A 144,179-nucleotide genomic window follows, 5' to 3' on the forward strand; every position below is an offset into this window, starting at 1 on the left:
CAACAAGGGTGAGCTCGTGCTGGGCATGCAAATAGTGGAGCAGGTCAAGTCCTTTGATTACTTGGGAGTTCGCATCAGCGATAGGATGGTATGGACTCCACAGCTGGTAAGGAGTACTCTGACCCTCCAGCATGTAGATTGCGATATAGTATGAAGGGCTAGGGCTTCCCCCTACCGGCCAAGTTCACCTATCCTAGAACTTCATAGGGCAAAAGGTCTAGGAGCGGCCCTATACGGGGCTGAGCTATGGGGTTGGAAAATCTGACTGACCTAACCCTTGTAGAAAATAAATTTATTAGAGCCATCATGAACCTGCCAGTGAACACACCTCTCCTGCCGTTAAGACTTGATTTTGGTTTAAAACCTATAGAACACTTTGCCATTCTTAGGGCACTTTTGTTCTGGATAAGGGTTAGGACAAGCAACACTCAGGTCCCGTTGAAGGAAGCCATGGTCGAGTTGATTGCCCTACACAAGCAAACAGGTCGAATGAAGTGGTTCAACAAGATGAAGGCGTGGTTTTTAAAAATAGAGCTGGGGCAGCTCTTGGAGGAAACTGGGACCATCAACAAATCTATGGTCCCTCTTGTTAAAAAAAGGTTCTGGGGACTGATGGACTCGGAAAACATTGAATGCACTGCACATGGCACTTTAACTGTGAGGTTCTTAAATGTTAAAGGTAGTTTTGGTTTAGAAACCTTCCGGGACGATATCGCACCACCCTAGGCACGAGCACTGTATACCCAATTTAAGTACGGACCATTCCTTTAAATGCAAGGAGATGTAGCTGGTGAAATGTTTCCGTTAATTCATTGTGCCCCTCTTGTCACACTGCTCCCGAGACACTTGAGCATTTTCTCTGTTGTTGTCCCTCCTATGATGATTTTAGGATAAGATGGATAGCTCCTGTTTGTCGTATGCTTTCTTTTTGGTGTCCTTTGGTAGCCACACACATTTTTAAATCAGATACCTCAAACTGGCTAGTGTTTGCTATTTTGAGATTTTTGCTTTTTTGCCTGGTGGAAGAGGACAAAATGTGTTAACCAGTCTCTGAACATTTTAGTGATGATCTAGCTCAATCTGTTTCTATGATTGTTTTTGCACATTGTTTTTTTATTGGAAGAATTATAAGTCTGCTTTTTAATGGACATCTAAATGAACATTTTTCTAATGCAATTTTAGTTGTTTTTACTCTGATGTATTGTTTTTTTATGATGTGTATGGTCATATTTTTTATCGAATAAAGTAATAATAATAATACTGTATCCAGGAGAAATGTTTCATTACACAGTATTTGATTTTCCTGGTTTCCAGTGTTACTCCTTTTTGGTCATTGGGTGCACAGATGTTTATCTTTGCATTTTGAACCCACTGTGAAACTTTACTGGGTTCTCCTCCGGACACAGAACTGCAAGCCACTCTACAACACAAAAATCCATACATAGCACAAAATCAATAAAAAACAAATATTTCAATCATTCTCTCCTGGCAAATACAATCAGTAACTCTGCAGCACATACTACTATAGACTGGTTCAAGGAGGCAGTGGGAACTTCAATCTGAATAGTGTACCATGTGCTTCTTACCCTCTCACTTATCCAACAACAAGCATCCTCAGTCGCCCACACACATTCTCACTCATTCACACTTATCCCTCATTCACCTACACAGCATTACTCAATCACTTACACAAACTCACTTTCTCACTCACTCACTCTCTCACTCACCCACACACATCCACTCACTCATAGTGATATTTTATTGGATCTTCACATTCCTCTCTCTCCATAGCCCCAGCCTGAGTGCGGATATCATTTCAAAAAACTTCTCAAATTTGATGCTTACGACTCTTAAAAAGATAATAGAGATGACAAGTTCTAATGATCTGATTTTGAGTTTTCCTAGCATCATTTAAAACAGTGGCTTTAATCAGACAGATAAAGATCCTTATTTTTTAGGGAGTTTAGGACCAATTTGTAGTTTTTTATTACCAGGACTATATCTGATATCAGAACAAATTAGGAATATTTATTAAACACATTGTTGGACTCAGCCCTCTCTGCAGTCATCCCCAAACCTTTTGCCTTCTCCCTCTTGTTTTCTGAACCTATTTTCGTTGGCTTTTAGGACTCTGGGCACTTCCCCATGGGGTTTCTAAGAATATTGATTTAAACGTTTCGGGGACAAAAATATCGGAATTAACATTTTGTGACACACAAATATTGTGACACACAAATGTCATTGATAGGAATAGTTTTTTTTTAGCTAAGTAATATCATGATAAATAATACTGAAGTTTTATTATAGTTTTTGCTTATATAGTGGTTACAAATATCAATTTAAAGTAATGGTATGTGTTTTACTCAATATATTAATTTTATGTGTTGCTATTGTTTATACACATTTTGTTAATTGTTTGAAAAACACAGCTTGTAATTTTATGTGATTTAGAGCAGCTTATTATTTTAAATAGTAATTTGCAATGTCGTAGCAGGTTGTTGCTTTTGTAAGGGAATAAGGTTGAAAGTTAATTAGGTACTAATTAATGAAGATTCATACATTTTATTAAAGTACATGATTGATTTTTATTACGTAATTAATGTAATGTTGATTTATTTTTGTTATATATTATTTTTGAGTTGTTAGATTTGTAGGGTGGTAGGATAATTAAGTAATAATTATTGAACAATGTATTAATAATTGTTATTTTATTATTTAATTTATCTAATTACATAAAATATGGTATACTGATTTATGTTACTGATAGTTTAGTTCTAGGATGCTAAGTTTGTCAGACCTATGGTGGGAACTTAATAAAGTAATAATGAATTAACAATTATTTATTAATTGTTAGATAATATTTAAAAAATAAATAAATGTGTAAGTTATGGAATACTTTTTTTATAAGTTATATTTTAGGTTCTGGCTCCTAGGTTTGATTAGGTACAGGGTGGAAAGTTATTTAATGACTGAATTACAATTATTTATTAAGTGATTACTTATATTGAATAAAAATGATGTAAAATGATTAATTGTATATATATATATATATATATACTTTTATTTTCATAAAATTTAGTCGCACACACAAAATCCTTCTTATTCATAAGTTTATTTTCTTCAAAACAGAGCCAGTGTGTCAACCAACGCATTTCGGCCTGCACAGCCATATTTTCAATCCCTCATTTAACTATTTGAGTTATGTATTCCACGGTCACTTGTTCATATGTTAATGTCTAGTACATATTTTTATACATTGATGTAACAATTGGTCCTTCCACTGACTTTCTTTGCATCATTAACATTAGAACAAATGACTGTGGAAAAAAAGGAATTTGCACCGCGTTATGTGCAGGATTTAAATCATCCAGTTAAGACGCTGAAAGAAGATTCAGGTACTAGTGAATTTTTATATAAACTATTTTTTGTTTAATTTTATTGAGTTGTATCAAAAAGTATGTTTACATATTTCTATCTATATATATTTTTTAAACTTTACATATTTTGTGACTGTACAGAAAGCATCCTGTTACTAATAACCATATGCACAAATGTTGTTGAAATACAGAACCAACACACAGACGGAAGAGATTGGGATACAGAAGGGCTGGCTGCTCGTTACAAACAAACCTCATCATCTCCCACCTGTAACAGGAAAATATCGATTTAAATTAAGATTCCGAATGACTCATCTTCTACAGGATCCTTGCTTTATCCGCATATTTCTATCATAAGCAGATCATTACGGGCGCAGAATACGAGCACTAGAAATCACCAGGAAGGTTACTTCTATTTTTTTAAATCTGGAACAACATAGAATGTCCTTCACAGTCATCTGATCAACTTTTCTGAAAACATCAACTCCTTAGAAGAATACAGTAAACATCGTACAGGTCATATCTACGGAGTTTCTTCAGCCTATAGCAAAGTATCAATGTGTTATAGATAGCAAATACAGAATTCCTGAGGAAGGCTAACCGCCGAAACGCGTTGAAGAGGAATTGGTTCTGTATTTCAACAAAAGACTGAACAACTGCCTGAAACCTATGGTTTTTTCAGTGAATTTCTAAGGTTTTTTAAATGCTAATTCCTAACTATAACATGTCTGAAACCTATGTTTTTTCAGTTAATTTCAAAGGTTTCTTAAATGCTAATTCTTAACTATAACATATTGAAAACGTATGTTTTTTTTGTGAATTTCAAAGGTTTTTTGAAATGATAATTAATAAATACATTTATTGTTGTTTTTTTAAATATTTTTAACTACATTTTTTTGAATCTTTTTATTTTTAGATATGTTATTTTTTAAATTACATTTCACATATTTTTTATTAATTATTTTGACATAAAAAGATATTATTTTAATTATTTTATGTTGTTTATCATATAATTAATTTTTTTCCCCTTTTTCTCGGAGTCTCGCACCCAAAGCACACCCTACTCATTTACTGCGTAAAAAGTGTCTGCCATTTTAGGATCGCTGTTTAGGATCCGCGTAGGATGTGCGACGGATACGACTTCTCCAACGCGGTTGCTATGCGACTTGTGCGCGACTCATGGTGCATACGCAAGATGTATGTATCACGCGAAGTGACAGATGCAGGGTAGCGCGTGACGTCATATGCATATTGGATGCAGTGGGTGTGCCACACCCGTGACTTTTTAAATATTGAAAAACTTGTTTATATATATTTAATATGAATATTAAAACAAGATATTTTCTGATGTTATTATAAAAATATTATTCTTTTACTTTCTTAAAACGTACATCACTTTTTAATGCAATTTTGCAAAGTCGCGCTCGGTGCAAGCACTGTGCGAGCAGGGTGCGTGCTGAGCGCGCGCATCCTACACGCATCCTATGCGCACCCCATGTGACCTCAAAAAAGAGATTTGATTGGTTCATTACACTTCCTATTGAAACTATTGAAGGACCCCACCTATTTCAATCACTGGCATTGGAACTTTTCTTAGGGAAAGATCTCCTGAGAATATCTGCTGCTCATCATTATTTAAGAAGAGATTCACCTGAATACACCATGGCTGCAAATCGACCACATTCCTCTGACTCAGAGAATTCATCAGAGCAAGAATTTGTTCCTGAACCTCCACCTAAGGAAAGATATACCAGCATTGTCTGGAAATTTCAGCATCAAGGTGTACAGTGTACCTTAATGACTAATACGTATATAAATTAGCTGCCCTTCATGTGAAAACAACTACAACTTAAACCTTTCACATCCTTGTAATGCTACAGCTACAACACTCCCCTGAATGTTCAACAAACATTCATAATCACAGAAATGCGTCATGTCCACCATCTTTAATGTATGCAACTATGAAGGAATATAGAGTCAGTGACACCCCGTACCTTCCATGTTGGCCAAGTTCTGGAACTTTACAGATATAATGACACATTTGCTTTTAAGACCCGGGAGACATTAGCACTACAAAACAGACACACAAATTACTAAATTTCTCATATAGCTGACAATGGGACTACGCCCATAGATCCGGAATCATGCTTCAGAGCCTCGTGCAGCACTGGTGTACGTCAGTCCAGCGCACTCCACCTAAACTAACAGGAAAACACAACAATGCTACATGGCCCAGATTTCCATTGTAGTGATTTCTTAATTCCAGGTCTAGTTGTCAGAAAGGCACACACACTCCCTCATGGCTGGTATACACCCACACCACACCCATCCAGCACATCCGTCACTACACACGTGACCCTACCTATAAAAAAGACGGAGCTCACGTGCTATACAGCATTTTAGAGTTGCTCTCATCGCAAGCGCTGTGATGCCCCGTCCTGGTGATTCAGATGAATCATGTAGGCCCCAACCACCGAATATTGGGCCCACCACTACGTGCATGGCCTCTTTGGTCACTGAGTTAGTGGTACCTGAAGCATTAAACGGGTTAAGAACCTGCAATGATGATGATGGGAGCACGAGTATGTTAGCCATACCGATATCAAGACTCAGCACCATATGTCATATTTCTTGGTGGCAGCGCGGGACTGCATGATGTAGAAGGTGTCCTGTCCACGAAAAGGTGAGTAGTGAGGCCTGGGAGCGTATCGGAGGGAGTCGATGGGCTGCAGCAGACTGGATACAAAAAGGCAAAGCAGAGATTTAGACGAATGCAGTCCTATATCAAATTACATGTATATATTTCTTTTCCAATAGCAGGAACGTTTTTATAATTGTCCGGAATATAAACTACACAAATAGTTACCTTAAATGTGAAAGGGAACGTGTGTGAAAGGGTGATGCTATTCAACTCCACATTAAGATAATAACAATTACCAATCATAATATCTTTCTTTTACTATCTTTTAGATGTAGAGCTTCAGGGTGTATTATGTCCTAACACATTGTGAAAAACACACTGGTGACAGAAAGTTGAGCTGCAAATATTCTTTGCAGCCACTCTCTCACTTCCTCTTTCCTTTGAGAAAAAAATCACACACAATGTTAACTTCATTGCTATCTTACAGGTTGTATTTCCCAAATTAGCGTCACCCCTCCCCCAAAAAACTACAAAGCTCTACGTTTGTGTATTCTGTGATGATGCGTGGCCATTTTAACAAAGCCTGAGAAATCTGTTTTTAAAACGTAGTGCACCCTCTTTGAATCACGCCAATAGCACAAGGTGAGCAAATAAGCTTGTTTCTGAAAAAACGACAAGTCATCTGTGAAATAAGAGAGTGAGTAGTGTGCAGCAGCTTCACTGCGTAGAAATGTACAATTACCTCGGACAAGTGAGGATAGGTTACAACATTCTAAGAGGCAGATCTACAAGCCCCTTGCCCCACTTTTGTGTCACTTTTAACTTGGTAAAAGTGGTGCAAGGAGCTTCTAAATCTGCCTCTGACTTCCCAAGAAAAACACTCACCTCTGGACTCTTCGAGTCAATGAGGGGCAACAGTCTAGATACCCAATATTGACAATTCACCGCTATGCAGTGGGAATGCATGGGATATAGCACTTTGGAAAAAAACAGTGCACAGACACCTCCTTACAGTGGAACTTGTTGTAATATAGTATCCTGAGTGTACAATAACATAAAGCAAAATATACGTGTGCATTTGTATGTACTATGCTATTACTAACTCTATATACTATCTTTCAGATCACTAAACTGGAGGGTGCACTATGAACCAGCACGTACTTGGACACAAAATGGAGGCAAAAGGTGAGCTACGAGTATTTTCTCCAGTATTAATTGCTCCATCTATAACTTTCTCTCTCTCACGTCTTAATGTCATTTTTTCTCTCTCTCTTTCTTTCTCTCACTCTCTGTCACATCCTTTCTCTTTTGCTTTTAAAGTTATGGACGCTGCTGTCCACCCTGCCATGTACAACCTTAGCTGAGTACAAGTTGTGAACTCTGTTGGCCACAGTGTTTACACAAGGTAAGCCGAGCGGTCTAGATATACAATCCCTCCGATTAAATGCATTATAAATAAAAGAGCTTATTTACAAGCCCCTAGCGCCACTTTTTCGTCACTTTCAACATGAGAAAAGTAACACAAAAGTGTTGCAAGAGTCTTGTAAATAAGACCTAAAGAATATTGTCCTGCATAATGACTTGATCTCTCACCTAATTCTGGCTCATCTCTGAATCATTTTAAAGACATGTTGATCTATAATGTAAACCTGACGCAGTAGGCACTTCCATACAGGCACCGCTTCAACGCGGCCCTATAAGACAAGTGAATTGTACCAGGCACTAAGCGTGGGTGTAAAATCTGTTTCGTTCGTGGAATTTGTGCATTTTTGGGCAAATTTGCAGTCCGCGAATTGCGCGAATTTGCCCAAAAATCGGCAAATTCGCAAGCAGCGGATTTTTTTGCTTGGTTACACTTGAAAAATACAATATCGCGCGTGCTGCGTTGACTTACCGTGATTCTGTGTTCGCCGAGTTGTTTTTTTCCCGGTTTGCGTGTGCTGCGCCATTTTGGATCTTGCTGCGTGACCTCGCGAGAGTTTTTTGTCCGCGATTGCGTCATTGCAGCACGCCATCTTGCACAGCGAGAGTTTGACAACGCGAGTACGTCATAAGAGCCCGCGATCACGCATCACGGGAGTAAACAATGCCGAACACGTAGATGCGGCGCGCAGCTGACTTCCGGCGGGAGATTTGAACAGCTCGCTTTCCCGAAATTGCAGAAATTGCAATTCTGCACAAGAAATCCACCGCAGGCAGCATAAGCCGTCTGAATGAAAATGATGATTTTGATCAGAATACCTCCTCAGATTGACATTTGGCTGCACTTTTTGGTGCAAGGAGTCCATTTTGGGGGTGGGGGGTGGGAGGAAGGAAGTGCCCTAGAGTCTCCAACCTCCTGTTCCTGTCCAGCAGGCTCCTCCTAATGCTTTGTCTATCTCCTGGTCACTTTTGATTTGGATCTGGAGCTGGAAGGATTACTTTTTGTAGCTGCTGCTGGATATTTGTATTTGAGGAATTTTTGGACTTTGGAGTTTGGATCACTTTTGGACTTGAGATTTTAGAAGTAAGTTGCTGTTGTTTGTTTGGGGCATTTCAGTTGCTGCAACTACAGTTTTATGATACAACTGTTTCTGTGATTCTTTTTCACTTAATTCTCATTTATGTCATAGAATTTTAGCTCACAGTTATATATTGATTTTTAAAAAAAAATTGGGGTGCCTGTAAAGCCTCACTAGCCAGTAGGCCCAGTCTTTCTGTGAGGTGTCTTTAATTTAGACATCATTGAGGGAATGGATGGCATTGGGGTGTTGTGATTTTTATGTGTTTTTTGACTTTTTGGGGTGTTGTTGAGGTCTGGCCATGTGGGTGGGGCCATTTTGAGGCCTGGTCCCGGCAGGGCCTGGCCATGTGGTGGTGGACAAGGCTCAAGGGGCCATTTTGGAACCAGGCAGTGTGCTCAGGCCTGCACCCAGTTTGCCTTGCTTTCATCCATTATGCCCAGGGGTACTCAGTGGTGCATGGACCAAGTCTTTCTGTGGGGTGTCTTGAATTTAAACATCATTGAGGGCATGGATGCCATTGGATTGGGGTGATTCTTGTGTGTGTTTCAACTTTTTGGGGTGTTGTTGGGGCCTGGCCATGTGGGTGGGGGCCATTTTGATGCCTGGTGCAGGCAGGGCCTGGCCATGTGGTGGGGGTCAAGGGGCCATTTTGAAGCCAGGCAGTGTGCTCAGGCCTGCACCCAGTTTGCATTGCTTTCAACCATTACGCCCAGGGGTACTCAGTGGGGCATGGACCTAGTCTTTCTGTGGGGTGTCTTTAATTTAAACATCATTGAGGGCATGGATGGCATTGGATTGTGGTGATTTTTGTGTGTTTTTCGACTTTGTGGGGTGTTGTTGGGGCCTGGCCATGTGGGTGGGGGCCATTTTGAGGCCTGGTCCAGGCAGGGCCTGGCCATGTGGCTGGAGGACAAGGGGCCATTTTGAAGCCAGGCAGTGTGCTTTGATCCATAGGCCTGCACCCAGCCTGCCCTGCTTTCACCCATTATGCCCAGGGGTAGTGAGTGGTGCATGGACGAAGGCTTTCTGTGGGGCCTCTTGGATTGAAACATCATTGAGGGCATAGATGGCATAGGATTGTGTTGTTTTTTGTGTGTTTTTCGACTTTTTGTGGGTGCTGTTGGGGCCTGACCATGTGGGTGGGGGCCATTTTGAGGCCGGGTCCAGGCAGGGCCTGGCCATGTGGCTGGGGGACAAGGGACCATTTTGAAGCCAGGCAGTGTGCTTTGAGCTATAGGCCTGCACCCAGCTTGCCCTGCTTTCACAAATATGCCCAGGGGTAGTGAGTGGTGCATGGACTAAGGCTTTCTGTGGGGCCTCTTGAATTGAAACATCATTGAGGGCATGGATGGCATTGGATTGTGGTGTTTTTGTGTGTTTTTTGACTTTCAGTGGGTGCTGTTGGGGCCTGACAATGTGGGTGGGGGCCATTTTGAGGCCTGGTCCAGGCAGTGCTTGGCCATGTGGCTGGGGGACAAGGGGCCATTTTGAAGCCACGCAGTGTGCTTTGAGCCATAGGCCTTCACCCTGCCTGCCCTGCTTTCACCCATTATGCCCAGGGGTAGTGAGTGGTGCATGGACCAAGGCTTTCTGTAGGCCCTCTTGAATTGAAACATCATTGAGGGCTGGATGGCATTGGATTGTGGTGTTTTTTTGTGTTTTTCGACTTTTTGTGGGTGCTGTTTGGGCCTTACCATGTGGGTGAGGGCCATTTTGAGGCCTGGTCCAGGCAGGGCCTGGCCATGATGCTGGGGGACAAGGGGCCATTTTGAAGCAAGGCAGTGGGCTTTGAGCCATAGGCCTGCACCCAGCCTGCCCGGCTTTCACCCATTATGTCCAGGGGTATTGAGTGGTGCATGGACCAATGCTTTGTGTGGGGCCTCTTGAATTTAAACATCATTGAGGGCATGGATGGCATTAGATTGTGGCATTTTTGTGTGGTTTTCGACTTTTTGGGGTGCTTAACTGATGTTCCTCTGGCTTCCTTTGCTTTTAGGTGCACAAGAGAACCACCAGTACCAGGAAGAAGTCCTTCAGCGGTGTGTGCAGCACAACGTCACGTGTGGACACAGACAACTTTACAACTCGTGCAACTGCGGCCTCCTGTTCTGATATCTGAAGAAGATGGGCCCAAAGAAAGGTGGCCGTAGCTCCTCTACAAAGAAAGTTGCCACTGCCAGTACGAAGGAGCAGAAGAAGCAAGTGGTGCCACTTACCAAGGAGACTGGTGTGCCCACAGATACTTTTTTCGGGAAAACAAAATATCGCCTGCAGCAGCGGGGTCCGCCGGGGACCAAGCTGGGAGCATCACCTCCGCTTCATTGGGCTCAGTGCCACAACACCAAGTTAGGTCCAAGTCCATGAGTGCTGCAGAGGCAGCCACTGTGGTTGTTCAATCACCATCGACCAGTGATGTTGGCTCATCGCAAGAAAGTAGCACCCAATCAACGGAGGGTGTAACTCAGCTGACGAGTGTTCAACAACCACATGTGCAACGACAACCACATGTGCAACTAGTACAAGCGCAACTACATGCGCAAGGGGAGGCGCAAGTACATGCTCAAGGAGAGGCACAAGTACATGCGCAAGGAGAGGCGCGAGTAGAGGCGCAAGTAGAGGCGCAAGGAGAGGCGCAAGGAGAGGCGCAACTAGAGGCACATGGAGCGGCACAACTGCCCACAATGCTTGTTCCTCCAGAAGTAGGGGCACATCAGGAAATCGAGATTCAAGCGGCGGTATCACCTGAGGAAGCCACTCCTCCTGAGGATGATCCATTGTCTTCCAGATACCCAGCAAGAAAAAGGTCAAGGAGGACTACTACAAGTTCTTCTTCAAGCACCCTTCTTTCTGATGAGCTTGATTGGAACCCACAAATGCAGTCTGAGGGGGAGGCACGCCATGAGCCGACAAAGGTAGCTAAGCCTAAAAGGAAGGTTCCCACAAGGCTTTCACTTATGGCTGATGATGATGACGTGCCAGAAGTGGTGTATGCTGCTGATGAACAGTCTGACAACAACCCAGTCATCACAGACATCACTCCAGCCCCAGCGGGCATCCTGCAGACAGACATTTTTACCCTATCTCGAATTGCTGCTGATCGGGATGTGGGCGGCGTGGCACTGCCGCCGAAAAACAGTAAATTTTGCGAGCGGAACGGATTTTAGTTTTTGGCCCATGCTTGCGGCAGGGCCATGCAGACCGTCAAGGCAGGCACCACTGAGTGAAGCAACCTGGTGTAGCATACCTAGGCTCTTTGACACAGACAGACAAAGCATATCTAGGGTTTAGGGTTCAGCGCTGTTTACTAGGGTTTTTGGGTTTAATGAATAATTTGGTAGGGTTCCCGGATTCTAGGGCTCAGGGCCCGATGCAGGCTCGTTCAGAATGATGTTGGCAAGGTTTTAGGGGGGTTTAGCGTTTTTTCAGAATTGGCCGAATTGTGGCCTTTTTTGGTGTTTTGCAGGCGCGTGTGTTTGGGTGAACTAGTCGTACACCTTACAGTGGATCGATTTTGTTCTGCCCCGCTGAGATTCTTGTGAATCACTGGAACAAGTGTCCTGGTAAGTTTCAAGAGGATCGAAGTAGTGGAAGTGCTGAAAACAGCACTTTTTTGTCAAGGCGTGATTTGCGATTTCCCATGTTTTGGGAACAGCAGTCTTGCATGTTTTTGGGGGGCTGCTTGGGGGGGTTCTAGATGTGTGGGGGTGGGATAAGGGGTTTGGGAGCACTGCTGGATAGGTCTAATTGTGATTGCAAGTGTATTGAAGAAAATCCATGATGGGAAAGGGGGGTTTGGACCTAGTTGCAGACAGCGTTTTGGCACAATTTACTCTGAGTTCTAGCAGTATAGCATGTTTTGGGGGGGCTGTTTGGGGGTGTTCTCCATTTCTGGGGGTGGGTTGAGGGGTCTGGGGGCACTGCTGGGAAGGTCTAATATTGGATGCAATTGTTTTTGAGAAAATCCATGGTGAAAATGTTTTTCTTTTTTAGCTCACTTGCGTTTTTTTGGGGGTCTGTTTGGGGGGTTCTAGGTTTTTGGGGTGGGTTGGGGGGCTGAGAGTACTGCTGGGAAGATCGAATTTTGATTGCAAGTGGTTTGAAGAAAATCCATGGTGGAAAAGGGGGGTTAGGGCCTAGCTGCAGAGCGCGTTTGGAGCGATTTAAAGGTAGGCCTCACTGAGGTTAGCACTCCTGCGTGTTTTTGGGGGGCTGTTTGGGGGTGTTCTCCATTTCTGGGGGTGGGTTGAGAGGTCTGGGGGCACTGCTGGGAAGGTCTAATTTTGATTGCAAGTTGTTTGGAGAAAATCCATGGTGGAAAAGGGGGGTTAGGGCCTAGCTGCAGAGAACGTTTGGAGTGATTTAAAGGTAGGCCTCTGTAGATTTTCTAAGTGTGGCATTTTCCATTTTTGCTTTTGGCCTGTTTGGGGGTGTTCTACTTTTTGGGGTGGGTTGAGGAGTCTGGGGCACTGCTGGGAAGGTCTAATTTTGTTCTAAAATCGAAGTTTACACTTCACACCTAGCTTGAGGGGAAAGATCCGCAAATTTCGCCCACACTTATTTATCCTTGAAAAGGAGACTCAGAGTACGCACTTTCGAAATGATGCTTGTATGTATTGTAATACTGTCGACTCTGAAACTGAAATGTTAGTTTGCACTGCACAGCGTACCTTATATTTATTTCCCCATGGTGTTTTAATATCACTTCCTGTTTTTCCATCAACAATTACAGGCCGGCTTTTAAGGATGAACTCAGGCTTACCATTAGCGAGCCGCAATTCAGTATCTGCCAGGCAGGCAGTGGACAAGGTGTCTTCTGGTCCCCAAACATTGATCAACGGAGCGTCAGATGGAATGGAGGAGTACCGCGAAAAAGAGGAATGGCTGGATGCATGCAACTTCCCAAATTCAACAGGACAACTACAACAACATACAGTTACAGTATCCATCTTCATTTCGACTGATCTTTTAAGTAATGTTATTGCTTTGAACTTCTGTGAGTGACTGTGCATTTGTTTGCTCTCTGCTTCAATTCATCGCTCCAGCCATTGTATACTTTTTTCTTTGCTATTTTTTAAACTAATTTAATGTACTAAGTGGTTCTTCTCTCTGAGGGCAGATAGGCAAGTGAAATTGCATAATTACTGTAGCCCTGTACTGTCACATTGTTTCTTCATAGTTAGTACATTGTAGAAAGTACTACTTACTTTTCAGTAACCTATCCATTTAGCAAACAAATTCATGCATGCAGTAGTGCTTGCACTTCCTTTATGTCCCTTAAAAGATTTATGGATATCTTCATGTCCAAAGATTTGTTTATCTTCATTTGTTGTTTGTTCACGCTGGGATTTTTTTTCCTCTCTCCACAAAACTTTCCCCAAAAACCCCACTCCCATCCAATTTTCAAACCCTAACCCTCTTCCCCCGGGCTGTGTGGTTTTGATTGAGGTGTGACTAAATGACAACAATAATTCCACACACTTGCTGGGGAGGATAAGGTCAAAGCAACAGAAAATTAATTTCAAGGCTGGCGTAGGAATCCGAGGATATATTCTTACTCAGCTTGACACACATCCATGACTATTTGCAAATCAAATTTGATTTTCATGTGCGCCATCAACTGGATTGATCATCAAGAACATCCTCCTCCTACACGTGGCGAATGATAACGCTGCTGTGTCCTTCACCTTCAGTACTATTTCTTGTAGTAGCCAAAGCCAAACTCCACGCAACTAGTAGTTATACTTTGAATTAAATACTTTAGCATTTGTTAGGCTAAATTATGGCACTGATCTTGTGTACTGTGCTATCTATCGTACTGTTCTAATGCTCCGCTCAGGTCACTCAAGGTTTCAATTTCTTTTTTGTCATATGCTGCTACTGCCACTGTGTACCAACACTACTACCACCACAATGATGCCATTTCATCCGCCCAGGATTGCCAACCTTAATCGCCATTTGCCATGCAGCCAGCCCTGTGCCTAGCCCTATTTTTAAACACGAATCACAGGTAAGATAAGCGTTTGGGGGGAGGAAGAATAATGGAGTAGGAGGAGAGAGGAGAGACTGACGGTAGTACTAGTAAAGTAGTAAGACAATTAAATTCACTAACTGTGAGTGGCACTTACTTTTGTAAACATTTGGGTGATTTCTTAGACAATTTGAATCAAGCAGCCAGTTAAGTTTCAGGAAAACAAACGTACAGTTACCCCCCCCCGCCTCCCCCGCAAAGCAGTAAAAATTTTTTTAATTAAAAGTAAATAAATATATATATATAATATAATAAATAATATATAAATATAAATATTTTTATCCATAACAAAAAAAAACTATCCCGCAAGACCCGAAAACCCCAAAGAATGTCAGTGAAATAAAAAGTCCCCAAAGTCCAAAAAACCCAACTCCCAAGTCCCACCCCCCCCAAAAGTCTTTAAAAAAGGGGCAAGGGACAGTCTCTCCTCCTCTACTGCCGGCAGCGGTGTCCTTTGGCCAGGTGATCCTGTTGCTCCCTGCGGAGGTTCTTCTTGAGCGGGGTTTTCACTCTCTCCATCTCCTGCTCAAGGTTGGACACCCTGAGGGTTAGGCAGTGGATGCGTGCCTTGCACCTGCTGTGGGGGGCAGCTGATTTTTTAGCTGCTTGGTGGTGGCGGGTGGCTGCGGTACCATGGCTTCGTACCAATGGAGGATTGCGCTGACTGGCTGACCCAGGGTGCACGGAGGAGGATGCAGCTGTCGTGGTGGAAGTTGTTATAGACGGAGACTAGGTGTCCTCCTCCTCCTGGGCCACCAGCCGCCAATATTCTGCTACAATCGCTTCCAGCTTCCTTTACCGGGCCCGTCTAGCCAGCTCCTTCCGCGTTGGTTTGGAAGGAGCATCTATATGAAGAAAGAAAAAAATACTGTAACCAATGCTCTTTAAGATTAATACAAAATAATTCAGCAGAAAGTTGTGTCACAGTAGCACTAGCAACTTGCAAGTACAGTACATAACATTTGTGGCCTGTATCTGTCTAACCTCCCACTTCGACGGCCTCTGCTCTAACATTAGTGGGAGTTTAAGGAATCAATTCTACTAGCACTATATGGACTCACTACATTAGACTCAGACAGTACACCAGTCTTCTTCGTCTTCTTCTTCTCTCTTGTTCAGCGAAATTGGTATTTAAACTTCTGGAAGCCGGCATAATGCCAGCGCAGTCAACTTACAGCCGAGAAAAACAGACGCAAGCCATGATGACACAGACTTGCGTTACTGTACCACTCTAGAACATGCAGGTGGTGAAGCTCTTACTTTTCTATTATGGGTGGCACTGGCCATACTCTGTTACAAGGGCTACTGTGATTGTGATTGTGAGAAGCATTTATATAGCGCATGGCTACCCAGAGGCATCCCAGCGCTTGATTAATTTAACTTTCACCCTGCAGTGCCAATGACTACTAGAAAAAGAAAATGAAGATGATAAATAATATGATTATCTATCGCTTCACAGGATATTTGCTTACATATTGCATGCTTTATTTTTGATTGAGTGAACACTGATAGGCCACACATGAATGACATAGTTGTAATAAAGTTATTAACAGAGGTAGTGAGTGGCCCCCATAATGGCAGGATATATGCTGGGCTTGCAAACTACTGTTACTAGTCATGGTAGTATTCTGATAAATTACATCTTCTTTTCCTCGCCTTGGCTAGACGGAACGGACGTGCGGTGCAGTTTTAAATGCTAATCAAAGTAACACTTACTTCATCCAGTGACCGTCTACTCTGTCTACATACACCTATGCTATCTATGAGTAAGATAGTACCATGATCCAGGCATCCATCCATTCAAAGTAAATGTAAATCATTCTTCTTAATGTCTCAACTGGACAAACCTTAGTTTTTCTCACGGAAAAACTACCTTTTTATTTTATTTTGGAAACCCCCAGCCATGCATCCGTGCTTGACTTGCATTTGAATTTGAAGCAAAGAATATATTGCGCACACATACAGTTTCTGTTTCACCCACCCAGGCAGTCCTCTTCCCTTTCTCCTTCCAACCATCCTTGCTTCAGCCTTCAACCGGCCATGCATCATATTCCCAGCAACCTCGGGCAGCATTCAAAAACACGTATCATTCTTTGCCAGTCATTACTTTTAACTCGCTTGTCCTTCCTTACACCCTCATTTTGTTCATCCCATCCATCAACTTCATCTCTGATCTGACTTGGCTTCTCGATAAAACCTTCACAGCTGAGTTGAAGTCAAATTTAGAGGAGGCCATTGGTTACTTGTCAACTCCTGTCGCTAATGCTATTGCTCATGCAAATTCAAGGGTGAATGTCTTCTACCTGGTTGACAAAAACTTACTTCTAAATTTGTAAGTCTTCTTAACAGTAAAGTGTACTTGTACTGTACAACATATACACCCGTGCAGAGAGCACTCTGCAGTCTACAATCTCAATAAGTACGGAATATAATAGATTACCACTGCCCGCCACTACCGTGGCATCCCCACAGCAGTTCCTGATGGCTGTTCCACCGCCTCCGCCCCAGGAGTGCCCACCTCCGCGCTGGCCCCGGCAATGGTGGATGGTTGTGCTGATGTTCCGCCTAGAAAATGCATTTCATATCCTTAGATGCCATATACACCACTCCCTATTTTTTCTAGGAATGAAAAAATGTTACTAGTACTACATAAACAAATTTAATATTTTATGACTCTCTAGTCTCAAAACTTCAAATTTCCCTTACTTCAGGGAAGGCTTTTTTTTATTTATGCTTATCTGTAACATGTCTTGCTACACTTTTTGGCAGAACTGATGAATGCTTGCTTTTTAAAACGCACCATTTTTCTCATAACAGACCGAAGCTTCCCTTCTAAGAACAAGAGCAAGATCAGATCATCATCACTTGGAGTCAGCAACGATTCATCCCCACAAAGAAGACTTGAAGTTCCAACCAGGTGAGGGCTCTCCCACAATTAATGTGTGAAAACAGCCACTTTTCAGTTTTGAATCCTTCACCGTTTATCTTATATGATGAAGTTGATTTTAATAATTGTTTTTACTTTTAATAACGCGTTAAAACTTACATAGACTCTGTGGTTTTTAGTCATGAGTGAGTGAGCGAAAAAGTTTGCAATTTGCAAGCATGAGTCCGTGGCTCAGAGAGGTCGGGACTCTGACTCCGAAGTCTTATGTCATGGGTTGTATAATCATTGGGGATCAATCATCGCTGCATTCGGGAGCTAAAATAATGACTCTGACACACTAGCTAGTCAGTAAGGAGATTGGGGATTCAACTTCTGTTATGACTGAGGTATGTGGAAAGTCTAACTGCGCCTATTATAATTCATAACCAATGCCCTATTTCTTGTCCATAGTTCTGTTTGTTCAGAATAGTCCCTGCAACAGTAGTAGTATGGATTGTCCTCATATCCAATCAAAATGTAAACTAGTATCTTATTCTTGGTGGCCATTGACATTTTATTGTTGGGAATTGTCAAAGCATAAACATTTAGAAGACTTCAACAGACAGTAAGGACACCCCAGAGGACTGCACTCAGTGCATAGAGCTATTGCTGAATAGAATAGGAGTTTTGTTTAACACCTTTTTCCAACTGTGCAAGCTTAGTTAGCTACACAGACAGACTAATAATAATCTAGTAGTAACACAGGGAGTCATACTAGAGACAGGATAAGAATTTAGAAACAGTCTACAAAAAGATCAAAGACGATTTAGTAAAAAATAGAATGAGGAACGTTAGGAAAAAATACAGGTCCTGTAAAAGATAGAAAAGTATAATTATTAATATTAACAGGAAAACTTACTGGGGCCAGCAGAGGAGCCCTCGCCGGACCGATCCTGACCTTCCTGCTATTGTCCCTGCTCCGCCGGCGCTGCTACCTCCTCCTGTGTCCCCTTGCCCCTGGGGGAAGCTGATGTACAACATGAAAGAAAGACACAAGCAAGGATGATTATTGTCAACCACATCAAACATTTAAAAAAAACAATAACAAATTATTTCGGGGAAATTGACAACAAGTGCACTAAATTTATTGACCTATGTGATGTGGTTTAATAGGATATTGCTGGATTCGCGGATGGTCTATTTGGAAAGTTATGTTACTCACTAAACCAACTACAAAAAGGTTCTACTAGGACTGGCAGGCAGCACTCCGCAGAACGCGAAGTGACAGACACAGTCTGTCATGACCACCACCACTATCTCTTCTTAGTGGCAGGAATACAAAGGAAGGACTGGACTTGAGTCTCTAATGTCTAGCATTACGCAGTTCTGTAAAGTACACTGATACATAATCATCATTACCCAGGCCAAATGAACACAAAATTGAAAACAAGTAAGCATAATAGCTCCGCCAGTGAGCAGGCCAGCACCTGAAATCACAGAAGATTTTAAAATATAATTTACCTGCAATGTAATCGGCAGCATTCTTCCTCTTTGGAAAAAACAAACATTTGCAATATGATAACATAGAGCAGGAGAAAACAGAGTAGAGATTAAATAACTACTACTACTCACCAAGCCCAGGGACCTTGACGCCTAGCAAGTCGAGCAGGTCGTGTTCCCTGTCCAGGACGACGGACCACCGGTGCGTCGCCTGGCTGTAGGTACGCCGGACCCCAGACTCACGTTACATGGCCCGGCACACCTTCCCCCATAGCTGGCGATGCTCCAGAAGCCTGTACCCGGCACCTATGCTTGTGTAGAGCGACTCGATATCTAATGCTATTAATAGCATATTATCTGACCAAGGTAAGTTTTTGGTTTTAGATAGAAAATCCCCTGTATCTTTGATATAACTGGGCAATGTTTTAACTAGATCTTGCAAGAAAAAATCTATATATTCGCCAACTTGCTCTGCCACACTTTTGATGGCCGAAATAATGGGTCTTCCGGGTATAGGGAACACTGCTTTATGAACTTTAGGTATTAAATATAATACTGGCAAAACTGGATGCTCATTGTTCATAAACTTATATTCATCATGAGAGATGAGTCCTTCCCTACGCCATTGCATCAATTGTTTTTTTAGGATCTCCGTCGCCTTTCCATATTCTTTGAAAGTTGTTTCTCATAGCAACTGACGTTCTCCAATTGTCTTTTGGCTTCTGCGATGGACTGTTCTTTAGGCCAGATGACCAGATTGCCTCCTTTATCTGATTTTTTAATCATAATTTCATTGTTGGCTCCTAATTTTTTCATAAGGTTGGCATATTCATATTTCTTCCGTTGGACTTGTTTCTTTTTTTTGTTTTTTTTAGAATTTACTTGCAAGTTTAGCTTTTTGATATCTTCAATGATACGCTCGTGAAAAATATCTACTGCATCTTTGGGCATCATTGGAATGAAATTGGATTTGCTCTTGAAGGGACTGATCCCAGCCCCTTTCTGTAGTTAATTAATCCTTCGAAGTCTTGATTGGGGCGCTTCTTCAATATCCGATTCAGTATTTTGTGACTCAGATGAATTAAGTACTATAAACAACAAGGGAACCCACTAGGTAGGCAAGGACCTGGGGTATCAATTTTACGAAAGATGTAAATGTGTAAATGTAAATGTGCTGGACTTGTAAAGCGCACAGCTGCCCGTAAGCGTCCCGGCGCTTGCTTAGGGAACCCGTCCTGGTATTCCCCTGTGAGAAACCACAGCAGGGTGTCCACAAGGTGAAAGCCAGGCATCCCGCCGCGAGGGGCCGTAGTGGAGATTAAGCAAGCTATTGCCCAGAGTCGCAGAGTGTGACCCCGTGAGTTGAGTAGGCACCAGAGCGAGAATTGTCGAGTCCGTGGAATTTTGAGCCCGAGACCCGCCGAGGCGGGGAATCGAACCCTGGTCCACGGTCGATCTCAGCTTCCGGGTCTGCCGCCTCTAACCACTGAGCCACGCTTCTCCACCAATGGTCCTTGACACAAGGATGGGAGGATATAATAATTATAGGCCACAATGTGCACTACAATAGTGAACCAAGTCCAGCCGGACTTGCAAAATGTATTAATTAGTTCATATAACCAGTTGAAAAGGAACAATAAAACAGTGGGACACAGTCCTGTATCCTCAGTGCTTACACAGACTCAGAGACAATACAAACATATACAAATACATCAGGCATGTAAACGAAAAATGGAGCAAGAAAGGAACTCTGTAATATACTTGCTTCACAAATGTGGGGAACAAAACAAATTATGCACATAATAGTGAACTAATGTTAAGCCCACATATACTGTCGACGGCGTTTCGATCCTTTCATAGATAACGGATCATCATCAGGACTACCATTGTTTGCCTGATAAAAACCTGAGTCAGTGTTAACCCAGCTGGGCGTAGGGCATAAGATAGTCTTGAAGAAGGCTGCGTGGGTCTAGAATTAATCTACAAAATCACGGGTAGGAGCCACTGTAAGCAGAGTGGGAGCTCCACGGCGCGATTGTGCACCGGGATACCGCCTTGCTGTTCCACCACGGACGCAGGTACCGACTCAGCGTAATTCAGTGCTGAAGTTAAGGGTCTTTCAACCATTTGGAATTCCGTTCACGACCTCACTTCTACCTCACTAGCGCCACAATTCCAGCAGTGACCAGGTCACCACAAGACCCACGCTGCAGACAACGGGTCGCCCAGCAATCCATGATCTGCTTACAGTGGCTCCTACCCGTGATTTTGTAGATTAATTCTAGACCCACGCAGCCTTCTTCAAGACTATCTTATGCCCTACGCCCAGCTGGGTTAACACTGACTCAGGTTTTTATCAGGCAAACAATGGTAGTCCTGATGATGATCCGTTATCTATGAAAGGATCGAAACGCCGTCTACAGTATATGTGGGCTTAACATTAGTTCACTATTATGTGCATAATTTGTTTTGTTCCCCACATTTGTGAAGCGAGTATATTACAGAGTTCCTTTCTTGCTCCATTTTTCGTTTACATGCCTGATGTATTTGTATATGTTTGTATTGTCTCTGAGTCTGTGTAAGCACTGAGGATACAGGACTGTGTCCCACTGTTTTATTGTTCCTTTTCAACTGGTTATATGAACTAATTAATAAATTTTGCAAGTCCGGCTGGACTTGGTTCAGATGAATTAAGGTCATGCATGGTAAGCAGTGTAGGAATATCTGCTGCTGCTAACGCAGAATTTTGCTCATCTTTGTCCTTGCTGTCACCGCTGCTTTGATCTTTATCTTTTTTCAATGCAAAATACTTTTTTAATTTTAATTTTCTTACGAAGCGAAAAATGTCAATTCTGGTTGAAGCGTAGTTAAACGGCTGACCTGGACAGAAATTCAATCTCAAGGACAAGAGTTGTTTTTCCGCTAATGATACAGATACTCTGTTTGAGACGGAACAGACTGACATGCTCAGGAGATTCAGAGAACGGGGGTATCCTAAGTGGGTGCTAGACAAAGCTGTGAACAAAGTCAGGGATACACCCAGGGAAAGCACTCTTGAGAACAAACCGGAAACACCTGAAACAGAACAAGTCACCAGAGTTATCACCACATTCAACCAAGATTCCAATACAGTACGCAAAGTGCTGGCAGACAATTGGAAAATACTGAAAGCCGACCTGTAGCACCACCTATGCAGTCTATGTTTTGGAATGCCCATGCCGATTGCTGTATGTAAGTATGTGTGAAATGGTCAGGGTCTATTGATTACCAACAAGCATTCATCTTAGGAACCTATATATAAATGAATTGTTTCAGGATTCCTTCAAAGTAGTACATGAAGAGTATTTATTTACTCAAACATTATAGCAATCAAGTTATTTGGAAAGAAAGCAAAAAAGTGCCACAAGTAATACATAAAGCTAGCGACCCAAGCAACACCAACACGGGCATAAATCTCCATAGCTTTGGTATCAACATTATCTTGTGGGTTCAATTGACATATATTATCAGTATAATAAACATTTTGTATGCGCTCAAAAAGTGATCAGAAATGGAGACAGTTTAGGTAGGATGGGTGTGGTTGGGTGGAGGTGAGGACTGGGTAAAGGGTGTTGTGACTATATTCAATCACAGTGAAATTCGATGCAACCTTTACAGACTAATTTTGTTCATTAGTTCCAATAAACTCTTTAGCATAGGATCTGTATGTATCCACGGGTAGCTTCCTGTGCTAAGAGGGTAAAATATAATCCGGTCTACGTTTCGACCCCTGGATTAAGGATTGATTGAAGCATCATTCTGGGGTCTTCTTCAGGACTTAGAGAACTACAGGAGCGCCTGAAAGTGATATAAGTGTAGAGAGCAATGTATCAAAACTTGCGTTCGAGGCAAAATTGTACTACTACTACTTAAGTGTAGGCATGGGCTTCTTACTTGATGTTGGGCCGTCTAGTGGCCTGTTAGAGTTGGACCATCATTGGTTCCTCTGCGATTAAAATTGACCTGAAAGTGTATTAGAAAAAGGGGTATATGTATCAATACTGGGTTACTTCTGTAACCCTATCCGTAGTATGTTTGACAGGAGACCAAAGGGGAACTTACTAGGACATCAGGGGCTTTCCAGTCTGTCCATTTTCATATCCATATGTAATTCTTCAGATGTGTTATTTCTGAAGATTTAAAGAGAGGAGTTGCAATAATTGTAAGAGCGGGTCAGATTGTCACAATAATAGTATAACTAATCATGGATATAAGCCTCAATTAATGCAAATTACGCGCCAATTTAAAAAGGGAACTATTAGATCCTTTCCACATCACAATGTGGTACTATAGTATCGCATCAAGCACGAGCCTTGTCTGAAATGGAAAATGGGGTTTTAATAAAAACGGGTCTATTCTCGTCGTAAGGTCTTTAAGAAGCTGTCACTCGTTTAAAATGCGCATTAATGTGGAAACGTACAAAGCGGGAATTTAGCAAAACGTTTCCAGATCTTTAAACGCTAGCGTAAAGCCGCATCTCAAGGTTTTGACTGAGTGCCGAGTTTAATTGTTGCTTCCCGATCGGGAGCGCTTACCTTCTGAGCTTTGTGAAGGCACGTCTATTCTGCAGCGCTGCCCAGCCGCTAGTGAAACAGCCGCGAGGTGCAGGCGCTGGATACTGACCGAGGGCTCGTCATGGACAGCCAATCGGATGACAGTATCTACGTCGTGTTCAGGGAGTGTGTCTAAAGGGTATCAAAGGATTTGATAGATTCATGACATATGGAACATTTCAACATACAGCATCTCTAGGGTTATAGGTAAACAATATATGCAGGCACGACATATAGATATATAATTACATTTAGGCTGAGAAAGTTTATGCGGATGACAGTATCTACGTCGTGTTCAGGGAGTGTGTCTAAAGGGTATCAAAGGATTTGATAGATTCATGACATATGGAACATTTCAACATACAGCATCTCTAGGGTTATAGGTAAACAATATATGCAGGCACGACATATAGATATATAATTACATTTAGGCTGAGAAAGCTTATGCGTGTTTAACAACGAGCAAATATGGTCATGTTTAAAAATCAAACATATTCAATGTGCACATTGTGTGATAGCCTTCTGTGTTTTTTTGGAAATATAGAACCTTATTTAGCCAATCCTTCTTAGCATGCAAATACAGTGGTAAAAAATGCATATGATCATGGAAGGTTCAGGAGTAATTCACCATAACATTGCAGAAATATTTTATGCTAAGAAGGATTGGCTAAATACGGTTCTATATTTCCAAAAAAACACAGAAGGCTATCACACAATGTGCACATTGAATATGTTTGATTTTTAAACATTACCATATTTGCTCGTTGTTAAACACGCATAAGCTTTCTCAGCCTAAATGTAATTATATATCTATATGTCGTGCCTGCATATATTGTTTACCTATAACCCTAGAGATGCTGTATGTTGAAATGTTCCATATGTCATGAATCTATCAAATCCTTTGATACCCTTTAGACACACTCCCTGAACACGACGTAGATACTATCACCCGCATAAGCTTTCTCAGCCTAAATGTAATTATATATCTATATGTCGTGCCTGCATATATTGTTTACCTATAACCCTAGAGATGCTGTATGTTGAAATGTTCCATATGTCATGAATCTATCAAATCCTTTGATACCCTTTAGACACACTCCCTGAACACGACGTAGATACTGTCATCCGATTGGCTGTCCATGACGAGCCCTCGGTCAGTATCCAGCGCCTGCACCTCGCGGCTGTTTCACTAGCGGCTGGGCAGCGCTGCAGAATAGACGTGCCTTCACAAAGCTCAGAAGGTAAGCGCTCCCGATCGGGAAGCAACAATTAAACTCGGCACTCAGTCAAAACCTTGAGATGCGGCTTTACGCTAGCGTTTAAAGATCTGGAAACGTTTTGCTAAATTCCCGCTTTTTACGTTTCCACATAAATGCGCATTTTAAACGAGTGACAGCTTCTTAAAGACCTTACGACGAGAATAGACCCGTTTTTATTAAAACCCCATTTTCCATTTCAGACAAGGCTCGTGCTTGATGCGATACTATAGTACCACATTGTGATGTGGAAAGGATCTAATAGTTCCCTTTTTAAATTGGCGCGTAATTTGCATTAATTGAGGCTTATATCCATGATTAGTTATACTATTATTGTGACAATCTGACCCGCTCTTACAATTATTGCAACTCCTCTCTTTAAATCTTCAGAAATAACACATCTGAAGAATTACATATGGATATGAAAATGGACAGACTGGAAAGCCCCTGATGTCCTAGTAAGTTCCCCTTTGGTCTCCTGTCAAACATACTACGGATAGGGTTACAGAAGTAACCCAGTATTGATACATATACCCCTTTTTCTAATACACTTTCAGGTCAATTTTAATCGCAGAGGAACCAATGATGGTCCAACTCTAACAGGCCACTAGACGGCCCAACATCAAGTAAGAAGCCCATGCCTACACTTAAGTAGTAGTAGTACAATTTTGCCTCGAACGCAAGTTTTGATACATTGCTCTCTACACTTATATCACTTTCAGGCGCTCCTGTAGTTCTCTAAGTCCTGAAGAAGACCCCAGAATGAGGCTTCAATCAACCCTTAATCCAGGGGTCGAAACGTAGACCGGATTATATTTTACCCTCTTAGCACAGGAAGCTACCCGTGGATACATACAGATCCTATGCTAAAGAGTTTATTGGAACTAATGAACAAAATTAGTCTGTAAAGGTTGCATCGAATTTCACTGTGATTGAATATAGTCACAACACCCTTTACCCAGTCCTCACCTCCACCCAACCACACCCATCCTACCTAAACTGTCTCCCTTTCTGATCACTTTTTGAGCGCATACAAAATGTTTATTATACTGATAATATATGTCAATTGAACCCACAAGATAATGTTGATACCAAAGCTATGGAGATTTATGCCCGTGTTGGTGTTGCTTGTTCCAATGAAGTAATTGGTCGCTAGCTTTATGTATTACTTGTGGCACTTTTTTGCTTTCTTTCCAAATAACTTGATTGCTATAATGTTTGAGTAAATAAATACTCTTCATGTACTACTTTGAAGGAATCCTGAAACAATTCATTTATATATAGGTTCCTAAGATGAATGCTTGTTGGTAATCAATAGACCCTGACCATTTCACACATACTTACTTTTACTGACCCAGGTCAGGGAGTTCTTAGGGTATACCCCATTGTAAACTCACTACTCTGATTGCGGTATGTAGGCAGCACTGTGTGTATGGTAAAAAGACCGGTACAGGAAAATCTCCAGGGGATCACTAATGTAGACTTACACTATCCCATTGCACGCCACTTCCACACTGAACATCAATCGAACAATGCCCTCCTGAAATACTATGCCATTGAACAAGTGTATGTGGGTAAGAGAGACGGTAACAGAGAACCGGCTCTACGAAAAAAGAATCGAAGTGGATTATGGAGCTCAAGACCAGATCCCCGGGTGGGCACAATCTAGACGAAGAATTAGCCACCCATCACCATTAAAACTAAGGAGCTGTATACTACTAGAATATGTGTTTTTATGGTATGTTAATGTTAATGTAAATGTACAGGAATTTATATAGCGCAAATCACCAACCGGTCTCTAAGCGCTTGCTTAGGTAACTCGTCCTGGTATTCCCCTGTGAGATAACCCCGGCAGGGTATCCGCAAGGTGAAAGCCAGGCATCCCACCGCGAGGGGCCGTTGTGGAGATTAAGCAAGCTATTGCCCAGAGTCGCAGAGTGTGAACCCGTGAATCGAGTAGGTGCCGGAGCGAGAATTGTCGAGTCCATGGACATTTTAGGACTCAAGACCCCGCCGAGCCGGGAATTGAACCCTGGTCCCGGGCTGACCTCTGCTTCCAGGTCTGCCTCCTCTAACCAGTGAGCCACACTTCTCCACTGTTAATGTTAATGTTAAGCTACACTTGTGGAGCGCACTGACACCGTAGGTTTCCTGGCGCTGAGATTGGGATTGAAGGTGATGGCAGAGAACTAGTGGGAATTCGAGAAGAGCCAGGCTTTTATGCTCTTCCTGAATCTCAGCAGGGTGTCAAAGGTCTTGATTCGTAGGGAGAGGGAGTTCCACAGTTTGGGTGCCAGATAGCTGAATCTGCGACCACCCAGTTTCTTTAGTTTAACCACCGGGGTGGTTAGGAGGTGAAGATGGGCAGATCGGAGATTACGGGCCGGACAATGCGAGGTGATGAGAGATTTCAAGAAGGCCGGGCACTTGGACTTCTGGGCCTTGTAAGTTAGGCAGCCGATCTTAAAAGCAGTCCTTTGTTCGATAGGCAGCCAGTGCAGCTTGGACAGAAGGGGTCTTGCTGATTGCCATTTAGGGGCTTTATAAATGAGCCTTGCTGCCTGGTTCTGCACCATCTGGAGACGATGGAGCAGGGACTTGGGTAGGCCCCAGTGAAGAGAGTTGGAGAAGTCAAGGCGGGACTAAAATACTGTTAAAATTCTGTACATGTTTTTAGCATCTTGATTTTTGAATAATCTGTTTCTTTCTGTTTATTTGTTGCAGGAGGAAAGGAAGGAACCTTTTCACCCTCACTTTTGAATTTGCACGGGTTCCCTACCCTTTTCTTCAGTGGATAGAAATCTCACCTTCACAAGATAAGAGATTCTTTATTTGGGGATGGGCACATTTTTTTATATAATTTTTTAGACTCTGCCACTTAATTCTGAAACTGTGTTGTTCTGTTGATCATGACAACTATGGGGGGCTTCGCTTCTAAACGCCAAGTGGCGAGAATATACTGCATGCGTCTTGTAACGGCCATGAAGATGGTAATTGGGCACTAGTCCTATGACCAGACAAGGGGCGGTAAACATGATATCGGCACTAGACCTCAGGTATAGACACTGATGTATACCTAGAAAATGACGCCTATACACTCGGGCACACGAGCGCCCGTTCTACAACCTGTTTCCCTGATGCAGTGGTTAGACTGGATCACACGTAGGAGGAAGTAGGGGTATTCATAAAAATACATATATGGTTTTAATCACAGCCTAATATTGGTAAGGGATAAAATGTGCAATTAAATTGATGAAGGTATTTGCAATGTACAGTTTACTCATTTGCACTGTACCGTACCGTTTTAGGGGATTATACACAATGTATGTTTACCACTTTAACAAACCTCTTCCAAGATGGCGATTGTTTACCATGACGTAGCTTGCGGACAGGCAGTGCCTCTTTTGTGTTTATTGCTTTTACTTATGCACGTCGGTGAATACGAAATGTATTTATACATACATATATATATATATATATACATACATATATATATATATATATATATATATATATATACATATATATATATATATATATATATATATATATATATATATATATATATATATATATCACAGCCACAAAAGTCATTTGAGATGTCATCAGTGATGTCACTGACCATGTCATGAATTATGTAATATGTGACATCGTCAGCAGTGGATAGCGGGCGCACGAGTTATAGTGAGTCCAACTAACTATAACGTGGGAATTTCAATGGTTTTGGATGAGTAAAATGTTCAGCTAACTATAACTGGTTTGAAACCTACGTTTTTTTCAGTGAATATTTATATATATATATATATATATATATTACCTACTGGTGTTTGCCAGTAGGTAGTTATAGTTAGGATTGGCTACCATAGGAAATCTGCAACATTCTATTGGGAATAACTCTGGCGCCGATTGAGGTATCTGCCTGTAATTTTCCTTAAATTTGCCTAGCCGCGCTCCGCTCCGTTCCTGAAAGTTTCGGGGGGATTCGTCAAGCGGGGGCCGAGAAAAAAGGGGGTCCCAAAACGTGTTTTCCCCATGTTAATTTCCATAAGACGGTCTGACAAGTCTACAGCCCGAACCGCTGAATGGAATTATGCCAAACTTAGCACTATTGTAGGGACTGGTACGCAGATGTGCCTTTGCTATATTTGGTGGAAATTGCTCCAGTGGTTTTTTTGAAAATTAACTTCAAAAACACATATATATCTATAGGCACGCACCGAGCGCTCACCTAGGTTTTCTTAGGGGGGCCTAGAAGGACCCTGAAGGGAAAATAAACCTTTTTTTGTGTAAATTTTCACGGAGTAAGCGCTGGGTGCGTTCCCGGGTACGCTCTTCGCTACGCGCACCCTAAGCGCACCACGGGGAAAAACTCTTTTTTATGTTTTTTAACAATACAGCTCGTTGATGAGAATTGGAGGTAGTTCTGAAAATAACTTTTTTTTTCTTCTTTTTTCCTTTTTTTTGAACAAAAACAAAAACAGGGAATGGAAAACTGCTCAACAGGAGCAAAATAAAAAAAATCTAAATTAGGGCTGGGGATGGCAGCGGTGGTTCTCTAATGCTCGAACCATGAGCATAACACTTTGTTCCCCATAACAAAGTAGCTGATCACATTTTCTGCATTTAATTGTGTCTTCATTAAAAGCAGGCTGAAAATTAGGGATCAGCTGGTCTGGTCGCCCCCTCACTGATGATGCAGTTGCTCCTCCAGTTGAGGTAGACGCACCGTCCCCTGGAGCCTCTTGTGCCAGAACCCGGACACTCTCTCGGGCATAGTTCTGAGGGTGCCTCCTCTCGACGTGCCGGATCATAGTTGAATTTCCAAAGGAATATTTTTTGGAAGGGTCACCCCGTGACAGGACAGTTTGACAAATTCGACACTCCACTTTTGGAGCATTTACTTTTTTTTGGTCTGCTGGTATGAAAAAAAAAATCCAGATAAAATGCTCCTTTTTTCTAGGCTGAGGAAGCTCTTCATCTAAAAATCTATCTGGGTCATCTCTGCTGCTGGATTCTCTGGCAGCCATGATATTCAAACAAAGATTAAGCAGCAAAAAGACAGGTCTTGCAGTCACAAAAGTCATTTGAGATGTTATCAGTGATGTCACTGACCATGTCATGAATTATGTAATATGTGACATCATCAGCAGTGGATAGCGGGCGCACGAGTTATAGTGAGTCCAACTAACTATAACGTGGGAATTTCAATGGTTTTGGATGAGTAAAATGTTCAGCTAACTATAACTGGTTTGAAACCTACGGTTTTTTCAGTGAATATTTATAGGAAACAAACATCAAGTTCATATCCCACGCTCTCAGGAAGCAACAAGGAGACACCAAAGTGTAGTTAGTGCTGTTTAATTCATATATATATATATCAGCAACAAAGGTCACTCCTTAATCACCAATGTCTCAGCGACCACACGAGGAAAGACCAACGAATCCCAAGAATGCTGGCAAAAAGGTACTTTATTTCAAGAAGGTTACAGCAGCGTGGCAGACGACGCGTTTCGGGCGGTTGCCCTTGATTACATCAAAAATATTTCCCATCATGCCCTCTTTTTAACAACGTTTGTATACACCATGTGACACAAAAATAATAAACATAAACAAAATACTTGTAGGTCTCAGTCACCATACATTTTACCATGAATTTTGGTTGTCATATTCTTGTTCGAAGTTGGTATATTGATCTCAGTCCTTTATGGTTGTAAACCATTCATTTGATACCAGCATAAATGCATGTTTGTATACATTGTTCCATGATAGCAACTATAAAGTGCGATGTGCTTGTGCTATTGAGCATGTGCAAAATGCAAATAAATATATTGCGATATCAAAATTGTACCCTATTCAAAATATACATAGATATAAAACAAATTTCAATAAATATGCATACAAAAATCTCTATACACATTAATTCATGGTTTAAAAGTAATCCTGTACATACTTAAAAACCCTGTGTTGAATATATATATTGTACAATTTTATCATTTTGATGTACCTTTTCATTATAAAGTGCAATAGTGATGTTGTAAACTTGACACTCAAATGTGCAATGTAGGGCAAAGTATTAAAGTGCTATATTGGACCCTTTTCTGAATTTACCAACTACCCGAACAAATGGGGACATCTATGATAGATGGCAACCCCTACTATGGTGATCATCATGACCTACATATAAAATATATTTAATAATGTGACTAGATTTCCACAGGAGGATCACCGATCCATCCCTGCTTCAAACAGTTGAAAAAAAGAGAGAACGAAAAAAGATCTGTTCTGGGTGTCGGACTGAGACGAAAAATCATTTTAATAAATCAATGGACGTTTTTAGTTGGAGCAATGAACCACCATTGTCTGATGTTGAGAAGGTGCTGGTGATTTGCCTGACTACGGAACCTGTCATAGTGAATCGATGTTGGTTTTACAGAAAATGATACAGGTCTTCCGTAGTGTTCAGCCCATTAGGTACCTTAGAATCCAATTCTAAGATCATTTTGGATTCTAATTGCCGCCGCATCCTATCACGGTCTCCTCCCCTTCTGGGTTTGGGTTCTGATGTAAGAACATAATAGCTTAGACACTGGAGGTTGTTGCCATGAATTATCGCCCCATTTCCCTCCTCCCATACTTTTCCAAACTTATGGAGGCCCATGTCACCCGGTGCCTGTCAAATTTTATCGAATCCTCCTGCTATCTTGAGCCTAATCAGGCCAGTTTCAGACCTGCCCACTCCACAGAGGCCGTCATCCTGGCAGTCCTTGACACACTCAGGCGCAATGCGGACGCGGGGACTCCCCAAGCCCTCGTCCTCCTGGATTTGTCGGCCGCGTTCGACACGGTGGATCATAACATCCTCCTCCACCGTGTCGAGCAGGCAGGCATCCAGGGCATTGCTCTTGAGTGGGTCAAGTCCTTCCTTACTGCCAAAAATGCTCCCACATCCTGCGGAGTCCCCCAGGGCTCCTCCCTTTCCCCGCTCCTATTTAACTTATATCTTCGGCCACTGATTCAGTCTCTTCTGAAATGGGACATTACCGTTTATAATTACGCCGACGACTTACAAATTATTTTTTTCACTCAACTCACCACATGCCATCAAAACTTTTCACGGAGCCTTGATTCACATCCACCTCTGGATGAACCAGAACCAATTAAAGTTGAACCCCGGCAAAACCAAGCTCCTTCTCCCTGGACTAAGCCACATCCACTGAGCCCGCAGTTCTGGCCTCCGGAGTTCGGCTCCCCCCTATCCCAGCCAAAACAGTAAAGAGTCTGGGCGTAATCATTGACGCCGAACTCTCCCTCAAAGCTCAAGTTGGAGCGGTAGTTTCTTCTTGCATGTACCAACTTCGGAGGATCCGCAAAGTTCGTCATCTTCTTCCCCCCGCGGCACTCACCCAAACTGTTTTCTCACTTGTACTTTCCCGTCTGGACTTCTCCAACTCCATCTATCACGGCCTTCCACAATTTCTGCTACAACGTCTCCAAGTTGTCCAGAATCAAGCGGCCCGCTTGATTCACGGAATCCCCAGATGGCAATCAGCCAAGCCTCTGCTCATCAGCTCCCACTGGCTCCCAATTGACCAAAGGGCCGCCTTCAAGGTGGCATGCATCACCTTCAAAGCCCTTCACTGCTCTGGCCCCACATTCCTTAAATCGCTCATCCGCCCTCACTGCCCAACAAGTAACCTCCGATCTGCCCATCGTGATCTGCTAGTCACCCCCAAAAACAAAACTAAGAAATTCGTCAGTCGCCGCTTCTCCTACTTAGCTCCTGTGCTTTGGAACCATCTTCCTCTTCCAATCAAATTCTCCCCTTCTCTCCTGAACTTCAGAAAACTGCTAAAAACTCATCTCCCCCCCCCCTCAGCTAGAACCCTGCCACCTGTGCTCCCCCCTCACTTGTTCTGTCTATTAGCGCCAGGAAGCTTCGGTGTCAGTGCGCTTTACAAATAGCACTTAAGATAAGATAAGATAAGATGAAGGCTTTTAAAGTGTCTAGCTACCGGGTAGGAGCTGTCGTTGTTAACGATTGCTCGAATATGCTGCAATATCCTGGCATGCACTGGAAGCCTGGTACTTCCCACATACCTCAGGCCGCAGGTGCATGCCAGGACGTAAACAGCTTACTCGGTCTTACAACCGTAATTTCCTTTAATAGGCAATGGTACTGGGCTGAAAGGAGTGTTGTAATGTTGCGTGTTGACTCCAAATTTACAGGCCCTGCAGCTGCTGCATTTGTAAAACTCCAGCCGGGGTGGGAACCAAATTTTCTTAATAGAAAGTTCAGGGTAAGGTTTAGAGATATGAGTACGCAACTAGGGTCCCCTCCGAAACGTAATATCTGGTCGGGCAGGTAAATGATGAGATAGCACCGCATCGGTCTTGAGTATGGGCCAACTCTTGCATAAAATGGACCGGATTTTTCTGTCCTGGCCGCTGAATGCAGTGATGAATCTAATAGGAGATTCAGCCGAATCTACTTTGGGGACCCCATTTGACACCACTGATTTAAATAGGGTTTCTCTAGATATTGTTTGCATTCTGTTTACTGCTCTCTTTAGTATATTTTCTCTATATCCTCGCTCCCTGAATCTGTCTAGTGCTTCAGCTGTGCACTTTTTAAGCTCTTCCTCAATACTACAGATTCTTTTTAATCGAAGTAGTTCGCCATAAGGAATGTTGTCCATGACATGGCGGGGATGGGCACTTGTGGCATGTAGGGTTGTGTTTCCCGACGTGTCCTTTCTATGTAGGCTGGTAGCTAGTTGTCCTGCTTTGTGAAAGACCCTGACATCTAAAAAGTCCACAGCTGTCTTGCTGATGTTATGTGTGAACCTAAGATTGTCCTCATTGTTGTTTAATGTATTGATGAATTCTTTCACACTCTCTTCACTCCCTCTCCAAATTAAAAACACATCGTCAATAAAACGAACCCACATAACCACGTTTGTTGTGAACATCGCTTGATGTGTCTCCATGAGGACCCGCTTCTCCCACCAGCCAATGTGAAGACACGCGTAGCTGGGTGAGAAGCAGGCCCCAATGGCCAAACCCCTTTTCTGTATGTAGATATCTTTACCAAACAAGAAGTAGTTGTGATATAAACACCAGCTTACAAATTCACTGAGCATCTTGTTGTGGTTATAACAGTGCACTGGTCTTGTACTTAGAAAATGTTCCAGTGCCTCCAGCCCTCTATGGTGATCTAGAAAGTGGCCCGTATCCCTTATGTAGGTAGGCAGATTGGTGACAAGGGACTGTAAAAAATAGTCAGTATACTGTGCCAGGTGTTATATATATACTAGCAGCCCGTCCCGACGTTGTCCAGGTATGAAATAGAATGTGTGCAATGGGTGCAATGTGTGTAATAGGCAAGGGAAATGTATCTTAAAATCTCGCGGTAGACAACATTTTTAGCATGCAGTGTCACAATAGTTAGGCATGTGTGTGCAGATACTGTGTGTACCTCGGAGTAAGAAGTATTAACAGATGTCTCTAGTGTGTATGTACTCCACTTCCGTAGGTAAGCGTGTGCTAAAGTGCATTCAGTTGTAAATGTTGTGTCCCCGCAGGCACGCTGAATCGCGTGATCCCCCACTTGAGGCCTGGCTCCCATTTTGTTTGATGTTGTGCTTGTGGTGTAAAGTCGTTGATGCAGAGAGTTGAGTGGGTGACAGCGCGCGCTGGAGACGCTGCGCGTGTGGGAAAGTGCAGTCAGTTCAAAGGTTAGTGTCCCAGCAGGCGCGCTTAGTCGCGTCATCCGACGCCTGAGCCCGGCTTCAGCCCTGGTTGATGTTGTGCACCTGCTGTCAATTTGTTTATGCAGAGAGTTGAGTGTGTGACAGCGTGCAGGAGACGCTGCAGTTAGTGTCCCCGTAGACAAGGTCCTTTATGCAGAGAGTTGACTCGCTGACAGCGCGCAGGATACTGTGCAGTTATTATCCCCGCAGGCACGATCAGTCGCGTCTGCCCCCGCCTAAGCCCCGGCAATTGCCGTGCCCATTGGCCATGCCCCTTGCTCCTGCACAATGCTGCACCCATTTGCCTTGGCCACACCCCCGGCCCAATGCACATGTTTGTTTTCCACACGCCCTCAAGGCACGTTTTTTTGGGGGGAAGGGATGTGCCACGCGATTGTTGCAGTTTGTCACGCCCATTTGCCACACCCCTTGGTGCTGCGCAATTGCAATTGCCGTGCCCATTGGCCTTGTTCACGCCCCTCAGCACACGCCCCCAGCACAACGAACACGTTCAAGGAACACTTATTTTTGTCGTCATGCCGTGCCCCGCCCACGCCCACAAGGGACTACTTTGCTGGTAAGGTTCTTTTACGTTTCTAATGTATATGGTGGGCAGCTGTATAGCCTATGTCCATCTGCTGCAGCTGTCCTTTCCAATGCTGTATTGGGTGTTGTGATTGGTGCTGTGGTTCCTGAGATTACCCGCCTCAAAGGTTTGGGCTCTCTCTTTATTATATTAGTATATATATATACTAGCAGCCCGTCCCGACCTTGTCCAGGAGCTTTCAGGCTTCCCCCTACCCCCGCCTGCTCCGACATTGCCCAGCAGCCCGTGCCCCCGCCCGCCCCGCCTGCCGCCTGGCCCAACCCTCGCCTGGCCTGAGTCAATGGAGGTGTTAGTACCCATCCCCCGCCTTCCTGGACCCCCGCCTGCCCCGACATTGCCTTTTGTAACTCCCCGTCCCCCGCCTGGCCCGACACCCGCCTACTTACCTCAGCCGCCGCTCCTGAGTTTTCTAAATCGCTCCTGAGTTGACAGCTCCTCGCTGCTCTGCTCCTCACCGCCTGTCCACCGCCGCTCCTCCCCCACGCCATGTCCGCCTCTCCGCTGGTCGCACCGCCGCTGGCCTGTCCGCTGCTCCTCACGTGACCGCTCCTTCCCCGCGCCATGTCCGCCGCTCCTCTGACGCCGCTCCTCGACGTGAGCACGCACGTCGCGGCCGGCACTACTTTGGGGGGACTACTTTGTTTTTAAAATAAATTTTTTAAATAAAGTTTATTTAAAATTTTTATATAGCCTATAATCATCTACACACCCTGACAATTTCTGCGGTGTATCGGGTGTGTAGATTGGCGCAGTGGTTCCGGAGTTTACCCGCCTCAAAGCCTGAAAGTTTCTCCTTTATTATAGTAGTACATATATATATATATGTATAGGTTTCAAGCCGGTTATAGTTAGGAATTTGCATTTAAAAAAAGTTAGAAATTCACTGAAAAAACCATAGGTTTCAGGGTTGTTATAGTTAGTTGGACATTTCACTTGTACAAAACTATTGAAATTCCTCCATTATAGTTAGTTGTACTAACTGTAACTCTCGCACCCGCAATCCACTGGTGATGATTTCACATATTACATCATTCATGACATTATCAGTGACATCACTGATGACATCACTGATGCCATATCAAATTACATTACTGATCACATCACTAAAAATCAACAACAAAATATAAAAGTACTAAAAACAAAAAAAAGTTATTTTCAGAACTAACTACTCTGGTTAAAGAAAGTGCTAAATGTATATGCTAGTGTGTGAAAGTTATCATAAATTTATACGTACTGCATATTTGACTAAATAATGCATTTGTCATATATGATAAATGTATAACTGCAGAACTATAAGGAAGTGTGGAACCTTGACACTTTAAGCTCTTTAGCTACAGCGTGCTCAGCTACTTCCGAAGGACACAGATGCAACATATGTACATAAATATGTTGGAAGTCTGTCCTTCCCTCTCCACTGCTGCTTAAACTGCACGCATGTGGTGGGTGATACAGGCACCCTTGCACCATGGTACAAGAATATCTGTCTCCTCTGGAGTTTCTTTTTGTGCAGGAAAACACACCTTCCTGCACACAAAAAATCAGTAAAGGCATTTTTCTCCTACAATGTGTGCAGCGCATTGTAGCGTATATTTGAATAAAAAAATGAGGAGATATTAAAACAATTCTGCAGCAGATTAACAAGCTCTCTGAGCCACCATTACCTCACTTTTTGTGACGTACTGGTTGCGCAGGTGGTGCCTCCATATTTACAATGAGAAAAACAGTTACCCTGCGTGACTTTAACTTTTCTTCTAAATACCGCCCCTACATAGGCAGCTCTTTATGTATATATATTACATCATTCATAACATGGTTAGGGACATCACTGATCACATCACTGATGACATCTCATATGACATCACTTATGACATCACTGATGACAACATCCAGTGAATGTGATTTGGTTTGTTATTTAAATATGTATTATATATAGAACAGTCTGCATTTAAGAATTAGTTGATATAAAAAAAACTGGAAAAAGTTTTAGTAGCAGTGTGATTGATTGTTTACTTGACTAATTTATAGTGTCTAATTAAATAAATTGAATAGTAACTAAACTGTGTGAATATTTCTATTACTTTGTTAGTTGTTCTGTAAACTGCTGCACCAGTTGGTTACTAGCTACGTGAAAGTTTATATCACTTATTGATTACTTAACTAAGTATATGTATGGGAGAATGAATGTGTGTGTGGTTCGGTGGGGGGTGTCTGATGTGTGAAAAGTTGATTCAGCAGGTATATGACGTGAAGACTACATGTTATAACAATTGTTTGGGTGAATTAACATCTTTATGGGTGTGGTGATGAGCAAATATATCTCTCAATAGTACATGTGCAATAAAGTACAAAAATAAAAGGCAACGCATGTGACATTTCTTGTATATAAAGAAGTATACATATGACTCAGCGATTGCCTCAGTAACTGTATAGATAACTGTATACCTGTTTTAGTGATTTTATAACACTAACTATGAGCTACTATCTATATAAATAAATGAAGTGCTATTTGTATAAGTGTTAGGGGTAGTGTTTTAGGATTTAGGGTAGTGTAGTGGTGTGTGTATAGTGAACGGGTTGTGTTGGGGATAGATTTAGGGTTTAAGGTAGTGCATAGGTCTTTGTGTAGAGTAGGGGATCGTGTTGATGGAACATTTAGCGTTTAGGGCAGTACACTGGTGTTTGTGTAGTGTAGGGGGTCGTGTTGAAGGTAGTGTTTTAGGGTTTAGGATAGTCCAGTGGTGTTCGTCTACTGTAGGGGGATTGTGTTTTAGGGTTTAGAGTAGTACAGTGGTGTTTATGTACCGTAGAGGTTTATGCTGGGGATAGTGTTTAGGATTTACGGTAGTGTAGTGGTATTTGTGAAGTATAGGGGTTGTGCTGGGGGTATGTATTAATATTACACTATCACCACCCTAAGAACAATTGTCATTTGTAACCCCCAAAAAATTCCAATTTAAGTTATCAGCAGAATGCTAGGAAAACTTTTATCAATATTAAATGCTTCTAATCAAGTAAAATTAAAATAATCACATGCAGTGTGCCACAAATGGTATTACCACAACAGTGAGTCTCCCCAACCTAGATTTAAAGTGCATAAACATATTTCATGTGACAGACCAATGAGCCAACACTGCAGCTTCCACATGCTTCAACACCTTCCACATACTCAGCAAGACCTTCAAATAGACCACCCCACGAATCAAAGAAGACCATCACCCAAGCACTCATCACCAGCAGGCTGGACCACGGGAACGCCATCTATGCTGGAATCAACAAATCTCTACTCCACAAATTTCAGACTGTCCTGAACACTGTAGCCAGACTCATCCTCAGCATCCCACGACAAGACCACATTACACAGCATAAACGAGCACTCCACTTGTTCCCCGTCGAAAAAACAGTGACCTTCATGCTGCTCACACACACCTATAAAGCCCTCCACAAAACCGGACTCCAATACCTCAATCTCCTTCTACACCCACAAAAGAAACCTCCACTCCGCTGACCAGGCTTTGCCCGAAATCCTCTGTATTCACATAACCAGACAGGAGGTACACCCTTCTCGTACATCATGGCCAAGACCTGGAATGAACTCCCCCTCAGCATCAGATAAACCCCCACACTGAAAGGATTCAGAAAGACCATAACACCTGCCTTTTCGAAAGACCAAAGCTGCACAAATTCCATCCACATACTCCCCCAGCGCCTGGAAACCCTCACAGGTGAGTAGTGAGCTCTATACATCCCTAATTGATTAATTGATAGGCCACCACAGTTTGTGTTTGGTTTGTGTTTGAGAGTTATGAACAGGCCCTGCTATTGCTTTCGCTGTCTGTAACTCTTAAGGTTAGTGAAATGAGCAGTGCTACCTTCTTTAATATACACAGAATCGCTGAGATTGGTTTGGTTTGGCTTCACCTCTGAGAGCTACTTTCAGGGTGCTGGTGAGCTACCAGTAGCTTCCGTGCTACTAGTTGGAGACCCCTGGATGTATATTGAGTAGTCCTCAACCATAAATGTGAAGGATATTACACCACTACATGCGTAATACATAGCACTTTGAATCACTCCATTCCCTAAAACCTGCCTCACTGCATGAGTACATGCTTACTGACTGAATGATGACATTAATATAAGTAAAGACACTGAGTGAATTCTTCATTGGTTGATTTTTACTTTAGTGAATTAATTACTACAAGGTACCATAAGAGCAAAACGTTTACGACAAAAGGCCATAGCCAATCAGATAATTAAGGTTAAAGATAGTTCTGGTAATATTCAGGATACAAGTGTTGGTGTTTTAGATGTTTTTGTTGACTTCTACACAACCTTATATACGGAAGAAACTAATATAACTCTACAGCAACAAACTGGGCTAGATCAATTTTTCCAATCCTTGGATACTCTCAGAGTCACAGACGACCAGAACCAAATCCTCACCGAACCTATCAGTTGGGAGGAAGTTCTGATCGCCATGAAATCTCTCTCTAATGGCAAAGCTGCAGGACCAGATCTTATTCATCTTGAATTTTATAAGACCTTCTCACATCTATTTAGGCAGCAAATGTTAGAAGTCTTTCGTCTTGCCCAGTCTGGGTCAATTCCCGACTCATGGCGACATTCTACTATTGTACTTTTTAGGAAAAAAGGTAAGGATGAATTAAACCCATCTTCATATCGTCCGATCGCGTTAATTAATACAGACAGCAAAATCTATTCAAGGATACTCGCCCACCGTTTAAACCAAACAATTCTCCCTTTGGTCTCTATTCGCCAACATGGGTTTATTTCTGGTCGGGATACGACGGATCACATCAGGCGAGTAGTGGCACTTCTCGATTGGGCAAAGACCACAAACTCTGCCCTCGGGGTGATCCTGTTGGATGCCGAGAAGGCATTTGTCAGGGTCTCCTGGGGGTATCTGTGGTCCGTTATGTCCTGGAAGGGCTATGCACCCGAATTCATCCAAGCTCTACAAGCTTTATACATATCTCCAATGGCCAAAATTCGTATTTCTGCTAATGAATCACATTCTTTTTCCATCAGTAGGGGTACCAGGCAAGGTTGCCCTTGCTCCCCCCTTCTTTTTGCTTTATTTATTGACCCATTTTTATCCCTGATAGAAAATTCCCGTCTCATTACCCCTGTTACAGTGCATGGAATTAAATATAAGTCATTGGCATATGCTGATGATATCGTAGTGTTAACCGACAATGTCTCTCAATCTTTTCCCGCACTCGAGACTCTGGCAGCTCAATTTGGTATAATTTCGGGGTACAAATTAAACCTCGCAAAAACCCAAATTCTACAATCCATGGCCATGCCCATTTCACAAGCTCCTATCACCACTGTTGCAACATATCTTGGGGTCCAAATAGCGCCTGATGTAGATCAGATCCTAGATTTGAACTACTCTTCTGCAATTGACTCACTTCATAATAAATTGGAACGTCTTGATCATCTACACCTCTCGCTCTTTGGTCGATCTAATATCCTTAAAATGATCGTTCTCCCTAAATTTTTATATTTTTTTAGATCTATCCCATTATTAATACCACCTCCAATTTTGAAAAAAGCGGAAAGAATATGCCAACGATTTTTATGGTCATACCGTAAACCAAGACGGGCTGCTAAATGGACATGCCTCCCATAGGAACGCGGGGGTGGACAGTCCGAAACCTAACATTCTATTACTGGGCAGCCATGATTCAACATTTTGCTGTCCCTCTTTTAGGGGATGCTGCTGAACTACCAGCTCATCTTTCTCCCTCGATATATTCAATATCCTTGGGAGATTCTATAAAAGGGATACTCACACGTATACTCTAACCTAGTTATTTTAAAAAAACTAAATTCAAGGTACTATGGACATTATTCTCAATATGGCAAAAAGTCCGACGTCACTTTAACATTTCTAAGATAATGTATTATACCCCATTAACAGCCTCTAGAGTACTTCCAACGATCTTTCAAGAGGGGGTAGCAAATATTTGGATAACTCTTGGTGTAAGGGAGATAGGTGATTTATCCGATTCAGGCCAAATAGCTTCTTTTTCGTTTTTAAAGGAGAAATTTCATCTCCATGTTAATCATTTTTTCAAATATCTTCAATTAAGAGGTTTTCTAGATAACAAGCTTCCTCAACACCCAATAATGTTCCAAAAACTTGTTATAGTAGAATCTATCAGAAGGAAATTGAAAATTGGCAATTTATATCAAAACTTTTTATCCCAACTTCCTGATGACCTTAATTACCAGAATGACAAATGGGCGACAAAATTTGAAGTTCCTATTATCGACCTAAAATATCCACTTGTATTAGCCAGATCGGTCTTGGTATCAGGCACCCTCCGAGCTCAAAGTTATATGTCTATGTTCAATCTTTATTATACACCGCTAAAACTTGTTAAATGGGGGGTGGTTTGCGGGGGTAAAGGGTCATTCTGTGCCAGATGTAAATTTCCTTCTGCAGATTCCGTTCATATGTTTTTCAGTTGTCCAGAGTTATCTATTTTTTTCAATCAAATTGAAACTTTTCTCATGCGGATTACTCAAACTTCTGTTAAAATAACTGCTGAAATGGTAATCACCGGCTATGAATATTCTACGGCTCCTGAAAAAACAAGACATTTGCAAGCTTTTCTTTTTATTTCTATGGCAATGATCAGACTGTGTGTTACTTCACTTTGGATTAATCCTGAACCTCCTACTTTTTGTCATTGGAAAGCCAGGATGCTGGCTTGGTATAAACTTGAGACTTCAGTGCAGCCTTTTAGAGGAAAAAGAAGACACCTAATTGCCTCTAAGAACTGGGCACCATTTGAAAAATGGGTTGCAAATTAATTAATTAATTTCATTGATATGTCCTTATGTTGCTTATATAATATCTTTTTCTATATGTTCATGTTTGATTTATGTTTTGCTGATCTACCTCTTCCCACCACCACGGGATGAAAGGGGGAAAAAAACAATAAATAAAATTTAAAAAAATAAAAAAAGGTACCATAAGAGTCCTTTTGAAATTGCAACAGCACTCACACTATGTTTGCTGGAGTATATAGATACTGACTGGAGAATTGTAGGCCTGAAGCACAAATGTGAAGGTGGTTACACCACTACATCCATAATGCATAGGAGTTTGAAGCACTGCATATCCTAAAGCCTGACTTACTGCAAGAGTGTACATACTTATGTAACTGCAAACACATCAACCAACCAAATCAATCTCCCAATTTTGCCAAATGGACACTCATTCATAGTGTTATTCTACGCAAATAACAGTATCCCTTGCAGTGTATAAAGAAAGATTAAAAATATTAGATAAATAAATGTATTAAAACTCGGAGTAGTGGAATTAAATAAATTAATACCTGCATATAAAGTTGAATAGAGAGTGCCTCTTGCACGGGATGCAGGGAAAATAGGGGTTTACGGTAATGAAGAATATTAAAAATAGTTTTACAAAAAAAGGGAAGTTACTATAATAATAAGTCGAGAAAAAAAAGGGGAATGAATGTTAATACTCATATTAAAAAATAAGTAACCTATAAAAATGCTTTAATGAGAAAAACTTGTTTAAGTAAAGCATTATAGAAATTATACGAAAGTTAAAAAGTATGGAAAGAGGCACGTTTACATAAACACGTGACATACTACAACAGTGGAAATGAGAACACCCTGAAAAACGTGACTTTAAAAGTGGGAGGAGCAATAAATTGATCCCATAGAGTGTTAAGTAACCAAAAAGTATATAAATCACACCCCAGGGATGATTAGTTTTGTTTCAGAGAATTAATACAGGTGAAGAAACTACGAGTAAGGTAATGATTATTGGCTGTATAAGCATCTTCAGAATATCTTTTATTTCCTCAGAGGGAACATATTGTTAATGTCTATTTAAAATACATTAAACATTATCTCCCTTCTAGAGGACTTGGATGAATTTCGACAAAAGAAGGAAAGAATATCGAAGAGAGGTAAATTATCTGAATGGGTATATGTTTGATATTTTTAAAAAGCAGAGCAAAAACATTTAAACAATTATAGAATGTAGTATGATTAAGTTGAAATGGAATATAATTACAAGAAATATAGGTTAAATAAGGAACTACTACTTGCAAAGTAATGATTAGCAGCGATGCCATTAACTTCAATGTATCATTCATTTCCAGAGAGGGATCATATTGTTAATGTATATTTTATTTATATATAACTTTATGTTCCTTCAACTGGAGTTGGATGATTTTCAACCAAGAATGTCAAATATTATTAAATAATATTTTTTTTAGTATGCAAGTATTTCTTAATGATTGAAAAATGAAGTATAAATAAACTATTGACAAAATACTTTGAAATAAAGGAAAATACTCTATATCTTCTAGAGGGAAAATGGGCTAAAAGTATTTATATTGAGTAGTGCTTTTCCCAATTTTCACTCTTGAAGAACGAGAGGATTATCTTCACAAGCACTTTTTTTGAAAAAAATTATATAATTGTTTCTTCAAATGTTAATAATTATTTCCATTTTTAAAAATGATTGTTAAATGTAATAATGACATGAAGTCTACATAAAAAAAGAAAGATGAAGTAGTGAGGGAGTGTTTGTCCTAACACTTTTCTACTTTATCTGAAAGTAAAAAAAGCCCAAACATTTAAATAAAGATGATGGGGCAACACTTATATAATGTAAACATATGGAATGAGTGCTTATGATAAAATTTAAAAAATGTGGTGCAACACGTGACACAAATGAATGAAAAAAAGATTTTGCATTTCAACCGTGTGATGAATATAAAAGATTCAATACAAATATTTTCAAAAATTGTGCATTTTTCTTTTAAGGATGGTTTGAAGAATTATACATTTAAGGAAAGGACAAAGTACTCCACGCTAAAGGAGAAAAGTCAGGAGAATTATGATAGAATAAAACATAGAATAATATTTTTTAAAACCGTTACAGTCAACAAATTAAAAAGCAAAGTACACAGTTTAAGTTAAAACACCCTATACAACTAGTTCTTGAAACGCATTGTAAAATAAAGTACATCACAAAATGGGCTACACACATGATGAGGGTATCGTAACCTCACATAGAAAAAACAAGCCAATCAACATTAGGATCATGAAGGTAGAGTTAACCACACAACAGCCAATCAAATGTTTTTCAAAATCTGCCGAAGGAAATGGATTGGTCGTTAATATGTCTTCGTACAATGCTTCACAACCAATCAAAAAGAGGTGTAGAAAGTTTCTGTTTTTAACATACGAGCAAATCAGATGACCTTGCAAGTACACGCAGCAAGAGGCAATTATTAAAGATGACTTGCTTTCGCAAGACCCCAAAAGGCTTCTTCCAGAATAAGTACGCACTTCACTGCCAAACCCCATTTAATATTTAACCAGTCTCTCAAGCCTAAACACGTCAAAAATCATCTCTCGTCACTTTCTCTTCTTCCACGTTCACTATGAAAGTGTGTCTCCTTCTCCTTTAACTCCTTTCTTTTTCATAGTAATTGTTACTCATACAATATCCAGCAAACACCCCACAGATGCAACCCCCTGGATTTGCAATACTAATTGTTACTCATACACTATCCAGCCCATACCCTACAGATGCACCACCTTGGGGATAGAATACTAATTGTTACCCCTACACTAACATGAACTTACCCTACAGATGTACCCCACTTGACATAGAATAGTAATTGTTACCCCTACACTAACCTGCACTTACCCTACAGAGGCACTCTACTATTTCTTTTAAAATCCAAACCAGATTTACAATACCCTTGCACCACTTTCGCGTCACTTTTCCCATCTTAAAAGTGATGCAATAGTAACGTAACAAACTTGTAAATCTACCTCTATGCACATTATGAGCAAAACAAGTACACAACTCATTCACTTCTTTATCAATCACAATTAGACTCTACGGGGCGGGATTGTGGGGATTTGAGAACACCATGGATCTAGTGAGATCAGAGAACAAGTTTTTTAGAGATCTGGTCTCGCTCCCTCCATCAACCCCACTAGTCCCGCTCCGTCATGATTATGGTAAACACGCAAATAATGAAATAGCAAGGTTACGCCCCCCACTGTTCTGGGTGCACCTTAGAAGGACCCCAGAATTGTCTACCTATGCTTCTGCCTTGACTGAATTAGTCTGATTAGACACGGGCCACAAGATAACTTGGATATCCAAACTGAAACAGCTTGTGGGGGACATCGGACTGGCAGAGGCATGGGAAAGCCAGACCCCGCCGCCAAAACAGGCAGTCAAGAAGGCCTATTGGGAATGGGTCACCTTAGAAACCACACAAAATCTTAGGAAGGGCACTCTGACGGAGCAGTTCCTAGACTATAAGCCCACCTCTAAACTGGAACCCTTCCTCGATTTCATCGAATCTCCGAGAGAAAGGGTACTATATCTGAAGTTGAGGTTTGGAACACTCCTATTGAATGACTTCACAGTAGGGTGAAATCTCAATAAGGAGAAAGATAGTAGGTGCCCTGGTTGTGTTTCTCCTACTGAATCTATTCCGCACTTTCTTTTTGCCTGTCCGGCATACAAACAGGCGAGAAGAAAATGGCTGAAACCCGTGTGCACCAATTTGGGAGCTAAGAACCATAGGGAGGTGCTGCGCATTTTAAAAAAAGACACATCTTCCCTTAGCATAATTTGCAGGACACCTAAATAAATGGGACGTGCCTGGTTAACTGGAACCAAGCTTCTGGGTGAACATCGTCCAGTCATAGGAACACAAGTGAGGTCCCCCTCTAATACTCTGGTTTTTATTGTATAGAATTGTTTTTATTTCTGTATAGTTTTTTTAAGAAATTCTTTTACATCTGTACATATCTGTTTTAATTAAGTCAAATTTCACGTTTTGTATTGTTGCATGACAATGAGATACCAGAGCCTCTTATAATATTGGATTGTTCTAAAATGATGGAATCGATTCTGTGTACACTTTTATGATATTTCTATATCGAATAAAGTCATACAATAACAACAACAACAATTAGACAGTGTTGTTTCACTATTCACAATGAACTTCAATAAATACTTTGTGCCTATTTAAATGGAAAACGAGATTGTCGACATTACAAAACTTAGTGGCATATTTACAAAAACAGAGTTAAAATTGTCATTGCTTTAACGCCTGCAAAGTAAAAAAAACACCGAAAATGAACTTCAAAATCCTTCCTTATCTTACCGGAAGATTTTCTCAACATTGCTTTTTCCTATACAAGACTGAGAGCCACCCCAGGGCTATAAAATAAATGGTTGTGGAGGGCTCCAATGCCCCATCCCCTTCAAAATTAAAAGTGTGGGGACCTCAATGACCCCCCTCAATCCCCGGGAACCACTACCTCTGGAATTTAGTGTATTGTGGGAGGCAGACTGCGTCGCTCTATGCCTACAGCCCTCGAAAGCCCTGGAGACTGCCACGTCCGAGTGCCGGATCCTGCAGTGTCCCGGGGTGCCTACCCGCCGGACACTGCTGTTTGCTATGAGAGGGCGTGAGTCTTGTGGCTTCTGCCCTCCCATAGCAAACTTAGTTTGGATTTTGAAAGCCAGAGCAGTGAAATCTATTCTCACTTTCAAAATACAAACCAGATTGCTTTTCCATAGACAACTTAGCATGCTGAAAAGCAATGCCGGCTCCTGAAGGACGCGGAGAGCCGACTGGACCGAGGGGGCATTGTGGCTCCCCCATGATCCCAACATTGTTTTATAAGCCCTTGGGGATGGGGTCCACGGGGATATTAGAAATTACTGATAGGGACTATTTTTTAATGGTAACATTAAAAGTCGCTCACCCAGCGCAGTGCCCCCTAGTGTGCACGTGCTGCATGCACGACTCATAATCAGTAGGGTGCACAAATCCAGCACCTTTGGTGCACAACCTCTACACGTTTGAGAGTCGCCATTGCTCAGTGCGGCCCCCTGGTGTGCACGCGCTGCATGCATGACTCATAATCTGAAGAGTGCACGAATACAGCATCTTTGGAGCACAACTTCTAAGCGTTTGAGAGCCAGCATTGCTTTTTCACATGGAAAGCTACTAACATGCAGCTCCCCAAGTAGAAAATCAATCTCTGCAGGTACAGGCCCTCCCACAATACATAATGCCCAGGGGAGTGGCAGTCCCCGAGGCTTTGGAGACCTTACAGCCCCCCCAACCATTTTTTCTGTAGCCCCGTTGGTAATGGGGCCCTTGAGTGCTCCCGGAAGGGGGCCATGCAGTCCCCCTCCCACAAAACATAAAGCCTCAGGGGTGGTGGTCCCCACGGCTTTGGGGATCTTGGACCCATCCCCCCTTTTTTTTCTTTTTAGAACCGGGGGTGACGATCCCCTGGGCTTAGGGGCCCCTCTAGGCCCCCCATAAAATGTAATAATTTTTCTCCCAGTATTTAGCCCCGAGGTCTAATTATAAGGGCTCCCCATAAAATATATTAATTTTGCCCCCGGTATTTACCCTCCCCCGGGAGCTAATTATAGAAATAGCTCGGTTTTATTTTATTTATTTTACGGCAGAGTCTGGGCACCCTACACGCACCTGCCGTTTTTTGTTTTTTTCTAAATGTGGGCACTGGGGGTCCTTCTGGGACACCCTAAGCAGGTCTAGAGGGTAAAATGATTTCTACCTTGCCCCCTTTCCCCGTTTTTCACACATAATCCACTGACTTCCTCAGCCTCGCTTCTACCGAGGCACAAAATGGCTGCCAACAGTTCCTGGTTTCGAATGTTTACAACCGCTTGACAGTCAATTAGCATTGAGCGCTTGATCAGGATGGTGCGCTTATGGTACGATGCCAATCCTTGCACAATCCGCGCATCCACCACACCCATAGATATATAAATGACTTTAACCGTAATTTTCTCAGGAACTACTGAACAGATTAACACCATTAAAGCAAAAGGCACAAGTCTGATCTAAGGACTGCCTCTTTGCCAAATTTGGTGTAATTCCGTTCAGTCGTTGGGCTGTAGCCGTGGCTAAAGGTCATGTGGGAAATTTCATGGTTAAAACATGTTTTGGGACCCCCTTTTTTCCCAGCCCCTGCTTCATGAATCACCCCCAAACTTCAAGGGAAGGAGCAGAACTGAGCTGGCCAAAAGTTTGAAAAATTTCGAGAAGATTCATCAAACGGCACCAAAGTTATTGGCAATAGAATGTTGTGGATTTCCTATGCATAATAGGTCCTAACTATAACTACCTACTCCGACCTCCAGTACGTAATATATATATATATTTACATATATATATATATATATATAAATATATATATATATATATATATATGACAGCTCCAAATTCCTTACAATAGCCAACCGGGTTAAGGAAAACAGCACTCACGGGCACAGCAGTATATCAGCAAGGGGTTTATTTAGAACAAACGCGTTTCGGGAATAAAATCCCTTCGTCAGTATTCACATCGGAAGACATTGTGCAGCATCATTATCTATGTTTGTGAAAATAGCCGAAACAAACAATGGACTTCGCCACAAACGCAACTTTGCGCGCCATCTTTAAGTGTGTTATATTAACATATGCCGAAAGGGACTGCTAGCTAGTCAGTTACATCAAATATAACGCCGTGTATCGGCACAAATTATTTTCTCAAATATCAACCACACATGATAAATTATCGGAAACAGTATAAATCCGAGCCTCGTGGCCATGAGAACAAATCGTTGTAAACACAACGCAATCCCCTGACTGTGGTCACATTAATTATATGTGAACAAATCAGTTAAATCTTGCCGTGGATCGGCAATTGCAGCCTCACATAGGCTGCTAAAAGGAGTAAACAAAACATAACATAAGCAGTTCATGAAAGCAAATGTAATTGATTATCTAGGCCCAGCTTCAATCATAAACCCGTCTTATCCAAGATGTAACATATACATCAAAACATCATACTGAACAATTTTACATTCATAATACTGATATCCATGATTTCAACCCAAGTGAGAGGCCAGTTCTTCTCCCATATTCAAACCTCTTGACGCCTTTGTCTCTAGATCGATGATATATCGAGACTCTAGTCTCCTGAGTGTTAGTAATCTATTACCTCCTCTTGGACTCTCATCAACGTGGTCCAAGCAAAAGTATCTCAGGAGATTCCTGTCACTGTTGTGCTTAATGGCAAAGTGACGGGCCACCGGATATGAGAAATCTTTATTCGCGATGGCGGCATATGCTCTAGTATCCTTAACTTGACAGTATTAATGGTGCTTCCAATATACCTGAACATACAACGATTTGTTCTCATGGCCACAAGGCTCGGATTTATACTGTTTCCGATAATTTATCATGTGTGGTTGATATTTGAGAATATAATTTGTGCCGATACACGGCGTTATATTTGGTGTAACTGACTAGCTAGCAGTCCCTTTCGGCATATGTTAGTATAACACACTTAAAGATGGCGCGCAATGTTGCGTTTGTGGCGAAGTCCATTGTTTGTTTCGACTATTTTCACAAACATAGATAATGATGCTGCACAATGTCTTCCGATGTGAATACTGACGAAGGGATTTTATTCCCGAAACGCGTTTGTTCTAAATAAACCCCTTGCTGATATACTGCTGTGCCTGTGAGTGCTGTTTTCCTTAACCCGGTTGGGTATTGTTAGGAATTTGGAGCTGTCATGTTAACGCGGACACCATCGCCATCGAGCTTTGATATATATATATATATATATATATATGAAAAAACCTCCGTTTTCCTGCTACAATCACCCTTGACTTGATCGCGCTGGAAACAGACACGGACCACAAATTGGATGCTGGTTATTTCTCGTTTATTCAGCTGTCGCCATAACGTTTCGGCACAAAGCCTTGATCACATGACAGCGCAAACATACTTTTCTAGCGTATTTAAAGTGCACAGTGCTCATTAGTGATTGGTTCATTTGAATTTTTTCAACCATTGGGTAAACACAATTGATGGACTCGCATATCACAATAATACGATATTTACACGTATTTACAAGGAATGTTCACAGTCATTTGCTTACTGACCACTTTCCTTTGATACCGGGATAAATCCCTGAATGTTCCTAATTACTCCTGGGTTAAATCCCCTTATGTGTTCAAAGAGTTTTTGCCACATTAATAGGATATTGCCACCAATTTTACAATCCTGGGATAAATCCCCATGTTGACCATCATTGCATTTTGTCTGTTTATCCACATTACTATGTACAAAATTATTTTTGACATTTCATTTAGTACTTCATTTTTCCTTGCATTATTTGTGTTATTTCCCATCCCCATATAACGTGCTCCTGTGCAAAAAAGTGTTTAAAACCCGTGTAAAAAGAGGGCTATACATTTTCAATTTAGTAACTGCTACTGTTTCTTCATTATTGCTGTTTGTAGATCCAAATTTCTCTCCCTCTATTTTACTTCCCCCTACAATTATTCTTTATGCTTTTCATTTCAACATTGATTTTCCCAGTTACTTCTCTCATGGTGACCATTTACTTCAGGTTGACTGCTTCTGTACTAAATATCAGTAAATATGGCCCTTCTACTTTTAACTCAATTATCACATGTGTTTTGATCTTGTCAGCGGATATGATAGTTGCCCAACTAGTTCTGTATAAAATTAATTATTTACAATTAATATCGTATTCACCTATATACATTTATATATATACAAGTGTACATAGTTATACTAAAGCATACATATATATACAACATTTTTTTCTTCTTTTTTTCTTTAAAAATTCTGATTCATCAACGCTTCATTCCCCATTATTTCATATATGTACATCCTATTTACATAAATTATGGTATTCACAATTTTTATCGTATTCGGGCATTTTTACTATTCATAATCTTTAGTTGTGCAGACATGTGTACAGATCCTCAGTCACATTCAGACCTATAGGCTGTTTGCTATTAAGCTTGAGTATGTAGTTGGTTTCCATTTTACGCAATTTGTTTTCCCTATTGCCTCCCCTCCTACTTGCATTTACAGCGTCCACCACCCAATACTTTAGCTCCTTGTTGTTACTTTGGTGTTGACTTTTAAAGTGCCTCGCCACGGGATAGGTGTTATCCTGCGTGGTTATCGCCCTTAGATGCTGCAATATCCTTTTATGCACGGGAAGCTTCGTGCTTCCCACATATTGCAGTTTGCAGGGGCACTCAAGGACGTAAACGGCATAGTCCGTTTTACATGTCAGGACCTTTGTTATGCGATGCTCTTGGTCACTGAATCCGTCCTTGTACATTTTCTTGTTCACACTATGAACACATGCTTTACAGGTTTTACACCTGAAGAAGCCTTGATTGTTCTGGTACCAAGAGCTACTGTCAATGATTTCTGGGCAGGTAACCACCAATCTTTGTCTCATGTTGGGTGCTTTGCTGAAGGTTATGGAGGCTTTCTTAGGGAGATCCTGACCTATTAATATATATGCAAACCCACTTCACCCCTTCTCATGGCAAATAATTAGGACGAACTCACGTGCACTAGCGATTTCGTCTTTTTCCTCTTTTTCTTAATTTTAAGCCTTCCGATAGCAGTTATGGCAAAGCAAACACAGATCACCGCGTTTCGGGAGTCCTCTCCCTTTGCTCACGATCGTGAGCAAGGGAGTGGACTCCCGACATATTGAGAGTGTGGAGCTAAGTGATGATCCTGGTGGGATACCACAGATGAGGGCCTTTGGTTCTGATGTGAACGACATGAGCCTGATTTGTGTTCTTCCGGGGAGGAAGAAAGCTATCCATATGAGTGCTAGTCCTTATATTCCTGCTGTGTGTAGTCTGGCCATGAGTGTGTGGGAGAAGATGGTGTTGAAAGCGGTGGAGAGGTATTGCAGGTTGAGGGCAGCGGTCCGTCCACAGTATAACATCGTGCAAATGTCATCCGTGGCAGCTATGATGGCTGTTTCAGTGCTGTGGTTGTTTAGGAATCCTGATTACAAGTCATTCAGGAGTTTGTAGCATTCTATCTGTCCAGAGAGTTATCTGTTGATGGTCTTCTCTATGACTTTGCCTGGGAAAAGGAGCAGCCAGATGAGTTGGTAGTTCCTGAGTACTTCAGGATCGGCTGAGGGTTTTTGAGGAAAGCTGTAACTTTGACGTGTTTCCACCTATCTGGAAAGGGGGCTGTCTTAAAGGAGGAGGTTATTGCAGTGCTGATCGTTGCCCTTCCTAAGTTGTAGATATGGCGGGGTAGAGGTCTATAGGTGCCCCTGGGTGGACTGTCTTCGTTATTGCTGCCATGTTCTCGATGGATAGATGTTTTCAAGCTGTCAGTTAGTAGTCTTTGATTGATGAGATTAGCAGGCTGGGAACAGTGGGAATGCACTTGTTGAACTTGTTTGCATCATTGATGAGGATGTTTCTGGTGTCCTGGTAGTGCAATTGTAGCGCGCTGAGCCGTTCCATTTTTGTAACTTTCTTGCAGCAGCAGCTTGGGGTGCTACTAGACTCCGTAGTGGTGGTTCATGGTTTGTGGCCTTGTTAGGGTGAAGTGAACAATGGAGTACTTCATCCATGTGAGTGGTGGGATGTGGCTGACTTTAACATTGTCACTGGATGAGAAGATGGGGTCCAGGGTGTAACCGACAATGTGGGTAGGGCCTTGTACAACCTAGAAGGCCAGGTTAAAAATATTTATAACATTTTACTCTACATTTCTGTTTGTGTGCTGCATAAATACTTGACACATTGGCTCTAAATTAAGCCTGACTGCTTTTATGCTAACCTACCGGAGGGTTACGGACAGGCTAATTTAGTAACTTATTTTGTGGTTTGCCCTGACAAGGATTGTGGCTGTTACTTGAGTAGGGTTTCACCCGCCTCAACCAAGGATACAATTTCTCATACACATGCGTTTTATTTAAATTGTGAAGTTCATTTTAGAACTACGTGAAACAACGTCACCCTTTCAACATCTGTGACTATTTCCCTGACTTTAAAGAATTAATTTAATTGCCACTTTGTGGCAATACGCATGTCTTTCATTATTTGATTAAAAAAGATTAAACAAAACATCTTTAGATTTACTAAGGACTTTTGTTGTCCTCGCATCTTGCAAGTTGACGCAAGGCAACACAGGTCCTTAAGTAATACTGACTAAGCCCCAGAACGGGCGATAGGTGCTACCTTGAGACATATTCATAAGTTCGTGTGATTTATTAATTTCATAATGAGTTAATTACAGAATGCACTTTAACCTGGACACCCATACTTTCAAGCCTTGAGGAGAGGCGTGTGTTAGAACTCATACCAACATTAAAGAGGCTAACATTCCTAGCCTCTATTTTTTTTTAACTAGAACAGCTTTGTGAACATGGAATTTCTAACTCTCTTACACCAGAAAATGAAAAATGCAAGTGTTCTTCTGGTGCAGGCTAGGAAAATCACAGAATGGGACCTCTGTCAGGGCCATCCATGGCATTTCTTACTACCGAAGTTAAATACACAAAGAAGACCTTAATCCCAAATCCAAAGGTGCAAACACTCTCTGGGGTCTCCCTTTCTGTGCCTCCCCCACTTTGTCTCACTCACTGTGTCACATTCACTCTATTATATTGGCCTTTAAAACGGTTCTGAGGTAATGAACAGCTAGACTTCAGAGAATAGAGGAAATTAATCTGGACATGTTCTAGGTCAGCCTCTCCCTGTCCCCAGAAGGCACCTTAGGCTATTCCTCTTGGCCCTGATGTAGTTTTGTTTATTAGTCAAAGTTCACATTGGATAATGTAATTTACCATGAGTGTCTCGTATCCCGAGGTACTTTTTCACTCTTAATGGAATAACGAGTTTCCTAACCTTATGCAGTTCATACTCTAAGTATAAAGAGAGCCATTAGTTAAAGCTCTCTCCAGAAAGTGGTTGAGAGAACAACATTCAGACATGTGACATAGGTGATTACACAAGGTAAACTAAATGAGCAATGAGTGTTATGAAATTTGTAAAACAAAATAGAGCTATTTCAAATTAACTCGTCTTTGCACCCGAAATAGGACTAACAGCTGGGTGCATATTGCTTCCAATGTAGAGGTATGCCCTCGTTATTTTTAGCGGGTATAACTTGCTGCAAATGTCACTCAGTTTTCCTTTGAACACCCATTTACCAGCTGAAATCGTGTGCAAATTACACACTGCTGGAACCTCATTCAGAGTCCCAAGGTCAAGCACATGTTACAAGGCCCAAACGTGGTGGGTTGATGTCTTGGGCCGACCTACCATGGGTATTTCGGAAATGGCCCCACTGCATTTGATTCTCATTAGTAACGTAGTATAGTAGTCCGAGGCTTCCTCGCCGTAGTGCTTGTAACTCAAAATATGTGCAGCAGCTGCAATAAATCATTGTCCATCCAAATACTCAATTTTATGAAAAAAGAGAAGTACTGCTAATTAACACAAAGGAAAAATACAGCATTCACAAACAATCACATGGTCCCCCCTGACTTCATGGCTCTATTGTGTCTGTAGCGATTCCTGTTCCACTCCACTATTGTATTTACAACAAGGGGTGGTGAGGGACAGAGTCTCTGAATTAAGCAGAAAGCTCTCACCCAGTCAAGAGATCAGGGCTAGATCCTACACCGTTTTTTAGCTCACTGCACCATCCCAGTTTCAGAACCTGGCTGTATGCAAATTAGTCTGTTCCTGTCCCAGTGCATGATGGGAACAGGGCAAACCAAACTACAAAAGCCAATTCTTACACTGGGAAGGAAACAAGCTCCCGGGGACCGGTTTCTGGCATTACAGCCGTCTTCGGCCCGATTTGCTTGAATCCTGATGGTGCAATGAGCAAGGGTCTCACATCTGAGAATACCCTTCCACGCTTAGGGTGGACAAAAATATTTACAACAAGGGGTGGTGAGGGACAGAGTCTCTGAATTAAGCAGAAAGCTCTCACCCAGTCAAGAGATCAAGGCTAGATCCAACACCGTTTTTTAGCTCACTGCACCATCCCAGTTTCAGAACCTGGCTGTATGCAAATTAGTCTGTTCCTGTCCCAGTGCATGATGGGAACAGGGCAAACCAAACTACAAAAGCCAATTCTTACACTGGGAAGGAAACAAGCTCCCGGGGACCGGTTTCTGGCATTACAGCCGTCTTCGGCCCGGTTTGCTTGAATCCTGATGGTGCAATGAGCAAGGGTCTCACATCTGAGAATACCCTTCCACGCTTAGGGTGGACAAAAATATTTACAACAAGGGGTGGTGAGGGACAGAGTCTCTGAATTAAGCAGAAAGCTCTCACCCAGTCAAGAGATCAGGGCTAGATCCAACACCGTTTTTTAGCTCACTGCACCATCCCAGTTTCAGAACCTGGCTGTATGCAAATTAGTCTGTTCCTGTCCCAGTGCATGATGGGAACAGGGCAAACCAAACTACAAAAGCCAATTCTTACACTGGGAAGGAAACAAGCTCCCGGGGACCGGTTTCTGGCATTACACTCCACTATTGGCCAGCAGAACTGGGTTCCCCTCCGAAGCCCTCTACCTCTGTAAAAAGCCTTGGGGTGACTATAGACAGAGCCTTGTCATTAAAAACACATATAGGTGCAGTGGTATCAACCTGTTTCTTTCAATTGCAAAAGATCCGAAAGATCTGCCACTTGCTTACCCATACAGCACTAATACAGGTGGTGATAAGTCTGGTACTGTCCCACCTGGATTATGCCAATTCAATCTATTTGGGGATGCCACTCTGTCTAACTAAGCGACTCCAGCTGGTGCAGAATCAGGCAGCAAGATTGATCCACCAGCAACCCAGGTGGCAATCTGCCAGACCCCTCTTAAACAACGACACTGGCTCCCACTGCCTCAACGGTCTGCCTTTAAGACAGGCTGCTTAATCTTTAAATCACTTAACAGTCAGAGCCCCATATTCATCAACAATCTATTATCCAGGTACACTCCTTCCCGTGATCTTCGTTCTAAACACCTTCACCTATTAGCTACCCCTAAATTCAAACCGAAACGACATGGAGATTGTCGATTTGCATACCTGGCTCCACATATGTGGAACTCACTCCCTTTGGAGATCTGGTCCTGCACAGAACTATTGAGTTTCAGAAAGTTACTTAAAACATGGCTATTCGAACAAGCACATGACTAATACTTCTCTTTGGCCTCAACAAGTTACAGAGTAGCGCCATGAAACCTCTTGGTGTACGCGCGCTTTATAAGTTCCTTATAACATTAACATTAACATTAACTCCCTTCACACTCCATTCCCCATTCATCTTGGAAACATCCAGGTTGTGCCCTACTAGTAGTCCGAGTCTCAAGAGTCCACTTTGACTTTGATTTTAGTCAACAGTGTTCCAGCGCCACAGTGCTACCTAGCAGCAAGCTCCCCCACCCCCAGAGCTGACAGGTCTGAAATCAGTCTTAGCAGCACCTGCAGGGGTGAAGCATCTGGAGTTCCTGAGCGCTCTTAAAGCAGTAGTAGCAGAGTTTATGTGACTTTACCGCATGTGGCCCTGGTGAGATGCACTCAGTGGCTGGAGAGTTCCTCACACGCAGCCACTCTCCCGAGGCAACCAGAGGATCTTTGTAGTTCCGCCTTTGGTGTGAGCATCCAATTTGTCTTCCGGTGGGGTTTGTGGCGATAATCCTGATGAGTGTACCTTGCCTGGGTGATGGTGCATAGGTGTTCCAGTGACATACTCACTTCTCCAGTGGGTTTGAGATCAAGTCATTCTTTATGCTCCAGGTGACCCTCACTGGCATACCCAGTTCCCATAGCCTCCCAATACACAGGCTCCTGACAGACGGGCACAGTGAACTCCTGAGAAATGGCCCCTCCTTACATATGGGGTTGCAGCCGACTACCACAGAAGGCTGTTTCCCCTACCCAACTGCAGTCTGTACATGTCGGCCCCTCCTGGCATACAGGGTCATATCTGGCTACTACACAAGGCTACGGGCCTTACCACATGGCGGTCTGTTCACAGCCACCCTTCATAGTATATGAGGTCACTGGCTCAGCACACTGCTCAGGCTCTGGCTGCACTGTTTCCATGAGGCACAGGGTCAAGGCTGATTTGCATATGGCCATGTCTGAACTGGGGTGGTGTGGAGTGCAAAAAAACGATGGATTTAGTCCCATATCTCTGTGCTGGGGTGAATGTATGACATTGTTTTGCATTCTGTCCATCAACTGTTGTTTTTGAACAGGTTCTGGCATAAGCAGGCCTTCGACACTGTCTGCCACCGTACACTAGTGCAGCGCCTCAGCAACATCGGAATCCAGGAGAAGGCACTAGAGTGGATCATCTCCTTCCTCGCCGGAAGGACACAGAGAGTCCGCCTCCCCCCGTTCAGATCAGAAGCCACAAAGTCATCTGCGGCGTTCCTCAAGGCTCCTCGCTCAGCCCAACCCTCTTCAACGTCTACATGAGCCCCCTCACAAACATCGCACGCCAGAACAACCTCAACATCATCTCCTACGCCGACGACACCCAGCTGATCGTCTCACTCACCAACGACCCCACCACCGCCAGAGCCAACCTTCACGAAGGGATGAAAGAGGTAGCCGAATGGATGAAGAACAGCCGCCTGAAACTGAACTCGGACAAGACGGAAGTCCTCATCCTGGGATCTTCACCCTCCGCCTGGGATGACTCCTGGTGGCCCCACGCCCTAGGCAGTGCACCCAAACCAACAGACCACGCACGCAACCTGGGCTTCATCCTGGACTCCTCCCTCTCCATGACCAGACAAGTCAACGCCGTCTCCTCGTCGTGCTTCAACATCCTGCGCATGCTACGTAAGATCTTCCGGTGGATCCCCACTGAGACCAGGAAGACGGTCACCCAGGCCCTCGTCACCAGCCGTCTGGACTACAGCAACTTCCTCTACACCGGAACCACCGCCAAACTCCAGAAGAGACTCCATCGGATCCAGAACGCCTCAGCACGACTCATCCTGGACATCCCCCGTCGCAGCCACATCTCTGGACACCTGAGAGACCTGCACTGGCTCCCGGTCAACAAGAGAATCACCTTCCGTCTCCTCACCCACGCACACAAAGCCGTACACAACCAAGGCCCAGGATACCTCAACAGCCGCCTCAACTTCTACGCTCCCAAACGCCAGCTTTAATTGACCGGCCACGGCCTCTCCGCCGTCCCCCGCATCCGAAGAGCCACCACAGGGGGACGGTCCTTCTCCCACCTCGCCGCCAAGACTTGGAACTTCCTCCCGACCCACCTCCGCCTGACCCAGGACCACCTCGCCTTCAGGAAGCAACTCAAGACCTGGCTGTTCGAGCAGTAGCGGACCCCCCTCCCCTAGTGCCTTGAGACCCTCAGGGTGAGTAGTGCGCTATATAAATGCTTTGATTGATTGATTGATTGAATGACATATACATAAAAAAAGTATACAAAATGTGAAGGGTAGAACTAATCTCAGCCACTGCTAATTACTCAGGACTCATCACACTACATTGTTTTTCTGCACATCATGCGATCTCAGTTTTGACACAGCCACATGCACATTTGTCTTGACCCATCTCCAATGGGAACAGACCAGCCCAAACTGCCAGCAATGTCCTCCCTGAGCATAACACAAGCAACCTAGGACCTGTTGCACTCTAGTAATGGCATATCAGCCAGGTATAGCTTGGTTCAAGTAACACGGTGTGTGCGGGACCCACAACAAGTAACCCAGGACTGGTTTCGCACAGATACATCTAGCACATCCACTTACCATGCATGCACTGCACAGCCCTGTATCGTTCCTGTCCTGTACCACTCATATGCACACATACATCCAGCACATGCATTTACCATGCAAGCACTTCACAGCACTACAGCCTCCATGTATTGTACCATGCATAGGCATACATACACCAAGCACATGCACTCTCCATCGACTCACTGTTCAGTACTGCATGATCCTTGTAATGCATCCTTCTCTGTCACACATGCCCCATGCAGATAAACCACATATGCGCTGCACAGCACTTCAGAACAAACTGATGTATGCCAAGGATGATTTAGGCACACAGCGTCGGACCTTTGAAAATAAGTGAGCCTTTAGGTCTCATTTCAGTGACACAGGTCAAAAAGGACCTGTTTGCTCCTACTGATCACTACACGGTATGCTGCCACTACCTATCTCATGCTCCTTAACTCCTGGTGAAGGAACTAGCCTTCCACCACTGAGGGTGGAGCTTTAGGCAGCCCTCAACCAACAAAACTGCAATCAATGTAAGAGGCCTATATCATGGGGAAAACAACCTTTACTCAGAAGCTTTTATTTGCATAACATTTAACTGCACAGTTTTTACATTATGAAAGACTCAGCGGCGGCGGTGCAGGTAAGGGCGGTGGGCGGGGCTGGGGTGGGGTGGAAGGGGGGAAGTCGATGGAATAAGTAAAATTAATTGAATAAATAAAACCTATTCTGTCTTCTGTAAACTCCCCCCTCCACTCCGCTCCACCACCCCACCTTGCTTACCTGCACCGGCGGCAACTGGGAAGACTGTTGGCACGCAAGTCTTTACAATGCAAGACTTTATCGCAATTTGAACAGTAGGTGACAGTGTTTCTCTATGAGACACACTTTACATATTTTTCAGGGTTATTAAAAAATAAGGGGCTTTGGGGTCTCCCCTCAAAAACATAACAATTTAAATAGTGCCAAACCTGTAAACAACAAATGTAATTTGTTAAAAAGATTTATATATTGTGAATAACGTATTAAGAATTATTGTATAATTTTTTAACAGTAGGTGGCAAGGTTAGACTGTGACAGGATTTTTCAGTAACAGCGTGGTAAAAGTATGCATGGTAGTGGATTGCGTGGTAAATGTGTTTCAAACATGAGTGACTGTAGATGCGTGGTAGTGGTATGCGTTGGAAAATCTACAATGTAAAAATGTGTGTGATGAAGGAAGGTGCAGCAATGTCGTACAACCTGTCATGGTGCACGCACATGATCAGTGTATGACAACAAAAATCAGCATTAGGGTTCCAGACATTACTAAAGTTTGCCACTCAGGGCAGGGGGGCATGCCCATTACTATACACATGACATTTCCATCTCAAAACTAGTCAACTAGACATTGGGTGAACGTTGGTTGCCTAGGCACAATGCCATAAGACTCCTAGAGCAGCTCACTTCCTAAAAATGACATCTGCCGTCTGTAGAACATTGCTTTTTGCTCTTCTGGTCATGGTAGTTCTTTTCTTCACATAAAGTATTTCAGTCTTCTTTTCTACCACCAGGAAACAGCATCCAGGTAGATCCAAGTACCAGATTTGGTTGGCTCCAGAAAGAAAAGCTCACTTTCCACTGATTACATTTGCAATCTAAAGAACCTTGCATAATTATTCTGTTTAAGGACATGCTCCTTTTCACAAAAAGTATTTCTGACTCCTTTTCTTCCACAGCTGGAAACAAAAGCATAGTGGCTCCAGATCCAGCAATTGGTCCTTGTATTAGGGGTAACAGAAGCCTTTAGAGTTGTTTCTGGAAAACAACTTACTATGCTGGTAGGGACAGAGTTTCGTTGTGAACATTTATTATTTATTTATTTATTTTAGGATTTTATATAGAGCACAGCGAAAGCAATATGAGATGAAGTGCAAGTCACTGGGCTGGGGAGATACGCATATATTTTGATTTTTGAGCTTTGTAAGTAAGCCAAGACCACATAAAGTTCAAGCTCTCTTTACATTTTGACTCAGTTGGATGCTACATCACAAGTGTTCTTTCTAAACTTTTGCAGGTAATGGAAGGTAGCTGTTGCCAAATTGCCAACTTGCGGATTTAATGGAAAGGTGAGCGAGGCACTGCAGGCCAGGTTTTTCCATTGCTTGTTAACACTCAGAAGGTAAGTGGAGCTAGAGCTGTTTCTGGGCATCAAGGGCATCTGAGAGTACCACCTAGCCAAAGAAAATTAAGGCTCTGCTGGGGACGTCAGTAAAACCGGGAACACTTGGGAGCTTGGTAAGATGGTGGAAGCGACTTAGATTTGCTCCTGCTGGGCAGCCCATAGTATGACACTATTCGCTGCCATTCTCTCCATGTCTACATTAACTGAGGAGTATTATGCAGTGGGGGATGAGCAGCATCCAGTGATCCAATTTTTGAGCTGCAAGGACATCAGGAGGAAGTGCAGCACCCTGTGATTGTCCGAGGCAATGAGGCCTGCAAGTTAACTGCCAGATGGTGTGAGTATGCCCTGGGGGGTTGAGGTGTTTTCCTCCTCCTTCTTGTTGGCACTGTTTAGTGGGGACCTTCCCCTCCCGTTTCCTCTCACCCACGGCAGGGATTTGATTGACGGCCAGCCTTTGGGATGCTGGTGAGACTGTGAGTCCTACGGCTTGCAGGGGATGGTTATGGGCAGCTTGCAGAGAGACATCAGAACATTTGCAGGAGTGGACTGCTGTGGCTGAAGGAGCACTTTTCCACTTGGACAATGCCTGAGGAGAGGCTTTGAGCACACCCGTTCCCCCCAGGTTCTGTGTGCCTTCCCCATTAGTGTGGATCTTGGTGAGGAGCAAGTCAGGCTGGTGAGAGGGCCTCTGGGGAGTGACCTAAGAGCAAAAGACATCCATACCCAATGGAGGGGCTACCGGCTTTGTGGGAGAGTGGCTAGGCAGGTGCCCCTGGTTTGGGACCCCTTTGATTTCTCCTTGTTTGTGGTCTGGTTGCTTAGGGCAAAGGCATGGTGGGGGCCTGCCCCTCCTCCTCCCCTTTTCTTGGGGCTAGATTCCTGGTGATGAAAAAGAAGCCAGACTACTTGTGCCCCACTCTGGGCCTACTATTCTCTTTGGAGACCTGAGGGGATAGGTGGGTCCTGAAAGAAAGGGCACAGTGGAGAGTTCCGGCAGGCTGGGCGCAGACGGAGGGCCTAAATAAGATGTTCACAGGAGTGGTATACTCAACTATCTGACACAAGTGGTGGCTCCAGCACAGTCTTGTGATTAGGGACATACTGAGTCTACTGATGTCCCCCAGTGGCTCCAGAGTTGCTACATGCAGTGGCCCTGGAGTGTGAACTGTGCCAATCCAGCAAAGTCATGAACCTATCTGCTTGATGGTGTTTCTCTCGCTGGCAAAGGCCCCATCTGGGGATCGGAAGTAGTAAGATTTTCAGGTGGCCCCAGAAATAGAGCAAGGGGACTCTGAGAGGGCTCTCAGCCAGTTGGGCACCCAGATGTTGGGGCCAATGATCCAGTCAATTTCGCGGCATCGCAGGAGGGACTGCTAGTAGTGCTAGTGGATTCTAAGTTGGACAAAATCCTTGCCGCCATTGCCAAGACTAGACAGGATTTGCATGGTCAGAGCAGGTGGATTGGTGGTGGGATTAGGCCTTTTATGAGAGGACCAGAGGAAATGTACTAGTTGAGCCATGCTAGCTGAAAGCTCCTGGACACTCTCAGACCCACAGTATTTGATCTAGAAGTGTGGATCAAGAGCCTCACGGCTAAAGTCCACGAACTTGACACTGAAGCAGGGCAGAAGACTCTGAGGGACGGTCATGCTGCAACAATCTCTATTGTCTTGACTTTCCTGAGGGCGCGGAGGGCTTAGACTCAGTGGCGTTCTTCGAAACGTGGCTAATGCGCACGGTGGTGCCTGCAGAGTTGTCACCTCACTACCTGCTGGAAGGAGCCCATAGAGTGCTGGCAAGGCAGCTTCCACTGGGGGTGCCTCCTAAGATGGCTGTGGCCAGACTGATGAAATACAGATATAAAGACGTCATCCTATGTGCAGTGTGCACCGCATGACCTATCATGCATGATAATACCCACATATTTCTAATTCCAGACTACACCCTGGCCATACAATGCCGCAGAGCCTCATTTCTGGGAGTGAAGAAGCAACTATAGTCGGTAGGCCTGACTTACTCATTGCTATTCCTGGATAAGCTAAACGTCATAGTGAACGGATCCAACTATTTCTACTGTGCACTAGCAGATGCTTGAGATTGGGTAGAGAAGGGTGGGATGATGAATCTTGGTGCCTAATACGCCAACAACACAAACACCGATGGACGGCTTAACAAGGATGGAGGCACTGTAATCATAGAGGTGGAGATACAGGAGTCAATAGAACTCCCTCCCACCCCAGCCCAGGCCGTAATGGAACAGATGCAGGCACTATCGATTGCTACCAATTTATGGTTGGAGAGAAGCTCTCCGTTAGTTCAGGCTCTCAATGAAATGCTCTCTGCTGTAGGCTCCAGCGCCTCAGCAGGGAGTGCTGCATCGATGGTCCTGCCAGAGGTCATGCCACAGACTGCAGACAATATAGTTTGAAATAACCAAGGTTAAGGCATGGGGGTCCAATGCAGAAGTCTCTTGCCAGCCCCGTTGGCATGGGGGTGCAAGCGTCTGTCTGCCTCCCTGTTGATGGAAGACATGCCCACTGTCTGAACAACCTCATACTTGGCTGCAGCTCGGGTAGGTTTTGAATGAACATTGGGTCCGGCGAAACTCTCCCAGATGACTCTTAGTCCTGACCATGATTAAGACGTAAGGGGTCGAACCCCCCTTTTTTCAGTCTAGTTAGTAGCCTGATGTTTCTTAGCTATGTGTAAGTTGGCCACAGTTGGCTGCCCACCCCTGATACTCTTATTGAGGAATTTTCTGTACACTGATAAACAACATGGAGATCCCCACCAATGGGACTATTTGTTGCGTGTTTGGACAGTTGGAGGTTGCTCGGCTGCCCTAATTTGGGAGTTCTATTTTTCTTGTTTACAAAGCTATGCAGCGTGACTGCACCCTGCCCCACATGCTACCTACTCCAGTGCTAGCGATCTGGGAGAGTGTGCATTGGAAACCCCCGACACCCCACTTGCAGGGTAGACACTATGGCTAGGTTGCTCTACATAACATGGAATGTCTGGAACATGGGGACAACGCCTAAAAGATAAGAAGTACATCAATACATTAGGAGGCAATATGTCCACATTATGTTTATTCAGGAAACCCATATATCTAAAGAGAAAAATGCATGTCTACAAAAACACTGGCATGATCAATGTTACACCTCCAGATACTCAGGCTTTGCTGTAGGGGCCCTTACATGGGTTAGGCCATCAGTGCCCTTCAGATGCATGGCTATAGAGATAAATCCCAAAGGGCGGTATGTCCTAGTGGAAGGGCAACAGGATTTTAGACCCCTCTTTGCTAGGGAGCATATACAAACTAAATGTGGTGCAACAGTCTTTCCTGGTGAGCTTCTCCGTCATCCTGACAAGATGGGCGCATATACCTTGGAGCATTGGTGGGGCCTTCAATTGCATCGTATTCCCACAACTGGACCATTCACATCCTCCTCTGCCGACCTTTCGTGGAGTGGCCGCTGCCCCTTGCATTGGTCCATGATTGATCGTTGGCGCTTCCTGAACACAGATACCAGGGGGTACTCTTAATACTCGCCACCGCACAATCTGCATGTGTGCTAGGATCGCATTCTTCGCCATCATGCCACTGAGCTGCAGGTTGTGAACTCCAAGTTTCTGGGGGAAATTATCGGACCATAACCCACTCCAACTATACCTGACTTGGAAGTGACGCTTCCATAGGATCTCTTCGTGGTGATTGCAGCTTGCCAGGTTACAGGATCATATATTTAGGAACACAACGAGTACGGCTCTATCCAACTACCTAACGGTGAACTGGGGTACTGCTACCTCTTGACTAATGGAATGGGAGGCAATGAAGGTGGTGCTCCAGGGCCATTGCATACGCGCAGTCGTGGGATCACGGGCAGACATGTACTGGGACCTGGTTGTGGTGGTGGCTTCTCTGGTGGCCTTAGAGGTGGCGTTATGGGCAGTCCCACTGAAGGACTGGTGCTAGAAGCAGTGAATGAGCGCCAGGCTTGCCTGATTGAGAAACTGAGATGCCTAGACTACACAGTGGATCAGGTCAAGATACATGCTGAAGGCGACAAATCTGGTCTGTTGTTGCCATGGATGCCAAGAAGTGCTGTACCATACTCATTGCCATGATAAGATGATCTCCAACTCGACTAGCCATCAGCCAGACAGGCGTACATGCAAAATGCACTGTCCTTTATCGTGCCCTTTATGACTTCCCCCACACTCCAGCAGACCATCAAACCCAGATCTGGGAGTTTCTCAGAAGGTCACATTGCCCGTTATTGAGCCACCAGATAGAGGGGAGCTAGAAACCTCTAATACAGAGCATGACATCTGAGGAGCTATTAGGGATGTGGCTGCAAGTAAGACTCAGTATTGGACTGATGCTCATCACATTTTACAAGGAGTTTGAAAGCCCCTTGACTCCCAAAGATGTTGGAGTTTTACAAGGCTGCTTCGGCAGAGGGTTGGTTTTTGCCAATGCTTCACGAGGCATTGCTGGTCTCACTCCCAAAACCAGGTAGGGACCCCATGGAGAGAGTATCATACTGTTCCCTATCCATGCTTAGGACAGATTACAAAATACCAAGCAAGATCATTGCAGTGTGGCTACTAGAGCATCTTTGAAACAAAACGATTTTATACATAGCAGGTCCACCACCCTTAATATAAGTATACTTCACCGAGTGCTGGAGTTGGCTCCCACCCAATGGCTTTAGGTGGCATACGAACTGTTGGTCTTAGAGAAGGTGTTCAACAACATTGATTGGGGATACATGTTCTCAACATTAATGACTATGGGCATAGAGGGCAGGTTGCAGAGACTCCTTAGGCGTTTCTACTCAGAACCCATGGCTTGGGTAAAGACAGGGAAGCGTGTTTCAGTCCCTTGTCCAGGGAACAAGGGTGCGCACTGGGTTGTCCTCTCTCCCTGCTCCTTTTTGTTCTTACGATATAGACGCTGGCACAGAGGCTCAGACAGCCGAACCAGGAGTAAGGCATATGGATGGAGGGGATGATGCAAGTCATCTTCCTATATGAGGATTGCATCCTAAGATATGTCTTGATATACAAGTGGGTATTACAGAGATAACTGTCATCTAGTCAGAGTTCTGGGTTGCCTCTGGGCTGGGGGCAAACTGGATTGAAGTCTTGTCCATTACCAATACACCAGGAGTACCCACAGCAGTAATTTTTTATTAGAACACATCCTCTCTGTTGGTAGCCCCACACCTTCCAGTATTCGTGTATCAAAATACACTATGCCTCCCGATATTTTATAGATGGGGACCTCACAAGAATCATTACCTCCATTTGTCCTCAGTTGGCATTCTGGAGCACACTCCCGCTTTCAGTGCAAGGAAGGGTGTCACTGTCGAAAATGGTGATACCTTCCCCGCTTGTTGTACTATTTTCACTACCTCAAGTGAGAATACCTCAGAGTACCTTTCACACCCTACATGCCATGCTGGGGGCTTCCTTTGCAAAAAAGGGTAGAAGCCAAGTAGCACTGTATAAGATGCAGCTGGCAGTGGAGAGGTAGGGCCTCAGGCCCCAAACTTTGAACATTATCATTTAGCGACACAATTGCATAGGTCAGCTTACTGGCTGGCAGGGTAGCTTTTTGGAGGAACTAGGTATGCACTAGGGGTGGGCGAATTTGTGAAATTTGCTTTCGCAAACTATCGCGAAAATGTCAAACATTTCTGCGATCACGCTGAAATATCGCGAAGACGCGGAAGTTCTTTACCCACCCGTTCGCAATATTTTGTGTGTGATCGTGGCTTGACAACTTACCCATGCGGTCGCTCACGGGCATGCAGGGGTAAGTGGGGTTCCCTTGAACAGAACTATAAGGAATTAGCACGTACAATCAATACCTTCAATAAAAGATTTCAAACAAATTCACAAATAAATTAAGAAAAGTGAACCACAATTTATTATGTATACATACAATAAAATACAATAAAAATGCAATAGATACTAGACAAAACAATATAGAAACAAAATAAAAACTTTTCAGCACATATCATATTATTCAAAACATTCAATTATGACCCGCATAATTGGTGCACAAAGACAGAAACAGTAAGACATAGAAGTTGTACAATACTATTCGTATATTCAAACTCCTTGTTTTTAGCATCGATGTTGTGTACTCAAAGAATAGATGTATCAACAACGATCAATCAATCAATCAATCAAAACATTTATATAGTGCACTACTCACCTGGAGGGTCTCAAGGCGCTGGGGGAGGGGGGGTCCGCTACTGCTCGAACAGCCAGGTCTTGAGCTGCTTCCTGAAGGCGAGGTGGTCCTGGGTTAGGCGGCGGTGGGTCGGGAGGGAATTCCAAGTCTTGGCAGCGAGGTAGGAAAAGGACCTTCCCCCTGTGGTGGCTCTTCAGATGCGGGGGACGGCGGCGAGGGCGTGGCCGGTCAATCGAAGCTGGCGTTTGGGAGCGTAGAAGTTGAGGCGGCTGTTGAGGTATCCTGGGCCTTGGTTGTGTAGGGCTTTGTGTGCGTGGGTGAGGAGACGGAAGGTGATTCTCTTGTTGACCGGGAGCCAGTGCAGGTCTCTCAGGTGGCCGGAGATGTGGTTGCGGCGGGGGATGTCCAGGATGAGTCGTGCTGAGGCGTTCTGGATCCGCTGGAGTCCCTTCTGGATTTTGGAGGTGGTTCCGGCGTAGAGGGAGTTGCCGTAGTCCAGGCGGCTGGTGACGCGGGCCTGGGTGACCATCTTCCTGGTCTCAGTGGGGATCCCCCGGAAGATCTTCCGTAGCATGCGCAGGATGTTGAAGCACGACAAGGAGACGGCATTGACTTGTCTGGTCATGGAGAGGGAGGAGTCCAGGATGAAGCCCAGGTTGCGTGTGTGATCTGTCGGTTTGGGTGTGGTGCCCAGGGCAGGGGGCCACCAGGAGTCGTCCCAGGCGGAGGTCGAGGAGCCCAGGATGAGGACTTCGGTCTTGTCTGAGTTCAGTTTCAGGCGGCTGTTTTTCATCCATCCATCCCATCGTGTAGGTTGGCTCTGGCAGTGGCGGGGTCGTTGGTGAGGGAGAGGATCAGCTGGGTGTCGTCGGCGTAGGAGATGATGTTGAGGTTGTGCTGGCGTGGGATGGCTGCGAGGGGGCTCATGTAGATGTTGAAGAAGGTTGGGCTGAGCGAGAAGCCTTGAGGAACGCCGCAGATGACTTCGGTGGCTTCTGATCTGAACGGGGGGAGGCGGACTCTCTGTGTTCTTCCGGCGAGGAAGGAGAATCCACTCCAGTGCCTTCTCCTGGGTTCCGACGTCGCTGAGGAGCTGCACTAGGGTACGGATGCAGACAGTGTCGAAGGCCGCGGAGAGGTCCAGGAGGATGAGGGCCGCTGTTTCTCCGTTGTCGAGCAGGGCTCGGATGTCATTGGTTGCTGCGATCAGGGCGGTCTCAATGACAGAGTCTTGAATTATACTGAACGAGAAAGCATTGACGCATTTCGGTGGAATTTCCAGATTTTGGCCACCTTTCTCAAGACTAACACAATGTCTGTCGTAACCAGGGGGTAATACAATTTCCCCTAGTAAAAACATTAATAAAAAGGTTTCCAAGGCACAATACGCGGAATCTGGACCTCTGACCTTAATATGGTTCGAGGATGTTGCATCTGATTGATTAAAATAGCCTCACCATGCACGGAACGATAAAGACCATCTCGTTATATTGAAAAAATATATATCAAGGGATAACCTGTATCAAAGGGCCGTGGGCGGATGACTAAACCTGTGGAAACGAGCCGTAGATATTGCTCCTCTCTCCACTGGGGGCGCAGCTCTATTTCTTCCGTGACCCTAGTTTGCAGGGATCGACCTCTGTTAAATTTGATCTTGGCGCCCAGCTTCTATGTTTTCCGTGGGGATCGCCATGCTCACGGGCATGGCCATCTTGCTTTCCTTCGATGCTTACTTCCCGTTCCTTGTTGTGCAATGCATGCTCGCGCCCGTTCATGGTACGTATTTCCTGTTCGGGAAAGCTCTTACTTGTTCGCGCCGCTTTTTGCTACTCGGGGAGAAAATATTGCGCGAACTTGCGCACATGGTCTCAATGGGCACGGCCATCTTGTTTTTTCAATCTATTGCATGGTTCTGGTGCCTGATTTTGAATCCTGCCTGTATCTTTGCAATCCTTTGTTTCCTGCCACTTTTTAAAAATCTTTTCTATTTATTATCTCTTTAACTATTTTCCTGCTTCTATATTTTTGGCTTTTGTCTACTTTTTTGAGTTTATTAGCTACTTTTTCACTCTTTTTCTATTCCCTGCTATTTCCTTTACTTACTTTTTAAATGTTATTACCTTTTCTTTTCCGCCCGTCTCTCTCCCCAGAACCATGCCAAAGGGTAGAGCTTGCCAAGCCAGAGCCGCGACCGCCTTCCTTGCTGAAGGCGGTGCCCACAAGGGTTGCAGGCATGGGCCTTATTTGGGGAGGTGGAGTTGGCTGCGCTTATCTTCTTTGTGCAGCGCCACCTCCCCTCCACCCTTGCAGCAGGTGGCAGGCCTGGGCCCGGGTACGGGCTCCGGGAGCATCGACAGTGCTGGGGGAAGGTGCGCCAGGCAGTGTTCCGCTGCTCTGGGGTCCGGCGCACCCAGGCGCAGTTGACGCACTGGTGGTCCGACATCCTGGACCATGAGCAGGACCTGCTGGACCTGCTAGGAGTTGAGGTCCCGGGTCTTGGTGAGTAACTATTTAATTATTACTACTTCGTGTCTGTTCTTCTGCTCTGTGTTATATATTGCGAATATCTTTTTTTCTTCCAACCAGCTAGAATGTTGCTGCTTACATTCCAGGTTAATTAGGTTTACAAGTCTTCTGTGATTGTGATGACACAGGTGCTCCTTTGCGCTACTACTAATCTTACTTGTTTGAAACTTCACGTTTGTGCTTGCTTAGCGTGATTATTTTAGAGAAATTAAGTTATGTAATGCTATAAACTCTAGTCCTTACTTTGTCCTGTCACTAAGAGATAGGGGCGGATTGATACTTAGGTTTAGTTACTTTGTAAGAGTTTGTAATTTTTTTAGTGGTATGCGTGATGACCCCTCAGTTATGTCACGTGCTGCTGGTACCCCAGTCTTTATTAGAACCTTTTCTAGTTTCTTCAATGAGTGGTGGTAATAGGCTTAGCACTAGTAGAACATCAGCATCATTCAATCAACCCACAATTTGATATATACAAAAAATGTAGTCATGTGTCCTCCATTTGACCATATGCATTGCTGAGGAATAAAAGAAGTGGAAATGCATACTTAATGTACAATTGGCATGCCTGGAATAGGTGGGCTAGGTCGGGTGGTACGTCGTACTTATGCTTAGTTAGTATTCAGAAATCAGAATGGAAGACTGGACTAGTGTTGATAAATAGGAAGTAGTCGATCCACGAATCCCCCGATACTATTTGTTGGCCAGATGAGATCGGTCAATTTAGTTATTGCAATTGTTGTTTACATAAGTGTTTTTTGACCGTTCTTTAAAAATATTCTATTTGTTTGACACCATCCATCAATGTTTGTCTCTTTCTTATTTCTTTTCTGCTCATCACCCAGGTGCAGGCAGACACAGACAGGGAGTGGAAGTATGTCGGCGTGAGAATGACAACACCAGGACGACACCAACGAGGGCTCCTCTGCTGGCCCAAGTAAGTCATCTTGTTTTTGATAATAATTCTTATTCCATAACTTTTATCGCACCATATTTTTACCGAACTATTGTTTCAGTTTCCTAATGCTATTTTCTATCAGCAATTATCCTTCTATTTGTACTGTTTTGAAAATCTTGTTATCCCTGCCCCTGCTATGATGACTCTCTGTACTACTACTACTATTAGTCTGTCTGTACTGTAGTAGCTAAGCTTGCCCAGTTGGCCACTATTTATTTAAAATGTTGTAAATAAAACTCAGATTAACCAGTAGCTCTAGCCATTGAGTCCAGTCCTTTGGGTCGTCCTCTTGTACTACTTCTAGTCTTACTGATCTTGAGTCTTTGTTAATCTTGAGGCCTTGACAATTAACACCAACAAATGCCCAAACAGATTTATTACTATTTTGATATGATAGGATATACTACTTCTGTTGTAGGGATTTTGCACATACAGACCTTTGCACAAGAAAATAGGATGTTGGTGATGGTAGGTTAGACCTTCCTCACAAACCTCAATCAGAAGTTTAGAACCCACCACAAACCCCTGCCCGACTAGTTATAGTAGCATCTTGTCGTAACTATTAGCACTCCTAACCCAGATACCCAACAAGTAGACAACCCAGAACATAACACACCCAACCTCCCAGTCGTGGAAGCAATGCACATGCTTCCTTTAACTTGCTCACTCTTGTAAGTCCACACCAAATACCACCAAGTCTATGTAAGTTCAAAATGTTTATTGACAAGCTCTGTACATTAACATAAACAATGTTACACTTACAGTTGTTAATTAAATCATGATAACTGAACAGTGGTGGAAGCACCACCATTCCCTAAAAAGGAATTTAGTTTATATATATTTATAACTGAAGATCTCTGAGTGAAGGGACCCCTCACCTTAGAAGAACAAAGTACTGGTTGTTGTTGCATCATAACCTCTGCAAAGCTCTGGTTCAAAGAAGGTAATCTTCCATCTGTAATGCGAAAAATTAAATACTGCATGTTAGTATATTGCAAGCATTTCTCAGCCATGCCAAAAAGTGTGGCATTTATGGATAAGCAATATGGACTAACAGTACACCAGAACTTCATTAAAAAAGTGGCTTGTTAATGTTTTGGTTGATCGCTTGTATGCAGCGCTTAGACAGTAGCAGTGTGAGGTCATGTGGGCTCAAAGGTGTCTTATACAAGAAGCTGCAAGGTAACGTCACATGTGCAAAAATAAAAGACACAAAGGTTAAATGGTTGCATGGCTCGGGCTAACTAAGCAAAGGCTAGAATGACCCTAGGGACCATATATAACTACTAGTGTCTACTCGACTACTACCTGATTTGTACTAGTGATGTTTGTTATATACTATTAACTAATTTTTCAATATTGCTACTGACCAATAGGAGAAGGTGTATATGACGCCTAAATAATTTGTAATGTTTTCTAGGCGCATTACCCACAACCACCATTGCTGGGGCCAGCCAAGGCGACACGGAGGGAGAGTATGCGGCAGTTGCCGAGGATACCGATGGAGCGGTAGAGGGAGTGCCAGCACCAGTGGCGGGCGTTGGTAAGTTAGATTCATAATCCTTAACTATTGTTGACATTGCACTCACTGCAAGGGTTGCCCCTGCCAGGCCGGCGGTAGTCACCGCCGACCCCGCAGGGGTAAACCTCCCTCCATCCCTGTAGAAAAGACCCCCGCCATTTTACAATGGTTGGGGGGGTCCGCGGCAGATAGAAACCGTCTGCCGATTTTCCGCACAGTTCACATGTCAACCGGGGGAAAAGGTTTCAATATGGTGGCGGTGTCTGAACACACCGCCAGCCATATAATCTGCATTTTGGATCACTTTTCCGTGGTGGCATTGCCGCCATGGAAAGGCATGTGGAGTATGCTTGGGGTGCCCGTTGTGGGCCCCCATTGAGGGTACCTACCTATGCTATGGTACTCCCTGCCTTTCAAATCACAACGTGGCAGGCTGTGCGCTGGGCCTGTCACGTTGTGCTTGGAAAAGCATAACATGTATTTTTAGCATTGCGGCGGCTGGTGCTTTTTGCACCGGCCACCACAATGTTAAAAATAAGGGATGCGCCCACCACTGTGGCGGGCGCATCCTAATTGTCCCCACGGGACCCCCACCCTTATGGCGGATGGTCCCTTTTTAGCGTGTGGATGATCCGATGTCCTAAGTAAGTAAGAGTTGTTGTGAACGTTTGAAGAGTGAAGAAGACACCCTTTAATTGGCATAGGGGTGGGAGTATTGAGTAACCAATGGCCTCATCTATCTGTGATTTTGTAACGACCGGATTTTCGGACCAGATAGGATCAGCTCACCAAGACACCACCAACCCAGCCGAAATGCAACCACCTCCCTCCTCAGGACCCATCTATCCAGGCACCTGGGTACCTACCTGAGGATGGGGAACTCGCAATATACAAGCTCATATCTTCAGAAATACCACTAAATCTATAGGGATTATTAGGAATACTCACTGATTACTAAGGTCGTCCATGCCCTACACCACACTCATACCTTATAGTCTCGCGGCAACTCAGACCCAGACTATGCTACCCTCCTACTCATAGTGAAGGGGGCAGTTCCAATAACTTACCATTACACACTGACACACTCAGTGCTCTCACAAGCCACAATCCTGTGGGTATCCACACCAGTGTCCCCCTGGTGCTCTCACTATTTCATACATACACAAGCCACAACCTTGTGGGTATACACACTGACCACCATCAGTGCTCTCATTAACGCCACTTTCCCTAGAGGCGATCTCATTACACACCAGTTTCCCCCTGGTGCTCTCATTAATGCCGCCTTACAACGGCAATCACTTTCCTATGAATACCTTCAGCTCTCTCTCTCTCTGTTGGGAAGTTTCTCTCACTATTCACTAGGGGATTACTACAATATTATGGAATGGCCGAATTACACGGTGTACAATTTATTCTCTATTTCAAGGGCTCCTCTCTCCCTCATTATTCAGTTACCATTTACCTGATCAGGCGTAACATCTGTTCGTGAAACAGTACCTGACTAGAAGAACAGGTTACCTTTATTATACAAGAACAAGAGGCACATGCTGGTTCACTAAGAACTGGGGTTCTTTATTTATCACAATAACAATAACAATATAACACTATACTATAACATATAGCCTGCAATGGAAAATGGGAATAGACAAATACACAGATCTGCGGGGTCTCTGTAAAGCTTTATTACTATAACACATCCACATGTAATTGACTGTAAATAGCTAAAGAGGGAATGGATTATACTGCACACCGCTGAAAGAAAAAGTATTAGCAATACAATAGGGACAAGGTTAATGTTTAAATGTAAAGCAAACTATATTACAGGAAAGGTATCACCTGATTAGTATGAAGTCTTGCTCTAGCTGTCATCTGGGTTCCTCTCTCGTCTGTGCCTTAGCTCGTCTCAGATCCTCCCCTGCACTCTTGGACACGCATCTGCGCTGATCACTCTGCACTGGATTTCTCTCCCCCATGAACTCTCTCCACCTTCCAGCTTCAGTCTAATAGTTTCTGCCGCTCTGATAACCGTTCGCTCCACTAGCTTCTTCACTCTGTCTGATTATCTCAGCTCCAATGTCCAATTTACTCCAGCCGCTCCCACAGACTAATCCACGATATAACTTCAGTCTCTTCCAAAAGGCATCACTTCAGACTCCAGCTGATCACAACTCCTTCTGATAAGTAACTGCTTCTGACTGCTTCCTTCAGTTCCAAACATCATCTCGCTTCTCTCTGTTCAAAACACCATCTGCTCACAACTGCTTCTGACTTCTCTCTCTGGTTCCAACTCACTGACTGTCTGACTGACTGACTTCTCTCTGTTCCAAGCATCGACTGTCTGACTGACTGACTTCTCTCTGTTCCAAGCATCGACTGTCTTCTTCTCTCCTCTGTTTCAAACTGACTCACTGACTCACAAACTGACAAACTGACCAACTGACTCTCCTCCTCTTCTGCACTTCGCTAATATGGAATGCTCTCTCCTCATGGAAAGTTCCAGCCAGCAGCCTCCTCCCACCGATTCCATGTACCAGGCTCCTTGCTCTAGACGCTCCTACAGTGACCAGCTGCTTGTTTCGTCTAGAGACTTGAGCCCAGAGACACTTCCTGATTAGATTCAGCTCTGGTCGGTTTCTCCAGTTTGCAAAGGGCGAACAACACTCATACCTAAAACATCACCTTTACCCTGCAAGCATCTCAGTCTACAGGGACAGAAAGCAAAATGGAGTCTCTCTAGTTCTGGGCCTTGTAGGCCTGAGAAGGATGAAATAACACTTAGCTCTGTCAGAGTACATACACAAACCATAATATAAAGTCAGGACTACAGGATCCACCCTCTACTTTAGGTAGGATGATGAAAGGACACATAATTATGTCAAAGCCAATAGGCAATAGATGGATTAGAGTCAAGAATAAGGGATCTATCATCATATTAAGCAGCTATCCTCTAGTTTATGCTTCTAGGTCTGGAAAAAGGCCTGAAAAGGACCAACACAAGCCAAGAATAAAGATCCAGGATGGTAGCAAGCTTAAAGTCACCATCACTCAGAAATAGAGCCAAAAATACGGTCACTACACTCCACCCTTGAATTTAACTTGCTAACATCCGTAAACAACAACCAACAAATAAACAAACATCAACATAATCTATCAACAAAACCAAAAACCAAAAGACTCCCTAAAATGAATGACAACTTAGGAAAATACCACCTAAAACTTAATGTAGGGAATGTAAATCTGACAACCAATTGAAAACAAATCAAAGCACCCTTGACCTGAATGTTGAAATGTAACTAAGATTGATCTGATAACAACAGAAACTAACCAAAGCACCCTTGAACTAAATGTGCCTCAAATTCTAGTGATAATTCATGAAATCTATTGATGTAGGGACATGTTTGTGAAATGAAAATAACAAGGGCCTAAATGAGGCCTACCTAGTCCGGTCAACTTAAGAAAGGATTTGGTAAAACCTGACAAATAAACATGACAAAGGGTCCTCAAGGTCTGGGCAACTGTTACTAATAGATGTAGGACATAACCTGACTAAAAGACACACCTCCCAGGACAACTTAAAGTCTAAGGTGACCACCCTTGGAACTAATCCCTCTGTTCTACATAAGAGTTGATGGATCAAAGTGATAGTGTAATAATAGGAAAACAAGGACAACCCCATTCCTACAAAATAACTGGTGTAGCACTATGCATATCAAGCAATAAATCAAAGAAAGTTATCTAAGTGTGGTGTATATATTCTTCTAAAAGATCATATTCAGACATAAATCATAAACTTAAACTTGGGAAAATGAGTAATAGTAGACCATGCCAAAGGCAATAGGTAAAGGTCACAGGTCATCTAACTCAGGAAACAGTTTGCACCTAATCCCTCTGTATCAATCTGTGGAACACATGTGTGCACCATCATTTAGAACACTGCTTTCTTTCCATTGGCAAAACTGTGCTAGAGAAAACAGGAAAACTATGAAATAGGTGAAAGATAAACAAGTGTAAAGTCAATCTGTATCAATAATGAAATAGCGTAGCATACTAAAATTAAAATATCATGTATCACAGGGCATCAGATTATTAAAGCAGCTCACTAATCACCCTATGACATTCAAATAATATCATTTGCATCATTGCATTAATGTGGCACTGCATCTTTTAAACTGGAAAATCAAAACCATGAACAGGACTGAGAATTTTTTTTTCAATTAGATTGGGGCCTGCAAAAGTGGCATAATGTCCATCTGAAATAGAAACATGGGGAAAAATGCAAGACTCAAGAATGCAGGCCAAGGAATTACATTTCAGACTCCTTTTGTAAAGGAACATCATTATATCCAAATTAAAAAATGGTTTCTTTTTAGAATAAAGTTTTTTTTCAAAAATAGAACTATTGGCTTTGTCAAGAATTTTTTTTTAGTGGAAATCCAAGAATAGTATATGGGGTTTGAACCTGACTGCTGAGGCAGCCAACTGCAGATTGTAATACCAGAATTAAAAGTTCAGTCACTAAAAAAAGTTATCTTCTGTAGTTGGTTTCTCTTAGGAAAACAGTTCATTCGTATAGGCCATGATCCTCCATCTTCATCTGTATCCTGTGCCAAGGATGCACATCCTCCACTCTGGTCATCCTGGTACGTCTGCTTCTGGTCTGGGTCCAGGCTCGGGGGTTTTTGGGGGTGGGGGCACTCACTCCGAAAATAACAAAAATACATTACTTCAAAATAAGAAAATCACACTCATACAGGGCCCCCACAAGATGATAGCCATCTGAAACGAGAAACACGCATCATCAATCTTGCAAAAACACATTTTCCATTCAAAAAGCACCCCAAGTGCTTTTCATCTATGTAAGAAACCTCCTAATTCCTGAAAAGAACTCTTCTAAATCAAAGGAATGATTTAAACATTCTACCTATACCATATTCTTTAATTTGTTTGGGCAAAATCTAATTTTGTCATACACAGCCAGAAGGGCTGGGGCCTAGCTACTCCTCACTCCTTTGAGAAACAGCCCCTCCCTCCAGACAGATGTCCGCGCTCAGAGTTTTGAATCAGCTCCAACCATAATAAGCAGGAGCCGGGCTACCTTGCGATGTAATATTGAATCACTTCCAAATGCTGATCTCATTCGCTCCTGCTAAGTTTTTTCTATACTGCCTTCCCCTTATCGTGATGTCACCCACAGGGCTCCACCCTTTCAAAACTCTGAGAGCGGAGAACTGCTGAATATTCGCCAAAAAAAAACAGGCAAGGCAAGTCTGCTTCAGAGGGACGCTCCAAAAAAGGCCTCTCCTTTCAAAACACTCATGGGAGCCTGGCTGATATCAGTCAAGGTCAAAGCAAATTCTTTCTAACTTAAAAAATACTTGTTCCCAGGCTACAAACATTGCACCATTACTTCTAACTAATTTAAGCAAACTTAGACGTGGTAAAAACAACCTAAGAACAGGAATTAATAAAGAATTTTTTTTTGTAATCTAGACACATGCTAGCATTCTCAAATAAGAAGCAAACTAATTCTGTAAAATCAAAGAAACTATATATCATAATGTACTGCTACGTGCTGAAAAGGAAAATATTAGACAGCAACATAGGAAATCACGACACATTTCTTAAAATAACATGTGAAACACCATCAATAATTTAAACAAGGGGAAAAAAAGTTATACATGTAATTTTGCACTGCATAACCAAGAATTCATAATTTGGTGCGCAAGCCTCTCTGTTCTACTTATTAAAAGGGCCAGATTTATTTTTTGCAGATAGCCTTATTTTTTCTAACTGAGTGGGTTTACTCTCATGCTGGTCTGCTGCATGTCAGCGCAAAATACAGAAACATGTGCATTTGAACTTTAAACAAAAGGGGCAGCTTGCTTTAGGGAAATAATCACTTATATTTTCTAGATGTGCAAAATACACTACAGAGCATTTTCTTTTAAAAGCACACGGTTGCATTTCACTTATTAAAGCACATTCTATGATGGGTCTGTTTTATTTTTCAACCGGTAAACACTAATTCTAAAACACTGAGATGTATCTCCCTTTGCACCATCCACACTGAGCTGAAAACCTTTTCCTAATCCGACTGGTTGATTTACAACATTCCGACCTCCGAGTCAGACACATTAAATAATGTGTTCAAAGGCAAACCCACACAAACTCGTGGACGCATTTCAAACAGTAAGTTAAATGAACACTGCTTTTTTTCTTCGTGCAAGATGTTACCATTCTGTCAGCTAGCTGTCAAAGCACATAGGCGAACCCTGCAACTAATTAAAAAGTCAAATCAAACCATCATTAATCTAAACAGTCACTGACTTTCAGCGTCAGCTCACGTAACAATGCATGTTAAAAAGCATGTTGAAATAAATACTGCCGTCTCAATCTAAGATATTAACCCTTTGGCAGCTCAAACACAATCATTCCCCAATGTCTGCAGATACATGGGAAAGTCATGAACTCATCCTCTCCACGTTTTCATATAACATGGCGGCACATCTTCAAAACGTTTTCTCCAAGCACTTGAAAGAGATCCAGCTCTCTCCTGCCTAACGTAACGATAGCATGCTATGTAGAAGCCATATTCAAGAGACGCTATTCACAAGCCATATTCACAAGAAACTCAACAAGTCATAATATTGACATGCTCTTCACAAGGCATATTTACAAGGAGCTATTTACAAGGAGCTCAACAAGTCATATTACACTGAATACATTTCACATTTCACAGCATAAGCAAATGCAGCAAGCCATTTAATGGGCAATTTACAAGCATTTTTCACACACATATGTACAACTGCATCATCACCAAGATGTAATTGGCTCCCTCATGTACTGTTACCTTTCAAGCCTGTCAGTTCAAACACCAAGATGAAAAGCATTTCTTCCTCACTGCATAAGTCAGATGCCATGATGCATTGCAATCTCCTTAAACTCCAACTGTTCAAGCCCATAGGTCAATTTAAAAGTAGATTTCGACTTTCTCAAAAACATTGTACAATTATAAACAAATAATATACAAAATGAACTTCATATGTGCCGAGTGCAAACCAACAAGATAAAAACAATACAGCGCACACAGGCTATGTAAACGATTCGTGACGCCAGATGTAACGACCGGATTTTTGGACCAGATAGGATCAGCTCACCAAGACACCACCAACCCAGCCAAAACGCAACCACCTCCCTCCTCAGGACCCATCTATCCAGGCACCTGGGTACCTACCTGAGGATGGGGAACTCGCAATATACAAGCTCATATCATCAGAAACACCACTAAATCTATAGGGATTACTAGGAATACTCACTGATTAGTAAGGACGTCCATGCCCTACACCACACTCATACCTTATAGTCTTGCGGCAACTCAGACCCAGACTATGCTACCCTTCTACTCATAGTGAAGGGGGCAGTTCCAATAACTTACCATTACACACTGACACACTCAGTGCTCTTACAAGCCACAATCCTGTGGGTATCCACACCAGTGTCTCCCCTGGTGCTCTCACTATTTCATACATACACAAGCCACAATCTTGTGGGTATACACACTGACCACCATCAGTGCTCTCATTAATGCCACTTTCCCTAGAGGCGATCTCATTACACACCAGTTTCCCCCCTGGTGCTCTCATTAACGCCGCCTTACAACGGCGATCACTTTCCCATGAATACCTTTAGCTCTCTCTCTCTCTGTTGGGAAGTTTCTCTCACTATTCACTAGGGGATTACTACAATATTATGGAATGGCCGAATTACATGGTGTACAACTTATTCTCTATTTCAAGGGCTCCTCTCTCCCTCATTATTCAGTTACCATTTACCTGATCAGGGGTAGCATCTGTTCGTGAAAAGTACCTGACTAGAAGAACAGGTTACCTTTATTATACAAGAACAAGAGGCACATGCTGGTTCACTAAGAACTGGGGTTCTTTATTTATCGCAATAACAATAACAATATAACACTATACTATAACATATAGCCTGCAAAGGAAAATGGGAAAAGACACATACACAGATCTGCGGGGTCTCTGTAAAGCTTTATTACTATAACACATCCACATGTAATTGACTGTAAATAGCTAAAGAGGGAATGGATTATACTGCACACATCTGAAAGAAAAAGTATTAGCAATACAATAGGGACAAGGTTAATGTTTAAATGTAAAGCAAACTATATTACAGGAAAGGTATCACCTGATTAGTATGAAGTCTTGCTCTAGCTGTCATCTTGGTTCCTCTCTCGTCTGTGCCTTAGCTCGTCTCAGATACTCCCCTGCACTCTTGGACACGCATCTGCGCTGATCACTCTGCACTGGATTCCTCTCCCCCACGAACTCTCTCCACCTTCCAGCTTCAGTCTAATAGTTTCTGCCGCTCTGATAACCGTTCGCTCCACTAGCTTCTTCACTCTGTCTGATTATCTCAGCTCCAATTTCCAATTCACTCCAGCTGCTCCCACAGACTAATCCACGATATAACTTCAGTCTCTTCCAAAAGGCATCACTTCAGACTCCAGCTGATCACAACTCCTTCTAATAAGAATCTGCTTCTGACTGCTTCCTTCAGTTCCAAACATCATCTCGCTTCTCTCTCTGGTTCCAACTCACTGACTGTCTGACTGACTGACTTCTCTCTGTTCCAAGCATCGACTGTCTTCTTCCCTCCTCTGCTCCAAACGGACTCACTGACTCACAAACTGACAAACTGACCAACTGACTCTCCTCCTCTTCTGCACTTCGCTAATATGGAATGCTCTCTCCTCATGGAAAGTTCCAGCCAGCAGCCTCCTCCCACCGATTCCATGTACCAGGCTCCTTGCTCTAGACGCTCCCACAGTGACCAGCTGCTTGTTTCGTCTAGAGACTTGAGCCCAGAGACACTTCCTGATTAGATTCAGCTCTGGCCGGTTCTCTCCAGTTTGCAAGGGGCGAACAACACTTCATAACTAAAACATCAACTTTACCCTGCAAGCATCTCAGTCTGCAGGGACAGAAAGCAAAATGGAGTCTCTCTAGTTCTGGGCCTTGTAGGCCTGAGAAGGATGAAATAACACTTAGCTCTGTCAGAGTACATACACAAACCATAATATAAAGTCAGGACTACAGGATCCACCCTCTACTATAGGTAGGATGATGAAAGGACACATAATTATGTCAAAGCCAAAAGGCAATAGATGGATTAGAGTCAAGAATAAGGGATATATCATCATATTAAGCAGCTATCCTCTAGTTTATGCTTCTAGGTCTGATAAAAAGGCCTGAAAAGGACCAACACAAGCCAAGAATAAAGATCCAGGATGGTAGCAAGCTTAAAGTCACCATCACTCAGAAATAGAGCCAAAAATACGGTCACTACAGATTTCAACTCCGCTTTGGAAATTTTATGGAGAAGACTAAAAGTCAGATCAGATCACCTGGTGTTCAACTAAAAATTAAAAGATCGGTGGAAGGAAGAACGGGTGAGACTTAATAAATGTTATGTACTGTGCTTTATAGTGCTACCATGCCCCTATGTGTATAATTATAACTTGTCTTTTTCTAAGAGTATATTTTACAATTGTCTTGGTTCTTTTTGATATGCAGCTACTCCTTCTAAGGTTGATAGGAAGGAGTTGGCCGCCAAGGCACGGCGCTAGAAACTGGAGGCAATACAGCGAGAATACCGGCGGCTGGTGGTCTTGGCGGAGGAGGGGGAAGAGACTGCTGCAACACTTTTAGCCCTCTCCAGTGCCCCAGGCCCTAGCCACTGCCCTCCAGAGGTACTTCACCACCATCTGGCGGCCGCCCGCCTCCCTAGCAGCAACACCATCTCTGGTGCCCCCACTACTGTTGCTCCTGCTGCCGCACTCTCAAGCGCCGTGTCCACCATTTAGAGGAGCAAATGCGTGTCGTCCTCCAATCCCGCCGCCAGTCCATGTCTTAGTTCTGCCCCTTTTTTAATTCTTGTTTGGGTGGGTGGGAATTGGGCGTTGGGAATTTTTAAACATTTGGACTTCAGTTTCTTTCTTACGGACATTGGTTGGGATTAGGAAGGGGGTGGGTAAGCTTTTGTGGGTTTCCGTTTTACATAGTTTATTTTTGTTAGGCTAAATTGAATCTATATTTATACTATACATGCAATGTTGTTAATGTGTTGTAGGTGGGGTTACTGTTTTACATCACATTGTTTCCTTTCTGGTGCAGGTCCGCAAATAGCCAGTGTTTGATTTCAGTAATTGGCTTACTGTGTAAGACACAAACAGATAGATGCGACACCCCTCACTGATTGAGTTGTCCTACCAGTACTTTGTCTCTCTCTTCTAGTCTATACATTCTTTATCTGGACTCAAAGGGGTGTGTGAATTCATTGAAAACATGTCCATTATTAATTATGCCTCCCCCAAACTTCTCTTACGTTTGCTTGATGTTTAACTTAGGCACAGCGATGGCTGCATGGTGAAGATGGTTTCCTTTTTCTATTCTAACATGCCATGATTGGGGTGGTGGTGGCAGTAGTAGTAGTAGTAGACACTGGCAGGGCAGAAGCATTTGCAAAAAAAGAAAATGAGACAGTCGCCTTTGAGAGACTGTTCGAGGAGTAGTAGAATTAATTACAGTACAGAACTTAACGAGCAACAATAATATGCTAAATATTTTACAACAAAACCTAATGGTGGTGGGGATAGCCTACTAGACAGAGTTACAAAAACTATAGTTGTGTTGAGTCACTTGATTAGGCCTACAGCATAACAGTTAGTGCTGTGTATGAGGAATGCCATCAAATCCAATCAGTGCTGAGGTATATGTTCCTTTGGTAAATAAAAATCACCTCTAAAATATACTGCTCATGGGTGGGCAAGCAGAAGAAGATCATCTCTCTGCCTTGAAATTGACGTACTGTTGCTTTCACCACATCGGCCCCAGCAAGCGTGTGATTATTATTGGTGTACATTTAATTTAGTCACACCTCAATAAGTCACTTAGGCCGGGGGAAGAGGGTTAGGGTTTGTTGAATGGATGGGAAGGGGGTTTGGGGGAAGGTTTGACAGTGAAAAACAGTACGCATAGACAAACAAACAACAATCTTTGAAGACTACCATATCTATATCAATATGTTAAGGGAGAAAAAGGAAATGCATGCATGATGATGATTGATAAGGAGACTCAGATTACATACACTTCTTGTTCTGTTGTTCCGGGCTTAATACTTTTACAGATAGCAAATAGACTTTTTAAATATTGGTAGCGATGAATCATAAACCGAGAGCAAACCTAATGATAACAACAACAACAACAAGAACACACTGTTGTAAAGATTGTAGACATAAAAATGAATCAAATATTTAAAAGAAGGTGAAAGTTGATACTGTTACTGTATTCTCCTGGTCAAAAATGTGGACTGGATTTGCATCTCGGCATTCCTCTTGGTCCTCTCGTCCGTCAATCTTGGGTGTCGCCACTCGCCACTGCCCGCCTGGAAAAAAATGCAGATTTATTGGTAAGTGTGCAGTGTAATGTTTTCCCAAGTATAGGGCAAGGCCCGGCCTGTAATTGTAGATGGAAACACAAAGGGAATATTGAGAAACAAAGTTGAAACAAATGCACAAGTTATGGTGTAGTCATAGTGCAACACAAGAACACTTTCCGAGGCACTATGTATGCATCATTTCTACTCTAGTCTGTTTCCAGCATTGACCTTCAACAACAACAGGACAGAGCAGGCCCACAGTGACAGGCCTGATGGCACGTTGCTTAGCACATCCTCCGTTTTAGTATTTTTTTTAAAGAGTTGGACAAAGGAAAACCACATATCCATTCCAAACATAGCATTTTATAATTTAAGTTAGATAAATAAAGGCACCGCAGTCATCCCACCGCTACACTCGACTCCACTTCTACACAGACATTTGCGTCTGCTGTGGTTGTTGTTGACGTGTTTACCTTTAGGTTTTTATGCCACGCATGAAACGTCCTTCTGGCTTGTCATTATTCCATCAATCATCTCCGATACTTGTACTGACTGACTGTGAAGGTCGGCCTACAGTAGAAGTAACATTTTGTTATTACATAACAAGAGTAGAACTATAATTGACTTGAGTCACTCTTTAGTGTGTACAGTAAGACTACTAGTACACTTTGGCTTCACTTCGTGCACAACAAACAAACAACAAAAACACCAATCGCTCAGAGTCAGGCGCCCGATGCATGCCATTCATTTTCATTACCTGTTCCTTCTCATCTAGTTAACTGGCTGTCTTTTTCGCCATCATCATCATGGACGGTGCTGTTGTCATACTCAGTGCGCAGATTGAGTTCCTTTCCTGTATTCAATAAAAAGCAATGTATCAAGCTGCAGTAGAAGTACAAATTTCTTATTTGCAAGAAGATTCACCTTGAGTTACGTTTAGTGTGTACTGTAGAAAGATGATTAGTGCACAATGACATAACTTCATGCACAACAAACAAGAACAAAATCACTCAGTCTACGACTCTGCGTCCAATGCATGGCATCAATCATCATTACCTGTTCCATCTCAATTTCATGGGCAGTCTCTCTCGGCTCTGAAAGGAGGATAGCTATAGCAGTCATCATGTTCATCATGTTCCACTTCTTTTGGCAGGCCTAGGAAAGTTTCTATTTTTTCTTCTATTTTCCATCATCTAATTATCATGAGGGCAATGGATTTAGGCGGGAGATTCAGTATGATGGAGCGGAGGAGCTGAATTCAGAGGTCCGTACTGTCAAATGCAGACACCTGAAAGTTGTATTTGAAATAAGAAGAGTGGAAGACAGTGGAAATAGAATGGATTTGTTGTGATTCACAAGTTTGTAACCAGAACGACAGACACACAAAACAAAGGAAAAAAGGGAGGAAGACAGTAAGTGCAAGCCTAATTGTCAGGGAAGTATAGCTCATCCTCAAACTCTAGGGGTTCAGCCAGTAGTAGGTAATCATCATGTGATACACTACTTCCGCTGTCCTCCTCATCTTACTCCCTTGCTTCATGTATTGTGTAATTCGGTGGTATGATGTGCTGATTCATTTTGAATATTGTTAATCTCTCCCCGCTTTTTGGCTAGAGACTGGTCCTTCTCACTGTTACAATGGAACCAGCAGCACTGAAAACCCGTGTGGAAGAGACACTTGCGACTGGGCAAGCCAGATAGCTTATCGCCAGCCTGCTGAGCAGTGGCCATTCAGACCTTTTCCTATACCAATACTGCGATGGGTTTTGATCAATATACACCTCTGTTGGGTAAGTATGGGCTGAAAATTTGTTCCGCTTGCGGAATTTGCGTATTTTCCGCGATTTCGCGATCTGCGAATCTCGCGAAATCGCTGTAAAACCCGTGAATCAGTGGGGCGAATTTTCAGCCAAGCACTTACAGGGTTACAGCAGCAGGTGCAAAAGTTGAAGCAAATTTTTTGTAACCTTTTACAAAAGGGTTACAAAGAAATTAACTTCAACTTTGGCACCTGCTGCTGTAAGCCTGTGAGTGCTACCTGGCGCCTCGTTGCCTACTTGCAACTATTCTCTGACCCTGCTCTGACCCTTGAAGCAGGGTCAGAGAATAGTTATAAGTAGGCAATGAGGCGCCTGTTAGGAAAATTAAACCTCAACAGGAAGCACCGACAGATATAAAAACAAGCATTTGCAATGCAATAGGTCTTGCATTAGGAAAGTTTGAGCTATTGGTCTTGTAAATGACAATTTAATTTATTTATGTGTTGGTTTCGAAAATAGCTATATTAATAGCTTTGTCATTTACAATGCCAATAGTTATAACTTTCGCAAATGTGACATCTATAGCATTTGTAATGCAACATGTTTTGTATTTACGTGACTTAGATGTATTTTGTATTACAAATTACAATGGCTTTTAATTTTTTTAAATAATTAATACTTAAATAAAAGTGATTTTAATTTATAATGGCAATAGCTTAAACTTTTGTAAATAACTTTTGTGAAGATTATGTTCAGTGTATTTTATTGTGACGAAAATCCAAGAACAGAAGTGAAATATTAACATCTTTTTGTGACATTTGTAATAAAGCTTGAAACATTGAGAGAACATATTTGAACCAGTTGTTGTTGAATGGTTGTGCAGATTGATGCTGGGGTGGCGCTGAGTGGTGCTGTGGTAGTGATGAGTGGTGCTGTAGTGATGCTGAGTGGTGCTGTGTTGGTACAGAAAAACAAGGCAATAACAGAGGGCAGAAGGGCACAAAAAACGAGTCTAACAGAGGGCAGAAGGGCAGAAAAACAAGGGAAAAATGAGTCTAACAGAGGGCAGAAGGACACAAAAAACGAGTCTAACAGGGGGCAGAGGGGCAGAAAAACAAGGGAAAAACTAGTCTAACAGAGGGGAGAAGAGCAGAAAAACAAGGGAAAAACAAGTCTAACAGGGGGCAGAATGAATCCCGCCCTGCCTGTTTGTCCACGAAGATGCCACCGTTTTGTGCAATACCTCTACTCAACTGGAGTACTTTCTACTGTCTAATCAGTAAGTGCCCCTCGTTGGCTAAATGTATAGGGGCAGATTTACAATAACTGGCGCATCCCCAGGGATGCGCCAGTTATTGTGTGCCGCAGCTCCGCCACCCATGGTCCGACGCATTTACAATGCGGCGAACCATGTGGCAAAAACGGCACAGATGCGTCACGCATCTGTGCCGTAAAAGCAGAGCATTGCTGGAGCTGCGTCGCAAGCGCAACGCAGCTCCAGCAACGCTCTGGGGGGCCCTATCTCCCCAATGCTGCTTCAAGCCTTGCGCCTGCTTCAAGCAGGCGCAGGGTTTTGACGCAGCATTGGCCTAAAAGTGATTTCACTCAGCCACTTTTAGGAGGCGTTCCTGCGCAGGAACGCCCTCCCCTGTGCCGGAACGCCTCCTGATGGCGCAGGGCTTTACAACGTGAGGCATCTCTCAGATGCGTCACGTTGTTACTGCCCAGCACCATGGCACATCTTTTGTGCTGCCGCTGCATCACAAAAGTGACGCAACTGCGGTGCAAAAGAGGCGCAAACGGCTTGTAAATCTGCCCCATAGTGCTTTTACTACACTGTAGCTGCGTAAAGGGCCAGAAGATGTGTCTCCAGTGACTATGTGTGCCTGTGCCTGTGTTACAGGCACACATGGTCACTGGAGACACATCTTCTGGCCCTTTACGCAGCTGCAGTGTAGTAAAAGCACTATGGGGCAGATTTACAAGCCGTTTGCGCCTCTTTTGCGCCGCAGTTGCGTCACTTTTGTGATGCAGCGGCAGCACAAAAGATGTGCCATGGTGCTAGGCAGTAACAAGACTGTGAGAGAACATATTTGAACCAGTTGTTGTTGAATGGTTGTGCAGATTGATGCTGGGGTGGCGCTGAGTGGTGCTGTGGTAGTGATGAGTGGTGCTGTGGTGATGCTGAGTGGTGCTGTGTTGGTACAGAAAAACAAGGCAATAACAGAGGGCAGAAGGGCACAAAAAACGAGTCTAACAGAGGGCAGAAGGGCAGAAAAACAAGGGAAAAATGAGTCTAACAGAGGGCATAAGGACACAAAAAACGAGTCTAACAGGGGGCAGAGGGGCAGAAAAACAAGGGAAAAACTAGTCTAACAGAGGGGAGAAGAGCAGAAAAACAAGGGAAAAACAAGTCTAACAGGGGGCAGAATGAATCCCGCCCTGCCTGTTTGTCCACGAAGATGCCACCGTTTTGTGCAATACCTCTACTCAACTGGAGTACTTTCTACTGTCTAATCAGTAAGTGCCCCTCGTTGGCTAAATGTATAGGGGCAGATTTACAATAACTGGCGCATCCCCAGGGATGCGCCAGTTATTGTGTGCCGCAGCTCCGCCACCCATGGTCCGACGCATTTACAATGCGGCGAACCATGTGGCAAAAACGGCACAGATGCGTCACGCATCTGTGCCGTAAAAGCAGAGCATTGCTGGAGCTGCGTCGCAAGCGCGACGCAGCTCCAGCAACGCTCTGGGGGGCCCTATCTCCCCAATGCTGCTTCAAGCCTTGCGCCTGCTTCAAGCAGGCGCAGGGTTTTGACGCAGCATTGGCCTAAAAGTGATTTCACTCAGCCACTTTTAGGAGGCGTTCCTGCGCAGGAACGCCCTCCCCTGTGCCGGAACGCCTCCTGATGGCGCAGGGCTTTACAACGTGAGGCATCTCTCAGATGCGTCACGTTGTTACTGCCCAGCACCATGGCACATCTTTTGTGCTGCCGCTGCATCACAAAAGTGACGCAACTGCGGCGCAAAAGAGGCGCAAACGGCTTGTAAATCTGCCCCATAGTGCTTTTACTACACTGTAGCTGCGTAAAGGGCCAGAAGATGTGTCTCCAGTGACTATGTGTGCCTGTGCCTGTGCCTGTGTTACAGGCACACATGGTCACTGGAGACACATCTTCTGGCCCTTTACGCAGCTGCAGTGTAGTAAAAGCACTATACATTTACCCAATGAGGGAGCACTTACTAGATTAGCCAGTAAAGAGTACTCCAGGGCAAATCGCAAAAAAATCTGCGATTTTGTGCGAAAATTCGCGAATTTGCTGATTTTTTGCGATTTCGAGGGGAAATCCACGAATTCGCGGAAACAAATTCGCAAATTTCGCCCATGCTTACTGTTGGGTCGCCCAGATAAGCCTGGACCATCCGCTCAATGTTCAGGGGTGCTGCTGCTAACCTTTTGGGCTCTTTTCTCTGTACATCAGCATTGGGCTTATTAATGCCTAACAGTAAATACCAATCGCCTAATGATGATCCAGTTATTGTTGCTGTTGTCAATAGTGATGGTGAGTGTTGTGATCCAAACGCACTGCCCTCAGCCTCCAAAGTTGCACTTGATGCTGCATGCCCTTCTGCAGTACTTCTTGTGGGTTGATCTTGCGGGCTTTTAATTTACAGCAGTTCATTTTCCAACTTACTCGCTGCCTCAGCTACCAAAGTTTTGTAGCGGGCAACATGAATCTCTGAAAAAGGAAAGAATGTCTTCAGTCCCAATTTTGACATTGATCCAGGATTGTGGCAGAAATGTAAAGTTCTTGTGACAAAATTGTATTTTCTATCCTTGTATTTTCAGCTAAGCGACGGGCTAAGCTCTCCACCAAGTCAAAGGCTTCCTTTTTGTCCTTTACACCTTTGTATGATTCAGACACCTTCTTCAGTTGATGCTCTAGCAATTGCAATAATGGGATAGCTTGGCCCAGCGTCGTCCTTGCTGACTTCACGTGTGAAGACCTCAAAAGGACGAAGCACCTCAGTCAGGCATTTAACTAGGCCCCATTGATCCATCTGAAGGGTCATGCCTTTCACAGTAGATACTGCTCAAACAGACGATCAAGCATGTAATACGTTGAGTTCCAACGTGTTGCCACCTCCTGGATGAGTGCTTTGACTGGCATCCTATATTCAGGTTGAATGATCCTCAGCTGCTTCCGATCTTTAAAAGAATGGCTGAAATGAGGGCATATTCTTCGGCAGATGCTCAGTAAGTTGCTGACTTTTTGTGCTTTTTTCAGAAAGTCTTGAACTATAATGTTTATGCAGTGCGCCAAACACGGAACCCTGAAATAGGAAACAAGAGCCAAGGCCTAAAGTACCTTACTGCCATTATCTGTGACAACAAAACCAATAGTAAGCCCTCTTGGGGGCAGCCATTCAGAAACCTTGCTGCGAAACTCTTGCAAAATGTTTATAGCAGTATGAGATTTCTCCATGGCGAGCATGGCTACATTTGCATGTTTATGAGTAGCTTTTAAAATCTCAGCTGTGTCAACAGCACCTCGTTCAGATAGCTTATCTCTAACCCCCACAAAAGAGAACCCAGTGTGCAGTGATGCACATGTAATCTGTGGCTTGGCAACTGGTCCACATGTCTGTAGTCAGGTGGATATTGTGATCAGCACTCTGCTGCAAAGCTTGTCCAACCAATTCCAGCACATCATGATGTAGTGCCGGAACAGCAATTCTTGCAAAATAGGAACAGCTGTGAACCTTCCATTTAGGGCAGATGGCTGACACAAATTCAGGGAAACCCACCCCTTCCACAAAAGAAAAAGGGAGAAGGTCCAGTACTAACATTTTAGCGAGCTTTGCATTGTACAACAGTGCCTTTGGGTGGTTGCGTTGGAACTGCCCCGCCAACCTAAGCATGCTCTCAATGGTAGGCTGGATTACTTTCCTTTGTGGTACTGTTGTTTTCATTAACCCACTTAGGCTCAAAAACGCAGTTTGTCTCATTGCTGTACTCGGACACTTTAGTGTCACAGCCTGACTCTGAGTATGGCTCTTACTGCGGCGCCACTCAGATGTTACTGAGGAGGATGTGAGCGGTACCACTACAGGGCTAGAAATACCTTCCGATCCACCTTCCACCGCAATAATATCGTCCCCTGATTCTTCCTGACCAACTTCAATGGGTTGAGTTTTTCTACTTTCTTTTAACTTAAGTAGGTGATTCTCCCACACAATAGTGTGGTGTATTCTGAGATGACTCACTTGGCCTCCAGTACCATAGTTTGTACCTAGCTTACTGCGCCGAACACCTGAGCAACGAATTGAGCATATTGCAATGTTCTCCTCCTTGATACTAACAGAAAAGAAGTCCCAAACTGGGGAGGAGAACTTTCTGGCACTGCTGGATGTGCTACTTTCAATACCAGATGAACTGGAGGGTGTGCTTGAAATGTGGCTCTGTGCAGCTACACTGTGACTTTTACTACTACTACCTTCTGAGATGGTTGAGCTGGATGTAGGTCCCTGCCGGGCCTTGGAAAATATGGCAGCTGGAGGTCGTGGTGGTGTAACCTGCGTTGGTGGTATCCGTGCTACATCCCGCTCAGTAGCAGCCTTTCTGGATAGGGTGAGAATGTTGGTCTCCATCCCCTTTGGGGCGGGACTGATGTGCATGATGACTGGCTCATCCTCTGCATCAACATCCCCCCCTTCTATATCTACCTCTATAACTGTACGTTTTCGGGAACCTTCCTTTTCAGAAGCATTGTCTTGTGGCATGCATCACTCTCAGACGGAGCTGGTGGCTGCCAAGTGGCATCACTGTCATCAGAAGTGGGGCTTGAAGAAGAAGATGATGGACTAAGCCTCCTTTTCCTTGCTGGTGGTCTGGAAGACAATAGATATTCCAAAACAATGGTTTGCTCCACTTTGTCTGCAGGAAGCTCGATTTCCTGAAATGCACCTACGTCAGGAACAATAACTACTATTGTGGGCTGCTCTTGCGGCTGCTGTTGTTGTTCTTGTGGCTGCAGCTGTTGTTGGTCTTGCGGGTGCTGCTGTTGTTGTTCTTGCGGGTGCTGCTGTTGTTGTTCTTGCTGCTGCGGCTATTGTTGTTCTTGCGGCTGCTGCTGCTGTTGTTGTGGCTGCTGCTGCTGCTGTGGCTGCTACTGCTGCGGCTGCTGCTGCTGCTGTTGTTGTTGCTGCTGCACACTTATCTGCTAAGTTGCCTGCAGTGATTGTGTACTACTTTGCGATAATGACATTTCAACATCGCTGCTCGTAGGTAGACTGGCAACCTCTGTGACACCCAAGGGCTTGAGCCTAGGATGGTGGGGTTGGACCGCTGGTGCGGAGGTGCTGCTCCCAGCTTGGTTCCCAGACAACTCTGCTGCAGACGTATCTTTTTTGCTCCCAAAAAATACATTGGCCGGCACACCAGTCGTGGTTATTGGCACTTCCTTTTTCTGTTCCTTCTTCTCACCAGAAACTTTCTTGGTACTGGACCTGGTACCTTTCTTTGGGGCCATCTTCTTCAGATGTCAGGCAAGACGCAGATGCACAACAAGTTGTGTTCACACGTGAACGTGATGCGCAGCAGGACGTCTGTCTGGCTGGCAGTACAACGGGTGATGATGATGACACCTCCTCCTCTGGCTTTTTGTGCACCTAAAAGAAAATAAGCCAGGACAAGAACATTAGTGAAATGTTGCGTTTGTTGTTGTGTGGTTAAATTACTTACTACTGTACAAAAGATATAGCCTAGCCATTTTTGAGACTTTGTCAACAAGGGCTATGTTTTACTACTGTGTATACACACGCTACACTCTCCGGAAGAATAGGAAAGAGAATAAGAACCACCAAATAAAAATGTAATGTAAGTGGGGTGGACCCTATTTGCCATTAAATTCTTACAGCATCACTTCATTCATGGAGCTGCTGCTGGCAAAGGGGGTGGATGGATGGATGGAAGCAGTAAGCCAATAGGAAAACCATGCAGGCCTATATGCCAAAAGCAGGAAACTACTAACTCCCAATACAAAGAAAGGCCACCAGCCACATGGCCAGGACCAACAACATCAGAAATCCCACCCCAAAAAAACACACTTCCCAACTCAATCCAGTGCCATCCATGCCCTAAATTATGTCTAAATTCAACAGACCAAACACAGAAACACTTGATGAATAAAGCTGTGGTTACCTGCTCTGAGCCTACTGGATGAAAGCAGGCCTGTTGGCAGACAAGGCCAGACGAGCTTGCAGGCATAGGCTTCAAAATGGCTATCAGCCACATGGCCAGACCCAACAACATCAGAAAGCCCACCCCAAAAAACACACTTCCTAACTCAATTTAGTGCCATCCATGCCCTAAATGATGTCTGAATTGAACAGACCACACACAGAAATACTTGATTAATAAAGCTGTGGCTACCTGCTCTGAGCCTACTGGATGAAAGCAGGCTTGTTGGCAGACAAGGCCAGACAAGCTTGCAGGCCTAGGCTTCAAAATGGCCACCAGCCACATGGCCAGGCCCAACAACATCAGAAAGCCCACCCCAAAAGAACACACTTCCCAACTCAATCCAGTGCCATCCATGCCGTAAATTATGTCTAAGTTCAACAGACAACACACAGAAACACTTAATTAATAAAGCTGTGGCTACCTTCTCTGAGCCTACTGGATGAAAGTAGGCCTGTTTGCAGACAAGGCCAGCCAAGCTTGCAGGCCTAAGCTTCAAAATGGCCACCAGCCACATGGCCAGACCCAACATCTTAAAGCCCAAGCCAAAAAACACACTTCCCAACTCAATCCAGTGCCCTCCATGCCCTAAATGATGCCTGAATTAAACAGACAACACACAGACACACTTGAATAATAAAGCTTTGGCTACCTGCTCTGAGCCTACCGGATTAAAGCAGGCTTGTTGGCAGACAAGGCCAGACAAGCTTGCAGGCCTAGGCTTCAAAATAGCCACCAGCCACAGGGCCAGGACCAAGAACATCATAAAACCCACCCCAACACACTTCCCACCTCAATCCAGTGCCATCCATGCCCTAAATAATGTCTAAATTCAACAGACCACACACAGAACCACTTGATTAATAAAGCTGTGGCTACCTGCTCTGAACCTACAGGATGAAGGCAGGCCTGTTGGCAGACACTGCCAGACAAGCATGCAGCCCTAGGCTTCAAAATGGCCACCAGCCACATGGCCAGGCCCAACAGCATCTGAAAGCCCACCCCAAATAAACACACTTCCCAACTCAATCCAGTGCCATCCATGCCCTACATCATGTCTAAATTCAACAGACCACAACCAGAAACACTTGATTAATAAAGCTGTGGCTACCTGCTCTAAGCCTACCGGATGAAAGCAGGCATCTTGGCAGACAAGGCCAGACAAGCTTGCAGGTCTAGGCTTCAAAATGGCCACCGGCCACATGGCCAGGCTCAACAACAGCAGAAAACCCACCCCAACACACTTCCCACCTCAATCCAGTGCCATCCATGCCCTAAATGATGTCTAAATTCAACAGACCACACACAGAAACACTTGATTAATAAAGCTGTGGCTACCTGCTCTGAGCCTACCGGATGAAAGCAGGCATCTTGGCAGACAAGGCCAGGCGAGCTTGCAGGCCTAGGCTTCAAAATGGCCATCAGCCACATTGCCAGGCCTAACAACATCAGAAAGCCCACGCCAAGAAAACACACTTCCCAACTCAATCCAGTGCCATCCATGCTCTACGTGATGTCTAAATTCAACAGACCACACTCAGAAACACTTGATTGATAAAGCTGTGGTTACCTGCTCTGAGCCTACTGGTTGAAAGCAGACCTGTTGGCAGACAAGGCCAGACAAGCTTGCAGGCCTAGACTTCAAAATGGCCACCAGCCACATGGCCAGGCCCAACATCAGAAAGCCCACCTCAAAAAAACAGTTTTCCCAACTCAATCCAGTGCCATCCATGCACTAAATGAGGTCTAAATTCAACAGACCACACCCAGAAACACATGATTAATAAAGCTGTGGCTACCTGCTCTGAGCCTACTGGATGAAAGCAGGCTTGTTGGCAGACAAGGCTAGACAAGCTTGCAGGCCTAGGCTTCAAAATGGCCACCAGCCACATGGCCAGGCCCAACAACATCAGAAAGCCCACACAAACGTACTTCCTGCCTCAATCCAGTGCCATCCATGCCCTAAATGATGCCTGAATCCAACAGACCACACCCAGAAACACATGATTAATTAAGCTGTGGCTACCTGCTCCGAGACTGCTGGATGAAAGAAGGCCTGTTGGCAGACAATGCCAGACAAGCTTGCAGGCCGGGGCTTCAAAATGGCCACCAGCCACATGGCCAGAACCAACATCAGAAAGCCCACCCTAAATAAAACAGTTTTCCCAACTCAATCCAGTGCCATCCATGCCCTGAATGATGTCTAAATTCAACAGACCACACCTAGAAACACATGATTAATAAAGCTGTGGCTACCTGCTCTGAGACTACTGGGTGAAAGCAGACCTGTTGGCAGACAAGGCTAGAGAAGCTTGCAGGCCGAGGCCTCAAAATGGCCACCAGCGACATGGCCAGGCCCAACAACATCAGAAAGCCCACCCCAAAAAAACACACTTCACACCTCAACCCAGTGCCATCCATGCCCTAAATGATGTCTAAATTCAACAGACCACACCCAGAAACACATGATTAATAAAGCTGTGACTACCTACTCAGAGCCTACTGGATGAAAACAGGCCTGTTGGCAGACAAGGCGAGACAAGCTTGCAGGCCTAGGCTTCAAAATGGCCAGCAGCCACATGGCCAGGCCCAACAACATCAGAAAGCCCACCCCCAAAAAACACAATTCCCAACTAAATTCAGTGCCATCCATGCCTTTCATGATGTCTAAATTCAACAGACCACACTCAGAAACACTTGATTAATAAAGTTGTGGCTACCTGCTCTGAGCCTACTGGATGAAAGCAGGCCTTTTGGCAGACAAGGCCAGACAAGCTTGCAGGCCTAGGCTTCAAAATGGCCACCAGCCCAGACCCAACAACATCAGAAAGCCTACCCCAAAAAACACACTTCCCAACTCAATCCAGTGCCATCCATGCCGTAAATTATGTCTAAATTCAACAGACAACACACAGAAACACTTGATTAATAAAGCTGTGGCTACCCGCTGAGCCTACTGGATGAAAGCAGGCCTGTTGGCAGACAAGGTCAGACAAGCTTGCATGCCTAGGCTTCAAAATGGCCACCATCCACATGGCCAGACCCAACAACGTCAGAAAGCCCACCCCAAAAAACACACTTCCCAACTCAATCCAGTGCCATCGATGCCCTACATGATGCCTGAATTCAACAGACCACACACTGAAACACTTGATTAATAAAGCTGTGGCTACCTGCTCTGAGCGTACTGGATGAAAGCAGGCCTGTTGGCAGACAAGTCCAGACAAGCTTGCAGGCCTAGGCTTCAAAATTGCCACCAACCACATGGCCAGACCCAACAACATCAGAAAGCCCACCCCAAAAAACACACTTCCCAACTCAATCCAGTGCCATCCATGCCCTAAATGATGCCTGAATCCAACAGACCACACCCAGAAACACATGATTAATAAAGCTGTGGCTACCTGCTCTGAGACTGCTGGATGAAAGCAGGCCTGTTGGGAGACAATGCCAGACAAGCTTGCAGGCCTAGGCTTCAAACTGGCCACCAGCCACATGGCCCAGGCCAACATCAGAAAGCCCACCCTAAAAAAACAGTTTTCCCAACTCAATCCAGTGCCATCCATGCCCTGAATGATGTCTAAATTCAACAGACCACAACCAGAAACACATGAATAATAAAGCTGTGGCTACCTGCTCTGAGACTACTGGGTGAAGGCAGACCTGTTGGCAGACAAGTCCAGACAAGCTTGCAGGCCTAGGCCTCAAAATGGCCACCAGCCACATGGCCAGACCCAACAACATCAGAAAGCCCACCCCAAAAAACACACTTCACACCTCAATCCAGTGCCATCCATGCCCTTAATAATGTCTAAATTCAACAGACCACACCCAGAAACACATGAGTAATAAAGCTGTGACTACCTGCTCTGAGCCTACTGGATGAAAACAGGCCTGTTGGCAGACAAGGCCAGACAAGCTTGCAGGCCTAGGCTTCAAAATGGCCACCAGCCACATGGCCAGGCCCAACATCAGAAAGCCCACCCTAAAAAAAAACTTTTCCCAACTCAATCCAGTGCCATCCATGCCCTGAATGATGTCTAAATTCAACAGACCACTTATTGGAACTAGGAGACCTCACACACCCAGGAACCTAGGTGTCATGCTTCATCATTGGTCTCCTGCTCCTCGTCAGACTGGCGCTGCAATGTCTGATGGGCGCCGTTGGCGCTCTTTGTTGATGATCTTTTGTTCCAGCCAATGGTTTGAGTGCGTGTGAGGGTTCTGGTGAAGGTGTAGTCGTGAGGGAAAAGTGAAATTAAAAGAAGGTGAGTCAATCCACAAGGGACTTTATTCACGTGGCTGACTCCCTTGGTTAAAATGGTGGGAGGGGAGAAAGGAACTGCTTAATCTACAGTGGGCTAACTCAACCCTCTAAAAAGGTCAACATGTTTCTTGCCTGTCTGGCAATTCTTCAGGACCTCTGGTGTTAGGTACTACACAGTGAGAATAAGGTAAACATTAAAAATGAAGAAAGATACAACCTCACTGGGTCAATCAGGGAGCAGGCCAATTGTTCCTGCTCTAGAGGGGAGACCTAGAAAAAAAATATATAGAGAGAAGTGAGCCAATAAGCATTGATAGTGGCAATATCTCATAATACTAGGTTCCCTTAGTGCTCCATAAAACACACATAAATGAAACATTATGAAGCCTACTGGATGAAAGCAGGCCTTTTGGCAGACAAGGCCAGACAAGCTTGAAGGCCTAGGCTTCAAATAGGCCACCAGCCACATGGCCAGACCCAACAACATCAGAAAGCCTACCCCAAAAAACACACTTCCCAACTCAATCCACACACAGAAACACTTGATTAATAAAGCTGTGGCTACCTGCTCTGAGCGTACTGGATGAAAGCAGGCCTATTGGCAGACAAGTCCAGACAAGCTTGCAGGCCTAGGCTTCAAAATGGCCACCAACCACATGGCCAGACCCAACAACATCAGAAAGCCCACCCAAAAAAAACATTTCCCAACTCAATCCAGTGCCATCCATGCCCTAAATGATGCCTGAATCCAATAGACCACACCCAGAAACACATGATTAATAAAGCTGTGGCTACCTGCTCTGAGACTGCTGGATGAAAGCAGGCCTATTGGCAGACAAGGCCAGACAAGCTTGTAGGCCTAGGCTTCAAAATGGCCACCAGCCACATGGCCAGGCCCAACATCAGAAAGCCCACCCTAAAAAAACAGTTTTCCCAACTCAATCCAGTGCCATCCATGCCCTGAATGATGTCTAAATTCAACAGACCACACCCAGAAACACATGATTAATAAAGCTGTGGCTATCTGCTCTGAGACTACTGGGTGAAGGCAGACCAGTTGGCAGACAAGGCCAGCTAAGCTTGCAGGCCTAGGCGTCAAAATGGCCACCAGCCACATGGCCAGGCCCAACAACATCAGAAAGCCGACCCCAAAACAACACACTTCCCACCTCAATCCAGTGCCATCCATGCCCTAAATGATGTATAAATTCAACAGACCACACCCAGAAACACATGATTAATAAAGCTGTGGATACCTGCTCTGACTCTACTGGGTGAAAGCAGATCTGTTGGCAGACAAGGTCAGACAAGCTTGCAGGCCTAGGGTTCAAAATGGTCAACAGTCACATGGCCAGACCCAACAACATCAAAAAGCCCACCCCCAAAAAACACACTTCACACCTCAATCCAGTGCCATCCATGCCCTTAAGGATGTCTAAATTCAACAGACCACACTCAGAAACACATGATTAATAAAGCTGTGACTACCTGCTCTGAGCCTACTGGATGAAAACAGGCCTGTTGGCAGACAAGGCCAGACAAGCTTGCAGGCCTAAGCTTCAAAATGGCCACCAGCCACATGGCCATGCCCTGAATGATGTCTACATTCAACAGACCACTTATTGGAACTAGGAAACCTCACACACCCAGGAACCTAGGTGTCATGCTTCATCATTGGTCTCCTGCTCCTCGTCAGACTGGCGCTGCAATGTCTGATGGGCGCCATAGGCGCTCTTTGTTGGAGATCTTTTGTTCCAGCCAATGGTTTGAGTGCATGTGAGGGGTCTGGTGAAGGTGTAGTCGTGAGAGAATAGTGAAATTAAAAGAAGGTGAGTCAATCCACAAGGGACTTTATTCACGTGGCTGACTCCCTTGGGTAAAATAGTGGGAGGGGAGAAAGGAACTGCTTAAACTACAGTGGGCTAACTCAACTCTCTAAAAAGGTCGACATGTTTCTTGCCTGTCTGGCAATTCTTCAGGACCTCGGGTGTTAGGTACTACACAGTGAGAATAAGGTAAACATTAAAAATGAAGAAGAAAGATACAACCTCACTGGGTCAATCAGGGAGCAGGCCAATTGGTCCTTCTCTAGAGGGGAGACCTAGAAAAAATATATATAGAGAGAAGTGAGCCAATAAGCATTGATAGTGGCAATTGCTCCTAATACTAGGTTCCCTTAAGGCTCCATAAAACACACATAAATTAAACATTATGAAGCCTACTGGATAAAAGCAGGCCTTTTGGTAGACAAGGGCAGACAAGCTTGCAATCCTAGGCTTCAAAATGGCCACCAGCCACATGGCCAGACCCAACAACATCAGAAAGCCTACCCCAAAAACACACTTCCCAACTCAATCCACACACAGAAACACTTGATTAATAAAGCTGTGGATACCTGCTCTGAGCGTACTGGATGAAAGCAGGCCTGTTGGCAGACAAGTCCAGACAAGCTTGCAGGCCTAGGCTTCAAAATGGCCACCAACCACATGGCCAGACCCAACAACATCAGAAAGCCCACCCCAAAAAACACACTTGCCAACTCAATCCAGTGCCATCCATGCCCTAAATGATGCCTGAATCCAACAGACCACACCCAGAAACACATGATTAATAAAGCTGTGGCTACCTGCTCTGAGACTGCTGGATGAAAGCAGGCCTGTTGGCAGACAAAGCCAGACAAGCTTGCAGGCCTAGGCTTAAAAATGGCCACCAGCCACATGTCCAGGCCCAACATCAGAAAGCCCACCCTAAAAAAACACACTTCCCACCTCAATCCAGTGCCATCCATGCCCTAAATGATGTCTAAATTCAACAGACCACACCCAGAAACACATGATTAATAAAGCTGTAGCTACCTGCTCTGAGACTACTGGGTGAAGGCAGACCTGTTGGCAGACAAGGCCAGACAAGCTTGCAGGCCTAATCCTCAAAATGGCCACCAGCCACATGGCCAGGCCCAACAACATCAGAAAGCCCACCCCAAAAAAACACACTTCCCACCTCAATCCAGTGCCATCCATGCCCTAAATGATGTCTAAATTCAACAGACCACACCCAGAAACACATGATTAATAAAGCTGCGGATACCTGCTCTGACTCTACTTGGTGAAAGCAGATCTGTTGGCAGACAAGCTTGCAGGCCTAGGCTTCAAAATGGCCACCAGCCACATTGCCCGACCCAACAACATCAGAAAGCCCACCCCAAAAAAACACACTTCACACCTCAATCCAGTGCCATCCATGCCCTTAATGATGTCTAAATTCAACAGACCACACCCAGAAACACATGATTAATAAAGCTGTGACTACCTGCTCTGAGCCTACTGGATGAAAACAGGCCTGTTGGCAGACAAGGCCAGACAAGCTTGCAGGCCTAGGCTTCAAAATGGCCACCAGCCACATGGCCAGGCCCAACATCAGAAAGCCCACCCTAAAAAAAAACTTTTCCCAACTCAATCCAGTGCCATCCATGCCCTGAATGATGTCTAAATTCAACAGACCACTTATTGGAACTAGGAGACCTCACACACAGAGGAACCTAGGTTTCATGCATCATCATTGGTCTCCTGCTCCTCGTCAGACTGGCGCTGCAATGTCTGATGGGCGCCATAGGCGCTCTTTGTTGGAGATCTTTTGTTCCAGCCAATGGTTTGAGTGCGTGTGAGGGGTCTGGTGAAGGTGTAGTCGTGAGGGAATAGTGAAATTAAAAGAAGGTGAGTCAATCCACAAAGGACTTTATTCACGTGGCTGACTCCCTTGGTTAAAATGGTGGGAGGGGAGAAAGGAACTGTTTAAACTACAGTGGGCTAACTCAACCCTCTAAAAAGGTCGACATGTTTCTTGCCTGTCTGGCAATTCTTTAGGACCTCGAGTGTTAGGTACTACACAGTGAGAATAAGGTAAACATTAAAAATGAAGAAGAAAGAGACAACCTCACTGGGTCAATCAGGGAGCAGGCCAATTGGTCCTTCTCTAGAGGGGAGACCTGGTAAAAATATATATAGAGAGAAGTGAGCCAATAAGCATTGATAGTGGCAATATCTCATAATACTAGGTTCCCTTAGTGCTCCATAAAACACACATAAATGAAACATTATGAAGCCTACTGGATGAAAGCAGGCCTTTTGGCAGACAAGGCCAGACAAGCTTGCAGGCCTAGGCTTCAAAATGGCCACCAACCACATGGCCAGACCCAACAACATCAGAAAGCCTACCCCAAAAAACACACTTCCCAACTCAATCCACACACAGAAACACTTGATTAATAAAGGTGTGGCTACCTGCTCTGAGAGTACTGGATGAAAGCAGGCCTGTTGGCAGACAAGTCCTGACAAGCTTGCAGGCCTAGGCTTCAAAATGGCCACCAACCACATGGCCAGACCCAACAACATCAGAAAGCCCACCTCAAAAAACACACTTCCCAACTCAATCCAGTGCCATCCATGCCCTAAATGATGCCTGAATCCAACAGACCACACCCAGAAACACCCGATTAATAAAGCTGTGGCTACCTGCTCTGAGACTGCTGGATGAAAGCAGGCCTGTTGGCAGACAAGGCCAGACAAGCTTGCAGGCCTAGGCTTCAAAATGGCCACCAGCCACATGGCCAGGCCCAACATCAGAAAGCCCACCTCAAAAAACACACTTCCCAACTCAATCCAGTGCCATCCATGCCCTAAATGATGTCTAAATTCAACAGACCACACCCAGAAACACATGATTAATAAAGCTGTGACTACCTGCTCTGAGCCTACTGGATGAAAACAGGCCTCTTGGCAGACAAGGCCAGACAAGCTTGCAGGCCTAGGCTTCAAAATGGCCACCTGTCACATGGCCAGGCCCAACATCAGAAAGCCCACCCTAAAAAAAAACTTTTCCCAACTCAATCCAGTGCCATCCATGCCCTGAATGATGTCTAAATTCAACAGACCACTTATTGGAACTAGGAGACCTCACACACCCAGGAACCTAGGTGTCATGCTTCATCATTGGTCTCCTGCTCCTCGTCAGACTGGCACTGCAATGTCTGATGGGCGCCGTAGGCGCTCTTTGTTGGAGATCTTTTTTTCCAGCCAATGGTTTGAGTGCGTGTGAGGGGTCTGGTGAAGGTGTAGTCGTGAGGGAATAGTGAAATTAAAAGAAGGTGAGTCAATCCACAAGGGACTTTATTCACGTGGCTGACTCCCTTGGATAAAATGGTGGTAGGGGAGAAAGGAACTGCTTAATCTACAGTGGGCTAACCCAACCCTCTAAAAAGGTCGACATGTTTCTTGCCTGTCTGGCAATTCTTCAGGACCTCGGGTGTCAGGAAAGAGACGGACAGGAGTAGCTTACTCCTCTTTGGTAGCCATCATCCCAGATCCCTACGGGAAAACCTCCCTTTCGGGGCAGTTCCTTAGGATTCAAAGGAACTGCACCGCTACCTCTGATTACAAAAAAATATCTGTAATGCTTCAACACAAATTACAAGACAGAGGTTATCCCACTAGACTGGTTAATAACTCATGCAAAAGAGCCCTCAACAATCCCAGAGAGGACTTATTGGTGACACTCCCAAAAGAACCTGATGACGTGATTACCTGCATGACTTGTTTCACACAGAACTCTACATTCCTGAAGAAAACAGTCAATAGACATTGGGGTCTACCGAATACAGGGGACCTTGAAATACCGCGCCCCCGCTTTGCTTTTAAGCGTACGGCCAATCTTAAAGACTCCCTTATTCATATACGCCCCAAAAAACAAACTACCACCAACTAGAGTACCCTGTGGAGGCTTCCACCGGTGGTGGGTCACTACCCATGCGGAGGTTGTGTTGTATGCCAACAAACAACACAATGCAAAAAGAATAAACTTTCAGATAATTTCACCTGGCACATGAACAAGCACACTAATTGCAATAGTTCTAGATGCATTTACCTACTGACCTGTCAATGTGGCAAACACTACATTGGCATGACAATGAGACAAGTAAAACTAAGGATTATGCAACATAAGAGAAACATCCGTTGCTCTAAAACCCATACCAGATTGTATGAACACTATGTCCAACATGGCCACCAAGCTGACAATATCAAATGGCTGGTCCTTGAGTCCCACGCTTCTGTCACTCACCAAGCACTGTTCAGAATTGAACAGCGATGGATACATCGCCTCCAGCTGGACACCCTGGGCCTTAACGACTCTGTGACTTGGACACTATTAGCGAGGTAAACCAATTTTCGGACTTACAGTCACTGTCCATTGGCTGACATGTCCTTTTCCATTACTGTCCATTGGCTAATGTATCCTTATCTAATATTGGGACCTCCTTCGAGGTAATCATACATGGCTTATATACACTGGAAAACATCATAGACTGCTACCACAGCATAAAAAGATATACCATTGTATCTCTGCAATCCCCTTCCCTGGTGACTTCACCCCCTTCCCCATACCTGTCCTCCTGTCCATCCACGCTTGTCCATAGTTCCTGGTGGTGACACCAACATGCCCCTGCTATTACAGCTTGACTTTCGCTAGGACACACTGGTCTGGTTACTGGCACTCCGGTTTTACCCTACTTAGCTGCCATTCAAACAACCTGACTAAACCATCATACACCACTGTTGGGTCCCTACGGTCCGGTTTCGCTATTAAGTTCTTGCGGACCGTCCCTTGAGTGTTCCCCACACTACGGTTCACCACTACCCCCCCTTTTTTACACCTCTCTCTCCAAACCACCTAGTGAGTGAGGGTATTATTACAGGTGCCATCTTCATCATACAATTTATACCATTATCCTTACTCACTCTTCGTGGTTATATCTATCGGTACATCGAGTGGGGTACTGTCCCCGTACTCAGTCACCCCTTGTTAAGATGGCCAACACACTCGGGGTCTGTAACTTCAACCCAGACGCATCACACGCGTCTGCACCCCTGCGCATGCGCATTCAGGGTCACGTCGGCCGCGCCCACTGACGGGGCGTCACTACACGGAGGCGCGGACAAACAGCATTTAATCCCGGTGGCCACACCGGTTCGGGACCAGCTGTTCCGCGCCACCGACTGGGGCGCCTCGCGTTGGGGGTAGGTTCTTCACCTTGGCTGCTCGTGTATCAGGTAAGCGGCGTTGCGGTGTAATCGTCTCTTTTGCAGTTGTTACTGCATTAGCGTGTTTGGTTCTACCATGCGATGCACTTTGTCGATACCCTCATCTCTGACCCGAAGGGCACGCCTTTATCCATAGGATGCCCTGTAGAAGTTTTCTGCGTCTTGGCTTGAGGTGTATCGATGGGCCGGGCTCTGTTGCCGGTGATCGGGCCGGTTTGGGTTGGTTTGTCCAGGAGCCCAGAGTTCGGGTAGATGTAGTCTGGCTGCCCTCCCTGGGACAGTAAAGATACGTTCTCCCAACGTAGGAGTATGGTGCTCACTGGCCCCGCCGACCGGCCTGATCTCCGGCACAGTGGTGGGGTCCAGTGTGTACGCAGTCTTGATGTAGGACAATTGCATACCAAGCAGGGCTAACCATTGGCTGGGCAGACCCATTAGGCAGAGGAGGGGACTCTAATGAGCCACCCTGGTCCTACCATTCACAGATTCTTTTCCTTTTTTAGTCCGGCCATGTGTCTGCATTCTACCTTGGCCTCGCTTCCCTGGCATGTTTTATATTGAACACACCATCCGGGTGCCTGTATCTGTTCTTCTGTTGCAGGTACCTTACCTTTCCGAACAGCCCCACGGGAACAGACTGCGGGGCCCTGTAGGGTTACTCTTAGGGTAAGCACTAATCAGTCATCTACTGTGCTGTGATATTCTCTTCGTCCAATCGTTTGAATTGTACAACATGTTTTGATCCAAAATTATACTGCCCCATTGTTAGGAGTGGACGTACTACTTTTAATACGCCCACCATTGTGTAATTCTGGAATATCTTTTTCATAATGTTTCATTTATGTGTGTTTTATGGAGCACTAAGGGAACCTAGTATTATGAGATATTGCCACTATCAATGCTTATTGGCTCACTTCTCTATATATATTTTTTTCTAGGTCTCCCCTCTAGAGCAGGACCAATTGGCCTGCTCCCTGATTGACCCAGTGAGGTTATATCTTTCTTCTTCATTTTTAATGTTTACCTTATTCTCACTGTGTAGTACCTAACACCCGAGGTCCTGAAGAATTGCCAGACAGGCAAGAAACATGTCGACCTTTTTAGAGGGTTGAGTTAGCCCACTGCAGATTAAGCAGTTCCTTTCTCTCCTCCCACCATTTTAACCAAGGGAGTCAGCCACGTGAATAAAGTCCCTTGTGGATTGACTCACCTTCTTTTAATTTCACTATTCCCTCACGACTACACCTTCACCAGACCCCTCACACACACTCAAACCATTGGCTGGAACAAAAGATCTCCAACAAAGAGTGCCTATGGCGCCGGTCAGACATTGCAGCGCCAGTCTGACGAGGAGCAGGAGACCAATGATGAAGCATGACACCTAGGTTCCTGGGTGTGTGAGGTCTCCTAGTTCCAATAAGGGAACACCTTGTTCCCTGCTTATGTTCTATCTCCATATCTTTACACTTACTGCATTATCCATCCCCGGGGAACTTAGTATTCTTTTGCTTAATAGTTGACTGGACATATACTCTGGACCCCGTTAAACATTGTCCACCACTGGTTCCCAATTTTGTACCGAATTGTTGGCAGACAAGGCCAGACAGGCTTGCAGGCCTAGGCTTCAAAATGGCCACCAGGCACACTTCCCACCTCAATCCAGTGCCATCCATGCCCTAAATGATGTCTAAAATCAACAGACCACACACAGAAACACTTGATTAATAAAGCTTTGGCTACCTGCTCTGAGCCTACTGGATTAAAGCAGGCCTGTTTGCAGACAAGGCCAGACAAGCTTTCAGGCCTAGGCTTCTAAATGGCTACCAGCCACAAAGCCAGGCCCAACAGCAGAAAGTCCACCCCAAAAAAACACATTCCCCAACTCAATCCAGTGCCATACATGCCCTAAATCATGCTTGAAAATGAAATACATTCAAACACCAAAGGAACAGTTGCTTCATTATGCACACATCCATGAAGCCATGACTAGCTCTGGCCTACTACTGACTACTACTATCCACACCTTTTAAAAAAAAAAGGAATGATAGTTACCAAAATTAAATTGTAGTTGCAACAACTGCAATGCCCCCAACAGACACAACAACCACTTACTTGTAAAATATCCAATTCAAAAATCCTCAAATCCATTTGCAATGATACAGCAGACAAAAAGAGTGATCTTTCCAGCTCAAAATCCAAAGGCAGAATGACCAGGAGATAGACAAACCACAGGGAGGAGCCTGCTGGACAGGCACAGGAAGTTGGAGATTCTGTGGTACTTCCTCCCTCTCCCCACCTTTTTAAAAAATGACTCCTTGCAAAAAAAAGAACAGCCAAATGTCAATCTGAGGAGTTTTTTTTCATCCAAATCATCATTTCCAGAAGGTTTCATGCTGCTAGAGCTGATATTCTTCTCCAAATTGAAAATTTCACATGTTCGAGTTCTCGAGCTTCACATTACTTCCGCCGGCGCGTCCTAAATGACTTGATCACATTCTCTTGCTCCCTGTCGCATTGGATATGATGTGTTTGGGTTCTCTCGCTCCTTGTCGCGTTCGATATGACGTGTCCGCGTCCTCACGCTCTTGCTCGCGGTGGAGAATAACGTGTTTGAGAACTCAATCATCTCATACTCTTGCGGTGCATGATCGCGAGAAGAAAGACGTGATCGCACGACGAATTACGTGATCACGCGACGAATGGCATTAATGCAGGCGCAAATTCTCGAGAGATAGCACAAAATGGCTACTACAATCCAACATCTCGTGGAGAACGCGACCGGATGGGGAAAACGTGTCGGCGAACGTGGGGATTCACGTAAGGCGATCGCGCGCGCGAGAGAATGTACTTTTTTTACAGCGCGAGGAAGACAAAAATTTCCAGTAAGATGCGGATTGCGGAAATTTAGACATTTCCGCGCTCTCCGCGGAACGCAAAAATGTCAAATTATCGCAATTTCCGCAAGCGGAACTTAATTTACGCCCAGGCCTAGTATGCACTCTGAAGACCGAGCCCAGCAGGTGTGTGGAAGGTCTTTCTACAATGTGGAGTGATCCCCCAGGCGTCCAATGGCCTAGTGTATGTGCACATGAGAGCTTTTATAGGAGCCTGCACCTTGTGCCGACTATGCCCCAATATGCACCTTGAATTTCACATGGATCCATCTGACAATTTAGGGATTTGATTGGGATAGAAGAGTTGGCAGCATGGGAGGCAGTTTGCATGGGAAATTTGTGCAATGTGTGCATGGATTCCCCTTGACAAACTGCAGGCTGACTATGACTATGATCTCCCGCTGGGCCACTTTCTAGCCCACGGTCGCTTGGTGACCGAGCTGGGCTGGCTGCTCGAAATCATGGACACCGAGCCTGATAAACACCCACTGGTGCACATCTTGTATACCATAGGAGAGGGCTGCCGCTTGATAATGTGGCTCACACGAGCCCTATCACACACTTTACACGACCCCTATGGGCAGTCGGTAGGTACTGTTAGAAGTAGATAGGCTGTGACTTGACACCGATGGAATGGGATAAGGTGCTTTTTCACCCATGTAAAGTCTCCGCAACACTAAATTTCTATATATCCAACACAACATTCTGCATAGAGCTTATCTCATTCCAACAAGGCTTCACCCAATATTTGGATCTGCCTCGTACTGTTTGCAGTGTTAAGAGCCTGATATTGATATGGAACATATGTTCTGGAACTGTCCCATGGCTGTGGGTTTGTGGCCCAAGGTCACAAATACACTAGCTGGCATAACAGTCAAAGCCAACCTCAAAACCATGGTGAGTGGCACCTTGGGGCTGTTTAGATGCAGGAAATCAGGGAGCACTGTGAACTGCTTCATTGACCTGGCATTGTTAATGGTCTGTAGCTTCATTGTCATGTAGTGGAAGGCTACCACAATGCCCGGGTGGGTACATTGGCATGCAACGAAGTGGGGCAGGGCCAAGACGGTGGTGCTGAGGCAGAAAGAAGCAAGAGGAGTCCGTAAGACACCCATAGAAGCGGACTGGGAAAGCTTGTTGGTGGACTTGCAGGCGCCCCGAAAGTTCACTGCGCAGTTGTACAGTGCTCACCCTGCTGACAAAGGGTACCATGCCCTTCTCCCCTTCTTATGTTTGATCGCTCTGGTGATGAGAGATGGAGGGTACAGGTGTGGCGGGCTGTTGAGTCGTGCTTCTCAGAAACAAAGGGGCAAGTTTACAAGCCCATTGCACCACTTTTGCGTTACTTTTCCCATTTTAAAAGTGACGCAAAAGTGGTGCAAGGGGCTTGTAAATCTGCCCCAAAGATTTTCAAAAAATATGGATGGGCATGTGGGGCGGGTGGGCTTTGGAGTAGGTGGGACCATTTTCTCACCCTTGGGTCCTCTTGAATAAGACTGCACTTGTCATTGCTTACTGTTTACTATCTTCTGGTTGATAATTAAATAAACCAGTAACTCCTGATAGACTCGGTGTGGTACAACAAATGTACAATGATTTTGGTGGGATCATGCTGCCTCGATACAAGCAAATGGTGAACACAGCTATTTATAAACGGTACTGTGATGCTTTAAAACGTAATAAAGATGGTTAAAAGAAAAGCAGAACAGGAAACACTTTCAATAGCATCACTGATTGTCAAGTCCCCTGGGAAAGAAAAGCAGTCAGGAATGGTTCAATGATATTAGGTGCTTGCAGCAAAAAATGAATTTGACTTTTGTTTCTCTACAATCTCAAGCAGATTTGGCGCCTTCCCATGTTGGTGCCCAAAGGCAACAGCCTTATCTTGCCTTATAGAAGCGTCGGACCGGATCACAAAGCAGATCAGTAAATGTCAAATAAGGGCAGTGCAACACAGTTCCCATGACAAGTAAAGACTTTCATCTATACAAACCAGTGGCCGAAGTGTGCGGGATCGGAAGGGCACAGCGGGCCCCTACTTCTTTTATTAAAAAGATTCCGTTCCCCTACTTTTTCTTTTCAAAACTGGGTCCCAGGATGGAAGAAATAGCAAAGGCATTCAGATAAGGATCGGCTTGCTTTTGTGGATGTTCGCAGATGGGCAGAGAAGGAAAATGACTCTGTCTCTTCCTTACTGCCCAGAGAAGACACAATGTCCTTTTCATTACTGTGCTGGCAGCTGCCTCCCCCCTCTTCCTATTATCCCCTCTCTTTCTGTCTTGCTCCTTATTTACTGAAAACCGTGACTTTAAGAAACGGTTCACAACCTCTCTTTCCTTCTTTCATTTGGTTGCTTCCCTGTGAAATAGATCCACAAAAGAAAAACACTCTTGCGGGAAATGCCTTTTTTCTAAAAAAATTCTATTCCAAAGTGCAGCCTCTGGATGGAGAGAAATAAAAGGTTTTAAATATGAAAAATAAATACATCACTAAATAAAGCAAGACAAAGTGGTTGCAAAGTGGCCATATTAGTTTTATTCACATCCAAACAAATCACCCTCACTTTACAGACTTTGCAGTGAAGAACTACTTTGGTTTTCTAGTCTTTCTTTGAACAGCTTTGTTGTCCCCAGATGGGGAAGTGCACCATTCCTGGATGTATTGCAAAACAAAATGTGTACCAGGCTCTGTGTTTATGGGCGTGGTCTTTTTTAAACCACACTGCTTACGTTTTGTAAGGATTTGTAAGGATATAAGCAATAGACATTGAAACGGTTCCCTTCAGGGCCCTGTAGTCATGTCCTTAACTTTTCAGGTAAAATCACTCGCTGAGTTCTGAATAGTGAGTGAGAGATCGTTAAGGTAACCATGTTGTTTCTGCTTAAATTTCACATGCTTTACATAATCTTGCATTCCCTAGGAGTGTTTGCTTAGATGGCCTGATGTCTTAGCACAAGCGAGTGTATCCTAGTGCTGTCAATTGTGAGTTAACCTTGTAGGCCTGTCCACCACAATCCATACTGAAGTTTATCTCCAGTCTTGCAGGCAGGCCTACGAAGCAGCAAGCCCCGAGAGCAACAGTGATCGAGTCACTGTGACTGTCACTGAGGTCACATGAACCGTTGAGCAGGTTAGGGCGATGCGAACGGTGTGACCGCACTGGGTACCTATTTCGGGTGGGTGCGCAGTGTTTGCAAGCATATTATGGTTTTTTTTAAAACTTGCTGCCTCCTTTCTGGCCTCCAGCAATTTTCAGCAACAATAAAAATGTCATGATAACTTTGGTGATTAATGTTTTTCCTTGAGAGTGTTCAGAGTTTTGTCTAGTGGAAGGGTTGACTCCTGGAAAGGTAGCACAGAGGGTTAATGTGCCTGCTGCAAAGAACATGTACCATGCAGATCACAAACTGGACATAATGTTAACTCGGTTAGTAGGTTACTGCTTTTGTCAGAGAGATCCTTTTTTTCCTTGCAGTTTATAAGTTAAAATCCTAACATAGAACAGTGAGCTATTAAACTATACTGCCTACTAGTATGGTTGTCATGTGGCTTCTACACCTTGTAGTCCTTTGTCTTATGTAACATTTCCTATATAGTGATTTACACATGTATAAATGATTGTCTCTGTGTAGTGTGTGTGAAGTAAAGTGCTCTGATACCGTACACTGGATGAGTGTCGCTGTAAATCAAATTAAATACATCTGAGAGAGTGCAGTTATGGGGACTTGAGGGGAACTGTTAAAGGAAGGATGGTAGTGAGGGAGTCCGAGGCGTAGGTGATCATTGGGGGCACCAACAAACATTGTTACATAGGGTGCCACCAGCACTAAAGCCGTCCCTGCCATTGAGGCCACTCCACCCCACCCATTGGTACCTCCATTATCCTTGTTTCAGCAGTAGTAGCTGCAACTCGTCAAGGATCATCAATGCAGGATTTGTACGCACACCAAAATAAGTTTGCAAACTTCACAGTCTCTCTGCTTCATGCACAAGCACTTTTAACATGTGCTACCTGCTCTGGGGCCACTGGAATTATGCAGCGATGGGGGGACAAAATGATGCTGCAGTGTTGACTAAATTATGCAACAAAAAAAAGGCTGCAGCTTAATGCAATGACGAAATATTTTCTTATACTTTATTATTTAGACATTTTTACACATGTTAAGTCTCTGCAAAGATTCTGCCTCATTAGCATCAGTACAACATACAAATGCAGCAGTGAGAAAGGTGATAAGTCAACCTTTGCAAAGGGCCATCCACTTTGCAGCAACTCAAGTCACGTTATTTAGTAACTTTTTATCCGTTTGAGCTACAAAAATGATTAGTTAAAACTGTAAGATTATGCAGTGGATGATGTATTTTGTGGCAAATATGGCAGAGCCATATTATATAGAAAACACTTGCAAACTAGGATATTTTGCCATTCATGTTTGAACTGCTCTTGTGGAAGAAGGGAGGAGAAGTGCTAATGAGAGAAACTGCATGGCTTGGTGACAAATGGCTTGTGATTCCACTTTTAAGCGTATTTGGGACATATTGTGATTGGAACTATATCCCACTTTGTGAATGTATTTAAATGCCAATAACTCCTATTTAACCTTAAATAATCAAGTGTATCCATTGGCTGAATTAAATAACACAATAAGCTGTAACTGGTCGGTGAAATGCCAAACAAATACTAACAAGCATTGGCATAGCCAATAGGTCTCGCTTTTGGGACCTTATCAGTATTTAGTTATGCAGCACAATATCCTTGGTGCAACAATATCAACCGTTGCACGCCTAAACACTTATAAAGTCCCAAAGGCGAGAACTATTGCCTATGCCAATGCTTGTTGCTACATGGACATTGCTCGGCAGTAAGCTTGCTACATCTGCCAGGTCGTCTAAGAAGGAAGTATGACCTCGGGTGTTGGATCGTTGTTAGAAGCAGTAGATTTCGGTGCCTGAAAACTCCAACGCCAGCACCGCAAGGATCCGGAGAAGATGCCTTATATTAATCACCCTATAGGTGAGTGAACTAACCGTGCTACATATTTGTACTGCACCCTATCTCAGTCTGTCTTTTATTTAAAGCAGGTTTGCTTTTGTATCTTGTAACCCAGTTGGACTAGCAATGGACGTTTTATAATCACAGTTATTTACAATAACAGTCTGTGATTGGGGATAAACGTTCTATGGTAGTTGAACACGCAACTTGTGGTAATGATTACAACTTGTAAGCAGAAGGCAATTGAAAGCAGTCAAACAACCTGAAGAGTACGTATGTTTTCAGATTCTTCTTGTGAGTAGCTTTGCATGATGTGCTACTCAAATCCTGTTGTTTCCCTTTGAATGCTGGGACTTGTCATGTTTTATAATGGAATACATGACTACAAGTCCCTGAATCCAAAGGAAAACTTGGACTGGAGCAGCACAGGTCTCTTAGACCTGCTCGTAGATGCAGTCTGCTCTTTGAGAACTCATTTGAAAGATATTTCAGATTTTTGTGGCGAAAATGCTTCAAACTGACATCCATTTTGTAAAAAATACAATCCTGAAGAAAGTTGAAAACCTATAGCGTTTTAAAGGGTAATATCGTCAAAATGCACATACAAATATAGTATAAACTGTTCCAAGATCACACAGTGGCTAAGCAACAGGGCCAAATTCAGATGAAAGCACAGGAAATGACAGTGACTCCTAGAAGAACAGAGAGATTGTCAGAACAGGAGATGGGGGTCATGCTATGTCCTTGACTTGGGACCACCACCCACCCTGCCCCTCCCCCGCACCGCCTCCCTGCCCCACCGAACTCCCTCCATGTGCCACGGCTGAAACAACTATATGACGCATGAGAATTTCTCCACAGTAAAGACGACCGGAGCCTGGGAGATCTCCTTGAGCAACACCGTGGCGCATGTAACGGCTGCATCAGAGGGCTGGCCGGTCACCGCACTCCGGAAGTAATGAATGAATCACTACACCAGTGGAGGCAGGGATCATTTTAAAGTGATGCACGTTGCAGTAGTAAGCGGGGGGCCGCACTGAAATCTAAAGCATGACGCCCGTGCAGAAAAACTAATGTCAAGCGGCTACCATGCAAATGAATTTTAAAAAATGAACCTCAGCGTCGGCTCAACATCAAGTGATTCTGGGTAAATCACTTAATCTCCCCATAATCTCCCCGTGCCTACCAAATAATTAATGTGTCCTTCGGGTCCAGTTTATGGCACCAACTATGTAGGACGGTCACGAGTAAAGGCATAAAGCAGAAAAGTAGCGAGGGGCGTCGGAAGAAAGGTTTTCCTGGCTCGGTGTGGGCAACCTACGGCCAGGACAGCATTTGATATCAACTTGCCCTGCAACTTGCTCCCAAACACTGGAACTCCGACACAAAGTGGGGGAGGGCTGGGAGCAGAAGCTAAACAGCATGAAAGCGCAAGATTAACAACAAGCATTAGTTGCGCGCACCTCGCGCTCAGTATAGAGAGGGGGGTGGAGGCCAGCGGAGTGTGTCTGAAGAACTTGGTATGGGTAGAGATGTGACAGTTTCCTTTCCTGGCAAATTAGGTCTTTGTTATGCATAAATGTTCAGATAATCAGGGCTCATCTGCAGGCAGTAAGTGAGACTGGGGCCCCGGCCCAGTAGCGGCTCTTGTTGGGCTTTGAAAGACGCCCGCGTCGCCTCCTGCAAGGGTTTTTTGGGTCGAGGGCTCAGGATTCAAGTAATTTACTTCTGTCAGAGGTTTCCAAACACAAAGGCATTTTGGACTCCGCCTCCGAATTCAGAGTGAGTTGTTGCCTGAACAATAATGTAGCAGACGAAGGAAGACAAGAACAGTCAGACGTAATGGCTTGTGAATTCTAACAGGGGCGCATAAATTGTTATCCTTAAAAAATTGTAATGTTTCTAAATTACAAGGTAAGATTGTAAAAAAGAGCGCATGGTGTACTCGTTAGCGAAGGTGGGCGACATTTCAAGGGATTCCCCTCAACGGAGGCCGACATTTTCACAAATGTCTCACGAGATTCTAACGGAAGACTAGTGCAATATTAAAACATCTTGAGGCCGGAGCTCAAGTCAGTTTTACAGGTCTCACAAGACCTTTCTGAGCGCACCAGCCTAGTTCGGCGGAAAAATCGCAGTCGCCAAAAAAAACAAGCAATGGCCGCGTGGCTGTGAAACTGACACAGCCACGAGGCCCGAAAGTCAGATGGCAGCTATGCACGTCGCGCGCGCGTGTGCGCGTGACAGCAAGCTGGTGGCCTGTGAAAGTAGCACATTTAAAAGCCAGCTACTAAATGTCTCTTTAGGTAGCATATGCGCTGGCTCTAGCGAGACCTAAAAATTGGGATGTTTGGCACATTTTGGCCACACCTCTGACTCTGCCCGCTGATCCAATCCTTGGGTTATCCCCGACCTCAGAGTCTCCGCCCACCGTTCCCCTACTTTTTTTCCCCCCGACTTCGACTAATGATGCAAACTATACTTTTGTGAAATTTCTTCGTTAACAGACACTATGTCATGGACCAGGCTTCAGGTCATGTGATGCACATTTACTTTGACTACGTCTATTTGTATTGATGTTTCACATGAAAGCTCTTTGGAAATGAACGAGGATGATAGTAAAACTCCAAATCCAAAGTCAGTTCAGTTGTTCTGGCATCAAAGACAACCATGGGTTACTTTGGGGTGAATCGTGGTTCGAGTCAGAGGTGATGTTGGTCCTCTACCAGGATTAGGTGGACTGGTTGTTTTCTGGCACATGAAAGACAAGTTGCAGGGATGTATTACCAGCTTTGGATTGGCGATCATTTGAAAAAACAGCTTTTTTTATGCCAAGGGTGCCAACCTGATATGACTAGTTGTGCCCAAATTCCAATTGCCATAATGTGACGCTAACCTGTTGAAAATGTTCTCAGTTTTCCGACAGCTCAATCTGACTGTGGAGACAGAAAAGAGAAAACGCGAGGAAGACAAGCACAGAGAGTAAGAGAAAAGGGTGATGACCTAGAAAGTGAAGGCAAGGGAGAAAATATGAGATTTGATGGAAAGAGGACTGACGGATACATCATGAAGGTGTGGGTTTTGTGGGAGAGAGATGAATGAAATAAGCGAAGGAGAGAAACGCAAAAACAAGAACTGATGAGAAAAAAATGAAGCAGGAAAATAGACGATTCTATTGAAGTGCCAGAGAGAAGAAAATTAGAGATCAGTAGGGGAGGGGGATGATGAGCCGAGGAAGAATGAGAACAGAAAGCAATTTACTGACCTTGTTCAATTGTTTAACATAATGCATGTAGGGATGTTTGCAGTGTTTGCACAACCAGCAATTCGCTGTGAAATTGAACTTAATGAGGTAGGCGGAATAAAGGTGCAGGGGGAAGCATCAGGCCCACGTATAAGTGAGAGAGAGTGTCAGCGAAAGCGAGGGAACGCAGCACGAGATGGTGGGGGCTGTTAATACAAGAAAGAGATAGCAATGAAAGGAAAGAAGGCGAGACAAGAAGGTACCACGACACCGCCATATAAGGCGTCCTCAAAGAATAGAAACATGGAAAACAGTTACTCCAAAGGTGCTTTGTAGCCCTTATCATAGCGTGCTTCTTAAAGCCGCTGGGAAGCCATCATATTGTCGGATGTCTTTATTCCCTCACAAAAAAATGGAGTTCTTTTGAGTTTTCTATCACAAAACATGAAAACAGTTCTCGTCTGTTTCATTTGTCGGCGGCCTGCTGTGTATACACAGCGTCCCTCCCTCTTTGTAGCACACAAGAACACCGCAGCCGCTTGGTTCCCCTAAAAGTGTGACTTGCTCAGAGCAAATTTGGGCGGGAAATTGAGAAACACTAGTTTTAAATGGAAAGTGATTATATTTGCTGAGCACCGCACACGTCCATCTTTCGTCCAGTCTTGCCCCAACATAGGCTCTCAAATGTCTGTTTATTTTGTAAAATATCCCCAGTGTGGATTGTTCGTCACCTCAGTTTGCAAGCCGTCGTCACTTTTTACTGATCCTAAATATGTATTCACAATTCTTTCATGCATTTATGTAGTGCATGTTGTTCCTGATGTAAAACAGTCTGCATTCACAATGAAACTGATAGGAGAACGACAAAAAAACACGCCCATTTCAGATGTTTTGATGTTTTGCCTCAGCTTTCTAACATTCCTGGGGCCTTATTTATGAAGGACTTGCGCCGCCGGTGCGTCACTTTTAACATGGGAAAAAGTGACGCACCGGCGGCGCAAGTCCTTCATAAATAAGGCCCCTGAATTCTAACCCAGGCAGTCCCAGTCAGTATGAACATTTACATATATTTCCTTCTCCCTAGATCTAGTTTTGTCTTTGTTGTGCTTGTCACGATCCCTATGGATTAGCGCATCCCTATGTATTGGTCAGCTTCCTGCAATAGCCCCAATTAATAATCAACGCTTACAAGGATTTTCTAACCGCAGGCACAAACTTTCTTAAAGGTTCCAACAGACATAACTCTGTGTTGCTTGTTTCCTCAAAGTGACAATGTGCTTGTGTCTCAAATGTTTCAATGTTTTTCCAAGTGATTAGTTCTAGATTTTCACATTCTCTCATTAATACCGTAGATTTGTCTTACATGTTTTATACCACTAGCAGAAGCGTGTCACATCTGGCACATTGGTGAGTTCTCTCCGAATAACACAACAATGCCCCTGCACTATACACGTATATGAAACATTACAGAAATGCCATTTATAGCTAATGAGGAACAGTTAGTATACATCCACACTTTTGGAGTCACTTTTTGAGAATCAATTCATCCAGGTTCAGGTACAAGAGTTCCGAAAAAGAAAGAGAAATGTTCTGTCCTTGGTGTTAAATAATTGGTTTATTGTTCCTTTGTTAATGCCAACACGTGTTTCATCGCAGGGAACCTACTGCGAATCTTCAGGGCTTAATGAGGAAAGTATGACAAATAATCTCAGATTAATATGGTAAGTCCGTGTCAGGACAAAATTCTTGTAAGTTGATTCTAGTAGCACGCTGCCTGCGTGATTAGGGGATCTTGTTTGGTTAGGTGTATGTCAAAACCCGGGAGGAGTTGTTGAGAATATACGAGGTGTCTCGGTTTGAGACCAGAAATCCTTGACAGGCGGGTACACCTTATCAGTGCTGAACTCCCTCTTGAGGTTCCCGGTGCCGTTTTACGATGACCGTCATCGTAAAACGGCACCGGGAACCTCAAGAGGATTTCTGGTCTCAAACCGAGACACCTCCCAGCCACCCACACACATACTCAGTCTCCCATACAAATACTTGGGCAACCATTCAATAACCCATATAGTTACTGATATAGCTACTGATTTAAACATGCAGCAGTTTACAGAAGAACATAAATAATGATTGCCAAATTAAGACACTTTAATCACTAACCCATGCACTCAGTGAGACACATTTAATCACTCACTCATACAGTCAGTCATGCACCTACTAAATCCTTCATCCAGACACTTATACATCCACTCATTCTTCAATATGTAAGACATATTTTAACTTTACAGAAACATACAGTCACTGGGTGTTGTCATCAGTGATGTCATCAGTGATGTCATTTGAGATGTCATCAGTGATGTCATCAGTGATGTCACTGACCATGTCATGAATGATGTAATATGTGACATCATTAGCAGTGGATTGCGGGTCCGCGATATATAGTTAGTGCAACTAACTATATATGGAATTTCAATGGTTTTGTGCAAATAAAATAAGGTTTTTTAAATGCTAATCCCTAACTATATATGGTCTATAACCTATGGTTTTTTCAGTGAATTTTCAAGGTTTTGTAAATGCAAATTCCTAACTATATATGGTCTATAACCTATGGTTTTTTCTGTGAATTTCATTGGTTTTTTAAAAGCTAATATCTATAGCTGTAAAATATATTCTTTATTAAGTGACGTATCACGTAGCCCGTGAGACGCCTAATGATGCATCGCATAACCGTGACGTATTGTCTCTGCAGCGCAAACCAAACCCAAAACGTAAGCGCGCCAGAACACGCTTAAAGATATATATATATATTTTTTTAACCTTAATTAGACAAAATCCACACGTGCACATATCACAAATGTTCAAAAAACACAATATGTCGGACTCCCGTTACGCTGCCAGTTAGCTGCCCGGTTAACGTACCAGGAAGCACCTTTACCGCGAAAAATCGCAATTTTTTTTTTCACCCCCCAGGGAACTTCAATAGCCCCCTCATCAATCCTAGGGGTTCAGGAGGGGTTTGCTTACCCCTTTCATTCATTTACACCTTTTTTTTTTCCACCTCTTGTCTCTCGATCCCACAGAGAGACAAGATGGCGGCCGCTCCAGACTGTTTACAATGATAACAGCCAATCAGCTTCTCCTCAGACTCCCGTTACACTGCCGGTTAGCTTCCCGGTTAGCTGCCCGGTTACCTGCCCGGTTCGCGTACCAAGACGCGTCTCTACGGCGAAAAAATCGGAATTTTTTTTTTTTTTTTGGGCCCAGCGTGGCTCTATAATATCCCCTCATCAATCCTAGGGGGTCAGAAGGGGTCTACCTTGCCCTCTTTCCTTTATTTCCCCCTTTGTTTTGGCCTCCTCTTGTCTCTCGATCCTACCGAGAGACAAGATGGCGGCCGCTCCGGACTGTTTACAATGTTGACAGCCAATCAGCTACTCGTCAAACTCCCGTTACACTGCCGGTTAGCTTCCCGGTTAGCTGCCCGGTTCGCGTACCAAGACGCGTCTCTACGGCGAAAAAATCGGAATTTTTTTTTTTTTGGGGGGGCCCAGCGTGGCTCTATAATATCCCCTCATCAATCCTAGGGGGCCAGAAGGGGTCTACCTTGCCCCCTTTCCTTCATTTCCCCCTTTGTTTTGGCCTCCTCTTGTCTCTCGATCCTACCGAGAGACAAGATGGCGGCCGCACCGGACTGTTTAGAATGTTGACAGACACCGGAGAGCCAATCAGCTTCGCTTCGCAAAGTTCCGATACGCGAAAAGTACGCGAACCGGAGCGCTGCCCGGAGCGCTGTTACAGATATATATCTTGTTTTAAACGTTAATTTCTCAAAATTCACTGAAGCACATATATTGAGACCTAGCAAAGGCACATCGGGCTAACAGTCCCTACAATTTTGCCAAGTTTCGTGGAAATCCATTCAGCCGTTCGGGCTAAAAGTGAGTCCAACCGCCCTATGGAAATTAACATGGGAAAAACGCGTTTTGGGACCCCCCTTTTTTCTCGGCCCCCCCTTGACGAACCCCCCCCAAATTTCCAGGAGCTGCTCAGAAACAAAATGTGCCATTTTCCTGAAAATTTCAGCCAATTCCGTCCACAAACGCCAAAGTTATTAGGCATAGAATTTTCAAAAGTTCCATAGAGAAAAAATCCTAACTATATATACCTACTGGCTATCGCCAGTAGGTAATATATATATATATATATATATATATATATATATATATATATATATATATATATATATATATACTGAAAAAATCATAGGTTTCAGGGATGTTACAGTTAGAAATTTGCATTTAAAAAACCATAGGTTTCAGGGATGGTATAGTTAGTTGGACATTTCACTTGTACAAAACCAGAGAATTTTGGCCGTTATAGTTAGTTGAGCTAACAATAACTTGCGCCCCCGTAATGCACTGCTGATGACGTCACATATTACATCACTCATGACATGGTCAGTGACTCCACTGATGATCATATTCGACACAGGCCCCCTGCGAACCCAGTGGCACAGCACCGCAGAGTTATGTCTATACAGACTACTGCCTTCGATGTACACTGCAGACAGCCGGGCTCACAATTCAGATAGAGTCGCAATTGCAGATGATGCAGTCCAGTAGGCAACAGACATTGCTACCAGTGCAGTGCGCCCGGACAACGCATCATTGCAGGCTGAGCACCAGCTTAGTGCTTCAGGTGCTACTAACTCATTGCACCACAAGTCATTGCCACGTAGCCTTATTAAGGCAGAATTAGTTAGCCAAAGAACATTTCTACCAGTGCGGCCCGCTGGACCACGCATCATCGCACGCAGCGCACGCGCTGAGAGCTTCAGGTGCCACTAACTCAGTGCACCACAAGTCATCGCCACATAGCCTTATTAAGGCACAATTCATTAGACAAAAGAAATTGCTACCAGTGCGGCACACCCAGATCACGTATCATCGCAGGCTGCGCACACGCTGAGTGCTTCAGGTACCACTTGTTAGGCTGTGACGTGGGACGCCTGCCTTATGGGCCGTCCTTCATTTGTTTTCGTTGCACGGGACTACATGTCCCAGAATGTCATGATGGGAGGCACCACATGGTATTTGAGGAGGTTGTGCGCATATCGCAGCATGCTTAATTCTGTTTAGAGGAGAGAACCTGTCCGTCCTAAATGAAGGAGAGGAACCTTCTTTCCCCCACGGCTGCCGTTTTGACCTTGCAAGCCGTCCTTTGTTCCAGGGCAGACTCGCTGTCCTCTTCTGCACCAGAGTCTGCCGTATCCAGTATTGTGAGCACCGATGGAGGTGTTCCTGAGGGAGAGGCGTCAAGGCTTCTGCAACGCTGTTCTGGGTAAGACTGTGCTGAGGCTTCATGGGCTTTTGAAGCAACAGGATTATCATGCCGTGTGGAACACGATGTTGGAACGCGCTGTCGTTCTTAACTCTTGACATGGCTGTTGTTATCAGTATTTTCTTTTTGATACTTTCACTGAAGCCGTTACATTTCTTGAAGGAGAATTTTCTGGATCTTATCAATTATATTGAATATGGGGAATTCATGTTCAGGCTAAAGAAGCAATTGGCTTGATAAGATGTTCAGAGACAACATAGGTTATTGAGCACCCTCAAGACTGGAAAGCCGTACCTTCCCTTGGATCTGATTTCTAGAAGAAGAATTTTCTGGATCTTATCGTTTTTATAGAATTAGGGGAATTCATGTTAAGGCTCATGAAGCAACTGGCTTGATAAGATGTTCAGAGACAACATGGGTTATTGAGTACCCTCAAGACTGGAAAGCCGTACCTTCCCTTGGATCTGATACTTTCTCCCTTCCCTATCTGCTGGTGGCAATTCTTGTTTTGGCTCATTTATGTGATAAAAAAGGGAATGTTACAACCAGGGTATGTATGAGTAATAGGAGTTGTTTGATAAGACAAGAAGGAGTGGTGAATGTGGAAGAACCTGTGTGCTTTGCTTTGCAGGTGTATCTTCCTCCTGTGAAAGACGAATCATGCCTGAGGTAGTAAAGTTTGAGGAACACTGAGACTGGTGGAACTTGTGTGACAGGTACTATTTCCCTTCTAGTGAGACCATAATGAGAGTAGCTAGGATTACAGGCCTGTATTAGTTGATGTGTTGTTTGGTTACAGGTTTCCCCTTACGTCTGTTCCCACCCTAATTCCTTTTCCTCACTTGATCACACCAAAACTCTGTAACTCATGTGTTGAAGTTGGGGATATCGAGAGGTGGACACCTTTTTGCATTGATCGGATCCCGAGGAGTTCCCGTGGTTTTGACACCACAAACTCAGTGCACCACAAGTCATCACCACATAGCCTTATTAAGGCACAATTCATTAGACAAAAGACATTGCAATCAGTGTGGCCCACCCGGACCACGCATCATTTATTGGCAGGCTGCGCACACGCTGAGTGCTTCAGGTGCCACTAACTCAGTTCACCACAAGTCAACACCACTTGGCCTTATTGAAGCAGAATTTATTAGGCAAAAGACATTGCTACCAGTGTGTCCCACCTGGACCAAGCATCATCGCAGGCTGCGCACAGCTAAATGCTTCTGATGCCCCTACCTCAGTGCACCACAACTCATGGACCCTTTATGATAGAATCTTTTGTATATGATTTCAGATCTGCTGCCCCTACCTCGGTGCACCACAAGTCATGGACCCTTTGTGATAGAATCTTTTGTGTATTATTTCCCATCTAGTGCCCCTACTTAGTGCAGCACAAGTCATAGACCCTTTATGACTGAATCTCTGTGTGTGATCCGATAATGACTGTTGTACTTATTGCCAGCACTAACAATTCCCTGAGGGCTGGTTTACACTCACCCCACACGCATCAAGCACAGACGTCACTGGACATGTGACCCTGGTAATAAAAAGGAGCTGAGCGCACGTGTCCGTACCCAGTTCCACAGTCTATCTAACTTTGTCTGTGTGTTCATTATGTATGAATGATGCTGCCCCTGGGCCCTACCACATTACATTGTACTGCGGACAGTGCACGCAACCATGTTACCTCTTGCTGTGGGGAAGACTTTGGTTATGTAACTTTGTCTGGGTCATTGTATAAGTACATAGGTAGAGACACAATCATTAGAATACTGCAAGGAGAATTTAGAAATGTTTGGGGATAGGCGTAGTGATTAGATAAGTTCATATGTTGGCAGAGTCTAACCCCCAAGCACGATTTTGGCTCTAATTGGCTGCCCTCCATGTGCCAAAAACTGAAATTTGGGCTTTGCATGGCCTTGTATTGCTACAGCTGCAACACTCCACTGAATGTGCAATAAACATTCATATCCACACAGATATGTCATGTCCACGATCTTTCATGTGTGCATGTATGGATGAATGTAGGGTCAGTGATTCCCCCTACCTTCCATATTGGCCATATTATGGGACTTGGGTCACAGGGTGTCACATTGGCGCTTGCGACTCGGGTGGCGGAAACACTACAACAGAGGCACCCACATCAGTTGATTCCTCATACTGCCCAGGACGGAACCATGCTCAGCGCTCCGGAGTCATTGTTCACAGCCTCATGCAGGACTGGCATATGCAAGGCCAGCCCACTCCGCTAACGCTTACAGGGAGGAACGACAACGCTACATGTCCCAGGTCTTCACTGTGGTTATCTGCTGATCACAGGTCTAGTTGTCAGCTTGCCACAGCTACTCCCTCATGGCTGGTTTATACACACACACCACACCCATGCAGCACAGGTGTCAAAGAACATGTGACCCTGCCAATAAAAACGGCCGAGCGCATGTGCTGGCGGCCATTTACAGCTCTCCCATGACTTGCAGTACACAGAGTTGGTGGCAGCCAAGGCACTTTTCCTGATACAGGCCTCCTTCCATGTGGCGATGACTTGAGTTCCCCTGAGTTAGTGCCACCAGAGCTGAGCGGGTGTGCAGCCTGCGATGATGCGTGGTCTCAATACACCATCCTGGCAATCAAGACGCGATTTGAATTGTGAGCTCGGCTGGACCGCGTGTACACCAAAGGCAGCTGGATGTACCGACATGACTCCTCGGCGCGGTACAGCAGGATGCGCTGGGGGCCTGTGCCGTGGAATACAGCGACAGCTGAGGAGGTTGCTTCGGCACATGGTGGGCCCTCTTGGACACATGCTGGTGGCGGAAGGTGAGCAGAGAGGCTTGTTTGCGCAGCAGCAGGCAGTAAGATCTGGGCGGTGGGAGTGGATGGTGTGCAGCAGCCTGGGTGCGCAGGGACAAGCAGGCACCTCTGGGCGGTGGGAGTGGTTGGGGTGCAGAAGTCTGTGTGCGCAGGGGCGGGCAGACACCTCTGGGTATTGGGAGTTGGTGGGATGCAGCAGTCTAGGTGTGCAGGGGAGGGACAGCGATGAAGGCGTGTGCAGTTGCATGTAATGTACCATTACTGATTCTATACTATGTTTCAGATGAATGAGCTTTAGGGCTGCAGTGTGTCCCAGCACGCGGGTGGAGACACACCAGTGGAGTAAAGGCGAGCTGTGAGGGTTTTGACCGCAGTGTCTGCACTCAATCTCCCTCTCCATCTCTTTTTTTCTCTCTCTCACACTCTTTCTCTCTCTCTTCCTCTCTCTCACACTGTCTCTCTTTTCTCTCTTCCTCTCTCTCTCACTCTTTATCTCTTTCCTCTCTCTTCTTCTCTCCCTCACTTTCTCTCTGTCTTCCTATCTCTCTCTCACTCTTTCTTTCTTTCTCTCCTTCTTCCTCTATTTCTCTCTCTCTCCTATGATTGGTGCATGACGCACAATCTTATCTTGCTTTTTGTCTTGCAGGCTGTGATTCACAGATTGTAGACCCCCCCGAAACAGGCCTCCCGCTATGTGGCGATGACTTGAGTTCCACTGAGTTAGTGCCACCAAAGCTAAGCGGGTGTGCAACCTGTGATGATGCGTGGCCTCGATACACCATCCTGGCAATCGAGACCCGATTTGAATTGTGAGCTCGGCTGGACTGCGTTAACGCCAAAGGCAGCTGGCTGTACAGACATGACTCCTAGGTGCGGTGCAGCAGGATGCGCTGGGGGCCTGTGCGGTGGAATCCAGCGACAGCTGAGGAGGTTGCTTTGGCATATGGTGGGCCCTCTTGCACACCCGCTGGTGGTGGGAGGTGAGCATAGAGGCTTGTTTCCACAGCGGCAGGCAGTCACCTCTGGGCAGTGGGAGTGGATGGTTTGCAGCAGCCTAGGTGCGCTGGGGTGGGCAGACACCTTTGGGTGGTGGGAGTGGATGGGGTGCAGAAGCCTGGGTGCACTAGGGCGGGCAGACACCTCTGGGTGGCGGGAGTGGATGGGGTGCAGCAGCCTGTGTGCACAGTGGAGGGACAGCGATGATGGCGTGTATAGTTGTATGTACTCTGCCATCTCTTCCTTTCTCTCTCTTCCTCTTCCTCTCTCTCTCACTCTTCCTCTCTCTCACACTGTTTCTCTTTTCCTCTCTCTCTTCCTCTCTCTCTCACTCTTTCTCTCTCTCTTCCACTCTCTCTCACTCTTTCTCTCTTTCTCTGTCTCTCTCTTTCACTCTCCTTTGAAGGGCGCATGACGCACAATCTTATCTTGCTGTTTGTCTTCCAGGCTGTGATTCACAGATTATCGAGGGATGACACGCCATGGCTGTACCTACTTTTATTTTGTTGCTTTGTTTAAATAAAGTGTTTTATAAGTAAATCCATAGATGACTGTGATTCTCATTTGTCCAACCTCACATGCATCTTGTTTGTTATAACTGCAACATCAGCCGATTTGTTACATTCTAGATTTCGTAAGGTTGCTGTCACATTTGTCTGTCGGCGGTCAGGGGGAATGCGGACAAGGGGGTGGTGGCGGAGATGTCGGGGCACTGTGTCTGAGCTGCATGATTGTTGGCTCCATTGCATCTGTTGTCGTTCAGGTGTGGCGGTGGGCTGGGCTCCCTTTCATGTTGTAGGTTGTAGTTCAACTGTACACCAGGTCAGAGCAGGTGTAAACTTTCTGGTGCTAATGCACCTTGTCAACTGTTTTGTATTCTCTTTGCCAATCTTGTTGGTGGTTGAGAAACTTGTGAAGTGGTGTGTGCACTGCTTTTGCATGGGGACGCCTACTCTGTTCCTCATTAGCGATATTTGCCGGGGTAATCTGTGGCGATGTTTTTTGAGGCTGCTATCGCTGGTAAACTGCTGATATGGGCTGTTTGCACTAGCTTGTGAATGATGCGTTAAATTTATCACCATTTTGGCAGCGATAAAGTGCTGTTAACTTGGCGATGTGTCCTTGAGAATATGCCACTCGTTGGTTTAAAGACCTGAGAAGTACTCGAGTGCCGCACTGAGAGTCGCTCACCCACCGCGTTCACACTAGGGGGCCGCGCTGAGAGCCGCGCACCCTTCGTGTTCACACTAGGGGGCAGCTCTAGGGTTGCAAAGCCAAACTTTTTTGAAAAAATAAAAATAAAAAGCGATCATTTTCATAAATTTGCATTCGCCTCTGGGACCCCATCCCCGAGGCATGCCCACATCTACATATTATTTTTTTTAAAGGGGAGGGGGGGCTGCGTGGCCCTCCTCCCAGGTCAATTCTGGCCCCAGGGACCCCATCTCCTGGGGCCTGGCCTCTCTGTTGGGGACTGTGGGGGAAGCCCCAATGCTGCCACAGCCCCGCCGGCTCCCTGTCTCCTGCGGGAGCCGGCATTCCTTTTAGGCAACGGGAGCTGCTAACATGCAGTTTCCCTTGCAAAAAGCAACTCTCCTTTCCTTTATTGAAGCGAGAGGAGGTTTTCCCTCCTCTCGCTTCAACAAAGCAAACCAGGGTTTGTTATCACAGGGAGGAAGCATTGCTCCTGCCCCGTCATAGCAAACAGCAATATCACATTGGTGGACACCCCAGGACATTTCAGGACTCGCCCTGGGCTTTAACGGTCCCCGGGGACATCAAGCACTCCAGGAGGGGGCCGCGAGGCCCCCCCTCCCTCTATTTTCAAAGCCCCGGGTGGTGAAGGTCTCTGGGGCTGCACGAGGGCCTTGTGCCCTCCCGCACCTAATTTACAGTGCCCCGAGGAGGTGGTGGTATAATTATTCGATTGCCCTTGAGACCTGGCCCACCTGGGGGCTCATTTAAATGAAGTATGGGAGCCCCCGCGTAATTTTTTTACATTTTTTCATCCAGATACACGCACTCACTGCGCATTTGCACATTTAATTTTTTTTTTTATTATTGGGGGGTCCTTGTGGGACCCCCTGAGCAGGCCTAAAAGGTCAGGGTGTTTCAACCCTGACCTCTTTTCTTCATTTTTCACTTTCTTTTACTGTTTTCTTGTGACTCTGTTCATTCAAGGGAATGAGTGACCACTCTGGGGGGGGGCACTGTGGTTATGAAGTGGCAATTGATGTGGAGGGTGTGATTGGATCTCTTTTGTATATTCTAACCCAAGCCAGACTCGATAATATGAGCAGTGTTGTCTGATGTTGATGGGAAAATGTCAGATATTCTTTCCATCATTTTTGGGGACTATATCTGGGATGTGAAGTAAGATGAATGGTGAGTGATGGTCAAGTAAAAACATTACTCATAAGAGCATCTTCATGAACCCACAGCTCATCATAGCAAACATGGGCAGCATTTGAGATTTTTTTCAATATAACAGAGTTTTTAGACTTCCCAACCTTACTGTATAGCCATGCTATAGAAACAAATATAGGAATAATTTCTAGCACCAAGCAGCCCTCTTTAAGGCAGTTAATAGCAACCAGATCTAATGCTCCTGCTAATCTCTGCACCAATGTAGGGATCTTCAATGCAGTACTTCAGTGGGTGCATGCAGGGTTCCGTAGATTAGATGGCATACAAACAAACCATTAATAAACATTTTGTAGAATCTTAATGGAAAGATTAGGAGTAAAGCAGGAAAGGAAACGGGTAAAAGGACTATGACTTTTCATCCCTGCAAAATAGGCTTGCGTAGTTGCGAAGCCAAAACTCAGCATTCAGATTTGGTTTTCGTATGGCATTGAAACTACATGATTGTAAATTCTAACTTCTTCATAACTTTAGCACTGGACAGCAGTGACGGATCCTCCATGGGGGCGTTTGGGCGCCGGCCCACTGCTTTCTCGCCGTGCGAGAAGGCAGAAACTCAAATAGCAGAGAACTACCATTTGTTTCTGCCTTCTCGCACGGCGAGAAAGCAGAAGTTCCTGTTTGGGAGAGTGGGTGGCGTTACTCGAGGGTAGGGGGAGTGGGTTCCCACTGTTGTTAATACTGTCTGTTTGGGCAGCCTGAGAGGCTGTCCAAACAGACAGTATTAACTGTATTAAGAACAGTGGGCAAGCCGCTCCCCCGGCCCTTGAGTACCCCCTCCCACTCTCCCTGCTCTCTGTATGTTGCAGCATACAGAGAAATGACGTGGTGTTGGGGCAGCTGACCGAACCAATCACAGCGCTGTGCTGAGGTGGAGCCGGAGGAGAGGGAGGCTGCCTGCAGCCTTCCTGCGTGACGACGAGTCGAGCACCATGGGAATTTCAAACAGGACGGCGCCGCGGAAGTCGGGACTTGAAGGCGGGAAGCCTAAGGTAAGTTAAGTTTGACTTATAAATGCTCGTAAGTGGCGTGAGCTCTAAAGAACTTGGGCTAGTAGCGCTGCAGTGGTGCCATTTCAGAGTCTCTGTAACTTTAAAACATTGCAACTGCGATCAACAAAAGCCAGATCAATAGGGAATGGACAGATAGTCTATTTCACACAAAGGGGTGATCCTGCGTGGTGCACTGCTTAAAACACGCACTTGACAGTACCAAACGTGACGGATCTCTCAGTGATGCATGTCTCAAAGCTGCACAGCTTTCTCATCTGAAAAGGTAATCTGCAGCTCACGGGCCGCCCGTTTCCTTACACGAAGGTGTCGCCATGAACCACCCGTGAAGAGCTCATTGCAGAAGTGCCCACCCGTGTTCTCACTGAGAAGAAACGCAGATCTTACCACAGCACTGCGAGACAGTGGCCCGGAATTTAAACAGCTGCACTGCCCCCTCGCACATCACATGCGTTCAAGGCTGCAATTCGTGGACTGGGGCCTACAGTAGCATGGTCCGGGTTAACAGGCTGCCTTAATCCCCAAGAGTGGTTTTAAAACTAGCATTTCGCTGCAAAGTGAAGCGCTGCCTCCTGCCACATTCAAAGCCCTAAAATTGTCTGCTTCCACTTATATTAAAGTGCCCACCACCAGATATAAATATTTGTGCGCTGCAAGTACACGGAGGAGGTGATTGTGAATTGGAGTAGATGGGCATGGCAGCTTATTTCCCCTAACAATATTATATTTTAAAAATCACAAAGCATCATTTGCACTTTTGCTGTACGATGAAGCATTGCAAGTCTGGCAAGGGTGCCATTTGCTGTTGAGTGTTTCCGCCCACACGGGTTTAGCCATTTGTTTCAGGACCGCGATTGAAGCAGAAAAATGCATTCTAAAGTGCAGTCAGGACTCGGGGCTGGTGGTGTGCATGTTCTTTTATAGTGAAGAGAGGAAACAAACTTGTATTCATTCTGCTCTGCTGTAATGCTCTGTGAAGACTTTTGCGTGATGAGGTTATGTGATCTGAAAGTGTACTCCGTTATACTGCACTTGTGACTTGTTGTACCAAATTGTAAAGCAACCATTTACCACAAAAAATAATCTTGGCGTTACAATGACATTTGGTTTGCTAAGGGTTGAGGGATATGGGCATGGGCAATAATCACTTCATGGTTTCTTGCAACACCCCAGTGCCTGCTTAGTCACCAGCTATGTTTATTGCTCCTATTTACTACCATGTTTCGGTACCAGGTGCGTGTCTTTGAATTGTGTAACCACCTCGATGAGGAACGTTGCGTTCATGAAAATAAATTCAGCCCTGACGTGGTTATGAAGCGCATGTTTAACACTGTATTTGTTATGTCAGCCAGATCCCTGTTAAGTGTAGTTTATTTGTCCCCCAGTTCCTTTCCCTTGGCTCTCTGGCACTTGTAGTCCTGCATTTTGAAAAATAAGAAACGCTATGCTCACTTGCCAGTGGGCCCTCATCAGGAATTTTTACGCCCCCCCACTTTAAAATGTCACCAGCCACCACTGCTGGACAGAGCTTGTGGTTCATACTAGAATCAGATCAGAGGATCTTACTTTCAGCAGTGGTAGGAGGACTAGTGATCCATTGGAAATGGTCATCTAGGGCGGCCAAAATGCTCACAAGGAATTGAATAAATACATCAAAAGCAAAAATGTTCCATATGAGAGAAAATTATTTCTTAATTGTGGCTGGCACAGTTACACTCACCAGCGACCCATAAGTACGCTAGTTGTCCAAGAAACCTGCAAATACTTCATAACCATATTTCTTGATTATATAGTAACTAAATATGATGCATTTATCAACATTTTCCTAAATAACTATATGGGATACTATACATGGTGGCAAACTGTGAAGAAGACGTGGAAAAGGTGCTGTGAGAAGAGGGCAAAGTCTTTAAACAAATTCAAGGCACTGACTGATTCAAAACATAATCAAAGTTTTTTTTTTTTAATCAGTTCATTTTCCTACATTCCTAAATGTTTCATCCTCAAATGTTGTTAATTAGATGGACACGGTCATCATCAGGACCAAAGGTTAACCCACTCATTCAAAACATTATGCCACCATTGTCAGTGGATTAAGAGAAACACATGAAGCAGCATGTATCGTAATATTATAAAACCAACAAATAGCAGGCAATAGGTGCGTCAATTAAATTATTTCTTAATATCTAAAGGTGATATGAGTTTGTCATGACACAGATTTATGTACAGAATATAATTTGAAACCTAGCGGATCTATAATGTCTAATCGACGATAGTCATGACACCAAAGCATCTGTACTAGAAATGTTATAATCAATGATATAAATGAGTCGGGCGACATACCAATAGGAATGATTACAATTGAAAATTGAGTGCAGACTGGATATTGTTAATACAATTCATAGTACAGAGTAGCAGTAGGACATGAGTGGAAACCCCATAGTGAGCAAGACCAACTGTATTCTGTTTTCTGATTACACGTCTAATTATATAATGTGGGCATCACTCAACACACAACTTGTCTATGACTCTATCATAGGTTGTCCAGCATTGGGGGATAAATTATAGTGACTAGAATTAAAGATTTTAACCAGTATCTCCACCCATGAATCCAGGCATTGCAAGTTAAAGTCTCCAAAACATTGAATAACTTGCTGACCCATAAATACCGTCTGGCATATTTTGAGAGGCTTGCATCACTTTTGCACCACGCATCATGGTACATGCATGACGCACACCTCTAAGTCAAATTTTTGAAGCCAAACAAAGGCACTTTGTGGGGCTTCATAAATCTGGAGTAACCCAGAGCAAATCGCTGCATTGCATTACTCTGCCCTGAGAAGGCATTCTGTGTGGGTTGTGTGTGTGTTCCCATGCAACTCCCGTGGATTTTGACACATTCCCAGATTTACAAGACTTTCTTAACCGGGGACTGTGCCAAAATCTTACACCTTCCCAGGGCAGGCATAACGAGGAGAAATATCTCTATATGTCCTTAATTCGTCTTCTTCCAATGTGTGCTGCAAGGGTGTCTACCCTGGCGCTAGGCAACCAAAAGGGCGTCAGCGCATGGGAAAGGGCAGGAATGTGCCGTATTGCCTTAAATACACACATTCCTGGCCTTTCCCTGATGACTTGCTGCGCTGCGTGTCTCCTACATAAATGAGACCCCATTTGCCTAATTTATGAGGCTGTGCGTCACTTTTACGCCGCTGGTGCGTCACTTTTTGTGACGCACCAGTGGCGTAAAAAATGCGCCTTGTTGCGCCATATGTACAAAGTGACGCATCTAGGTAGGTGTGTCACTTTGTATACCCCTGCGCCACATTATACCTGCGCCAGGTATAATGTATGCAAGGTGGCGTATTGTTGCAAGGAAGGGTCGTAGAAGTGACGCAGTGAAATCTATGAGATTTCACTGTGTCACTTTTAAGACGCTGTTTCGTCAAAATCTTACGACTGCCTCAAAGCAGGCGTAAGACTGATGCAGGCCCTTTCACATGGGGCTTGCCCCATGTGAAAGGACGCTTTTCTGGAGTTGTGTCATTTTTGTGACACCCTCCAGCAATGCGTCACTTTTGCGCTTACAGATACGTCAGAAATACTGACGTATCTGTAACTCCTTGCGACATGATGCATCATACATTAAATATGACGCATCAGGAATGTCGCAAGGAGTGCGCACTGAGAAGTGACGCATCGCTGCTTTCACGCAGCGATGCGTAATTTCTCATAAATGAGGCTTCATGGGCCTCATTTATGAAAAGTGACGCATCGCTGGAAAGCAGTGATGCATCACTTCTCAGTGCGCACTACTTGCGACATACCTGATGCGTCATATTTACAGTATGACGCATCATGTCGCAAGGAGTTACAGATACGTCAGTATTTCTGAGGTATCTGTAAGCGCAAAAGTGACGCATTGCTGGAGTGTGTCACAAAAGTGACGCAACTCCAGCAATGCATCCTTTCACATGGGGAAAGCCCCATGTGAAAGGACTTGCGTCAGTCTTAGCCTGCTGGGAGGCAGGCGCAAGATTTTGACGCAACTGCGTCCTAGAAGTGACGCAGTGAAATCTCATAGATTTCACTGCGTCACTTCTACAAGGCTTTTTGCAGGAGAACGTCCCCCCTGCATACATTATACCTGACGCAGGTATAATGTGGTGGAGGGGTTTACAAAGTCACTTTGTAAATATGGTGCAACAAGGCACATTATTTACGCTGCTGGTGCATCACAAAAAGTGACGCACCGGCGGCGTAAAAGTGACACACGGCCTCATAAATGAGGCCCCATGTCTTTTACGGCAGCGTAGTGCCTGTTTTGGGGACCTTATAGCGGATATTTGTCATCTGCTTTGTGTAGGTGATAACTGTATGATTAGTTTTATTGGGTGCAGAATTGCATCAAGCAGTACCATCACTACTTCATTTACTGTACTTATGGTCAGCTCAAAATACACCAATATGCTTTCCGTTTCAGTAATGTGATAGTTATGCTCTTAAATAAAAAAATGTAAAAAATCACAACAAAGCTTAGTGTTGAATTTTTGTCATATTCTTTTATATACTAAATGTGAATATCATTTCCCACTTTCAGGATACATTTGTGCCCTATGTTCGTGGCCAAATCAGGAGTGACTTTGACCTTTTGGAAAGCACTGCAAAAACAGTTCACATAAGTATCTTACATAGGGCCCAACACGCATTTTACAAGACCAGTCTTGAGTCAGCGGATCCATGATGTTATGCGCCTACTGTTAACCTCTCATCGCCGAGAGAGCTCCCAAACCACCATTCAGATAATTCGTAATATCTCATCATAAAGATTACAGACCAGAACACCTCGCAGAACGTACCGGCTCCTAAACAGACTCCTCTAGGGCAAAATTGAGTTGGGGGAGTGTGAATTAATCAAAAGCTAATTTCCTCTGACCGCGAAAACGACAAAAGATGAAGGCAAAAAATATGCTGTGAATTAAAACAAATGGGGAAGAAGAAAAGCAAGGAACGTGAAATTGTCCAATAGAATATATTAGCAGGCTTTTATAATACCTTGAGCGGGGAAAAGCAGGACACGCTTGAAAGCACAAGCAGACGTGCAGCGGCTGTGGAGGCATTGGGCAGGTGCGCAGGCGAGGTTTTCGCGCGCAGGTAACACCTGCCCTCACAGAGGCTGACTCGCGCACATCGAGCCGTAAAGGCCCCCCTGCAGGAGGATGAAGGCGTTTCATCGGATTAGAGAGAGTGTAAAAGCCCCTACGAAGATCAGAGCATGGTAGCTCACACGTAAAATCTGCTCCCCGCCTTGGAAAATGGGTGGCCGCGGAAATACTGCATAGCAACCCTAAAAGGCCAAATCCGTACCAGAAAATAATAGCCTGCGGAATATGAGTTCCAAGAAGAAGGCTGATGAAAGTATATTACGCCTCCCGGCAGCGCGCTCCGTAAGCTTTCACGCTAAAGGTTTGAGACATATCTTTCTGAAAAAATGCTGTTACAGACAGTGGGCTGTCAAATCCTTGTTTAATTTTACTGGATAGGGTCAGAAGTTGTTTTCCTTTTATAAGGAGAAAATTGATTTTTGTAGTAAGGTAAATAAAGTAGCAACATCTTCCGGTATGTTAGTACCATCCCCTGCTTGTCTGTTCATGAGGCATTGAGGCATGGCAATTCAGATCATATATCTGGATCGTGTACATTATACAAGAGTCATTATTGTGGTAAGAAAAATCTTCAAACTCCTTGTTCTGAGTCTAACAGCACAGTCCACTATACTCCAGGGCTCCAAAGGTCCCCAAAATGGACTTTTTGCCAACATCATCTTTAACCCTCAAACTCACCATGCCAAAGAGTTTCCAAGTTTGAATCACCCAGGAACTTCACACATGTTTGTTAAATATCTTGTGCATGGACCACCCCAGGTGAGAGAGTATCAGTTCAACGTGGTACAGCGCTGGCTTGCATGCTGCTCTCACCTGGTAGCCACTGGCACTTAGCTAAGGACTGCTCCCCTGGTCCCTCCCCATAACTTAAAAATCGGCATGATATGAGCTTGGCCTTGTTAGATGTGTCTATTTTGAGCAGGTTTTTCTTCTTCCAGCAACACTTCTAGAAATCCCAGAAGGCAATGGGACTAGTCCTAACATAGTCCCAACCCAAGATGGCGGTCATCTCCTTGGATTCCATGCCTCATACCCAATGCAAGATTGAGATGTGCATAGTTCTAATTTTCTTCAAAACAGACTCTCAATAACCATAATTTCTGAGCAAAACCCTCAAATCATCTCACACTTTAGGAAATCATTTTGCAAGATTCTTCATATTGATGCAGCTTTAATCATCTGGTTTTCATCTAAAAACAAAAGGACAAATCGAGTGAGTACATCAGAGCTTTGAACAATACATAGAATGCTTTTTTAAATATGACTGAAAGCAACTGGTCCATTTACATAGACTTTGCAGAATTTTTCTATAATAAGACAGTCCATAGTGTCACACAATTCTCACATTTTGCGGTCTGTATGGGTTTCACCCAAGAGTCATTTGTACTCATCTCTTTCGGACCCTAACTCTAGCAGAAACGCAGAGTTAGTTGAATGTCTGAAAACGCTGAGACAAAAGGTGCAAGCTAGTGTTCCCGATGCTAGGGGTAAGATGAAGGGGTAAACTGTGTATTGTGGAGGATAGAGTGACTATCATCTCAATTTCTCCCTTCCTCACTCATAACAAATAAATGTAAACTTCACTTTTGTGGGCTATTCAATGTAATACAAAATATTAATCCTGTGGCCTTGAAGATTCAACTTCCTCTAGCTTGGAAGATCCACCTAATCTTCCATTCTTCTTAGCTCGAACCATTCCAGACAGACCTTTTTGGCATTTGTACCCAGGTCACAAGGTTCTAGAATTTGAAGTCAAAGTAATTTGCGACTCGCAGATATGTAGAGCATGGCATATAAAAGAAGAGGAGGCAGAAAAGAGTGAAAGGACAGAAAGCAGATGAAGGGGCAGAGAGAGGACGAATGAAGGCATGTAATTGTGAACTGTTGTTACAGTGTGTGATGACGGATGCTTCCAAGGTTCACAACCATGTGTTAATCCATCAGTGTCTGTAAGCAGCTCCCAGAAAAACATGAAACATCTAAAGTGGGTTTACTGTTGGTTCGGTGTCTGACTCACCCTGCCCGGGAGCTTTTCATGAGTTCACTAAATATTTTACACATGGGCTGCCTTGGGCGCCGGAGTAGCCGTGCTTGGTGGTACAGGACTAGTGGTCTACCTGTAGCAACATGGCAATTGCCGGTATTTACCTGAGGACTTCTCCTCCAACTCCCTTATTGTTTCTGGAACCCCAGCATGAGACACTCTTGGCCTTCTTGGTTATGTCTGTTTGGGCCAATGTGTTACTTCTCCCAGCAACACCTTCAGGAATCCGAGAAAACAATGGGCTATCCTAAAGACCTAGTCACCATCCAAGATAGAAGTTATCCTTTTGGATCTCATGCCTCATACCCAATGCAAGATGTAGATGTGGATTTCTGAGACAGCTTCCTGCCTTGCATCTATAAAATGTGGTTCTTTGAAAACCTCTGTGCCACAACGCATATAGGAAATATTTGTTGTCACGTGTTTATCTATTCCACTTACAGAATCTCTTTTTATTGTAGGTTTTGTATGAAAATTCCAGAACTCATTTACTTTTGACCTCCACCATCCTGGGATTTACCTCCTGCCCTAGCAACATTTCCGCATCCACTGGTTTGTTCTTCTTCAACTTGGAGATTTATTTCCACCTGTCTTTTTCCTTCTTGGAGCTCTTTCTGGAAGGCAACTGTTGACTGGTGATATTCCCAACAGCGGAGGAATTGTGACTACTGGAAGAGTTCTCCCATACCCCTGGCAGACAAAGTCAAGGAATCTGATTTGAAGCATGGCATTTCATATGAATATGATTAAAAAACACATAGGTTCACCAAATAACCCAAAAATTAAAGTGACATTGTAGTTAGGTATGTTAATAAGATCTTAACTTATGTTAAAAAACTGAAATTGGCCAACAAAAAAAACGACAGTCAAAGTGATGTTATAGTTAGTTATGAGGTGACCAGCAAGAAGAAAAGTCCACTCGGCCAATCAGATCACTCTATTATTTGAAGTTGGTGCCTGCGGGAATCTTGCGAGAGTCCACCGAACCCAACCATCCAGATATCTTTAAACTTTGAAGTTTATTTTCTCCAAAACTACTGAGCAGATTTACACCAAGACTTTCTGGGTAAAGATCTACCTTTTTGCCAAATGCTGTGTAATTACGGACAGCCATTTTGACTGCAGCAGTGCCTAAAATTCCCATTGGAAATTAAATGGGGAAATTGCGTTTTGGGACCCCCTTTTTTCTTAACCCCTGCTTGATGGATCACCCTGAAACGTTTAACTCCATCCATGCTGCTGACGAGCTCAGCTCGTCATAGAGTACAGTGGAGCTGCACTCATGACGAGCTGAGCTCGTCACAGCCGTTGGAATGTTCGCACGCGGGGCTAATTTCCCCGTTGTGCTGAACGTTCCAAAAACGAGTGCGGCCGTGACGAGCTCAGCTCGTCATGAGGACAGCTCTGCTGTACTCCATGACGAGCTGAGCTCGTCACCAGCATGGGGGCGCTGCGCGCGGCCCCCCTCCTCCCCGCACAGGAGGTGAAAAACCCCGCAGCGCAGGGGTTAAAGAAGGAGCTAGAATGGATAAACATTATTTTTGGAAAATTTTGTTAAGATTTCTCAAATAGTGCCGAAATTATTAGCAAATATCTAGGAATGTGAGGCGACCTTTTACTGTCACCTGAACTCAGCTGCACTGCTCGACAGATAGTTATTGCAATACTTTATTTCAGCTCTGCTTAACTCCATGTTTCATCAATGTTTATCCTCATTTTTCCTCCTTCTTAAAAATTATTCCACATGTTATGGTGCCATGCTATATCTCAAGCTTCTAATATCCAAGATGTGCCCACTGGCCTCGTTCAAGAATACGATAATAATGCATGATGTATTCAAAGCAGTGTTCTTTTATTAAAACCCAATGCATTTCGGGCATCTCAGGCCCTTCTTCAGGGGTACCTGTAAGTAAATTATTAGCAAGCCAAAAAAAATCAATGTCCTATGGTAGCTATGTCATAACTACACACTATAACAAATGAACATTGAAGGAAATGTATGATTAACTTTGTAAATAAGACCTTACTGATAACCTAACATAAATATATAAAAAATAAAAAATAAATCTGATAAATCCACAGATAACCACCTGGGTGCTAAGAACTATACCTGGGCATAAAAATCCGCTCACTCATGGAGTTTGGGTAGTTTGCGGAGTTCGGCAACTCTGCGCTATGAGACAAAGATGAGTTACTGATAAACTCCACTTTCCTCCTCGTGGTGGAATTTTATTTTGGTTGGTGTGCATGGGTGGCAGACAAAGTATTGATTTTTAAATATCAACATACAATAAAGTCGATGTTTAAATATCGAAGGGACAGAATATAGAAGGTAAGTAATATTGATATTTTTAATATGATGGGACAGAATTTCGAAGGTAAGTAATATCGAATTTGTTAATATCAATGTTAGTAATATCGATGTTACTAATATCGATGTTAGTAATATCGATGTTACTAATATCGATTTTTATAGGATTTTTATGTATATTATTATGTATTTAATATGTATTTTTTTAATGTAATTTATTTACATTTTGTATTTTAGTACCGTAGCAGATTGTGGGTTTATAGGGGAATAGGGTGGGAAGTAATGTAATTATACTAATTTAATTAATACTTTTTACGAATTATAAATTAATTTTAAATAATTGGTAATTAATTTTGATTGAATGGTAATTAATTTAAAGTAATTGATTACTTGGTAATTATGTTCTGTAGCGAGTTGTGGGTTTAAAGGGTAACAGGGTGGAAAGCAATTTAATTCCAAGCCTCCAAGCATGAATGCCGCAAGATCGAGAAAGCTTGGCGACAAGAACCCTCCACATCAAACTTCTCCACACTCAAAACCACCATACGCAAACACCACCAACTAATCAGAACGACCAAAAGAGCGTACTACAAAGAACACATAAATAGTAACTCACATAACAGCAAGGAACTCTTTACTATCACCAAAGAGCTCACCAAACCCAAGTCCTGCAAAACCGACCCCACCCACACACAAAACCTATGCAACTCCCTCTCCAACCACCTCCACCACAAAATCCTAGACATACACAACAGCTTCACACCTTCGACACCCACTCTCATCCCCACCAACGCGATCTATGACACAACACCCCCCCACTCTAACCAACTGCACACCTGGGCCCCTACCAACCACGAAGAAACCAAAACAACCATGAACTCCATCCACTCGTGATCCCCCACGGACCCCTGCCCCCATAACATTTTCAACAGGGCCAGTCCAATCATCGCTCCCCAGCTCCGCTCTGTTATCAACAGCTGTTTCGACACCGCCACCTGCCCGGACTCCTGGAAACACACCGAAGTAACCGCACTCCTCAACAAACTCAAAGCAGATCCGGATGACATCACAAATTACCGCCCCATTTCTCTACTCCCTTTCCCCACCAAGGTCACTAAGAAGCTAGTGGACGCCCGCCTGTCTCACTTCCTTGAGGAAAACAACGCACTCGACCCCTCCCAGTCTGGATTCCACAAGAACCACAGCACTGAGACCGCGCTCATCGCCTGCACTGACGACATCAGAAACAGAGTTGACAAAGGCGAGACCGTCGCACTCATCCTCCTGAACCTCTACACAGCCTTCGACACTGTGTGCCACCAAATCCTCCAAACACGCCTCTTCAAAGCAGGTATCCAACACAAGACCCTGGACTGGCTCACCTCCTTCCTCACCGAAAGAACCCAGAAAGTTCACCTCCCCCGGTCCAGTCCCCAGCAACCAAGTTCATCTGCGGGGTCCCCCAAGGATCTTCCCTCAGCCCCACCCTCTTCAACACTTACATGGCCCCATTCACCAACATCCTCCGCCCACACGGAATCACAATCATATCCTACGCAGACAACACCCAGCTCATCATCTCCCTCACCAGCAACCCCACCACCACCAAGACAAACCTCCTCGCCACTGCCAACTGGATGACAGCAAGCCACCTCATACTCAACTCCAAGAAAATCGAAATTACGATCTTCGGACCCAACAGGACAGTATGGGACGACTCCTGGTGGCCCACCGCCCTAGCAACACCGCCATCACCATCCACCCACGCACGCAACCTCGGCATCATCCTAGACTCCTCTCTCTCCATAACCCAGCAAATCAACTGTATAACTTCCTCGTGTTTCAACACCCTCCACATGCTGCATTAGACCTTCAAATGGATCCCCATAGAAACTAGGAAAACCGTCACCCACGCACTCATCAGCACCAGACTAGACTATAGAAACGCCCTGTATGCTGGCACCACAGTCAAGCTCCAAGAGAGACTCCAGCTGATCCAGAACTCAGCCGCCCGGCTCATCCGCAACCTCCCATGCCATGAACACATCTCCGCCCACCTCAGACTCCTTCACTGGCTACCCATCAGCAAAAGGATCTCCTTCAAAATCCTCATCCACGCCCACAAATCCCTCCAACACTGGACCAGTCAACCTCAATGAAAGAGTGAACTTCCACATACCCACTCGTCTCCTCCATTCGGCTGACCTCGCCCTCGCCACAGTCCCCCGCATCCGTCGCACCACCTCCGGAGGGAGATCCTTCTCCTACCTTGCCTCTTAGACCTGGAACTTCCTCCCCACCAAACTACGCAAGACCCAGGACCTCCTGACCTTCAGAAAACTCCTCAAGACATGGCTGTTTGAACAGTAACTCATCACATCCCCCGCACCCCCCCCCCCTCAGTGCTTGAGACCCTTCAGGGTGGGTAGCACGCTTAATAAATTTGTTGATTGATTGATATACTCTGTTTTAAATGGATTTAAAGAACAGGCTGAGCTAAAAGGCAGCAGTGCAAAATAAACCCCCACCCCAAAACAAAATGATGTAGAAATAAAGTAAAATAATTGTTTCAATTTCCCTTTTGAAGAATAAAACCCATCCCTTCCACCCACAACAGGCCCATCCCTCGCCCCAAAATAATCTCCCCGTCCCCAACCAATGTCTAAAATGTACAACGAAAAATTCCAAGAAACAGTTTGAATCCCAACTCCCATCATTCCCACCATGTCCACCCACAACAGTTCCCTCCCACAAAACAAATATTTTAAAAAAGGCTAAAAAAGAGAGCACTAAACGCAGGTTAGAAGATTTTTGAGATGCCCCAAAACGCGTGTCATTCTGCTTTCAAGATGCACCATCCTCAGCAGGACGCTACGCAGCAGAATGCGGTCTGAGCGCGAGGGGGGCAGCAGTGGTGGTGTGAAAAATTGGCTGCCAGCTGGCTGTGGCACTAGTATTGTTTTTGATGCGAGGCTGGAGGTGCTTCAGCTGGCTGGGGTCCTTGGCAGCAGCTGCCTCATACTCTTCTTCCTCAAGGGACACAAGCCCCTAAAATTCAGCCTGTATGGCCTCCAGCATCTGCTGATGTAGTTGGGCTGCTATCTCACACCTCGCAGGTGGTCGACCAGAAGGTTTAGCTATATCAAGAAAGAAAAAGACACATTTTAAGCAATGCTCTGTGCAAAGCACTTGTATAAAATTATATAGTAGCACAGTAGCAGTGCATTTCTGGTCCCTTAAGGCCATTAAAATGTGATGTGATTAGAGTCACAACCATTTGATACTCACACATGCTTCATATAAAAGGTTGAAACTGTCTGAAAGGTATTAAGGCAGTATAACATCACACTAGATTAAAAAAACTATTTTTTTTCTTTTTAAGGATTTCCTAGTAAACAAATAAACTGACACTTTATGTGGAAAATAAAAATAAATTACCTTTCATTAATGAATAAGGCATTATGCACTATGGAGTACAAGAAATCTTGTGCTAAATGAATGGAGGCATGCCAGCTAGTGCGTCAGGTGCTTTGCTACTTTTAAGTCTGCAGCTGAGACAACTGTAATGGACGATTATCTTATTCTAGTTGCCCTGCTCTTCTCCAAAATGCTTTAAAATTTTACCCCAACTCAAATGCAGATGAATAATAATGATACAACGTGATACACCACACGTATAAAATATAGATATCATGTCTGCAAAAAGTAGATGGTGGGGAAAATGATGCACTGCAGTAGAGGGAAAAGATTAACAAATGAAATACATGGATTGTATTTGGCACGTTCATCACTGACTATCTTATCCGCAAAACTCAAGGCATTTAGTCACACTTTATCCGTGGCCTCACCCTCCATCACAATTTATAACTATTTCCAACAAATACATTTGCTGGGCAGTAAGGAAAGGAAACATAACTTACTTAAGTTAGAGGGATTAGGCCTAGTAGGCAGATGTTTTCCTACAGAATAGTGGGGTGTCACTGATTATCATCATGTACCTAAACTTTAGCTTAACCAGTCATTGTAGTTGACAAATGTTGAAAAGGAAAAATTTGAACAGGCGTAAATCTGTTATGGAAGACATGAAATATATAAATCACTTGGCCAGAAAAATGTGACACATGACAAGAATGGATTTTTCAAATTTTTTTTGCAGGCTTGGTCAGAACTTAGGAAAGAATAAAGGAGTGAAGTACTAGGAAGTAACTGAGTGGTACTGGAAGGGAAATATACTTTTATCCCCTTTTCCATGCATTGGAAACTTTGTTAATATCACATTAACTGAAGTCGATGCACATTGCACAGCCAACACTGCAGTGCCGAATTGATCCATGCAACAGGTAGGTCATGGGTGGCAATGGCGAACTGCCACAGGAAGGGAGGTAATGGATGGGATACATATATACCTTTCTTAACAAATACAGTGTGTCAAGGGGGTAGACAGAAATACCCCCCAATTTGAAAGAAACCTTTGGTAAACCATTCCGAACAACAAAGTAGGTATGCATGCCTCAGTTCAGAAGAAATCCCTTGTTTCTTCATGTAAGCAATTATCCATTCATCATTACATTATTCTAGTATTCTTCACCCTATGATAACCACCATTTAAACTTTACATTCTCTCATCCAGTCTTTCATCATTGAAAACCATCCAACCATATATATATATATATATATATACATATATATTTGTGAATTTTAACAATACTTTGACTTGTCAGCTCTCATTATTCCTATGACCAGTATTCAGTTGGCATCCCCCTTCTTTTGAACTGTGCGAACTGAAGTGTATTTCTTTAACATGACCCTCATACCCTCCATGACCTACAATTTCTTTATATTTAGATTCATTATTTATTTGCACTTATAAGGTAGCACTTTATTGCCATCAACTCCATATTGCACTAAACAGCATATTTGCACATTGACATGTATATATCTCAGGTCATGGCATTTGCCCACTTGGGCATTACAGCATATTGTTTTGATTCAATGCTAACAAAACTATGCAAATAGACAAACTTTTGTACAAAAATGTATAAGTTTTATGGTTATATTTTATCATGTATATAACTATTTATTAGGCTTTTATAACTTTTAGAATTATTTTAAAAGTTTGTTGTAGCCATTGCCATGTATAATTTCACGTAACAGTATGGAATTTTCCTGAGTGCTATGTTTTTGGTCGTTTTAAATTCACTGTATTAACTGTAATTTATGACCAACATACAACAAAATGTGCAATACCGGCATTCATGCCGCAATGCAGTTTCTGCAAAAACTTGGAAACAGTGAAAGTATTTTGTTTGTTTCCATAACACGTGATGGCACTTCTGCACTTTAAATTGGTGATCAGCCCTCGTGACGTTGTCATGTGATCAAGGCTATCTCTAGCCGAAACGCGGCATGGTGGACTGGTGCTGGGCTAAAATTCAATAAAGATACATTTGCACCAACTTTGGGTCTCGCTGTTTCCTGCACTGCTGATCGGCTGATTTCGCTGTATTGGTATATTTACGGAAGCGCCACGTACCATATATATATATATATATATATCCATCCATCCATTCATTCACCTATCCACAGCTCTCAATCACCCTTTCACAACTACATCCATTTACCCACCCATGCATCCTTCTTTCACTCACCTGAGAAGAATTCCTTTCACCCATCAACCCTTTCACGCTTGCTTCATGCCCCCATGCATCCTATCACCCACCTTTTTAAAAAAATATATTTTTATTGAGTTCTTGGCAGAGAATCAATAACATAATGATTACCAAATATCCGACATGTAAATCTAAACATACTGAACTAAAAATACATTGAAATCACCTAAGATAGGTACAGATCAAACAAAAAATTTGTATTTAATCAAAAACATGATATCCCAGATCCCAAATATCCAGCATTGAACGCTTTTCTCAGTCAAAGTAATCTTTCCAAATTTTAGTACATTTACGTAAAGCTCCAATCCTTTTTGCATACCTAAATTCGCTGTTTCTAACTCTCTTAATTTTTTGAAAACATTCATCTGCAGTTGGAATTATTTCTGTTTTCCAATACTTAAGAATAAGAGATCTGGCAATTGCAGCAATGATGTACAAAAGCTTCACTAAGGAATCTTCCAAATTAAGCTCTGGATCAACCCCTAGTATAATTAAATTATTATAGTTAACAATCGTAAAATGTAAATATTGAGACAATATAAAAAACATATTTTCCCAGAAAACCTTGATTTTGGGACAGAAGGCAATAATATGTGACCAATTAGCCAAATCCGGTTGAGTACATCTAAAACAATTAGATGATGCATTACTGTACATTTTGGACATCGCTGCCGGTGTATAATACAATAGCCATTTGCTAAAGAAAAGCATACGTCTCCAGTTAGCCCCTCTAAGGACCGTGAAATGTAATTTATTTAGGGTTTTCCACATGGTAAGGTTTGCGGCCCAGATGGATTTCCAGCTGAATTTTTTATTAAATTTTTTGGTTCTCTTTCTGAAGTACTTCTTTTATTAGTAAATTCAATGCTTCAGGGGGGACCAATCCCGACATCCTTCTAAAATGGTACAGTGGTTAGCTTTTTGAAAAAAGGAAAAGAAGCAAAAGACCCAAATTCCTATAGGCCTATAACTTTATTAAACTCGGATTACAGAATTATTACAAAATTGCTTTCTATTCGTTTTAATAAGGTTGCATCACAGTTAATTCATACAGATCAGAATGGATTTATCACCGGGCCTTCAACTGCTCACTAACACACATTATTTAGTAAAAGCACTAGATTTTTTTGAAACTCATAAGGTTTCGGCTTTAATTCTTCTTTTAGACGCAAAAAAAGCTTTTGATTTAGTAGTTTGGGACACTCTTTTTTTCATTTTATAACGATTTGGTATACCTTCTCAAGTCATCTTTTTAATTATAAATCTGTACCATGGAGC

Source organism: Lissotriton vulgaris, chromosome 11 (assembly GCF_964263255.1).
Source record: "Lissotriton vulgaris chromosome 11, aLisVul1.2, whole genome shotgun sequence".
Classification (NCBI taxonomy): domain Eukaryota; kingdom Metazoa; phylum Chordata; class Amphibia; order Caudata; family Salamandridae; genus Lissotriton; species Lissotriton vulgaris.